At 35.0% G+C, this 121,947-nt stretch overlaps 6 protein-coding genes across 10 annotated transcripts; 4 read left to right on the forward strand and 2 right to left on the reverse strand.

Moving 5' to 3' along the window:
• Positions 1-4,964: 4,964 nt before the first annotated feature.
• On the forward strand, positions 4,965-17,690 carry LOC120339883 (VWFA and cache domain-containing protein 1-like). 2 transcript variants are annotated; one of them, XM_078116493.1, is made up of 15 exons: positions 4,965-5,512; positions 5,885-6,099; positions 7,427-7,666; positions 8,143-8,340; positions 8,976-9,213; positions 9,598-9,750; positions 10,139-10,229; positions 11,000-11,319; positions 11,998-12,155; positions 13,571-13,834; positions 14,090-14,318; positions 14,606-14,876; positions 15,477-15,637; positions 16,445-16,595; positions 17,194-17,690. In XM_078116493.1, exons 1-15 carry the CDS (start codon positions 5,126-5,128, stop codon positions 17,586-17,588), a joined length of 3,471 nt encoding a protein of 1,156 aa, XP_077972619.1. In that variant the 5' UTR covers positions 4,965-5,125; the 3' UTR covers positions 17,589-17,690. The 2 variants fall into 2 exon arrangements, with proteins under 2 accessions (XP_077972619.1, XP_077972620.1); XM_078116494.1 differs by having other exon boundaries at positions 4,967-5,512; positions 8,143-8,331.
• Positions 17,691-17,780: 90 nt separating this feature from the next.
• LOC144427366 (uncharacterized) lies at positions 17,781-22,406 on the reverse strand. 2 transcript variants are annotated; one of them, XM_078116495.1, is made up of 5 exons: positions 22,313-22,406; positions 21,484-21,708; positions 20,043-20,273; positions 18,385-18,469; positions 17,796-17,909 (listed from the first exon to the last, which is right to left on the reverse strand). In XM_078116495.1, exons 1-5 carry the CDS (start codon positions 22,398-22,400, stop codon positions 17,867-17,869), a joined length of 672 nt encoding a protein of 223 aa, XP_077972621.1. In that variant the 5' UTR covers positions 22,401-22,406; the 3' UTR covers positions 17,796-17,866. The 2 variants fall into 2 exon arrangements, with proteins under 2 accessions (XP_077972622.1, XP_077972621.1); XM_078116496.1 differs by lacking the exon at positions 18,385-18,469 and having other exon boundaries at positions 17,781-17,909.
• A 4,118-nt stretch (positions 22,407-26,524) lies between these two features.
• LOC120339218 (forkhead box protein A2-A-like) lies at positions 26,525-28,979 on the reverse strand. Its single transcript, XM_039407303.2, has one exon. The coding sequence runs from the start codon at positions 28,662-28,664 to the stop codon at positions 27,129-27,131; it is 1,536 nt and encodes a 511-aa protein (XP_039263237.2). The 5' UTR covers positions 28,665-28,979; the 3' UTR covers positions 26,525-27,128.
• A 16,293-nt stretch (positions 28,980-45,272) lies between these two features.
• On the forward strand, positions 45,273-57,645 carry LOC120338984 (estrogen-related receptor gamma-like). 2 transcript variants are annotated; one of them, XM_039407012.2, is made up of 8 exons: positions 45,273-45,425; positions 49,266-49,991; positions 50,333-50,449; positions 53,424-53,546; positions 54,560-54,730; positions 55,788-55,872; positions 56,022-56,206; positions 57,364-57,645. In XM_039407012.2, the coding sequence occupies exons 1-8, from the start codon at positions 45,410-45,412 to the stop codon at positions 57,606-57,608; spliced, it is 1,668 nt and encodes a 555-aa protein (XP_039262946.2). In that variant the 5' UTR covers positions 45,273-45,409; the 3' UTR covers positions 57,609-57,645. The 2 variants fall into 2 exon arrangements, with proteins under 2 accessions (XP_039262946.2, XP_039262947.2); XM_039407013.2 differs by lacking the exon at positions 45,273-45,425 and adding an exon at positions 49,037-49,186.
• Positions 57,646-61,175: 3,530 nt separating this feature from the next.
• LOC120339616 (uncharacterized) lies at positions 61,176-70,221 on the forward strand. The gene is made up of 11 exons (XM_039407779.2): positions 61,176-61,216; positions 61,958-62,175; positions 62,697-62,933; positions 64,304-64,453; positions 64,885-65,047; positions 65,540-65,643; positions 66,276-66,477; positions 67,336-67,577; positions 68,674-68,748; positions 69,016-69,164; positions 69,919-70,221. Exons 1-10 carry the CDS (start codon positions 61,188-61,190, stop codon positions 69,162-69,164), a joined length of 1,569 nt encoding a protein of 522 aa, XP_039263713.2. The 5' UTR covers positions 61,176-61,187; the 3' UTR covers positions 69,919-70,221.
• A 7,132-nt stretch (positions 70,222-77,353) lies between these two features.
• LOC120340134 (acetyl-CoA carboxylase-like) lies at positions 77,354-115,951 on the forward strand. 2 transcript variants are annotated; one of them, XM_039408392.2, is made up of 46 exons: positions 77,354-77,716; positions 78,205-78,453; positions 78,827-78,938; positions 79,032-79,279; positions 79,669-79,832; positions 79,915-80,071; positions 80,457-80,567; positions 82,319-82,470; positions 84,347-84,435; positions 85,631-85,775; positions 86,282-86,432; positions 87,021-87,124; positions 87,536-87,688; positions 87,963-88,037; positions 88,346-88,473; positions 88,878-89,001; positions 89,533-89,638; positions 90,298-90,444; positions 90,767-90,987; positions 91,734-91,947; positions 92,588-92,749; positions 93,257-93,409; positions 93,901-94,019; positions 94,452-94,607; positions 95,109-95,394; positions 95,757-95,900; positions 97,140-97,355; positions 97,536-97,669; positions 98,361-98,477; positions 99,558-99,669; positions 100,160-100,384; positions 100,881-100,955; positions 101,456-101,614; positions 102,068-102,178; positions 102,639-102,680; positions 103,295-103,453; positions 103,797-103,925; positions 104,493-104,760; positions 105,260-105,471; positions 106,322-106,436; positions 106,673-106,817; positions 107,246-107,391; positions 107,807-107,961; positions 108,064-108,237; positions 113,547-113,666; positions 114,383-115,951. In XM_039408392.2, exons 1-46 carry the CDS (start codon positions 77,546-77,548, stop codon positions 114,536-114,538), a joined length of 7,011 nt encoding a protein of 2,336 aa, XP_039264326.2. In that variant the 5' UTR covers positions 77,354-77,545; the 3' UTR covers positions 114,539-115,951. The 2 variants fall into 2 exon arrangements, with proteins under 2 accessions (XP_039264326.2, XP_039264327.2); XM_039408393.2 differs by having other exon boundaries at positions 95,757-95,852.
• The last annotated feature ends 5,996 nt before the right edge of the window (positions 115,952-121,947 follow it).

Here is a 121,947-nt window from a genome sequence, read left to right on the forward strand (position 1 = left end):
CCAATTTTTTTTTTTTTGGGGGGGGGGCAAATTTGAAAATTTTAGAAATTATATTGGGTTTAAGAACCCCTTCTTCAAGCGCGAAACAACAACAGTTTATCAATAAGCAAACTGATTCAAAAACTCAGCTGGCTTTTTGTGGATACAAAAACCATTTTAATAAACAACTTTTTAGTTGAAACAACAAATATTAACAACGCAATTTGAATAAGTAAAATACATCGCCCCGATTAAAAGTCCATCCTTCGCTTCCCGCCAACTATGCTCGACACAACTCGGATAATTTTCTCCTCGGTGACAGTGAAGCACAGACAAATCAGAAAGGCGATTGGACGTCATTGATGAGCGCAGCCATGTCTATACCCGCTTCATTCATGAGAAAGACCGCTCAGCCTCACAGGTGGCTGCTAGTAGCGTCATAACGATCTGAATTGCCGTGTGCACGCTTGGATAATTTCGAGCGCTCAGAAGAAGCCCCTCCAAACATTCGTCTTTAACGTCGGAACTTAAAGAAGTTCTCCACAGTCTCACTTCATTCTGGAGGTTATCCAATAAATACAGACGCTCTACCTCATCCACGTGATTTGGTTTGTTCGGTGGAAGAATTGATAGCAATGAAAAAAATGAAGGGTTATCAATAAACGTATACCGAATAGAGCAGCTCAAGCCGTCGACGTATGGGAGATATACGGAACGTTTAAAATACTGGGATGCTGAATCAGCACAGACATTATCGCGATAAACTTGTACTTCGACAACTCTGGGTATTGTCAACTCTTTCAAGCCAGCTATTTCACAAGCTTCTTTGTAAATATTCAATGCAATTTCCGAGTCATTGCGTTCCTCAGCGATAACGCTCTGAAGAGAGGATGTGAGGTTCTTTACTGACGGCACACTGACTCCGACCGCCTGAAGTGCGCGCTAGTGGCTCCATCAGTGCCGAATATCGACCAATCAAACATACGGCGTAGATAACGGAAGATTTTTCCCAGAGCAGATTTCAGAGAGAAAGCTTTCGCCCGCGTCTCACTGTTAGCATCTCTCGCCAAAGAATCAAGAGCCTCAAGTACTCGTTTGAAGTTGCATTTGAAGATTCGGATGCTCTTGTACTTCTCAGACCATCTGGTGGGGCAGAACAAAGGGATGTTAATTCCTGAACACGCGCGCCTTTTAGGGCTCTCCCTGAAAAAACGAATAGTCTCCCGAATGATATCACAGGTGCTTCTGATGATTGCAATTTTACCTTGGTCATTTATGACCAAATTCAAACAATGAGAAGCGTAGTGCACAAATATTGCGCGCGGGTATTTATCACAAATGCGTTTTTGCACACCGCTGACGTGACCTACCATTGTCGTTGCACCATCATAGCCTTGCCCCACAAAATTTTGCAAATTCACTCCTATACCAGAGAGGTGGGTCAAAATATTTGAGGAAATTGACTCGGCAGAAACGGAATCCATTTCCACTAATCATGTGAAGCGCTCGCACACTCTACCACCTTTAACGTACCTCAAAACGATGCTTAGTTGTTCTTTCCCAGAAATATCACATTATTCGTCGGCTATTACGGACACAAACGATTTATTAGCCTCCATAACGATATCTTGCACTATCATGTTGCTTGCTACCTTGAGAATTTCATTCTGTATCATCGGGCTTCCTTTCTGTATACTTGGCGTTTCCGACCATTCGAGCGAAACGCCTTTTCAAATCTTCATCCCCTGCGTCGATATGAAATAGAAGAAGGTTCACAAAATTCCCACTATTCCCGGAATGTCCACGCAAGGGTATGTTAGCCGAAGCACAGAACATGACAGTTTGACAAATTTTTCGCAGCTATAGTTGATTCTCGGTGGGGTACAGTATTTTCCATAAGAGCCAACGGTCAAGTCTTTGTGACGTAACAATGACAATCAGCAAGCGTGACGAGACAAGATTGCCACAAAACTGGTGGATTAATTAAGAATGGATTCTCGAAAAAAAAAATTTTTTTTGGGGGGGGGGGGGGGGGGGGGGGGTGATCGATTTCCTTGTTTATTTCCGTAACAATTACAAATCAGCAATAAGTTAACAATGACGTAACAATTGAAGTTTATGCCGCGGCTCAGACACTTCTTTCGCTCAGGCAGATAATCAAGCGTGGTTGTAAACGTTGTCCCATTTTTGTAGTTCTGCGTGTTATTTTTCAGTTGTGTTTCGAAAAATAAATATGGATAAAAAAAATTAATTGTTATTGTGTCTCCCGAGGATCTTTACTTTAGTTACGATAATCAAAAATGGATACCGCAAACGCTGCGATAGACTAGCCCAGGGGTTCCCAAGCTTTTTTATCTTAATTTCCCACTTACGATTTAGGATGAGTTAATATTTCCCACTACATATTGACTCCCTTAACAAGGATAATTTTTTGGTTAAATTGGTAAGACTTCCTGTAAAAAAGGCTTTGCAACTGGTGCAGAAGTTGAAACCCTGCGAGCATCTAGCATCTCGAGATAGTGACGATCCGTGTAAAGAAACTAGTGTTCTTCATCGAATAGAGCAATTCAACGCACAAGATTGTGCGTATATTTTTAGAGGGGCATTCTATTTCCCACCAGCAACTCCCAAATTTCCCACTAGTGGGAACCACTAGCCTAAAATCAGCTATCTGTAGTATAAGCGGTGTTTAATTGTTTTGAATAATAATATTATCTTTGAACATGTGAGCCAGTTTGTAAGCGCCAACACTCCAAAACACTCTCTAAATCAACGGTGAAAACTTTGCAATGATAACATATAGAGAGAACTTTCAGGGATCAAGCGTCGAGGAAACGTCCAATATTAGAAATATAGTAAGGTATCATCACAGATTTTACATAACTAGTAGTATATAGCAGTATAAATGTTGAGGCATGCACAAAAAAGGGATCAAGCAATACCTCACTCACAAAGACTGAGCATGGAACGCATTCTTTTTTGACATATTGAAGATGAAATATCGACAGCAGTCTCTGTAAACAAAAATTGGAGACAAGTCAATAACTGCTTGCATCAATTTTTCCATTTTCCTCAAAACTTACACTAGTGAAAAACAACATTTTTCGGTTTAGTATTGAAAACTGTATTTTTTCATTAGAATTTGGAATATATTTATAAAACATTTTATCAGTACAATACACATGCATCGACCGTCAATTATTGTACATATATATATCTTAAAATGTTTGACAATGTCATTCTATTTTTCTTACCCCAAGTATTGTTCAATCTCACCAATTTCTAACAGCAAAAAGGATACAAATACAACTTTACACCTGTTCTGAATATATCCGATGTTCAGTTTCCCCATTGTTATTAGAAAAACTGCACATGCAGACTAACTGCACAGCAGCGTGTTGAACAGTTATTCTGGTTCACTAAAACTGAATGATGAATATCTGCAAACCAACTACATTACCTATTTGTAAACCAGCTGCGTTTTAACATTCTAACATACCGTATGGAGTAATTTAATGTCCTGGTGCAACTGGATATGAATACCGAATGAGCAAACTATATGATTTAAAACACCGATAACTAAATTAATTTTGAAGCAAAACTTCGTACGGAGAACGAATTGATCGCAGTTGTCTTGCTAATTTGGTCCAAAGCTGTTTCTGGCATAGGTCCGTTGGTACCGGTACAGTGCCTCACCATTTAATAAGGCTTGATGATATTTTGAACAGATGCTTTTCGTGTGATGATCTTCCAGTATATCCTACCATTAACGCCTTTCTTTACCACTTCCCACAGACTGTTCTCTATTATTACAAAGATTCTTTAAGGTTTCCTAAAACGCCACCCCACCCGCGTTCCGCTGCAAAAAAGTTGTACAAACGACGGTAAGTAGCAAACTACCACTAGATGTCAGATAGTGACCAACAGATTCACGTTAAATTATAAAAAATAAACAAAGGCAACTTGACGTCTTGTTGTTATGCATTGTCTCTGGTATCATCGTTGGTAACATTCCTTTTTGTTCTAACCAGAAGCACAGGAAAATGTAACTGGGAGCACAAATATTACCACAGAAAGTCCAGCCGCAGTAAAATACAACGGGAGTGAACCAAAACATTAGTTAAACCTCTTTAGACTGCCCAAAAATATACTCCAAACATCGTTCCATTTCATGTTTGTTATAATTTTTATTCTGGAATTTTTGTTTGTCACGTAGGATACTACATACAGGGAGTCCTCGGGTTACGACGGTCGCGACTTACGATGTTTCGAGGTTACAAACGCGCACTCCATAACGCTGTTTCGAGGTTACGAACGCACTTTACGAACATATACAGATATAAAAGATAATACTGTACTGTAATATTTAAGCCTATAAACTGGATCATTGTGATCAAGAAAATCAGTAATCTGGGCTCATTGGTTTTCGTTATTTACATCGTAAATGACGTGACCAATTGCGAACTATTACGATTATGAACGTATAATCACTAAGCTTCAGTCACATGGTACAGTACTGTACGTACACAGTTCCAGTGATACAGTACTGTACACAGTTCCAGGTACTGTACGTCATTTTGGTTGTTTAAGCCGGTTTTTTCGTAACTTTTTTGATCGTTTTTTTTTTACTTTTGCCCTTTGTTATGGACTCAACACAAAAAAAGATGTTAAGATACTGTACAGTGTTTGCTTTCATTACGTGTTGTGGAATTTTTTATCTGTTTTTCTGATAAAATTCTTATTTGCATTATTTGTACATTTTATTAGTGTACAGTACCATACTTTACAATACAGTACGATGTGTATAGAGTAATTCATGCACTGTACCACTGTACAGTATAATGTTCCGACTTACACTGAAATTCGGGTTACACAGAGTCTCAGAAACGGAACTGCGTCGTAGTCGAGGACTCCCTGTATTATTGATATAACTGGCAACCGTATTTTTGATATTCAATTTAATGATATTCCATTCAAAATGTGATGTCATAATAAGCAAAGTAAGATCACCGGGTAATTTCCCAAAAAGGCCCAGGATGACTTGCGCTTGCGCAGCCTCGTGCAATTTGTGACAGCAAAAGTTGTTTGAAAATCATAGTAATCTTCGACATATGCTGAATTGTTTAAGAGTACTGCTTCGAAGCCAATGAGGAAAATGCAACTTCAAGCTCTATCAAAAGCGTTTATTTTTTCGATTTTATTTTGCGTTGCCGAAAACGCAGACGCCGATGCCAGTAAATTTGGAAATGAAATTATAACCATTACAAATAAGATTCTGGGAGCAACAGCTTTTAAAAATCACTTAGCTGAGGATGAAAAATTCGGAAATGAACAATTGAAGGGTGATTCCATTGTGAAAGAGCTTGCAAATAACATCGAAAATAAGATTTCGTCGAGAGAGAAAGCTATAAAACATCTCAAAGACGCGGTCATAGATTCTTACAATAAATCGTCTTGGGGACAGTACACTGAATGTTGCCAATATAGCGATTTTGATTTGAATTTGGCGTACGATGGGAGATTTCTTGGAAAGGTGAGTGATATGTGATAACGTTGCCTGTATTTCAGATCACTAGAACAGGATATCTATGAGTATGTAACTTACTGAACTGAAACACTAAAAAAGTTAATTGTAACACTGTAAGACGATGGGAATTATTATACCGGTACTTATATCGGACTTCAAATACCGCTAAAACTCAGCACGGATTTTGTCAAAATTTTCATTGTTTATATTTGCAACTGTAAATTTCAACCAATATATTGTATCCATGGTAATCAAATGAAGTGTGACTAGCCAAAATATACGCTTTGGTGAATCCTAGCTTATGCGATTTTTGAGTTTCAACAACTGAATCGCTGTTTATAATGCTCAAATTTCATATATTCCTATGCGATCTTATAGGTTGATACAAACTCCTTGTGTACGATGAAATCTTCAATTGTAACAAAAATTCACGAAGTTCCTGATGACGATTTCCTAAAATCTTCCTTGGAAAATCTAGAAAATTATCCAGGAATCAAATCGCAATATTTCGGCAGTGACAGTGGAACATTGCTGAATTTCCCAGCGTCTTCAGTACCGAATTGTGGATCGTACGATAACAGGTTTAGACCGTGGTGAGTGAACAAAATGAGGCGATTTATATTTCGTAATCATCACAGCAAATCAGCACCTTAAGCACAGAAAGTCGCTTGCTTTTAACAATTGAGTTCAAGTCTAAGTGAGTCTGGTAGTGCGAAGTGTAATAATAATAGTAACTTGGTGTCTTAGGTTAAGGCAGTGGTTCCCAAACTGTGGGTGAAGGTTTTCCAGGGTCGCCTAATTTCTTTCAAACATGGCGCCAAAATTGCTCGGTAAAACTTTCATGCTGCGAGAAATTATGTTGGGTTGTGATTTTGTACAAGTGTAGCCGCTTGGTTATCGAAAATACAAAGTAAATTGCTTTATTCGGCGATTGGACCTTTATCAGGTGTTTGACAAGTGACAAGCGGGTCTTGACCGAGTAATTATTAATCTTTAGGTTTCGATCATTTGCGAGAGCGCTTTGTTAATTCGCGCACGAGTCTAAAATCTAGGTTGTGTATTTTGTCCACCCCGCCTCCACATAAAAGTAAACATTTTCGTATCGCAATATTACGTATTTAGATGTTTCATACAAAATTTCAAAGCGTTCCGAGCAGTCAAACACAAAACCACAACAAGTTCTAGCATAATAAAGGCACTTTGAAGATGTGATTCCGTACACTCCTTTTTTTTATTTTACATTCATGCTCTGTTTTGCTTTCGAATTAATAAATGAGCAATCTGTAATATGTTAATATAGAACTAAAAATAATAAAGACGTTGTTGGAATATACAAAATAAGATTTTGAGTTAATGTATATTTAAAAACAATCTTACTATTTCCAAATATCGTACGCGTCCTTACAATCTACCACGTTTTATTAAGTACTTCTATGTTTCGCCAAAGAATTGTTATAATTCTGATCTAAGAGATTATTACACCGTGGTTTTCAAACGATTCCATGTGTTATCAAATCTTCTGAGGTTTCCCCGTTTTTCCGGCGCATTGCCGGAATCGTTCATATATTTTTTGGGCCAATGTTCACCGTCAACGTCTACTAGTAGTTGATATACAGATATAATATATTAGATATTAATTTTGGAAGTTGCTGAACATTTCCAGTTGTGGGGTCGCGAGTATCTGTAGGGTTTGATTTTATGAAAATTGGGGTCGCGAATATAAAAGTTTGGGAACCACTGTGTTAAAGTATAAATTAACGTGTTTTACCTGGTTGATAAAGCACAGTGCTATGTCTATTTCACTCGGCATTTTCCTTCCGTTCAGTACTTACAAAGGTTCTATTTTCAATAATTGCTCATTCAATTTGCTGAATAGACCCATTTTTGATGGCTATATATTTCCTTCTGATTATGATATAGGTATGTTCAAGCAAGCGCTCCAATTCCAAAAGACACCGTGATACTGATTGACATGTCTGGTTCAATGGAGAAAGAAAATCGTATGATTGCTGCAATACATGCAGCTAACACTATACTATCGAGTCTCACACCCGATGATAGAGTGGCAGTAATTGGATTCTCCGATTATGCTTACGCCGTTGGGTCAGATATTGCAGGAGAGGCAATTTCACACAAAAATTACAACGGGTATCAAAAGAAGTAAGATTTATTTTCAGAAACATTTAAAGTAAATAAACTGCTTATAACATGATAATTTCGGACCAGGATTTTTCGAGAAAAAATTTACAAATTAAACATATAGAATACAAATTTTTTAAACAACTTACTGTGCTGACTGTTCGTTCCCTTTTTCAACTAGTTGTATTACCAATATCATAACATTCACAAGTTAATACAAATAATAATATAACTATATCTACATAATAATATAACTTGTTTAGATAATTCAGTGTTTGATTTTTTAACTTGTGATTGATCAAATAATTTCATTAGCTTGATTAGATCAGAAAGAATCAAAACTATATTTTTCCCTTGCGTGACCCAATAAAATAAGAAATATGGTTGCTTTAAATGCGGTTATAGGTAAAAGATTGTCTGAGTCCATAGCTTTGAAACATTCGTGGAAAATAATATTTATAAGAATATTACATAATCTCATACGTTTTTATATGAAGACAAGGTACCCCGACATGCTACGATAATACCATGATGGATGCTACACCAAGAAATATACATCATTTAACAAAGGCTGTGTCTGGAATGGTGTCACATGGTGGTACGAATTATACAACAGGCCTTATAATGGCTTTCAAGTTCCTATACAGTGCACTGGAAAGTGACGTCACGTCGTCTTGTGGTGTTGGGTATGTTCGGTTAGTATGTTTCAGTCTTTCGTCGAATAGGAACTGTTCAATGCCACTTTGTGTTTATAGGTAAATTGTAACGATGGGCGCTCATTGGTTAGATTGCTGAGTCTAACAAACTGAGCATCACGGGTTATCGGTTTCAAACTTCACGTAAAAGGAAGGGTACATGGTATTGAGTAGGAAATGCGTAACCGAAAAGTATCCGGAATCTTCCAAAATAGCAACTTGTACATAGCATTGTATGCAATGAAGGCGTGAGGACTACTCATGTTAGAGTTGTAGATAAAAGATTTCGAATGACTCTGTTCATTTTCAGCCTAATTTTTGAACATTCATAGTAGCTGGAATATTATTCAACTTTAACTTTTCTACGAAAATACTGAACCAGTCGATTCCTGGACCTAAAAAGGAAGAAGTGGCTAGAAAGCTTTTACTTTTATGTATTTTTCTCGTTGTCCATCGCAGCAAATTTTGCTCGTTTTTTATATCACACGGGCACACATGACATTCGTTAAAATCCATAAACCTGGAGCATAACATCGAACAAAATTTTACTGACACTGCGGTTGACATTGAGCATTACTCTCTCTCATTATACTGAAGAGCTTCTCAGTCTAATGCGATAATTGACTTTCTTCTAGAAAATCGACACCAAGGGAAATTGCATATTCACGGCATCGAAGTATTATTTTTCTTTCGGACGGTAAGCCAAGCGATCGTCCTATCGGGATATTAGATCTCATTCACAAACGAAATAGAGATATGCATAACAGCGTTGTTCTTCTATGTTATGCACTTGGTAAAGGAACATTCGGTCATTTTATCGAAACAATGTCTCGGCAAGATCACGTGCCACGTGACGTAGAAAAGTGTAAAGAGGTGAGATATTAAATTTGAGAAACATAAAAGGGGCTCCCGAAGTATGCGAACCAAGATGGCGGACATCGGAATGTAATATGTGTACTAGGTTAGGGTTAGGCCATAATTTTAGGTATAAATACTACGGGAGGCTCTTGGCTAGTCTTCGAACTGATAATAGGACTAAAATAAGGAAAATTGGAAAAAAAGTATCGCCTAACCCTAACCTGTTACCCATGTTACGTTCCGATGTCCGCCATCTTGGTTCGCATACTTCGGAAGCACCAGTTTTTTGTTATCATTCCAGTCAAGTACAATATAATATACTTTTGTGAAAAACTGACCATAACTAATAATAGTAAATAAAGAAAAATATTACTTTACAATGCCATGTCTATGTTTCAGTCTGAAGATGTAGCATTGTGTCATCCTAGTGGTGCGAAGTCATGTGACCTGCCGTCACCACGTAAAGGTTTATTTCGACAAGTAACTGACAGTCAATATCTAAGATCTGAGATGGGATCTTACTACAACTATTTTGCTACTGTATCAAACAAGGTGAAATATTTCATTTTTTATTGTGATTGTTTTTCTACATAGTGAAAAATTTGATCTTCATCGTTGTCACGTGGCCTATTTGTCGTTAGAGCGTTAGACTTAAGGATATTGGCACGGTGTAAAGATCTCGGGTAAAGATCTCGGTTTCAAACCTAGGCCCACCAATTCGCCCATAGTGTAATAAATTGGTTAAATGGACAACCGGACAGCAACGTATAAGTACCTGCTTTTACATAGCATTGATCCAAGTGAGGACATGAAACGTAGTATGAAAAATTGCTATGGTTGTGGAGAATTTGGTCGAAACATTTTTGATTATCGAAGTTCCGTCGTTCTAACATCCTGAGTGTATTTTTAGCCTCCAGAATAATTTTTTGCGATATTTCAGAATTCGAACGATGTAATATGGAGCGTTCCATACTATGATGCTGGTGGAATGGGAATGATTGTTACTGCAGCATCTTCAATTGTAATGGGAGGTCAGGAAAGTTATTTTTATTTCGAGAGCCCCGTTTTAAATTAAATTTATGTATTTCTATTCCACGCGTTCTAATCGATTTAATAAAGCTATGGATAAAGTTGAAAACATACTTCTCATTTTATTCTCGGTATATCCGTGGATGATAAATATCTGTCACTCAATTTTCAATCGTGATCATTCAATTTGGGCTGAATAATTATATTTCCTCTTTTCGGTTGCATAATAAAGTAGACATTTACTATAACGTTACATGTGCTCGTTAGAATAAGAATGATCGCAACCGATTGAAGTCCGTGGCATTGACCGATAAATAGCTTATGTGATACCTCAGCCTATAGTCACACGTATTCGAAAATCCCAACAAATTAGTTGATGTGATGTTCAATAACTAAATCCAGCTTTTTCAGTGGTGTTTACATTTACTCACGGACGATATAACTATAGTCATCTGATACAAGGATCCGGAGATAAAAATGCTCATTGCGTCATTACTTATAAATCTGACTCCTTAGTGAAATGTGATACAGCACTACCCCAACAAAATTTAATGCATAGTTACATAGGGGTCACAAAGGGCTCGATGTCAAGCGCTAATCACATAAAGAACGTATCAATAATTTAAATAAAATAAAAATGCCGATGTAGATGCGCTTGGAGTACATATCAATGTTTGAAAACTTTAAAATACATAATAACATTTAAGCGTTCCCTTTCGGAAAACGTTTTCAAAATTCTTCCATGAAAAAAACAAATTTAGTGAATTTACAGATAGACTGGTTGGGGTCGTCGGAACTGATTTATCTATGAGAGAAATGATGGCTGAAGTGACGTATTTTCACGCTGGTGGTCAAGCAAGCTATGCCTTTGTGATGGACAAAACTGGACGTGTACTGCTCCATCCACATTTGCCCTCACCATCGAGTGTAAAAGATGACCCAGTTTTGACTGAAATTGGCGCTTTCGAAAGAACCAAAGAAGTGAAACAGTTTTTGGAATCCGTATTAGATGATGAGAATGAGAAAGATTTGCCAGTTGATGAAGCTAAGATATATAGAAAGTCAGTCAACACGAAAAGGGTGATACCGCAGGTAATTTTTAGATTTGTGTAGAAATGTGCATTTCTAAATAGCGAAGTTTAGAAATAGTTATATAGTCATTTTTAAGATAAAAAAAAACGATATCTGTTAGATTTTGAGCTGCAGAATGCAAAAAAAATCAATTTTAAAGGTCTGTGTTATCAAACTAGATTATTTCCATGATCAAATCGCTTGATTTAATTTTTTGAACAGCCCTTATTTTTACTGTATGACGTTTAATAAATATACTGTTAAAAATATGGTTAATTGAACTCGAAAATCTCTGTAAATAAAGGTAAAAGAAGACTATTGTTCTCAACGTACATTCACCGCTCTGTCGGATTTGAAATTCTTGTTTTCCCCTTATTTAGTATAAAACTCAGTTTTAATTTTCGTTTAATCTTCAATATGCCATAAGATAGTAATATTCACAGCTCGCATGCTGCGTTTTTTAAGATTTGAATGGTTTGTATTGTGCAGATCAATATTCATTGCAATAATACGAAATAAGTAATACTACTCACACATTGAAATCATAGTTTCTCTCACTAACAAAATAAAAGTTCTTGGGGATGAATACCTTCCCGGTTGAAATCGCTGCATTAGTGCTATGTTATCTAGGATTGTGATCTGAAAGTTGGCTTGTAGTTATACATATGATATAACAGTCAAAAACGTATCTTATTTTAGGAGCACAGAAATGTCGAGACTCGAGATGCTTACTTGAGTTATTCTTGTATGAAAATTCGTCATCTTATTGTGTGTGTCGTCATAGAAGATGATGTTGCGTCACAATTAAAATTTACTCCACAAGATTTACCTCCAGATTTCGAGTTTCTATATCACAGGTACACTATGGGATCGGGTATATATTTTTGTCTAGTGAATAAGACGTTCTTATATATCAATAACTGATTATACGAAGCCTTGTTCAGTGACAAACGTGATATAAAAATTCATGTAAAATTAACTATTTCTATTCAAAAATGTGAAGCAAACTAACTTTATATTATAGACTGTTATTAATGTACGCTGAAACTCGAAGTCTGCTATTCAGAACGTGCATCCATTCCAATCTTTTTGTCCGAAACTGTTTTCTCGTATTGTGACGTCATTTGATCACGAGGAACTGAGAAATGTCAGATATCATTGGTATTTATCGGTGCTGCCGTTCCTAATACAATAATGAGATATTTATCTAAAAATATATTTTTTTGATTTCTTACAAAACTTACGCCCAATGAACGTTTTTATCAAATATTATTCCGCTGTAGGTTTGAAAATCCTGAACACAATTTGAATTGACTCGAATTTTGTCATTTGCGGACTTAATTTATATATTATCTTTATCTTTCAGATCAATGATACATTACTATTAGTTGGAGTTACGCGACTATTTGCGCGGGAGATATTTATCTCATGTTCTTTAGATTTGTGCCTGTGTATCCGTATGCGTATAACTCTTGAATGACTTCGAATATACCTCTTAATTTATTCTACATCATTCTTACATTCAAGTCCTTGAAGCCGAATGCATGTTTTCAATGGAGTCGAATCCGGAGTCTTGCTTTTAAACTCGCCGAAGTTGAAAATCATATTTGCAGACTCTCAATAGTGGTAAAACAGAGTTGAAATCTTCCGTAAAAACTCAACAACTTTAAAGTTTAGTCATCGTTATTAACAGTCTGATAAAGAAGACTTGTATATTCCACGTTTTTGTTGTTGTTTGTTATTAAAAATGATTTCCTCGGAGTTCGGAACAAGTCGGAGACAACCTGGACAGGAGTTGGAGTCTAATTTTACTTTTTCAATCCGGATTGACGATTCGGAATCAATTGTAAATTCAACCTGGTTAGGAGTTGGAGTCAAATTTTACCTTTCCTTTTTCAATCCGGATTCACGATTCGGCATCAATTGTAAATTCAACCTGATTAGGAGTTGGAGTCAAATTTTACCTTTCCTTTTTCAATCCGGATTCACGATTCGGAATCATTTGTAAATTCAACCTGATTAGAAGTTGGAGTCAAATTTTACCTTTCCTTTTTCAATCCGGATTGACGATTCGGAATCAATTGTAAATTCAACCTGATTAGGAGTTGGAGTCAAATTTTACCTTTCTTTTTTCAATCCGGATTCACGATTCGGAATTAATTGTAAATTTTTCCCGACTCCCTCCCACCTTATACAGATCCATTACACAGACACTTGAATCACATACCTAATGTTGATGCATTATACTATAAAGTAAAATTGAATATTATAGGTTCGACGTTTCTCCACCTGCTCAGTTGTGCCAGTATCACGGTGGCTTATCAAGTGGTGCAAAGTCAACGGTGTTTCTTGCGCCATCTTCATTCGTAAATATTGGGAAACATCTCGGACAACCTGAAACATCAGAATGGGTTTCTGAATTAAAGGCGTACATGTACGATGCTAAAAAAATTAACTTGGGGCGGACGCCTGAAGAGATTGCCGCTCAAGTTAACCTGAAGCTAGGTATAAGAGATGCTGTCAGAGTCACTGCAAAGTAAGTTTTTCGTGTTTTTAAGGCCACAATTTTAGGTACAAATACTACGGGAATCACTTGGCTATAGTCCCCGAACTCGTAATACAGGTACAATAAGGAGAAATGGAATAAAATTATAGCCGAACCCTAACCTGGTACACATACTACGTTCCGGTGTCCGCCATCTTGGTTCATATACTTCGGGAGTACCCAAAAATTAGCTCACTTTTTTTTCTCAAGTTATTTTCCAACACTCCTTGTGGTATTTACGTTCAGGCTGGACAAGATATGGAAAGATCAATTAGGCAATACAACAAAACAAGCAGGAGACGAGTCATCGGATAATGATTTACGTCGAAGCGTTATTTATCGATATTTTTCTTCTGAAAATGGAATGTTTCGCATCTTTCCAGGAACTCAGATGCCTAAAACATACAATCCTATCCATAGGCCTTGGTATCAACAAGCTAAAGCCTTGCTAACAGGAGAATATATTATGGGAAAGGCATGAAATTTTTGTGACATATTTTCAAAGCCCGCTAATAGAGGTTCTGTGCTAGAATACGTTATCAAAATTTTTTTTTGTTATTTTCTTACTTCTGGCGGCATTGGATGAAATGTATTTCAGGTATCATGAAAACCAATATCTAATTATTAATAGCATTCTCATATTAAGGACTCACCCAATGTTAGCTTACGACTGGTTCTATCAATACTCATTACGTAATTCAGGTCTCGAAACGTTTGAGAAAAGCAACACACATTGCTCAAAGTCATTTTTCATAAATTCAGAAATGTGAATCTTCAAATAGTGGTGACAATTGTGGTGACGCCGCTGCGGTGTCACCTCCATATTTGGACGTCTCAGGTGCCGGTGTAGTGGTAACGATCACGCAACCTATTGTGGTATCGGCAACAAAAGATACGGATAAGGTATCTAAGCAAGTTGTTGGTGTCATGGGAGGTGACATGCGGATCCGGTTTCTTGAAAGTATCCTGAGATCAACAGTTAAAGATTGCAAAAGAGACTCCGGTTTTGAGTGCATTTTGATAGATTTGGCAGGTAAGGTTATGTTTAAAAAATGACTTAACGGTACAGATTTACATTCATGTTAACGTGCGGCAAGACTCTTGAATCCAATAAAAATAGTCATTTAAATCCTGGCTACAGCATCCTTGCATCATACGCATACCTATACAACGACACAAAGGCATAGAAAAATATTAGGTAGTTGGTTTGGTGTAATCCTAACTGAAACCGATAATCAAACGAATTAACAAGGTTGAAATATATGGTTACGAAGATAAAATGTTGAAAAGTGTTCCCATGAATTAAAACAGAACGGTTAAATGATGGTGGGTAAAATATCAAGCGCCATGCTTATCGAAAGAACTAAAAAAACTATTATCTTCCTAGTGGCTTCAACCATCTTTACGTACTAAAAATTTATAATCGACTGGTCAAGTAGTTGCCGAAAATAAAAAAAAATCTCACAACAACCCCTAGCCACACCACAAGACAATTAAGAACAACAATTCATATGTACATTTCGTGTCCAATAAAAGACATATTGGCGTCGACATATTATTTGTATGTATTTTGTTATTTTAATACGATATTTTTTAGTAATCAATAAATAATTTTTCCCGACCTTTTTTGCAGGCTATGTTATATTCGACAACGCTCTTGCTGGAATGGATGATGCAGCCATTGAACAAATTGTAAAAACCAATTATCACGTGACTTCTGCACATAGAGTTATAGCAGACGAACTTGTCCGTTTAGGTATTCTGGTGAGACAACAATGTGTAGATGTATCACAGGTTGGTGGTAATATTTCTTTGTTTGAAGAATGAGCCAAGTTTTCTAAATTATCGTCGCTGCCGTTCCTTACCCTGTGTTTTTCTCAATTTATTTCTTACTCTGGATTGGTTAGACTAAACGTGGACTAAATTCCCGAATTTACCAACTCATAAATGCAGATGAAAGGTAGATGTCAATACCACAAAAAATGATATATATTCAATTCACTAATAAATAACGTATAATATGATCAGTATAAATGTTTTAAATAATATTCTATGTACTTCTTTCCTCATAAAAAGGTTTTATCGAGGTGCGCGATTGACTATCATTATTAGGTAACTGTGAAAAACTTTCTCTTCGGAATTTGTATACTTTCTTTATTATTTTATAATTCATTCTTCATATTTTTAAACTTCAATTTGGACGATCGTTTGGACAAATTGTAGCTGTTCTGGTTGGGTTGCGCTCATGGTTTGTTGCTTTCGCTTCTTTCGCAATTGATTTCGAATTTATCAGTACTAATAGATGGAGAAGTACCTTATTATATATTTTTAATTTTTCCTGAGTCCTATTGGTCCCGGTATTCCACTCCCAAATTTACTTCAAGGGAACCTTGTTATATGACATCTGGCACGCGTTTCCATATGACATTCGGTCAAATTCTTTTACTTCATTTACTCATCGTGCCCATATATTTGAGCATTCCTCTCTCTTGTACAGTTGAAGGAAAATAAAAGTTGAACTTCGTTTTTAAATATTTTACACATTTGAAACTTTTTCTTGATGTGATCAAAATAGTAAAATTACGTTCGCTTACGATTTAGGTCGCGTATCTAGAAGAATATCAGGTTGATTTGAAAAAGTTGGCGAAAAGTATGGATGGATTATTGTTTCGAGCATCTCATGTAAACAAAACTAATACTATTTTGCTTATTATATCAACGGATTTCTGGGTGCCACAGTATTTAAATCAAAGTAAGTAGTTAATGTATTTTTTCATTCATACATATATTCATATACGTACATTTTATACGGTTTTCACTCTGAGCTAGGTTTTGTTCAAGCCACCAATAGGCAAAAATGTTTGCTGATTTTACGTTAAGAATAAAATGAATTCTCCCATCCCCACATCGGTAACTACGATAAGTAGATTTCTAGAAAAGTATTGTTAACAAAATTGACTCAGTGATTGGCGCATCGTGGTAAGCGTTAGGAATACACTTGCCATCACACTTCTGATAAACCTGCGTGGGTTATCAGGTTCGAATGCCGAGGAAGATAATTAGGTGCGAGAGGATTGCGATGGTCGGTTTCGGCTTCTTTCACCCTAAAGTCCATGCATCTAAACCAAATTACTAGATAACTAATCTCCTGGACTGGCAACCAAAAGAGAGGCCACGGTACTCTATTCTATATGATTATGTCGTATTTTCGGCTTTCCTCTCCCCGGGATATGTATATAAAAATCCTATCCTATAATAACTTTAAAACCCTATTCATCTGTAACCTATATTCAAATATCATGTTTAGACTTGTTTTTTTAGCTAAGTTTTAATTTTGTTAATTTTTATAGAGCACTGCATTGAGCACAACATGAACACTGCTATATGTGAACGTCCTATTTTATCTACGCAATGTGAATCCCCGTGCGTCAACGTCAAAGAAGCAATACGTGATTACGGAAAATGTACAAACAGCTTCAACTATACGTGGGAACGTCACCCTTCCTCATGTATTCCAGACAAATTCGTTGATGAACGTTTAGCAATCGTTGTAGAACAAGATGGCGGCTCGGGAGTACAGAACTTCGAAATTGCTTCGTTGAGTCCTTGTTTTGCCTACGACCAATACTCTTCATACAGATTCCATACCGCGTCTGTACACTTGGGTGCAATCTTTGTGACTGCTATTTTAATTTCAATAGCAAATTGGATTCTGCGATTGCTGAACATGAATGGTGTCAGATAACGATTACGTATATCAAAAACGTTTTCTTGTTTTGTTTATTTTGTTGGTTAATGTTTCAGTAAAGAGAGAATAATTCATTTATTAAATCGTTCAGAAGTCGTATTGTCATCGAGTCTTAGAAATGGGAATTATTGCATCGCCAGGTCGTCGATACAATATTGACATTTTCATCGGCGTTTTGTGATTAGTATCGTCCTCGCAATCGTCATATTTCAGTATATTTTTTCATTGCCCATTTTGAGAATTATTAGATAGTTTGAACTTCGCAGAACTTAATTTTAATGAATTGTACGCCTGTATCTTTCACAAAATTTGGAGCATCTAAAAAAAGTAATAAGATTAGCCAACAACAATAATATGATAAAAAAAGAGTAATTGTTAATAGGTTGGCTGCCGTCTTGTTGAAAAATTAGAAAACGTTACGATTCGCGGTAATGAGTTTATATGCAGTTGACCACATATGTGCCATTACAGCATTTACAACTACCGGTATATATATCTCCATAGCCTGAAGGAAGTCAGATTTAAACTCTAAGAATATACAACAGAAAACTATTTTTGATACGTGATGCTGTCCTTATTCTGAAAATTGTTATTGCAAGCGGGAAATATATTTCAAAACTGAAATACACAGTGGTAACTTTAGTATTTTTTTTTGCAATTTACAGGATTAACGCTTGACAATCACTGAATAAAAGAGAAACTTACTACATACTAAATGTTGCTGGTTTTAATCTCTGCCCTCCACACGCATCAAATGTTATATGGCGATTTTAATATTGTTAATAATACTTACAGCAAGATAGCGATGAAAATCAATGAGAATAACAAGGTTGCACCTAAAATAATTGTTGCAATCTGAAAGTGTGTAATCGGCGTACCTAAACTAGAGATGTACCGATACCACTTTTGTCGCCGATACCGATCCGATACCAGCTAAAACGCCGATACCGATACGCCGATACTATAAGAAGGCCGATATTCCGATACCGATACTATGTAATTATTACTTAATTAGGGGTGCTGTGTAGGGCAGACGGGTTAAAACAATGGTCTTTGAGCGTTGTTCATAGTACACATTATTTCAGATCGAAAAAAAAAGATATATATGTCGCATAATATGAAATTAATGTTTGGAGTTTGCTTTAACTGATTAAGATACGTTGTACAGTAACGCTCGTAATCTCGGTGTTCAATTAGAAAACTCATAAGCCGGGGTGTCAAATTTGAATTTAATGTTAATATCGCGACCTTCGAATATCGTTATTCGTGTTTAAAAGAATATCGAATATCACGCACATATTCTAGCGCCGCCGTCCTACGTTCAAATTAAAAGCATTTTACAAATATTGTATTTCGTGGCTATTCGTAATCGTCGACGCAATAAGTCAAAGGCAACATGAATAAAGAATATCAATCAGCACCAACAAAAGGAAGGCCTACCTATAACCGTCGAGGAGTTTTTTTTAGTAAAAATAACATGATCTCTTCCAACGAAATAGATTTTATAATATTTTACAATTGCAATCATATATTTTGAGACAGTCTAGGGCTAGGCGGTCATGTCAATATATCTATAAAATAGTTGTGTAGTTAAACAAAATTAAAATTAATACCTGCGTAGAGAGATAATTGTGTCGGAATTTAGTTTATCGATGTCGACGGATTAAATGGCACTCGTACTTGACGACAAACAGTCAGAATTTATACCCGTGCCAAAAGTCTATGTGCCGTTAATAAGGACCCCAATTCCACTGTATGATTTAAAACCGGGCGCCTGATTGCTTTTTGTTATGTGCTGTGTTGATATATTTCTTCATAATTACTATGTAATATTAAAAATGTCAATATAAAAATTTGACAGCGAAAATATCTAAATTAGTTGAGCTAGTTTGGCTGATAAATAGCTAAAACACGTGAATATTCTCTCACGGGGGTGGGAACATGTATGGCTCATAGCTCACAATCTCTCCAGAAAAAAAATAAATTAAAAAGTAGTATTCCAACTAATCTTTTAAAACATTTTGAACCATATCAAAAAGGTAAATATATCGGAAATATCGGCCTTAATCTAACCGATACCGATACATGGCCGATACGGAAAAAATGGCCGATATTGCCGATACCCGATACCGATACATCGGTACATCTCTAACCTAAACATGACATAAAAAAGTCAATTTTCAACTGAATTAACTGTATTACCTTAACATGATTTTTTTTACGAAGAACAGAACAGCAGTAATAAGGATTTGAACGAAAATATATTGGAGGGCGGTATGTATAAATTGGCATCTTATTTGATCTAATAAGAAGTCTAGATTATTTGAAGTTATATTTTTTCCTGAACATTCTGATAAAGAGAAATAGTTGTAATTTGACAGACTAGTCAAAAGCAAAATCTGCAATAGCTTACCTTACGGTACCAGTAGTTATGCATTGATATATACTTACTTTCTGCAGTGCAGGACATAAATGTATATCCAATTTCGAAGAATATATTTGCTGATGGTAAATATGCTGCTTTAGGCCTTGAGAGATAAAGCGCAGGAAAATACGGCGTTTCTTCAAATGTCCAGTATTGTTTGCTGCATTTTTTAAGTTCTTGCTTCATTGATTCACATAGCTGATTTTCACGCTGGATCACGTAACACGCACCGGGAGGAGATAAACACAGGTTATGGCCTGAAGAACAAAAATTGAGTTTTATTTAATTTGGCAATATATGTTACAATTTGCAATCGTCCCATGCTCAAACATAAACTAACGATTTGAATATTCACCTTTCAAGAGTCGGGATTTTATAACCAAATTTTGGCGGACAAGAACTTTTCGGTTCTCCGATTTTTGAATAGCTCAAAGTTATAGTGAGTTGAAACTTTGTCCGTCCCTAGTGTAAAAAATGTTCCCTCATTATAACTATGGACACTAGGTTGTAGTCTCCAAATTACATGGCTACTCAACTATTTTTACCGAAGATCCGCATACGAAACTTCAAAAATATTTGGGTCTGGTTTTTTCAGAAATTATATTTCGGCATCCTTAAACACGCACTTCCTCGTCGACTAATGATTATTAGACAATCAAGATTGTTTATTATGGCGTTATAGTTCTTTTCATATGTATATAAATCTATAAAAGTGATTTGATAAAAGGATACTTCAAAAGTGGTGCTAATGATTCAAAATAAAGAATAAGGCGCGGTCCGAATCGAATACCCGAAAGGTCCGGATCCGGACCGCGGTCCGCCAGTTGAGTAGCCATTCTTTCGCAATATATATGTATTTTCCATAGTCGTGCCAGTCTAGTGAAATCATTTAATTTTATAAACGCAGTGGATTCGTATTTGAGTAAATGTACTGATGTCTTATCTAGAATTTGATACAAATAATTAATTGCATGTATTATTCCCTTAATTTATAAAACACGCGAGTCCTAAATATATTTAATTGAGCCTACTTGGTTGTCTGTTGTCTACTAATGATCTGGCATCGGTGAGTTCTCCCGCAGGTCGCTTTCTTTTTTTTGTGTTTTTAGTGAGCGCACCTTTGTCATTAGGCTTTGGAATTTTGATATTTGTAAGTTCTGATTTCATGTTTGCTTTTATTTATTTAGGTAATAATATTCATTTAGTTAAGTAATAATATGTGGAGTGATATCATTGGTCATATTAATAAATTAAATTGTGTGTAACTACCGGAATAAACTGACTCACTGATGTCCATTACTGCAATTAAGTCAATGCAACAAACTACAAAGGTCTATTTGGCATCGGGCTTTTCAAGTGTTTCTAGTGTTGCCGCACATTGAATCACTCCATATCATAGTTAGGTGATAGCATCAGTTATATATTACCTAAACCTAGATTCCAGGTTACAGCGGTTCATCAACTCACCATAAAGCCATAAATTTCTTTGACAAGGAATATGTACATTTCGCCGACTTTTCAGGCTAACACGCTTTACATATAACAGAAGTGTATGTTTTTCGGTGCCAAAATCGTGAGGCATTTCAATTCTGCATCCAGATTGCACGCTCATATACATATTCCTAGAGTCTAAATATCCTTTAGGTCCTTTTAGCACAAGCGATGTGGGAGATCTGCCATCTGCGCTTCGACCTTGAAAAACACAAAACTTTCATAAAATTGCTTGTCTCGAGCTGATGTGATGAATTCGAAACTTCACATACTGGACCTGAAGATGTTGGCATCCAAAACGAAATGATATCGAGTTCATTATTTCATTCATTCCTTTTGGTTCTTATGAAAACGCTACTCATGTTAGAGAAAATTACCATAGCCTATACGCTATACCTATATCGTACAGAGAAAACACTTCACCTCATAGAAATACAATCATTTTCTAAATATATAATTTGATGATTATGGTAAGAAATTGGTTAGTACATAACTGACCGGATTTGGCTATCACACAAACTAGAAGAACCCAACTTATGAACGGCAAGATCAAAAGTAAAAAATATAGAGTACGAAATCTATAATATTTCTGTGCAAGTACCCCAAAATAACGTTTTGGCCTGTTCTGAATTTATCATCGATATTACACAGGCTTACCCCAGAAAACAGATCTAGGATTAATTGAGATAACTTCTGTGCGAAGCGCCAAAAGAATGTAATGAATTGTATTATGAATTGAATTTTCAAGAAGCCATACCAGTGAACTAATATTACTAAAAATATGATCAACTAAAAAAATATTTACCTTGACATGGTGGGTATGGTTCCGTAGACTGATTTTGTGAGCCATAAAGAATTGTTGCCAGAAAAATTATTATGTACGTCAACGACATAAGGTCAATTGATTTTGATGAGTCAGTCGATAATTTTGTAATATTGTTTAAACTGATAATGAATCGTTTCTACACATTTGAATATTTTGATAAAATTGGGGTCGTCTCGGCTTTTCTGTCCAGGGTTTGATATTGTATCTACAATCTTGCGACTTTCACTTCTGTATCTAAATTGATTCTTTTTGGCTTAAAATGAAACCAATTTTCGTTAGGTTTTGACAACCACAAATATGTCAGATTGTGCTCGAAATCGTCGCTGTGAAACGAGCTCAATAAAAGGTTTTAAATAAAAAAGCTTTTTTGTACGGTACATTCGATATATATATCATCCCAGCAGTTTCTATTTTTTGCTATATTACGCCAACACGTGGAATCTCGCATGACTGGTCAGCTGTGATCAGATAAGATATGTAAATGCATGTGGCTCATTATATAGCATAGCCCTCACAATAATTCCTAATATTGGGGTTCACAATTAGTAATAAATAGATAGATGGTTGTCTGATGAGTCATATATTAGGTTTGTATTCGTAAAAGAAAATGACTAGTTATTAGTGGTTACAAGTTTGCATGTACATCCGCCGTGAGTTGAAAATATTTAATATTTGAATCTTTCTAAGCGAAATATATATATATTATATTTATTGAGCAAAACAGGCATTATATTCTGGTAAACAGCGGCAGGGTACTCGACGCATACCTAGTGACGGAGAGTGGTCTCTTGAAGCCCCTTTTTAATTAAGTGGAAAACACTTTCAGTAGCATAGTCAAATTTAATGCGGGAGACGAGCATCACAGACGAGCAATATTTGTTTGCAAAAAAATGTATGCATCTACACTGCTGTAGTAGTGAAAAATCCACTTTGGCTAAGCTTCATCATATATTTTAAGATGATTTTTCATGCAAACAAATCTTCAATTACGCTGTCTTTCAAGACCATAGCGTGATTAGAAAGATAATTATGAGATTTTGCATCCAAAGCCAGTTAGTGACGGCGTGTAAGACGTTTGCCAAAAGTCTCCAAGAATAGGATGTTGCTTGGTTAAATCTTGTGAGATATCTTTATCAAAAATTCCAACCGAGGGATGAATGAAACCTTCTGCGCAACTTCCATATCTACCTCACGTTAAAAGCCATCGCGCTCTTATATTCACCTCATTTTTCGAATATTCGAAGATGAATGTTACCACTTAAGTATTTTCAACTATCTTTCTATCCACTTAGCATCTACAATCCCAATTTTGAAAGTTTATTTTCATAAAAAGTAGTCATCAATTAACAATATTATGAGTTTTTTAAAACGATTATTGCATACCTCAAAATAACAAAAATGACAGAAGAATATGCAAAAAGGGAACTGGTGTAAACAGTTGTTATATTCGATCGAATGCATGAATGACACTTTTTTACGAACCCATTTTTATTTCTTTTAAATAAAAATTATTGTTGCTCACTTTTCACAGCATTAGGCTTCGAACCGACAAAAAGTTTTTTATACTTATTAATATTTAGAAATACTAGGTCGAAGACTGCCTTGCGATTGGTGTAATATATTTCCGTTTATGATAGGTTAATGGATATGCCTACAACTCGTCATAGCCAATTATTTATCATCGGACACAAAGTGGATTATTTTGCAAAATTATTTTCGTTGGGGTTGCTTTTGTTGAGAATAAAAACTTTTTCCGCAATTACTGGACCAATCGATTTCAAATTTTCAGTATTTCAGGAAAGATTTTACTTCTTCCAAACATTATGTGATTCTTGATATTCCACACAAAATTTGTTATATTGCGCGATCACGTGGGAAATGCCAGGCTAATCTTTTCTGCAAATTCGGTGCTCAGATAGACCTATTGGTACCGATTTAATTTTTACGACGGTGCTACTAAATTTGCAATTTTCAGTTGAATTATTTTCACGATCAGATTTTTGTGTGGCCGTTAGGCTACTGAAGTTAATCATGGGATCTCTGATTTGTTCGTGAAAATTTCGTTCCGACTTTGTATGTTCCAACTTTCAATGAAGAAAATTCCCGAGTCGAATGTCAGTACAGTATTTTAGTCCCTCAATTAAACTTGAACTTGGATTGTTATAAACACAGAATTATTTCCAGGATGGGATTCTTCTTCTTCAGTATTTTCCATAGTTCTATCACCAATTGTCGAATTGTAATAGCAAACCAGGTTTGAGATTGACCGACTAGAAAAATCTTGTCTCTGGGGTATCCTTGTAGGAGTTGATTGAATGTGTGATGTGAGCGTCACATAATTAACTGGGATGGGAATTTGTAAATTTCCACGGTGGTTTTTATGGCCTTGGTAGCTCTCTTCCATTGTTTTTGTTTTGTTCAGGTTTGCTCTGTCGAGATGAGTCGCTGTTATACTTGACTGTGAGGTAGTTGAAATAGTAGTTGTTTTGTATACAGATGGCGGTGGCACCAAACTATCATAAGTGGGTGGGGGAGGTAACAAAATTCCATCTTCGAGCCGAGAACCTAACCTTTCACGATCTTCTAATGTCAAATGTGATTGCGTGAAATCATCACATGGTTGAAATAGAGTATGGATGTTGTATGGAGGAGGAAGAGCAGGGCTCTGAGATGCACATTCATTGTCGTGCATTGGATAATTATTCCTTGTATTGTTTACGTCATTACTGTCTATTGCAGATTGGTTAACGATATTCCTAGAAGTCCGGCGTAATTTTCGTTTTATTTTCATTTTTCTGCGGATTTCATGAATGAGCCATATAATATAGAACACTAAACCCAAAGATCCGAGTACTAAGAACAAGAGTCCGATCACAACAGAACCAACAACATCAAGGCAAATTACACCAATAGTGATACCTATAATGCTGCATGCTAAGCCAGATAGGGTGCGATGATACTTGCAAGTCATCTGAAGTTTTAGAAAATAGGGTGTAGAAAAGAAGAAAAAGATTTGTTTACCATTTTTTATCCCTACTACGTCTTCATTGGTCACGTCCACTTTTGTGCAATCTACTTTTATACGTATGAAATACTGAACAGTAAAGCTATTTTTATACTTAGCTGGTATTGCTAACAAATATTTTTTTCGACCTTCCACCTATAATTATCTCAAATCATCTATTAAGTTTCTCTGAATGTTGCTACATATTTCACTTTGCGAATTTTGCTTTGATTACTTGATATTGACCGGCCACAACACTGAACTAATTTGGTATTCGAATGAAAATGCAATTTGTAATGTAGAATGGAACTTTTGTGTTTACGCACACTCGCACAGTACTACGCCTGAGGCCCCTTTGTGATATAAAGATTTCAATCGTTTGTTTCGAAACGAGAATTTTTTTGTAGCATAGCTTAAACAATTCTTATGATTGATTTCACTTTTTTTTTTATGTTTTTTTATTATTTATCATTGTGATGTCGTAGTGTTTTGACATAATATTGCAACAACGATCCAAATATTTTTTGTTGTGGTCACTGGTCAGTGCTATAAAGTTGAAGAAACTTCGAAATTAACTCCCCGACTCTTGACTCCAAGTAGTTCAGAATTCTGACTGCAACTTCGAGGAGTTTAAAATTGCAATTCCGTCTTCGAATTCAATAAAAGCGTGCACAACTCCGACTTCACAGCCATGGGTGGGGACAAAGATGTTCAAGTATTCAACTACGGATCCGTTAGGTGGCACTGCGGAGTAAAAATTTTGATTATCAATACTCGCCCTAATCATAATGATATCCAACTTTGATAGAGAGGAGTCAACTAATTAGCCGTGACGGGATGACATGACATGTACAGTGAAATGGGTTGTTTATCTTGGATTACCTTTCCTGTATGTTACATGCGAATATCGACACTATCCAGTCGCGACTCAAGTTACCTAGATCTACTTCCATGAGACTGGATATAGAAAAACCTGATACCATGAATTGTCATCACCAAATAGGCAACAGTTTATTATCCCTCTGAAATGAAACCAGACGCGGTGGTACAGAGTGACAGTAACAATCAGAAAGAATTCTGGCCAAATTTGTTCTAGATTCGATCATGAAACAATTCGGCCGTAGGCCGTAGCTCTAAATACAAACAAATTCAATTTCATTCGGTGAGACTTTCGGCCCCTTTTGTGAACAATAATAAATTGACGTTTCGTACAGTGCTTTAATAGATTAACAAGAAAAATAGAAAAATAATTGATTACAGAATTGAAACTTGGCATAGTAAATTATAGTACGGTTAGAAAAAAAACATTAAATGCATCAGCGATTATTGAGCTAAGAAAAACGTTTGAAATTGTACCATTTATCTAGGCTTGAGGGAATCCTTCGCGTTGTTGATTTTATCTAGAATTGATGCGGAATTAACCAATGTACATATCGGAGGATAAACTGCATCCAAATAATAGCATAAAACAGAACTTTTGTTCGCGGATTAATAATATATTTTACTGATAGTCAACACAGAACGTACTGAATTATTAATTTTTAGAAGGTAACGTTTGACTATCAATCTCAAACAAGTCGCATATTAAATCTGACAAATTCACAGCTGTACCTGACTGAAAGATCAACATAGCATAGAATGTATATTCGTAAACTTAGATACTGTGGATGACAATACATAGTTTTTACTAGTAAAGCACTCGCCACTGGAACAAATGTTTGCATCAAAATACGCACTAATTTAAAGAACGTATTTACGGTATACGTGTTTTGATAGTTTCACATTACTTGATCAAGGCACGTTGCCAGTTGTTTCTGGAATATGCGAGGGCATCGATGTGACGGGAACAGGATAGTATGTTTCACCCGCTGCTGCAATGCCCGCTAAGTTTTGCCTTTCGTTCATAGTTGCCAGATTGACTGTTTCAAGTTGAGTTGTCATCGCCGATTGATTGTGCTGAGCTGTAGACGATGATGGAGAATGTTGTTGAGAAGTTGCATTCGGAGTTTGATATCCGGAATTCGGTACTGACACATGAGGTAAAGCCGCCTGAACAGGATAGTACATAGCTTCGTGATACGCTCTGAAATCTCGTCCTTGCTGGTCCCCTACTAAACTGTTTATAGAAAATGGATGAGCGAATGACTGAGGATCCGGTTTTACAGCAGTTGCTGCTGACATTTGAGCATATTGACCTCCAAATCCTTGTTCTGCTGTCATAAAACCATGTTGTGGAAGAAAATGGTGATGTGCTCCAAGTGGTGCCGGATACGTTTGATACGTAGGCATTATTGGAGGTAGGGGTAAGTTGATTTCAGAAGCTCCTGGGATTTGAATATGTCCGTGACGTGGCGTCAAATCTCGAGGTGGCACACTCCCGTCTGCTTCTTTATGATTTTCAGATGCCACGGATGTTATTGCTGATCCCGAACTGGGAGGATGCAGCGTTTCAAACGATGGCTTCGTGTCAATGTTTTCAACTCCGTTAACCATTTCTAACTGACCTTGTGAATGAACTTCAGATAAAATTTGCTCTTTCGATCCATCCATCATTGGTACTTGTACATCGTCATCATCGATTGAACCTTCACCTTTACGTTGTGTTGCTTTTATTAAAGCTTTCTTTTCGCATTTAAATCTCTTTTGGCGTCGCAAATAACATCCATTCTCAAACATATTTCCTGCTTCTGGATGTAGCGACCAGTAGGAACCTTTACCCGGTTTATCGGGAGAACGAGGAACTTTTACAAAACAATCATTGAATGACAGACTGTGCCTTATAGAATTTTGCCACCTCTGTTGATTTTGTCTGTAGAAAGGAAACAGTTCCATGATCCAACTGTATATTTCGCTTAACGTCATCATTTTGCTTTCGCATGATTGGATAGCCATGGTGATAAGTGAGATGTAGCTGTAAGGTGGCTTCGCGTGCGTGTAATTTCGCCTGTAGTTCTTATCCTGTCTGTTGACATGCATTGAACCAGGCACCATATTCGGACTGATGGCTATGTTTGGAGCCATTTGCGCCATTGACGGGTACTGATGGGGGGATATCCCCGAAGCCATTGCTGTTGAAATTTGAGGCATCACTGTCCCAGAATGTGGGATTCCCGGATGACCAACATAGTTGAGTCCTGCACCTGAGGCAAAACCTTGGTTGATTGGAGAAGACAGTGCGGCTGCTGCTGTATGATTTGTATAAACAGGAAGCTGCATTGCGGCACTCGCTGCTCCGCTAGCGTAAGATCCAGAGATACTTGTCGCTGCGTATCCAGCTGCTTGATATGAAGGATATCTCGCACTTATATCACTTGGTGTACTGAACATTTTCTATATTTTTTGTCACCTCCTACTTCAAAATTTCAGATAAGATCTTCGATTTCTTTTCACCAATTCTTTCTTGCTTACCGCTCAATTTGCAATGAAAGTCTTACTTGATGGCAAACGAAGTAATGTCTTTTTCTTATCAGGTTAGGCATTTATACGCCCGTGTTCGAATTCGCTAGTTATTCTCCTTTCCCCGCTACGCGCCGTAAACCTTATTGGTCGTTTTAATGTTTAACTACGCCGCTGTGAGAAAAAAATGTCCCGATTTCACTTATGTCCACATAGAGCCACTCGTCTCTGTCGAAATGAACATAAAAAAAGCACTTGGCCAGGTATGACACTCATGCAATCGAATGACTTATCCATTCTTGATCTTGTTTGCGCAAAGGCTGTACATGTAAGAATTACAATTTAGACTTCGCAGCGAAGTAGATTTTATGACTAAAAACATTCGAAAAATGAATGTAGCCTAAGTATTTTTCAAATAAAAAGTGTCAGTTAAAAGCTGTATATAATTTTTTTTAAATAAACATAATATTGCAAAATATCAAAAAATTATCTATTCGTGTTCGATTTCATCCTTATGTTCCCATATCTACATACATTTACCAGAGAAGTATAGAGAAAACTGCAATATTTGAACGCCTGTGGTGCAGTGAAAACTAAGGGCCATTTTGGTGATTGAAAACATATTTCTCAAGATTCTTGTTAAGGTATATGACCTTTGAGAGTTACATTTTACTTGAAAACATGACCTTTTTAAAAATATGTAAAATACTAAAAGATATCTTGTCATGTCTAGATGATTTCCACAAAAAATAATATTGAGGACAGTCAAATTTCACAAGGATATGACCAATTTAGTCAAATTAAATGACGGAATGATTTTATCACAACGAGCCCTAATATTGATGTGATGCCAGATTCGTCTTCCTAAAGTACACTGACAATATGTACCCTGGAATTATTACTTCTTGTTCATATATATTCATATGATTACTGGTGTCTGTGTTTACATGGTATCGTGGAGTATTTTTGTGTCAACAATTTTCTAAAAGCGTTTCTGCCATGCCTTGTGTTGCAAGTAAACAGGAATCATTGATACAGGAAATTTCATTGAAAGTCAGTCAATATTTTCCCTCAAATATGTTGTTAAATACGATTCACAATCGAATAAATGTTGACCCAAATTGTTTTCTCTGGTTTTCATGCGCTTTTTTGAACTTAATTTACTTACCTAAGGTAAACTGAGATCCAGACGTATTTACTAAGGGTCTGTAGCTACTGTACAGCGCAATTTACCATGGAGGGCACTTCCATTTCATCTGTAAATACTCCAAAGCGTTTGTGTTTTCCCAATTTACATTTATATTGGAATTTACTCGATGTAAACAAAAGAAAATAGTGAATATGTATATTTGTATATCTAGTATATAAGCATCAAATCAAAGTTAGTGCATATTTACCATTTCGTCGATATGTCATCACATAAAGTGGAATAGTACACTTTACGTTTTGTATTTGACCAACAAGCCAGATATTTATGTACAACTATTTACCCAAAAACATTTACTAGAGTCTATAAGTCAGAATACACACAAAATTTGTTTGCCTCAAATATTAACGTTACTACTTTTCCTGCGTTGTAAGTAATGCCGTTTATCAGTTTCATAGACGAGTGGGATGTTGGGAAGTAATAATACGTAGGAACAATTTAAAAGTATTAATTATTATATTCTGAGGCTAAGAAAGAATGGATATAATTATTGAAATATAGATCAATCTTTTGTTTCACTTCGTTGCAATATAATTTGGTAGTCATTTTGTAGAATCATCTCAAATTGGGGAAACATACCCCAAAAGTAGAGTGCAGTTTTGTCAACACTTCTTGATACTCTAAAAGGGATGCATTGTTTTAATTCTTACTTTTCTCCCCCCTCGTTGACAATAGTTTGAAATTTAAATCGTCGCTGACCATTTTCAATGCATTTTGCCCATGTGAAAGGAAAATGGTAAAATTGGTACAGTTTTAGAAAGCGTTGAGAAGAAATTTTGGTTGTTTTTCAAAAATATTCATAGAATATCTTAGATAATGTATATCATCCAGGGAACATTTTTGAATGAAGATGTCAATTAGATCGATAAAAACTGTTATTCGTTCGTCCGGTAATTTATCTACAGGAACATAAAGCGACTTTCAAACGGACGTATTTAATGATTAATCTTCGGTAAATATTTGCAAGACCTACGTACCAGTACCGGAGCAAACAAGACGCGGGCGATGGTAAAATAGGTGAATCTTCTTCTGCGAGAGGTCGTTAGTCTTTGAAAAACATTAACTGTGTTATTGAAAATATAAAGCAAATTTATACGAATTTTCATGTGATGTATTTGACGTACAAATGGCACACACAGCGGAAAACAATGGAATTAAATAAAAGTACATTTAAAATGAAACTACTCTTTTTATAATATTTAAGCAGGGAACAATTTCTCATCTAAAGCCCTATCTAGGTATATTTATTCACTAGCAAAAAAAACTATTTTTTTGTACATTTTTCACGATGTTTGATAAAATTTGTCGTGTCAGAGCTCGTTTCATGATGAACACATGCCAAATGTTTGCACAAGATATATACAAAGGACAAAATGCGTTATCGAAGCTCGCAATTAAACGCGAAAATGGTTAATAAATTACAGCGAAGGCTAACAAAGAGATGATCCCGCGTTCCTCTTTTTGTGAGAGTGTGTACCACACCCGTACCCAGTACTGAGGAACAAAAACCTCTTTATATTCTTACACAATAGACTCTTGCTGTAAATATCTTAAAAATATTATTAAAGCTGAAACATTGTTCATTTCCAAACCCCTTTGGCCGACTTACGAGCAAAAATCCAGTCTAACGTGTTATTCATTTTTCTTTGCTATCGCGTCATGCTTCAGCGAATTCGTATGGGTCATCGCAAATATACCTCCAAAGAACAGAGGTCAGACTAAGGTCAATTGATGGAGTTAGCAGGTGGAGTGGGACGTATGTTTAGATCTTGTTGTTGATAATCACACCTGGGTTGGGGATATTATTTGATGAATGGGGAAAATGAAAGGCGTTCAAGACAATATTAAACCGAACACCAAAGAATGTTTTTGACTGATTGATGGCGCACTTCGTAGCGCAGAATTGATTTAAAGCAAATATATATATGTATATATATATATATTATATTTATTATGGGAATTTTAAACAAAAGAGCAATGCTCAAAAATATGGACACGGAAATCTAGTGACTAACCGCAGTACCGGTTGCCTATTGAATTACACTAAACTTCGTTATTTATTCATTAACAAGCCTTAAATCAACTTGCACATCCTGGATCCGTAGTTATCTAAATCAGTACCTGTAAGACCGCAGCTAAGCAGTGCGTCGGACAGGACTCACGTTATACCACGTGGCGACGCAACAATCCTAGAAATAGGAAAACTTTGGGTGAAACATTGAGCACATCGGACTCGGAGGCATTTGATATCAATTAGTAAATTAGTTTCGATAAAAAACGATATTTCCCAATATACAATTTAGTAAAAAGATCGTTAGAAAAATAATTTTATTTTTGATATTTTATATTTTATTTAACTTGTGGAGTAAAATGTCTAATAACGTATGAATCCCTGGCGCCGTTGGATAATAAAAATGGTGTCTTGTGAACTTTGACGATATCACTTCTTGGCCAAAGTATACATCACTCGAGTACCCAACACGTTATGTCCGTCAAACAAGTTATAACCGAGTTTCCAGTCATGTCGGCACAATTTAATGATTTTTGGAAATAGCAGTTTGTAACTGGAACGTATTTTATCGCGATGTTTGTCAATATTTGAATAAGTACGTTATTGTGTCACAGAATCTTGCTTACTATCTCATCCATTTGTAGCCGGTGGTTCACGACCGGGCGTCATGCAATTTAAAAGGGTATAAAATGTTGTATGAAAGCTATAAGAGACAAAAACTTTGGCTATTGTTAAAATTGGAGAATATGTACGTGGACTCGAAGTAAAACTATTCTGGAGGCATTGAATCACGAGTCCCAATATAGCTCTATCATATATTTGTCCAGATCGAAAACCTCACAATTTATTTTTTAATTCTAAGTAACATTCACATTCTTTTCGCTCAAATTCTGTACAAAAATCATCATGAAATATAATTTAGAATCTACAAATTATCCCATTGATACATTCCTCGCACTTTCGCTGCAATGGGGAGTTTAGTGCAGTAATTTCACGTACGGAGTGAATGCAATTGAAAAGATAGTTCTACATTTGGCACAGATCAATCAATCATATCTCGAAGGTCGCAGAAAATAATTTAAGTGAAAATGTTATTAAGGTGTATTCATATGTATATGTATTGTCCACCGTTGCCAGTTGGTTACATGTTCGCACTAACTAGTTTTTGACAGGCTGTTTTTGACTTGTCACTCACACAGTTACATTTCTGAGCAAACAGAGGAACTTTTTTAGAATGCCCCCACCCCTAATGCAAAAAATGTGAGATTTTAGAAAAACATTCCCGCCACGTTTTAAGTACTGCATATTGCGCTTGTCACGCTTCAAGTTATTGCGCGTTCGTTAATCCTGACCCTGATATCGCGGAATTCGGCGGATGAATTCCACCACCAAAGAAAAATTGTAACTGAATCTGATTTTTTTTTTGAGCGGGGATGAGGTTTTTTTCGGCGGGTCTTCCTACCAAATGATCCCAAACGAGTATTGCGATAGCAACATGAACATCGCTGACTATTATTCTCGGGTTTGATCACTGACAAGTTCACTTTATAACCATTTTCATCGACAACATTTCTATAGAATATCCAATCGACTATAACGAACAATAAAAATTCTAATCCTAAATCATAATTACAGCTCGTCCTTCGGCCAAGTTTCTGCATATATTACAAAATGGCTCGATTAGGGTGTGAAACAATTAATACAACTGAGTTCATTTCTAAAGATAATTTGAGATTAGAACACGAAGCACAACAGCCCAAACAAATATTTCATTCGCAATGATCTCTATTGAGATCACTATTACAGTATATCTTTCAATCTGTAAACTCCCGGTACAATTTTGATCAGCTGTTCTGAGTTTATTCAACAGTTATTCATTCAGTATCTCTATACATATAGATATTATAGTAGTTTACATTTGACAAATAAACACCTTTCTTCTTGTGTTAGCATTACATATTTGGAAAGACAGTAATATTTTCCATCTTGTAAAGTACATATTTATTGGAAAAACAAAAAATGTTTGCTTCCTTCTCAAAGAAAGAGAGAACGAGTAATTCTTTTATTTGGGTGTATTGTAAATTTACTTTTCTGAAGAATATTTATGCTTTATTGAAATAATATTGTTCAACAGGCTTTCGAAAAGCAGATCAGTGGTATTGTTTTGTTGGACACAATGTATACATATGGTTCGTTTTGTTACTATGTTGTTCATGTTCATTACCTAGTTGGCTAGTTTTTTTCTTCATCTGAAAAATTTTCTCGTTAACTGATGGACCAATTGCTTTCAAATTTCTAGTAATTAAAAATTGTTTTCTTCGCTAAAAGGCTATGGGTTTTATTTATTTGAAAACTTTCAAAGCTGTGCGACGACGGCATGAAAATGAAAAATTGCGCACCTGGTGGCGGTTCCGCGTTTGCGTTAGTGGACAGGCGAAGTAGTGAAAACTGCTGTACCTATAGTCTACAGCAGTGGTCGGCAAACTTTATGTACTCGCGGGCCAAATATGTACATTTCCGCTGGCGTGCGGGCCGCATTAATTTCCGCCTGCGAACAATTGCGACATTTACCTTCAAATCATGGCCCACTCGCACCTTCTAGTCTGTACCACAGTGAGGCGTGTATGTTGCGCTTTTTAATATATATATTATCAAACAATACATTAGCAGTACGTCATCCAAATGGCGATCTGACAAGCGAGTACGAAATGTTCAACATTAAATTCCTTAATAACCGCGATGCTGACTTGCAAACTGGTTTTGAAAAGCGCAAAAAGACTAAAATTTCCGTCAAAGCACGGCTCTCGTCTTAAATTTCCCTCCGTTCCCGGGCGTTTTTATACTTTTAAAATTCAGAATAACTCGACTTATAATTACAACCGACATCAATTAAACGATATAGCCTACAACTGACGCTACTTACTACAAAAAAGCGCTTTACAGCAGCAATGTTACCGCGTATATCCGTGTGGAGACAATAATAAATTTATAATCAAATTTTTGTTTTATACATTATAAGTCGGGACGTCAGAGGGCCGCAAAAAATTAGTTCGCGGCTGCATTTGGCCCGCGGGCCGCAGTTTGCCGACCCCCAGTCTACATAGACTATGACGGTAGAAAGCTGAAAGATATTGAACGCTGAAAAAAGAGTTACACTATAGCAACTACACTTTATAATAGTGTGATGATTTTGAATGGGAAATCGCAAAATTTGTCCATTTGTTTTGCTCAACATTCTAATCCAATAGAATAGTGTTCCATATGTAAGAAAATCGATGAAATCGTTAGTAGAAGCTGTTACAAATATTACATTTGAAGAAAACGAATTCAATGTGTATTCCGAATTATAGTGTCTGGTAAATGCTTTTGGGTAAATAGTTGTACATACACATCTGTCTTGCTGGTCAAATACAAAAAGTAAAGAGTACTATTCCACTTTATGTGATGACATATCGACGAAATGGTAAATATGCACTAACTCTGATTTGATACTAAATATACTACGTATACAAATATACATATTCTCTATTTTCTTTTGTTTACATCGAGTAAATTCCAATATAAATGTAAATTGCGATAACACAAACAAATTGGAGTATTTACAGATGAATTGAAAGAATTATGGTATGGAGTAGTAGCTACAGACTCTCAGTAAATAGTCCGGATTTCAGTTTACCTTAGGTAAGTGAATAAAGTTCAAAAAAGCGCATGAAAACCAGAGAAAACAAATTGGGTCAACATTTATTCGATTGTGAATCGTATTTAACAACATATTTGAGGGGAAAATATTGACTGAATTTTTCTAAACGCATCAGTGAGTTCTGTGTACTTACAATACAAGGCATGGCAGAAACGTTTTTAGAAAAATGTTGAGAAAGAATACCATATTACGATACCGTGTAAACACAGACACCCGTAATCCTATGAATATATATAAACAAAAAAGAATAATTTCAGGTTACATATTGTCAGTGTAGACGGGAAAGAAAAATTAGATTAGACATGAGAATAGGTTTGAAGGTGATAAATCATATTCGTTTTTGTTTTTTCGTTTAACTTCAATTGAACGTTTTGGTGAAAATTCTGGAAAACTAAATATATCCACTGATAGTAAAATTACTGAATGGCGATTTGCCTCTTTTACTCTCAGCTTTAATTTATGAATATTTGATTTTCTGGTAGAATTTATAGATTTAAGATATATACGATGTATGCGCATGTGAAAGGGGAATTATTGGAGTAATGTAATATTCTTTTGCGGAGTTTAATGATAAGTAAGAACAAACTTGGCCAGGCATAACCGATTACGTTGGATGGCGACATGAATTTAATGATTCTTCAAGATAACCTTTTTAAACTGGAGCGAATTTTACGAAGGATGTTAGTCAATATTTGAACAAGATTGTTAATATGTGACAAGATATTTAGAGGCATTAACTCTTTACCCACGAGAAAATGTTTTTTTTTATTGCGGTACTGTTTGTTTCAGTACGGGGTACTAAACCATTTTCACATACAGAGTTAAAATTCTGTTTTCCTATTTTTATTACGTTTCAGTCTTATACGAAATGGCGGGATACATTTGACATTTCGAAATTTGTGAAATTAATTTTAACCCAGAAGGTAAAAAGGTTTCATTACGTAAGCCCGTAAGGTATAATTTCTACTAATATAAATATCAAGCGCTGTCAATTAAACCACGACTACCCAGCTAGCTTAGCTGAAACTCTTTTTTTTGCCCGTTGAATATTTAACCAACCCAGTGCGATTTGCAGGAATAACTACGTTCATTAAATCTATTTCATGGGAATTATGTACGATCCGTTGACGCGGTGAAACTTTGAGTGAGGAAAATGGCTATGCAAGTTTCGTCTGGAATTGTAATATTAACCGAGAAGAGATGGGCGAATCGTATAATGGCTTCCACGACAAGAGTATTGGGCGCCATATAGACAAAATTGTAACCCTTTTTACTAAAATGCGTTCTGAAAACATTCCAATTATTGAAACGCAAATGATTGTAATCAGACTGTTGTAGACTGTTTAAAATACTGTTGACACACTCTTTATGTTGTGTATCGAAGATTCAGAAACGAAAACAAAAAGGATGGTTCACAAGATATATATTGATTTTAGAATGCAACATAAAAACCAATTATTAATATAAACAAAAAATATTGGGATAGTCTGACACTATATCTGGAATCTTTCGAAGTTTATGGTTCTCCGCTACAAACAACTTCTGAACAATTTTTTATGTCATATAATATGTGATGACCGGGCGACACCTAACGACAAAGGAGATACTTTTAATAAAATAGTTAATACAAGATATAAAGGTGGTTGTAATAAAATTTAATATTAAGCTGAAGCCGAAGTAATCTAATTCGTCAAATCACAAATTCCACATGAAGATTCTTCATCAGCTATTCACAGTTTATTTAATTAACAGTCTTTCATTCAGTATCTCTATACATATAGATATTATAGTAGTTTACATTTGACAAATAAACACCTTTCTTCTTGTGTTAGCATTACATGTTTGGAAAGACAGTAATATTTTCCACCTTATAAAGTACATATTTATTGGAAAAACACAAAATGTTTGCTGCTTCCACATAGTAAAGATTAATTAAACATAGTAATCTCAAATCTATATAGTGGCCCGATCTCACGTATTATAAACCTACGATGGAAATTCCAAATCACCATGTTTCTCAGAAGCGATTTATTTATAATATTTTAAGATTGGTGCAAAGCATTATTATTACTGCGATGAACGATTGTTTGGAATCAGTTAATGGAAGCAACCCGGTAATAACACAAGCAGACACAAACCGTTTTAAATATATGTTTTTTGTGGAATGATATGGAATAGTAAAATAAATCCAGCAGCCCAATTCGAAGTCTCACTGTGCGATAGTTAGTTACACATGAAAAGTAATTAGTTCTTCGATACAATGTCAGAATGATATGGTAACAAAATGTTCATAAAACTTGTTAGTTTTCCTAAATTTTTGTTTGTTCTATCCGTTTAACTTCAATGCGCGCATTGAAAAACTAATTGCATCGTATTTTTCACAGAATTGTTAGTATTGATTTTTTCTTAGTTTTTAAATTCAGTTTTAGTATCAAGAAGAATCAGGTATATAATCAGGTGTATTTTTATACGTATCCTCGGTTCCACATCATATTACAAAGATGTAGTAGTAAAATATGGTAGCATGTAAAAAGTTAATATTTGAGACAAACAAATTTCATGTGTATTCTGACTTATAAAGTTTGTCAAATGTTTTTGGGTAAATAGTTGTACATAAATATCTGTCTTGCTGGTCAAATACGAAAAGTAATGTATGCTATTCCACTTTATGTGATGACATAACAACAAAGTAGCAAATATGCGTTAAATTTGATTCAATAAACAAGGTATACAAATATACGGATATACTATTTTTAATTTGTTTACATCGAGTAAATAATTCCAGTATAAACAGCCATTTCAAAACTCCGCAAATTCTGGTAACTGCAAAATATCTTGAAGTACATGATTACATGAGAAAAAAGTGGCGAAACTAATTTTTTTTCACGAATCAAAGTTCGCAATAAATTATAATGTACTTAGAAGAATTCTCAATTTTGTTGATGTTCATTCAAGAATGGTAATCCAACAATATAAAATGTAAGTGTTATCTCTGAAATCCCTTCCTATACTTTACCATAGCGAGTATTTTATTGTCACTTTGGGGGCGTGTCAGAGATTTATAAGGTCAACCCTAGCTGAACTCTTAAAACAATCACATGAACTCAAACTCTTCAGTAGCAACGATCAAAAAGTACTAACAAGTGACATCTAATATTGGTCTAATTTATCTTACTTTTACCGAAATATGTTTAAATTACTGCAACAAAAAAATTATCCAAAAACGAAATAACAGCTGGGCTCTTCGATGAAATAAATCCATATGCTTTAAATTGTGGAACTAAAAACTTACAATTGAAATGCAAAATTACGCAAATAACAAGATTATAGTATATACAGTAGTACAAATTTGGGCGCTCCATAAGTGTGTGTACCAATATAGAGGTAACTAATTTTGTTCGCCTTTTTTACATCAATTTGTACAAAGGGACTGAAACCTATGGGCAGAGGGTATATTCACTCGGCAAGAACAGAAAATCCCCAAACTCGTAATAGAACTTAAATAAGGAAAATCGGAAAAAAATTATGGCTAACTTTAACCTGGTACACACACTACGGGAGTACCCAATTTCAATGATACATTACCCATTGTCTGTATAGCGCCTTCCGGTGGAAGAATTTTAAAATACGATGACCTCGCTACCCGAAATCGCGCACCGTTTTTGTTTCTATTTGAACACTCCATCTTAAACTATAATGCACTATATAAAATTATGTAGTACTCAATTGCCATTGGATCAAAATATACAGTGGGGTAATAACTAAATTATAATAGTGATACCCCTGATTGGATTAAAACAAATGTCATATGATAAAGCTAAAATCGCACAAAACAATCCAAATGTTCAGATTTTAACAATTTGGAATTGCTACCAATCTGTTAATAACACAAAACAAAATATCTGATGTTGAGACATATAGTCAGAACATGTCAGTATCAAAGCTCTTATGTAGCCTGTTTTATTCCGTCTGCAAACCAGGGGTTGAATGATCATCTACACCATAGGTTCTCAAAGTGCTCCGTACGGAGCCCCAGGGCTCCGCAAGAGAAACCCAGGGGCTCCGCGAGCTATTCGATTACTTTTTAAAATACTGACTAATTTCGTAACTGTTCAAAGAAGCAATAACAGCTTTGATAATATATGACAACAGTATAGCCTCGAAATATGGCAAAGAGGCGGAATTAAAAAATGACATTGTTTATAAGCAAGAGCGCAGCAAGGATTCTTAAGAGGGAGGTGGTTCAAAATTGGAATCGGAAATTTCCGCGCAACATTTTTTGCGATTAAAAAAACGGATAACGAGATTTCTGTTGCGTAAAATATTCAATCCATGTCCATGTCCACATATTCAATCGTTACTCACGTTTGATTCGAGATTACTATTAGGATTACTAAAATGAAAGCATACTATTCCAAAATAACATAAAATACGTGATAAACTGCCAACTATAAATAAATTGGAGTCGTATTTTTGCGATCTTGGAATTTGTCAAACTTGATTCGTTCTTTCGCGCTTAAGATTATTTTTAAGCAAGATATCGCCGTTTAAAAAATCGCAATGTCTGGGCAAAATACGAACAATTGAAATTTATTTTATTGCATTCGGCTCCGTTGGTAGTTTCAGAATGAAAAAGGGTACATCGCGGATCGCGCGCACAATTGATTGCGTGCGGCTCCGTCGGTAGTTTCAAAATGGGAAAAAAAGGTACATCGCGCGTACAATTGACTGTGTTTCGATTTCGCAGTTACTACTACGATGAAAACCTAACATAACACCAAATTTTGTGATTTACAATGTCTATAAAAGCGTTTTCAATCTGAGGCGAGTCTGCTGAAACCAAACGTGTGATCTTCCATTTTAAGTTTTAGTTTTAATATTTTAGAATGCCGCTTTTCAATCAAGAAATGTGAGTTGCGGATTTACCTCTTTATTAATTAATATTTTTAGCATTTCATCGTCGATGACTATAATATGGTAACATATTTTTCACATTCAACTGATGATTCCCCACGAGATCAAAAAAGCAATTAACGTCGTCATTGTGTAACAATACATGTATATGCCGATCGACCCCTAATTTATTAGTATGTTTGTCAAGTGTCAAATTTACAGCTTTAGTATATATATATAATTTATGCTTAAAATTTAGTTTTATTTATGACTTGCATCAACCCTATTGAAAAAGGTTCAGCATTTAAATTGGGTAAAGTACTTTTAACTTGCTCAGGAATATTAATCTGAAAGTAACAATTTTAACATTTATTTTGGGGCTCCGTGAATAATAGTCAACCTTTTCAAGGGCTCCGCAACACCAAAAGTTTGAGAACCCCTGATCTACACTACACAAAATGTTGCAAACAGTGTTCTGAACCGGAGTCGTATCCCACTGCCTACTGCATTGGCAATATACAAATAAAAGCAGAAAATTTATTTAATATAATTATTTATTTGTAGTTCAATTTATTATTAAGTATTGTGTGGCGGAGTAGTATAAAACTTTTATTAACAATAGTCTGTGGAGAATTTCATATAAAAATTCTGAAAACAAAATATAAGCCGCCACGATGAAATACAAACACTACCAAGAAAATGAGAGCGAACAAAGTCCATAGGAATGACGCCAGCCATTGCGCTGTTCGGTGGACAGTAGAAGAAACAAACCCTGCCACTGTATTAATTTTCTTCCAGCCCAGCCTCGCAAGGTAAGGCCGGGAACGGACAAGGAAACCATCATTAGTCATTTCAGTACTCAACGTGAATAATTCACGGCCAGCTTATACTTTAAAATGGTCTCTAGGTTTGAGTAACAATAACGTTGACATGCCCTGCATCATGAGGACTCTAACAAAACATCAGTCGATTCTACAGTATTACCTAAGTGGATATTTCTGTATAACCGTAAGCGTAAGGTATAACCGATTGATCGATAATTGTAGATCTGTAACGTAGGATTTTAACACATATTACCTATTTATCCCTATGTCCGTTTTGATTTCATCCTTCGTCATGCAATAGAGTTTTCCATATTGATTAGCACCCCATGCAAATACTTTGCATGGTTGATCATTAATATGACCCGAACCTTATATAACCATAAGGAAGCTCCAAATAACTCATTTTTGGACAGTCCCTTCCACAGAGGTTGAGATTCCTATTGTGACCGTAAATTGCCGACATACATTTATAATTGCTAGCATACACACATGCCTGTTCTTCCGATGCATCTGATGAAGATTGACTATCATCAATTCGATTTCCCATGCAATTTCGTTGACTTGAAAAGAGAGAAATATTTCGAATTTAAATTTTTCCTACAGAGATTCATTACAACATAACAAGTTATCGGAAGGGTAACTCATTGATAATAATTCACTCATAGTCATACCATATTTATTTATGTTGCATCTAAATTGCAAATGACCACAGTTGGGATAAATCTGCAAATATAAGATAACGTATACCCCAGCTTTTTCATTGAAGTTGTCTCTACTCTAGGCATGTCATTACGCATATACTGCTTTCTCTCGGCGTTGTTCAGCTTCTCCTTGTTATTCACGAAATGTCCATGGATCAGTTTGTTATAATGGTGTTGTTGTACCGTTGGTATTTCCGTTCATCCTGTTGTTATGCAAAAATGAATGAATACTGCGGTACCGATAGTTTACTGTGGCAGACTGTAGACCCGTACTATTTCGTTTTGGTCTTCGTGTTCATATATTTGAGGATCGCTTTCTTGTATTTCATATTCTTCTGCGGTGAAAGGAGATCAGGGTAATCAACGTTGCGGTACCTATCTGTTGCCCATGGCAACTGAACACAAAACAGCTATGGACTTTGCAGTATTACGGGAGTCCATATGTCTGTTCAGTAAAGAGAGGGAAAACCTTTTTTACTGAATGGGTCACAAATTATTTTTATCATGAAAAAGAAAGTGCGGGTCATGTATTTTATTAATTTTTGCATCAATGAGAAACATGTTGTTGCATCTTTTGTCGAAACTTGCTGTCGTCTTTTCCTATTGTGTAGTTGCAACGTAAGTCGTAAAGAACGAATGTACGTTGGTAAACTAGAAAAAAAACGAAAGGGCCGATTTTCAAACGATATGAACAGTATCCTGACTGCGGATAAGAATCAATACCAGGAAAATGACGTAATGATGGATGCATTGGTATACCGAGTACCAAGCGAAACCAATGAACAAGAGTGCGACTCTATTACTAGAAACCCAACAAAAACAAAAGTGTGCAAATATAAAAAAGTCACTGCACATTTTAATATTGCTCTACTTGATTCCGAAACCAATCACTGCTCTTGTACGAATATTGATGCCAAGGCATACAGATTCAATCATATTTAGAAATAACTAAAGTAAACACCCATAACAATGCAAACACGATTTTGTTTGGAATAGGGCGGTAGAAGCTGGTTCAATAATTGTTGCTCTCCAAAGAGATCATATTCACTGACCGCTAGATGAGATCAGAGAGTACAAGATTTGATGTTTTCGTCTCGAATTTGTCATTTATCGAAACTCACTGGACTTGGAGCAGCAACAGCTGATTGCATACAGTAGAGTCACGGAAATTGGATATTGCTGATTATTAAAAGAAATAGTGGTAATACACAGGAGAATAAATTTGGTTGCCAATTTCATCGCCTGTTTTATTTTTGTAATCGACATCTTATATATATTTGAAGAAGAATCAGCAAGTCACATAATTGTACCAGTGACAATGCCATTAACTTAGGGAGAATCACATTTACTTTAAATTAAAATATTCTGAGGTATCTGGGTCGCTTTTTTTAACAAGCAATTTGCAATGTTTCAATACTACACAATGTTGGCATTAGAACTACTTAATAAGCGCATTCTTACGGACATTGTATTATATTTAGTTGAACGTTGCAGCCCGAGTCGGCATTGCAGCATGCAGCATTGGTTGTGTCATTTATATGTCGGCATTTGTTGAGAAATACCTTAGCAGTTAAGATATGCATTCCCAAAAATACGATATACATTGTGAGACGGGGACAATTTCGTTCATCTAAAAATAGCGCAATTCGTCTCAATCGGCCAAAAATAGATTAGCCCTTTCTAATACCAAGGCATGTGTTATTGATGGATGAATCCTTTTTACAGTGTTTTCAGTCTCATACAACTGTTTGGCAAGGTACTATCGAGTGTGGGCAATTTAAAACGACCTTTGATATATTAATTAATGATATTTAGCGACCTTGAGAACATATATAATATAATAATAAAACCAAATTCCTCGGAGGAAACAATAAAATATGTTATTAAAGTTTTGAAATAAGCGTATAGGAAATGCTTTCTTATAGTATAATAGTTGATAGCGTCCCCCAGTTCACGTTACTATTGTTTTATTCATGCTCCACATTGCCCATGCAGAGATTCGAATCATGGCCGCCCATATTTGTGACATCACTAGTCACGATATATATATTATTCTTGTGGTACACGCTTGCCGGCAAAACAATGTGACAATAGAAAAACATGAAATGCTAATTGTATATGACAAGTGATACCTGAAAATTTAGAACCGACACCTGTTCAATTTAAAAACACAATAGCATAAGGTATTATTTCTTATACCTGGCATAATGTGCATTCTCTGCGCTGAATATTGGTAGTTAGTTGGTCAATCGGTTGTGGAGATTCCAGGCAAAGATGTTGAACATTAAATTTCGCATATTTTGTAGATAGCGCTGATTCTTCACCCCAAAATGACTTGAAATGCGTTCGTGAATGTAGCACGAAATTCAATACTTCCAGAATATCACTGGCATCGTTAGTTAATTGGGCATCGTGCTATTTACGATTATATACAAATGATGAAACGAAAACGACGAAAGATTATTTGATGAACGCGAGTGGCATAACGCCAGCAATTCTTTTGAGGAAAACATTCGTACTCATTGCAAGTAAATTGCAACTATTGTTTTGCAATTATTACTATATATCTTGTAATTGCTTTCAACGTGTTTGTTTGGTTCGACTTGAAAACGTCCACAGAAATTATGGACAACGTCGAGATTAGGGCTGCGGATGGTTACGGAAAAAAACGTCGTTGCCGAGATTTTGGGGTATTCAATATTTGGAAAATGTATTGTGGCAGGCAAAACTTTTTTTATGAATGTCCAGCCTCCTGCAGCTGGCCGACTGTATTAGCCAAGAACGATTATAGATGGTCGAGCTGGAGGGAGATACAGCGATGTTACGTTATTTTATTGTGAGTTACCTCTCGTGAAATTAACAACGAAAGCAAAACGGAAGTTGGGCATTGTCTCGTAACAGAAGAACTCCCAAAATAACTTGGTTACTTTTCATAGAAATGAATAAAGAAAACTTCGGACAATAGTCATTAAAGAATTGTTAACTGGTAGGAATGCGAATGTATTTGTTGAAAAGAAAAGGCATTCTTCAAACGATCGTTGTTTATATGACAACCATGTGTGGATCATGGAAACGTCAGTGTAATTTATTTCAATCAGTTAGTGATAGCGTTATGTGAAACCGCAAGATTTCGTTTTTCAACAAAAGCGCTCCCCAGACTGTCCCGTCTTGGTTTGGCTGCGATTGAATGATTTATGTCGTTTATTTATTTATTTGTTATAGAAATATAGGCTATTTGTGTAGGAAGTTCAAAGATTTGCTTATAGTATTGTTACGAGCAGCGTGCTTTGTCGCCCGTCGAAAAGAGCACAACATAATAGTTCAAAGAAAGTTTGTACGGATGAACTGGTTAATTTGTAAGTATTTTTTTCTATTCTAACAATCCTCATGCAACATAGTATTATACTTTCAATTAGGAACTAAAATATTTAACTTTTCTATTCACAACTAGAGAAAAAGTGATATTGTTGGTGTTATAATATCCTGACAATCCATATTCGAGCCATAGGCGCAGCAAACTGCTTTCTGTCATTAGCAATGAAAAATTAAGTATAAATTTGCTCGTAACTTTGAATCATTATAAACTAATTGTGAATCTGGGATGTAAAGGGATGAGCGAGCAGGTTCGCGTTTGGTACACGCGAATAGTTCCTAATTGAGATGATCTGCAAGTTTGATGAAATCCAATCCGCTGTTACAATGATTTTAAGAATTGGAGGACGCTATAGGGTAACTCGATATTCGCATCTAACAAAGGACCAACGTACCGAGGCCGTTTGAATATGAGAAAGAAACCAACTACCACGCTTGATTGGTCCTAACAAAAATCAGCTGTTTTGCATTACTCGTACGGTTTTCATTCTCTTCTAAATTGACAGGTACCGCGAATATGTATTACTTGCTTATATGTTGACTCCCCGTAAGAATTTGAATTTACTGTTGTATAGTTAAACATTGACATTGAATCTATTCTATTATATGAATTTCTTTATTTGATTGGTATAAATCTGGCATGCCGATCTTCGTCGAGAGAAAGCATTTCTACCTATTTTGTGACATCACAAGGCTAGATGTATTTCTTTGCTTCTTCTGCCTGTTAGATATGAGCCTTGCATAACTTATTTGGAAGTTAAGCGTCAAGCAGTTTCCGGCAGGGTATTACGTATTATGCGCAACTAATGTTGCATAGAATTTTACGTATTCTTGATGAGAGCAGATATGGCGTAGTGATATGCACACACTTGAGTTAACGAAGCCTAGCGTAATGAAATCTGAGCTTCCGGTTAGTTAAGACCAAACCAACACATCGTATAGTATTGCAAGCTAGTGGAGATGCATGCTAGGTTTTGTATGGTATGACTATATCTCTTCTTCACCAAATCTCTAATAAGTCAGATTGGAGCTGCAAAATACGAATTTTTTAAATATTCGTGATTATCTTAAGACGCCAATTTTGTGTAACTTAGTCGTAGCCGCGATCGAGCATCAATGCTGCTGCAATACTCATGGTTAAACTTTTATTTGTTCCGTCCTAGTGCCAAATGACTATTGTTATGAGGTAATATCGTAAAGCAAATTGTAACATAGCCAATGAAGTCCAAATTTGAAATTTACGTAATATCATTACTATTGCTAAATTGAAAATTTTTCAGCCTCACCTTACACCTCAATTTTCATCGTTACGTAAGTTGCGCAATATTTGCCTGCATCATCGGATGACGTAGCCTCGCCGCCATTATGGCGCAATCTTGAGGGTCTTATCAATTCAAACTTTGGACGGACCGCCATCTTAAAAGCTATTAATGGAAGGTGGGGGCGCGTCCTGGAAACACGCCTACAAAATTTCTAGGTTTCTCTCTTTTCGGCCGATTAGAAATTTTCTTCGACCAACCTAGGTTTATGAATATTCGTTTGCGTCTACGAATTCAAGCATTTATTTTTATGTTTCAACCATATTTTTGGCTTTTTGACGTATTTAGGAGAAATTGTATAAATATAATACATGTTATACAAAGTCTTATTCATTCGGATCTGTTTTATCTGCGTATTCCAATATGTTTACAAGCTAATCGTGCTAATAATTTCAAATAAACACGCGTTGCATGTTGTATGTAAACCATATATATATATGCCATCGCTCCCCAGTAGCTTTAATATGTTTATTTATAAGGGGTGAATAGTTTTCGGAGTAAATTTGCGTTTCATAGTTCAAAAAGTCGTGTTTGTCGCTGTGATTACTTCGATGAGTTTGTATTTATAGCGCAAATTGTGATCAATAATCTGGCCATGATGTTTGTAAACTAGTCAATTACTCGACTATTTTTTACTTCTCTCACAATAGTTTGCCGTCAAGCTCATTGTCCATTCAATGATGGTGTATGCTGAGCTCAACGTATAATAATATCTGTGCCATCATCAACGGTTTATGTATAATTGTTTATTATGTGGCTAATAGTAAAGAACCCTCTTACCGCGGGAGTAAATCTATCGCACAGACATATAGATTTTTATTTAAATAATCTGAAATTAGGGCACAAAAATTCGCGATATTTGTTAGAAAGTAAAGTTTTCTAGGCGCATGATCAACAACTGAAAATCTTGTATTTTATTTGATAATCATAATTTTTAATCTGCAACACGTGTATTATTGATTTTAATTATCGTATTACCAAGTCATATTTATTTTGTACAATTGAACTTCGAAATTGTACCGTATTTTTCCATAGAGATGTGTGGTATTACGTATAACCATAACGTGTGAATGATGAAATATATACATACGGGAGTCATCTTGCAAACTTGTTAATTTCCAACAGTAATAGATTACATATTATCAGTTGATTAAACAGCTTACTCCTTCAAACCCGCAAAACCTATTCTCCTCGCAGAAATGGTGCGCCAACTACTACACATTCACGCAGAGGTTTCACAGGGCGTAAAATTTAATTTTAATAATTGTTTGACTATTATGTCCCACTTTACAGATTACGTATTCACCTAGAATGTCAAAGTGTTTTTTTGAGAAAAATTTACTATTCCATTACAGTGTGTCGAGATGTGATCTGCGTATTCATTCCTTACTAGCGTCGATAAAACACAACTGCGCCTATATAAGCCTAAGCCGTCACAGCATTCACCAAGCTAAGTAATAAATAAAATGGCTCAATCGGGCTTAGCTTCGATTGTGCCGAGTAAACTGAATCATTCAACGATCGAAGCGTTTGCCGCACACGAGAGAATTCTGCAATACCTGCGCAGAAAAAAAGACATTTAACATTAACTAAGTAACATCGCATCGCGTAGGCCAACGTAACGATTCCGGGTATTTTTCCATCAGCCATATAATATGACGTCTTATGATCCACGTCACTCATTTAGTGAAGTATCGCAACCAGCGGCGGATGCCTATGCAGGGCTTCCGTTGGCACAGAAAACCTCAAAAGATTGTCAGTGTCTCAGATGATATATCGATCTTGTCGCAGATAGTATTTTGAGTCTAATCAAGTGCGGACAATAGCTACAGTGCCTTGTCAAGACTAATTTACGTATTGCGTAAACTAAATGACTTTTTTCCTGGCTGTCGTATGTAGTTTTATAGCTTGTATGTAAAGGCGTACATACCGTAGCCTCGAATAATGAACCATTTACTACAGCGCGATGCAAAGTAGCGTTTGTTTTGCTAGTGTGGTTATAGTAGAATTTATTAATAACACTTTATTGCTTAACACGTTCAGACCATTTCGTAGCAGGCATGGATCATACAATGTTGTGTTTAATCGGCGATGTATTTATTCGGTCGGCCTTGCATGTTCCTATAGTACTGCGTTGTCAAAAATACATATCGTTCACACTTTGGGTGATAGTGACGTTTGGACCTTTCAACACAAACTAGTAGTTGGTTATAATAAGTTTTTTTTATCACATTTTTTATTTTGACGCTGATGCCCAGCAGCTACAATATATATGTATTTTATTCTAAGCTTTGTACTTGAATTCGTCTTGAGTATCTTCAGCAGTCTATTATTAAATAGTCTAGTCCTTGAAAGTGGTACTTGAAACAACATTTTTTATTTCAATTAATCACAACTTAATTCGACTCCGAGACATTTAGATAAGAGTGAGTTTGTAAAGTAAATTGTTTGCTTGAACTTTAATTTAACCCCAATTTTTGGTAAATACATGCCTTCTTTTTACAGCAAATATGTGTAGCACACTTATCAGCAGTGACGATCGTTTAAGTCAAGTTTTATCGGCGAGTGGTATAAAACAAGAGCCATACAGCCCCGTGGAAAGTTCTGGGGGCTTCAGTGCTAGTTTCAATTCATCGGGAAGCAGTCCAGATAGTACAAGTTCTGATGGATTACCTTGTAGCCCGAGAAACGTCAGTGGCATACAATTCGGAGCCGGTTTGGACTTCTTTGGAGGCGAAAACTTCGACGCAAGTGGGGACTCTGGCCTGGGGTCTGCGAGCTCATTTTACACTGACGACGGAGTATGCTTCAACTGGACCAATAGACCCACGGACATCAAACTAGAGCCTTTTAGCTCATGCGATTGTACGGAGGACGATATTTATCGATTCCGTTCGGAACTGCTCGATGCCGCCTTGCCAGAGAATGCGGCATTGCACCCGTATTCAGATGGACTTTTGAAAGATGACAGACTTTCTCTTGTAACCGTTTCTCAACCAGCCCCTGTTTTAGTAAAAGTCCCATGCAGCACTTCGAACCCCACGTATGCCCCGGTATTACCCCAAAATGCCTCTCAATCTGTAACGTCACCGACCTCTCAAGCTTGCCACGTTAGTGGCAACGCTGCACCCAAGCGCCTATGTCTAGTATGCGGAGATGTGGCAAGTGGATATCACTATGGTGTTGCATCTTGTGAAGCTTGTAAAGCGTTTTTCAAGCGAACTATTCAAGGTAAATATTGCGTAACTATTCTATCCCACTATATTACTTATCATGTATGACAAACAAACAGTTGCATAACAGTCTAGTTCGGCCGATACTGGTATTAAAAGCGAAGTCATGAAATTTTAAATGCCTTGTTCCTACTTTAAACAATTCTATTTCCGTAGATGTCAGTTTGGAAGCCATCTAAATTACATTTATGAACTTGCGTCAGAGCCCGGGTCCCAGTCACAAGATAATCTATTTTTGGTCGACTTCAAATATCGTTTTTGCTTAATTATCGATTTTACAAACCCTCGTTGTATAATTTTAGCCATTTCATCCCTAAATACTCCATCATTTATGTTCAGGAAGTATTGATTACACATGTCCGGCTGCCAGTGACTGTGAAATCACCAAAAGAAGGCGAAAGTCGTGCCAATCTTGTCGGTTTACCAAGTGCCTTCGAGTGGGAATGCTCAGAGAAGGTAAGGACTCATTTAACTCGATCTTATCGTTTTCGTGATCGACTATTCTGATATAAGTATGGGAGGCTGGCTACCGTTTCCGAGTGTAATCATTACAAGGAGAGTTATCCAATTCAAATTCTACATTCAACTTTATGGGATCTCTATTTGTTAACAAATTTTATTCCAAGGCCTGAGCGGATATGTGAGTCTGCGATTCAAAGAATTTGAAATCCCGGAACTAGAAATGCATGAATGGTTGCACAAAAACAAGGCTCTTAATTGACCACCATCCCCGTGCTCTCTCGATCTGAAATTAGGTCCCATATTATCCATAAATGATCGGCTAATTGGTGATGGATTATATCGTTTCATTGATTCAAAATAATGGGAATTTGTAGAAAATGACACCGGAAGCAAGTGACTTACTATTATACAACAAGCATGTCACGAATTGAATACCGTCATGGTGATTTCAAATATTCTCGACACACATTTCATCGCCCCAATGTATGACTAAAATACTAGATAGATGATAACTTGTACAAATCGCAATAACAATGAAAGTACTGTAAATTTTAGTACTTACGATCCACGATATTTGCGTGAGTGACGATGAATTACCAGTATATTACACTTTCCCCACCACAATGGAATCTACCAATGATGACATAGCATTTTATGGGCTTGTTTTCGTCACGTAGGTCGTAGACTGTACTTCAGAATGAAATGCAGTTTCCGGCTTATGTTCATTTACTATTCCGATGAGAAATTCCTTCGAAGTTGTGGTTTCAGTTTGAAACTTATCAAAATCGATTTGAGCCATTGATGTACTGAAATTACAATTTATATAGATCTTGCATTAGAGACTGTCCAATCTCGACGGAATATATCCGATATAGACTAATTCGTATGTGTTGTCTCAATACAGTCAATGTACGCGGGAGATATTGTTTAATGTCGGTAAAATTGATGCGTTTTTTATTTGTTTAAGGGCATGCGAAATAGTATTGAGGTGGTAATAAATGAAATTAAAACTCACACTCTGTGGAGTGCAAACCAATCACCCGGCATAAGTAAAACTTTCCAGGTATCCATATTCAAGATGCGTGACCCGGTAACCAACCGTCGTGTGCTTTTACCGGCAACCCCAGCCACTAACGTTTTATTTGCCCACTCCGCGATTATGCAGCCGCAATATTTGCACCATAGTAGAGCAGTCAGACTCAACCAGCTACAATACCCGCTTATGTGTGCGTGATTAGCAAACAATGAGCAGGGATTATTGTAATAATTAGATTTTTGAAGCTGATCAAACATGGGGATTTGATAAATGACCAACTAACTTTCTATTGTTCCAGTCTTGATTCATTTTTATGAACAAATGGTGCCAATTCTATATCTGTGTATTATATATAATGATTTTTTTCATTACAATATCAGGGAAGTGCTATCTCACGTTCCATTATCGAGGAAGAAAAATGTTGAATTTCTCGTTCCGCATGTACACCAAAATATGTAGTAACTGTCATGTTGTCGTAAACGATGTAAAGCGTCGACGTGTCTGCTTTCGAGAAACACGAATGCTGTATATCGATTGGCCAGCGCGCAAATGCAAGTATAGAGGGACACAATCTCTGGGTATTCCTGGGCTTGGTCGGTCCCACTTTTAAACGGAAAGAATTATTTGTACTCAAACTCAATTGGTAGACGGACAAGTTTGTCGGAGAAGCATTTTACTCATGTTCCAATTTTTCTCGTAACTTTTCCAAGTTATGTATGGTAAACGTAAGTGGAAGGCGGTTTGTCGGTTCCGAGGTGCCTTTATACCTAAAATAGTTCCATCATCATAGTGCCGTGCAAATGTCTTCCGTATTGCATTCAATGTTTGGCATATCCCGTCAGAATTAAGGCCAAAAGTTCACATTAATCAACATCGTGAACTTGGTTTCACTATCCGTGATTTTGATGCCAACAGCCACTAATCTTTACAGTCAATAATATTATGCTACATAGTCTTGCGAAATAATCTTTGTTTGCCAGCGGCTATTATGACGTCATACGTCATTACATACGACAGGCCATAGGGCATAACACGGGCAGTGAATGGCGAACATATCAATGGCTAATTTTGGTCTCAGCAGCTTGGTTTTACATAGATTCAGCAGTCCAAATTTTTTTTTGATAATTCTATTCTGGCAATACAACTGCAATCTTTTTGCCACATGGCTGTCCGAATGACATGCGAACTGAATCGGTTCAGTCGTAGCCGGTGCTGACCTCATCAGCGGAGTTAACGCTTGTTGTTGTTATGACTGTGTATGATAACAGTCATTGCTGGTAATCGTTAAAAAAACGCAAATAACATGTCGTCACGTCTCGTAAAAGTTCGTAATCTGGAATTTTTGGTCGGAATTAAGTTCAGTATCTTATCCACAGCTGCGTAAAAACATTCCCGTTTGTCAGTTAAATAATATTATTAGGTTATAAATTTTTTGCTTGGGTCATTTTGTGTACGGAATAAGGCTGTTTGTTTTCAACAGAACTTCAAAACACAATAGTCATAGATAAGTCGATATTCAAAACATTTTTATATCTGGAGAAATATCTTAATGAATGTGTGACTAATTCAACTCACCGGTTAGCAGTCTAAACAATGCTATATAATCCTTTTGTTTTGCATGCGAAGTGAGACTTTTCACATGGTTTTTTGATCAATGGTAAACTACAAAATAAAAGGTGTACCTGGGCAAGTCGCACTCGTTTGACCTAGGGATTCTAGACGAAAATTCCGCCGCCCAGCAGTAATACATCCAACTCGCCGTTACTGAAAGCGCATCACTTTTCTATTATCATTGCAAGATGTATACTACGCTTTATTGCGTTAGTCGACTCGTCATGAAAGGACTCTATGTTTGTGAAGATTTCCAATCCCTTAACTTACATGTATGGAGAGCATTGCACTTAATTAAATTATTCTGTTCATTTACAACAGGGGTTCGCCTGGATCGTGTAAGAGGAGGAAGACAAAAATATAAACGAAAAACAGAATCTGATGGTCGAGATGCGTCTTCGTTGTATCCGATTCACTATGACGACAAACCACATTTTCCTCAAGGTAATAAATATATTTGGACACCTTTTTTAAATTTATATTCTGCCTGAAAACACCATCTATTTGTCACATCCCTGGAATATTATGTGTTAAAATGCAATATCATCCCTCGGGGTAAAATCATGATATGTTACAAATAAGTGTACGTGATATTGGACTCATAATTACACGTCAAGTTCTTGTTTTTCGTGCAATAAAATGCATGTCATGGCCACGCAACGCTGAATTGTTTTGGATGGAAAATGTAGATTACGTACCACATTCTATTGGTTAAAAACATGGGCGTTTCACCGGATATTTGGGAATGTCTGTACAACTCGTGAAATTTAGCTTGTAGATTTCGAAAATGGTTGTGCTAACTCACTAGAAAGTATATTGCAGATCTCGTATTTTAATGAAGCTAATTTCAAACTTTCTTTACATCGTTTGGTTAATTACAGTATCTTGACAACTTGTTCAATTTGTATTTCGTAAATGCACGATTACAATTTTAATCTGTCCAAATCCCAGAGCGGATTTCTTAATCGACCAATTTTTATATTGGCAATTTCATTACGCCAATGCAATAAACTTCCATATTGATTGCACAAACAAATTCATAAAGTACACCGGTAAAGTGACATGGCTATAAATGAACTTCGTCGTAAAAATGTCGATAATTATAGACTAATGTTTATAACAAATGAATGTATATGAATTTTCAAATACCGTACTGTGCTTTGTCATGAAAGCTCATTAATCAGGTAATGGATGGCTCAGCGCACTTCGCACCACATAATTGCAGTTTCTGTCTGTCACTTATCTTCCTCATATCCCCGTTGAAGGATGTTCAGTTTAACTCATTTATCTTCCATGAACATAATTTATAAAGACCGTAGTGTTTATGCAAAAAGACTGGTGTAGAGTTTTTGATAGTATAAAATAATGAACGTCTTATGCTGTCGCATTCTGCTAGTTTGTGATTTATTGTGCGTACGGCATTTTCTCGTAACGCTTCTTACTTCCTTACATTCCAGCCAGCAAAGTCATCTCTAACCTCTTGCTTGCCGAACCAGACAAATTATTTGCATCACAAAATAACCAAGATATCTCTGACGCAAAAAGTGAGGACAAAATTTTGAACACTCTCTGCGATTTGGCGGACCGAGAATTGGTGGTCATTATTGGATGGGCGAAACATATTCCTGGTAAGTACGTGTTTTGCACGTGACGTCACTGATGACGTCGAATCCGTTAGAATATAAGAAGTATTTTGATGGATCAAATAATACAGTATATACCAAGTTTAAATTACGACTGGCCAATTTTAACATATGTCGAATGTTTTATATCCTTTCTCATATAGGTGAAGTTTGTTAGGATTTAAAAAAAAATAGAGTAGACCGCAATCGCGTCGTTTGTTTGTTCGTCTTTCTATAAAATATCCCTACAATAGGCACCAAGTCGTGAAGAAAGCAATTTTAAATCAATCGTGTTTTTGTATTGTGACCTCAGGTCCGTAACTAGCTAAAGAATTCCGTTACAACTCCGCGTGGTGCCCTCTCGTAAAACTAATTAAGACTTAGGTGGATGTTTTGACTGGCATGGCGACAAGGAATAATATAGCCCAGCCATTACACTTGGCGTTTTTCTGTTACAATATTGCTATGTTTCACTTATATTTTTGTGTAATTTCGCCTTTGCAGATACATGCTAACTACGTTTGCAACATGATTCAATGTGGCCAGGAAGAAGCTCGCCTGAGACTCAATTCGAAATCTGATTAATTGTACTTTTGAGTACGAAATTATTTTTTGAAAATTTAATCAGTCCAAGGTCCCAAATGAAAACAAGAATTAGGCAAAAAAAAATATCATATCATTGCGACATTCGTGATGTAACTCTAGCTACATCGCTTGTAACAAAGTGGCGAAATCATTAGGGGGGGTTTGGTCCTTTCTTCACCTAACATACGTCATCAGTCTAATGACGACATCGAAACATACGAATCATGGCGCAATCGATCGAAAACCTATTCTTCCGCTTTGAGAACTCATGACAAATGACATCATAAGTTTGTGACGTGAAGTGGCGCAAGAATGACTTTGCATTTATATCTTTCACGGTCCATCATGTTGCAGATTTGTGAAATGCCACCCCAATTCCCATATGTTATGAGTGTTATTCTGTGTGCATTTCCACACAACTTATCAAATCAACTTATATTTTCTCGTACCGGGTTAACGGTGATTTCATGTGTTTTAGGATTCACCGTTCTGTCGTTGGCGGATCAAATGGCACTCCTACAATCGGCGTGGATGGAAATACTTATGCTTGGGATAGTATTTAGGTACAGTTTTAGATTGAAATTTTTTTCTTTATATATAAATAGATAATGCTTACATAGCCACCATACTTTCATTTATCAACTCATACCTACTTGTTATCATTACGAAGCCAGGGTTGGAATAAACTGAATTATGACGTATTGAATTTCAGATCCTTGTCACACAATGAAAAAATCGTTTTTGCCGAGGATTTTATTTTGGATAGCGAAATGTGCCAGGCATCTGGTATGACGGAGTTCGCTCACTCAATACTTCAATTGCAAAGAAGATTGAAGTCTGTGGGCGTCAGCAAAGCCGAATTTGTCATTATGAAAGCCATTGCTCTTGTTAATTCCGGTTAGTAGCTGAATTCACATTCAAAGTTGTGGGCCTTGAAACTAGTTCATTCTAATTATCCCCCCATCGGAATTAGGCACAATTATTACCGTATTTTAATCACATCTTTACTATGCCTTGAATTCATTTGACCGTGGTCTTGTGTGTAAGTATATACGGAAATAACGAATTTCAGCCAACCAAACGCGTTCGGACGATAAGTGTTTGGCTGCCGCCTACTCGTTGAACTCTGCTCCAAGTTTAGTATACCGAAGGTAAATTTCCGTCTTTTTTCCCATGTTTGCGGTATTCTCTCGTTTGGTGACGACCTGTGTTACGCAATAAAGAGAGAGGAGTCCTCGTGACTTCATTCGCGACTTGCGATTGGTTGTTCCGTGACATCCTCTCGCTGATGAAGCAATCTCTTTGTGACGTATTCGAGAGAATGTGACGTACGCTTCGTTGCTAAGCAACTGCAGCGTTCGGAACCATATATGGCGTCTGTCTCTTGACAGAAGATCTCGCAAAGCGTACAATTTTAGAACGGAATTCAAAGCCTGTTTGTGTTATCGCTGCTGGCTTAGATTTCCAGGAACATACACGCTGTGTTAATGGCGGCGTATAAATGGATACGCGCCATCATAATTCGACAGGGGAGCTTTATTTTGTTCTCAAGGGACTCCTAAATCACGTCACTAATACGCTGTTGTGCGTATTTCGCCTCCATTTTCCGCAGTGTATTATGAATCTTGTCTAAATATTGCCGTAGCGCAGCCCAAATTAAACCTAGACGGTCCAAAATTTGTGTAATGTTTATTATCGCAGCCCACAGGTCCAAAAATAGCCGCGCAGGAAAATTCCAGTAACCGGCAGTAACTAGTTATACATTTTCAGGGTGGTTTGTCTGCTTTGCTGTGTTACACGTGCATGATCTCGGTATTTTATTGTATGCCTGTCGTTCGATCATGTCATAATTCCTTGAACAGTCTATATAGCCGAGATAGCAAGCTGTTTCATGGTTTTATCTCTTGCTTTCATGCATTTAAGAGTTTCATATCTATTGTTCCGCTGCACTGACGAATTACATATTGAACTTGCATGGTACTTCAAAATAGGTATTGCTATATTTTACAAATTTTTATTTTTCAAATTTACCTAAACTCTAATTTTACTTTTAGATTCACCACATGTGGAAGATCAAGTTGGACTTTCAAAACTCCAAGACACTTTGCAAGATGCTTTGAACGAGCAATGCTTACTCCACCATCCAACTGATGGAAAACGGTTTTCCAGGCTCATCATGTGTCTGCCATTACTTCGCCAAACATCTATGAAGGCTGTATCGTTTTTTCACGGAGTAAGACAACGCGGTGGCGTAGTAATGAGAAAATTATTTCTTGAAATGCTAGACGCCAAGATGTAACAAAGTCTCTTATAAAGATAATATTTATTTATTAAAACTTCTCTATTTATTTTTGAGTAAGCGGTGATGTGCTTGCCAAACTTTGAAACACGGCGGCATCAGACTCTCGACTATGCACATAATGTGGAGCGGACCATTGAAGGAAACGTAGCATGGCACTTAAATCGAGATTGAATAAAGAGCGCGTTCGGTACATGTTCGTTGATCATATGTATCAGTAGCTCATTTCTGACGTGATCAGATAAGACATTCTGTAATCTATTTTTGAAGTTAGCTCGATTCAAAGTCACGACGCCATGCACTACTGCTCATTAAATCATTTGATACTCAGATTTTGGATGTTGCTGGCCTCCGCTGTCAACGCGCACTATCACCTGTTGTGCAAACGGTTGAAATGAACAGTAATGAGAATTTCGAAACATTTCTCCATTTTGACATTAGAGTATTTCCGAAACCGTGGCTGCTGTTGAGTTCTAGCTGCCTTTATTAAGTAGATGTCTCCAGCCTTCCTGAAAATTGTCATCCAATATTGGTATCGTGCCCAATTTTACAGCCGATACCTTCCTGTTTTATGTCTGCTAAAGCAAAATAATGTTGCTAAATTATCAAATCTGGCTACTATTCCCATGGCTTTTTGCTCGAATGGGGCTGTTTGACAAAATCAAACATGTAATGAGATTTAATCTTCCACCCCGAACCGCTAATTTCACGAGCTGCCAACAAATTATTTTATTATGAATGCTGATTTATATATCTTTAAACCATTAATAGAATAGGATGTTGCTATTTGCTACCTGTATATCTATACATAGAGCCCTTGTCTATATATATTTATATATAGCTCATGAAATTCGAAGCAATAGTAATATTCAGGCAAAACGTTTAGTAGCTTGCTAAAACCGGTCTTTTTCCTAAACATACTGTTTTTTGTTTTCTTAAGCTTTGTGCCATATTTTTTTTATCAAATTGTGTGAATCTGTCGATAATTTAGGCTATTTTATATTTTGTCGTATCTCGAGGCACTGTACTGTATAATTAATCGTAATATTATGATTATATTTCATTTTCATCTAACAAGGCGTCTACTTGTATTACTGCCATGACGTGTCAACTACATATGTGTGGTATTACGTATATAATAATTCCCCACGATTTCGTCACTTTGATCGCCATTATCTTATACCCCTAGCAAAATCCTAGTAACTGTTGACTCCGATTCAAATTTAATATAATTAACCCTACCGCCTTGGCGTTAGAGCACAAATTTCCATCATAATTTTTCCCATCTAAGTTGTAATGTCGCAAGTTTGATATTGCTACTAAGTTTGATGCGTAAATCGGGGTCCACGTGTGGGCCTAACATGTGACAAGCATTTACGCTCTGGTGCGGATTTAATTTGTAGGATTTCTTCCAAGGTGTTGTTTAATTTTCATTTATAATGTTAATTTTCACTTTTTTTTTGCATATTTTGATATTGTATATATCTATATTATGTTCTAATTCTTTACCTTTTTTTCTGCTCTGAATTCATATTTCACAAAAAAATAACTTAAAAAATTCTTCTGACAAACATAGCGTACAAACTTTAGTTCAAATTAAGCATCCCTACTATATTACCACATTGTGTGAGTTATTCATTAACATTTCTCGGTATTCGCCATTTATTTATTTCATTGCCATCGTTGTTCTGGTTCTCGGATTATTGTTACGTCATTATACACCACACTGTGAATACACAATGAACGCATTGTTCAAAAAAAAAAAAAAATCGGCCAAGTCAGTAAAATTCAATGGTAATTCTAAGTAAATCTAGCGATATGATGATCCCGAGTTCCACTTGTAAAAAAATCCTTCTGGCACTTCGTCTCTTGTTTGTTTTTCTTATTTACCTTCGCTTTTGAGAGTTTATTGTAATTAATATTTTTCTGAGAATATTAAGTTTTGATCTTAAATTTTTTTTATTGTTTATTATTTTGAGTGAAAATAAATATGATCCATAATTCAAAATGTTTATTTTTAAATGTGGTTGAAGTCTACTACAGTCGTCGCGATTTTAAATATTTCTGGAGCCGTAGTCGTTTATACGCGGTTTCCCAGCTGTCGGCTCATCTTCTCGTACCAGGCAACGTTATAGTACGATTTCCGGCAATTTTTCCAATGTGTGATGTTTATTAGACACGTGAGTGGACCTATGAATCGTTTTAATATATTGTTGTTGTTCTTGTTAATTTTCGTCTTCATCGTTATAAAATCGCTTTTCCCTTCGAATACTGGACCAATTGCTTTGGAATTTTCAGTGGTTAAAAGATTGATTTTTTGTCAGAAGGCTATTACTTTTATTTATTCCTAAATTTCCTATGAATCTTATGAATTCTAATATTTCATCCAGAATTGCGTTGTATTACTGTTTAATCATGGAAACATGGTTTTTAATTCGTCAAGCGTGACGGCTGACTGTGAAAATCCTTGCAACTGAAAAATCGGAGGTTTTTTTAGGGTACGGTAGCGTCAAAGGTACTGCTTAAGGGATGCTTCGCTCTGGTCCACGTGTCCATATATTTGAGCGTTGCTCTCTTGTTATGTTTATTATCCTTATCCAGTTATAGATGCCTCCCGTGGTTATGTGAGAAGGCGACTGCACAGTATACCTTTGTTAGAGTCGTTTCCCATTCCGTTACCAACTGATCGATATTCTGCGTAAAATATGGTCAGAGGCGATAAAGAGAAATATTTTAAATGCAAAACAATGACGCTAAAATTTGATTTTCGGCATGTGCCTCCTGATAATGTTCTGTAGCCCCGAGATGGAAGCGGGCCTGTTGGCCCGATCGAAGTATCAGCGAGTATCTTGAGACTGGCTTGTGGCGACGTAGACTAGTAAGGAAATTAGAGGCATGCAGAACCGGTCAATACCGCCACCCAGCTAAATTATTTATAAAAATGAGGCTAGTGGTGATGATAGGGCTTACCATGAAACGGGGTACCATGAAAAATATTATATATTCAAAAACATTTAAGTCTGCAAGTGCTGCTGCTTCATGGGGTTTACAATATCAGAAACATACGATTCTTTAAAACCCGCCTTAGGGTTGGGTATATCCAAAGGCAATATCGGCCTCTTTGTTACATTTGTTAGCATACAGTTTTCTTAGCCATCCGTCTCCATCTATCTGTAACGCCCAATTGCTTCCATATTCTAATTAAACTGGTGAGCGGGCCATGGCACATCCTTTAGCAAATTTTCATGCGCCTGTTCATACTTATTTTGATATTGCCCACCCATTCAACAACTCCAGCAGTCGTGTATGCATATTTGTATTGACTTAGTATTTATTTTAGTTATGCTATGTTAAAACACCAATATATATATATCATTTTCATAAACATGGCAAATTTCTCAGAGTGAATGTTTCATAACCAGCATTTTGATTCAACATGTTACCATCTACCATTTAAAAGAACTATTTTCTGTCTTTTGGCATTTTCTGGAATAAATTGTGGACTGGACTAATACGTTTCAGATTATAAAATGATCACGGAGTCATTTGATTTATAGTTATAGGTGAAAGTTAACGTCAATGATGCTTTGTCGAATCAAGCAATTCAGGTTAGAGTATTTTTCAACTTTATTGAAGGCATATAATAAATCATTTCATTTTCTTGTACTATAGTAAAACATGGCCCTTCAAAACGGCGACTGTTTATTTTTTTATTTCTCCTAAATTTAATTTAATTGAAATATAGCTAATTAAACATTTTTGGGATTTATAGTCGTAGCTCACTGACTGCGACATTGTCATTTTTGCCCGTCAGCGGTTTTATGTATAAATACGTATTATAGTTCGTTTAGTTTGATATGAATCTTTAGATTAAGTTGTGCCTACACAGTGATTTTGCCAGAGGCTATTGAGATTAGGCATTCACTTGGTACCGTCGTCGCGAGAAGTCAGGTATCGCGAGGTCTCGCTTGTGCTATATTTGAGAATGTTGCTACACGAAAAAATTTGTGGATAAGATATCTCAATATAATTTCAGGATATTAGAAATCATTTTAGGCTGTGAGGTTGAGGGCTTGGCTAGTAGTATATTTTTGATATCGGTTAGTTCAGTTAGTGAGTTAACATAGCTTAATTTGATAAGTGGATTTTATGTGAAACACTTCAATTAGTAAATTTTAACAAGTCAACAATTAATATCGGTAACGTCATTTGATAATAATAAAAAAAAATATTAAAAAATATTGACAACCTGGATGCCCTATCCATTTAAGAAATCAGGGCAACTTTCGACAATGTATATTTCAATTTAATATACGAGAGAATATTTAAAATTATTCAATTTGATTTAGAATCACCATAACGAAGATCATGTTTCAATTCTTCGCTGTATCGGCTCTACTGATGAGCCTAGTAACGGCGCAACAAATCAGCCCTATGGAAGAATATTTGAATAACTTCAGCCCCTTATTAGGAAGTAAATACACAAATATAATGGACAATCTGAAGCAGCAAGTCCCAAAACCTGCACAATATGGGCAAGGAGAATCTCACGAAGAAGCAACAGCATGTAAGTTTTTTTTCACTTGACACTTATTTGCAACAAAAACTATATATGTATTTATCCTGATGCTATATAGTATTTATCCTGAAAAGATGGCATGCAGTTTTTAAATTCACGTAATAATTATCATTATTTTCTTGTATTCATATAGTAATTGAGAAGCAAGATAACAGTGGTGTGTAGTCGATCCTAAACAATAAAAGTCATCTATTATTGGTCATCAATGACGAGTGGTCTAGTCTAGGGTTTATTCATTCAATCTTGCAATGCTGAAATCACAAGTTAGGGGCACAGTTCAAGTTCGCGTCATCCACCGAAGAACACCCTATGACTGTATTATAATTTTTGTTCATCATAAAACTATTATCAGTGAATAGTTCATAACATTTATAACAATCTCCAAATGGTCCTGAATAGTTTTACCTCCAAAATCGCGTAGGAATCCTTTTCCAGAAAATTGAGCTTATACAACTTAAAAATCACTTTGCGAATCCGAAAATTCAAATCGTATTCGTCTTTATTTTCAGCCAAATCCGCTAACTTCCAATTCACTGGTTGGACAGACTTCGGAACATGCACAAAAATATGTGGTGGAGGGAGTCGAGCCAGAAGCCGATCGTGCTTGAATGAAACTGGGCATCCGGTTACTATCGACAATTGCTTTACTATTGCACCGTCAGGTACTTTTGATCTTTTCAAACTTGTAAAATATGGAAGCGAGATGATGGAAACAGACGAGGAACTTTGTAACAAACACGAATGCAGTAAGTAATATATATATTCATTTTACTCTAAATCAATTCAATATAAGATAAACGAAGTTAGCGGATTCGATTCAATAACTACACTATGTATATTTCCCGTGACTTCTTTGTTCACTTCCGTAGTATTGGCCAATCACCAAGGCGTCAAAAATAAAGCAACAGTTGGCAAGCGTTGAGACATTTTTTTCACTCGAACAGTTTATAAGGTAAGGTTGCAAACATTAGCTCCATTTCGGGATGAGTTTTGCTAATAATTTGTCAATATTTACTCGTGTTTCAAAAATTTAAACACAATTTAAATAACTCTTTTTGTCCTCCGAAAGGTTTTACTTCAGTTAAAATAACCAAAAATTAGTCTCGAAAAAGCGAAATGAAATGGGCTAATATTAACCATCAATACTTCAAATGTCAGGCGGTTTATCATTTTAAATCAAAATGATGATAAGTAAACCTGCTTGTCAGGGCACACTTACATTCACACACCCATTATCCTTTATTTCACCCAATTATATTATACAGTTACTTAGTTTAAAATATTGGTTGTCAGCACGGATATGGTTTTAACATATATCAAAACAATCGCGAGTCTAAGCCTCAGGCCAGATCACATAGGATAAATATTATTGTTAAATTTAAAGCGACCCTTGTGAATGACTAAGGATATTTCATGACGATATAAATATTCAGGAAGCCACTCAGTACGACCTATATTCATGAACAAAATCAACCAGAACTTTCGGTATTTTGTGGTTGCTCATTTACCATATCCCTAGCCATCGGCGTTTCAATAATCGTTCGCGACGTTGATCTGAAGAGATTTCCTTTCTCTTTTAAGTGACTGAATTTGCCCATGTATATGTTACATATGATAATGTATTTATTAGCCATAAACACGTTTGATTAGGATACATTATGCGCTATGTGAAGAAATTACTTTAATATATCGTAAAAAATTGGCATAACATAACTCTTCAATTAGTGAAATGTTGTAAATGTAGAAGACACCATATATCAGGGGTGCGAAATTTCGATCTGGCCCAACGTAGTCCAATAATGTGCAAAACTAGCTACATATACCTCAAACTCACCCATCCCATAAATATATGTCGAGACAAAACAGGAAAATTAGAAATTCTTTTTGAATTATAAACTCAGATTCAAAACATTTAATCAATACAGTAATCAATACACCCATTTACTTAGCTCTGGGTCAACGCCAACGTCATTGAATGAACAAATTTCGTAATAAGTAATATTCTTACTGTCACGAACCAATCAAGTTACCCTTGACGCAAATCAAGGCATATCGACACACAAAGAAAGTATATATTCTCGCTATGTTGTAAATGTTATTTTTGATTCGCCCTCAGGTGTTTCAGAATGGATTCTTCAAAAGTCTTGCTCTCAAAAATGCGGAGGAGGGGTTATGACGTATTCAAGAACTTGTTACGATTCCATGGATCAAAACAATTGTAATTTTGAAAGCACAAAACTAGTTCCATGCAACAAAGATCCATGCTGTAAGTTTTTGGTTATATTCCGTAATATTATGCTTATTCGATTTTATTCTCAATGAATATATTTTTTATTCTCTTTATTTTTAGTTATTGCTTTCATTCGAATGTTTTTGATATAAACTTTTCTGTCTTGAACAACTATTTGTTATATACTTTATTTAGCAAAACCAGATAAATTACAATTAGAAAATTAATTAAAACTCAGAATACAAATTGTCTTTGTGGTTTTCAATGACCTTCATCAGCATGACCTTTAATTTGAAAACTCCGGTATAAATAATCTATAGCAATTGAAATGATAATACTTTCGTGACGATTGCACTAGTTAATTGAACCTGAGCTTATTTAATTTTGCAATATAATTGGTTTTTTACGGAAAGTTTCAGTCGGGAGGCAGTAATTAAACATCCTGATCGTATTTTCCACTGTTTTAGTTCGCGTCGGAAAATGGCAAGAATGGAGTCGCTGTACAGCGCCATGTGGCGGAGGAAGATCATCGAGAAAAAGAAACTGTGAACCAAACGTGCCAATACATTCTCCGTTATACGGCGAACTTGCTTATGCGCTTGAACACGTATCAAAGCCTGCGGTATTGAGGTACACTTTGCTTTTCAGTTATCCAGCATTAAAATTGTATTTCTAAAGTTACGTAAAATAGTGCTGAATTAATCGTTGGAAATTGAAAAAGTAGCGCTCTATGTTTTCTTTTGAAGATTCTTGAGTCAATTAACGGTCATAAAACATTCTTCTATTTCATTACATTAAAACGTTAACTAAAGTTCAAACATATTGGCCTGTTATATGTATATCTAATATCGACATTTGTTTGCGTAAATAAAAATCTTGTGAGTACATGCTGGAACTTGTGAAATTGTTTTCTCAAATATGTTACACCTATGACCGGAATTCTTCAGTCTTTTCAATAATATCATGAATTGGAGTCTTTGTGTTATTAATTCCATAACAGCACAGCATCATTTCATTATATTCTTCATTGATTCATGTGGATGTATTTCACAAATATGCCTGATTTAAAATGAACTTTTATTGCCCAATTTTTTGTGTATTAATTTGATTTTCCAATTTCAGGTCAATCGATCATGAGAATGAAGTTTATTATTTCTCTCAATACCTGACGTCGTGTGGAGCACACATGGTCCAATCCAGATTCTGTAATGCCGGAAATTGTCCATGTATGTCGATTGTAATGATTTAATTAAAAAATTAGCTTTGATGGCTGTTGTGACAGTTTATTTTATTTAACCAAAAGTATGGCTGTAAGGAACTAAAACGCATCTTAACCTAAACACAAGAACATGCAACATAATTACTTTGAGTCACAAAGTATAGCCAAACTCACTCGGACCACGTCTAATACTCGTAACTAAAGCAGTAAGGCGGATGAAGTCCGTTGTCGCTTGACGATAATCAGTGATCACAACACAAAGAACAATATTATAATAATGACAGAATATAAACAAAAGATCACAACGTGTAGCACACTGCAACAGGAATAACTGAACTTATTTTCATAACAGTGGCTTAAATTTATCAAAAGGATTTTATTGCTTATTAAGCAGTTATTTGCTTGCTTTTTAACATTCGCCGTGTTTTCTGAGTTACCGAATTGTATATACTAATTCCAATGTGCAAAGCTTCTTCGATGTAATTGTGAAATGATTAACGGATACGTTATTTTTTTTTGTATATTTTATGTTAATACGCATCTCATTTCAGAGGATTTAAAATTTTATTTAATGAAAAAATTATTTTTAACTCAACATATAATTTGCACTGGTTATTTTTCTTCATTCGAAATACACAGCTTGCCCAATGAATCAAATGTATCAGGCGTGTAAACCATGTACAAGAATATGCAAAACAATGGATATTACAAATTTTCGTAATATCCAAATAAAACTGCCAAAAGTTACTTACAACCCCAACGGTTGTGGAGGGATCTGTATTCCGGGTTGTGGATGTCCCGCGCACACTCCTCTTTTAGGATCTGATGGCGGTTGCTACGCGTGAGTACATTTTTAGTGCTGTATTTTTTGTAGAAAATTAGTAAATGTCACCAGAGCACTAGAGAAGATTCGAAGGTTTGTATGGAATATTAGATAATTTGATACTTCCGAAGTATGTGAACCAAGATGGCGGACACCGGAACGTAGTATGTGTGCCAGGTTAGGTTTAGGTCATAATTTCAGGTACAAATACTACGGGAGTCACTTGGCTAGTCCCCGAACTCGTAATAGAACTAAAATAAGGAAAATTGGAATAAAATTATGGCCTAACCCTAACCTGGTACACATACTACGTTCCGGCGTCCACCATCTTGGTTCACATACTTCGGAAGTACCGATAATTTTTGGTCGCGGAAATTTATTATTGAACACGAAATGTACATATCAATCGTTTTGTTAATATTGTTCTTCTTGTTGGTATTTTTCTTGTTGTAAAAATTCGCTTTTCACTAGTACTAAACTACTAAACCAAGTACTTTGAAATTTCCCGTTAATCCTATGATATATTTCACCCAAATTTTCGATGTTTAATTTTTATTTCTGGGAACACGGTTTTTATTCCGCCAAGCGTGGCGGCTGCCATGCGAAAGTTTTTTCGATATCGGCAACGCACTGTAGGCTGTTATTTCGTGTCCATATACCTTAGCATTGCTCTCTTGTTTCATAGACATTCAATTCAGCCTGTGATATACTACCTAGTGGTCGCATTTCAAATTTTACATTGAGTCGCCATGGTTATTCCTTGAGCATTTGTCTCATTGTCCGTTACTATGTATTGTGAAAGATAATTAGATCTCATTATTTCACTGTAGAATATTGAGCATCCAATCAAGAATGATTCTTTTACCAAATTTTTAGGATGGATTTCTTTTGTCCACAAAATCATCTTACACCTGCCCAAAAAACAGAGATGATGCTGAGAATGATCATGGAACGCAGAAGAACAACTCCTGCTCCAGCCACCACCAACAAACCGAGCTATTACCAACGGGCTCTGTCAACGAAAAAGACCACAACAACACCGGCGATACCCGCAACTGCAAAACCAAAGGCAGCCTGTCCTAAAAATATTCTCATTACCCATGACTTTGACCATTGTGGTATGTAAACATGCGACATTTTTAGATCGAGTTTTGTTCGCCGTATTTCCTATAATAATAGGAAAAATATTAATTTCCATCGATGTTGAATATTTGATAAGATTTAGATGCAAACAAGTAGTCTAGGTAACCATTATGCGGCTGCAATTTATTTTTAGTTGCAATGTTAACAATTAACACACTAAATAAGATTAGTATATATATACAACATTTTTATAAAAAAAAATTTGCATTGTTTTCGTTATGATCACTATACTGCTATAGAAAGATTTGACATCAAGTCATTTCTTCAGAAAATATATATAGTATGGATAAGTAGTAAAATTTAGGTAATGTTTGCATTTTCCTCAACCCACAGAATGACAAGGAGATTAACCCAATGAATGAGGTGCAAAAGTGCTGCTTGGCAAGAAGCATATAAAAACTCAGCGCCTCTTTAACGAAGAATTTGGAATTAATTCGGATTTGGATGTTTTCCTCAAAGCGTCCGCTTCTTGGTGTTCCTGATCTTTGTGCATCAACTACAGATCCAGTTTCCCAAAAATTACGATGAATTTCATAAATTGTTCATCGTGTAGTAACCGAATTAATTCCCAATTTTCTGTTAGGAGGCGCTGAGTTTGCCTTACTGGTTTATATATGCTTCTTGCCAAGTAGCAACTTTTGGGTTAATCTCCTTGTCATTCTGTGGGTTGATTAAAAATGCAAACAATACCTAAATTTTACTACTTATCCTAACTATATATATTTTCTGAAGAAATGACTGGATCATGACTGTCAAATCCTCCTTTAGCACTATAGTGATCATAACGAAAACAATGCAATTTTTTTTTTATAAAAATGTTGTATATATATATATATATATATATAAACTGTTAACATGTTTCCTGAAGAAATGAACGCTCTATGATGAGTACCTGAAATGCAAATCAAAATTAAAAGTGTACACATACTCATGAAACATCCTGTATATAGAGCGAATTGTAACGAAATCGAAGGAGTAGGGTTTATACACTCATGCGAGACAACCAACATAATAATTACTATAGCATAATGGTAATGTCTGAAAAAATAATATAGACTTATTTTCACATAGAATGCAGAGGAGAAAAACAAGTCTACGATTGCCTTACAAATAAGAAATGTCCGTTTATGTGCATGGACGCGCCGAGTAAGTATAATGTGTGCGTTTGATGTCTTCTAAAATTCATATCTTCTGCCGGATAAATTACGAGTTAATTAGACTTTTAAATTATGTCCACATTATTGTTTAAACTTATTGCATTTAAACTTAACTATGAGCCCATATAATCTATGCTTGTATTTTCCATCTATAAGACGAATAACAAACACGTGTCTTATATTTTAAATCCTATTAAATCAATACCCAGATTTGAAACATGTGTCAAAGTTTACGCCTATGTTCTTTTTTTTATAGCTTGCCCCGATGCCAAATCTCCTCGATTGAAGTCAATTTCCAACGAATGTCAGAATTATCAGAAATGTAATATAAACAGTGACTGCGCAGAAGGATCAGTATGTTGTGATATCTGTGGTGGAAGATGTTTGAAGCCAGCAGTTTATTAGGTAAGGTTGCCGGTTGAAGTGATCCAAGTTCGTGATTGAAATCCGTAAAACAATCTCTAACATTGTTTATATTATAATGTGCAATGGAATTATATATCTTACATATTGCTTTTGTCAGGAAGTCTTAGTAATGACTAATCTTTTTTGTTTCTGGCCATTTCATTAATTTCAATGATTTATATACTTGTGTTTCAAGTTTATAGACTATACACTACCAATGTTCAACAACAATGGTTTTTTTATTTTACTTCACTTTGAATACGTTCACCACGAAAAATAAATTGGTGTTCAATTGGCCTCCGGCCCCATGTTTCAAAACTATTGGGTAGATATATATCACTTTCGCCGTTTATGCTAATAAGTTTTCTGCATTAGGGTCTGTATATGTTAGTCTTACGTACACAAAAAAATTGTTAGGACTTGACTACTGTATATTTAACATGATATAACTAATTAACTAATTATCTTCCCTTCGCTTATTTTTGGACTCTTTATTCCTCACTAGGCATGAAAACTACTTTAATAAATCCTCACCAAGTGTTTTGCGCGAGTCTCACCCACGCTTTTGTAGAGTTTAAGTAGTTTATGTATGCATAAACGTGGGTCTGGGATAAAACTGGGATTTCTTTATGTTTAGGCTGTTGATGGGCGCTAGATGCTTTCAGTCACTTCTTTCCATTGTTTTATTGGCCTTTGCTATTGCATTGGTTACTTTCACATTCCCATTCACTAAATGATGAAATATGTTTTACAGGTTTCGACGGTGACGATTTTCGACAATCTCCGCCATTATGAATTGTGTATAATACGCTGATTTGACCACTTTCATTATTCGCTGTTGATAACAATTGATATATATATACATACCGTTTCGTTGTAAATGATCTATTGCTGTCAAGCAAGGTCTTGCTAAAACTGCCTCTTGGTTGTAATTCTAATTCAACAAAACAATAGTCTTGAAAACAAATTTTCAGTTCATTGTTTGTAACTATTATGTAATATCCAGTGCTCAAATCGTCATAATGTGTATATTAAATATGTTAGTCAGCAAAACAAACTTCGTTGTCTTCATATGTATTTATTTATATAATCATTGCAGTGAGGTGCAAACGTTGCTGGCTGCTGGGTGTTTGGCGAAGGTGGCACCTTAGATAAAAAATTGGAAGAGCAAATTGACCTCCTTAAAAAGTAATTCAGAAGGCGCTGACACCAATCGCATTTGAAATGATGCGGATCAAGAATAGGTAGTGCAGGAAATGTATAGCATAAAACACCTTTCGGTTTGGGTCAACAAAGTCGCAAGAAAATAACTAACAGGGTTATTCGAAATACGAATGATCTTCATTACACTGCAAAGCATAGTCTACCTCAGGGCTACTCAACTATTTTCACCAAAGGTCCGTTTACAAAACTTCAAAATTACTGGGGTCCGGACATTTCAGAAAATTTATTAATTAAATACAAGAGCAATGAATAGCTCACCAATATGTTTACACATGTCGCACATCGGGGCACCAGTACGGCAACTGTATAGATGTTTTCCCGAGCATCGTTTTCTTTGTTGATTTCCGTAACAATGACCAATCAGCAAAAAGTCAACGATGACGTATAAGATATTCGAGCATGGCTGTAAACAAGCCTACTTCTTGCGGATTCGCGTGCTATTTGTCAGTTTTTGGTTGTGTTTCTGAAAATAAGTTGTAAATGAAGTATTGTAATTTTTATTATGTCTTCCGATAAGCTTTAGTTTAGTTACAATAATCAAAAATGAGTCCCGGGAAAGCTGCGATAGACTATGCTTAAATGAGCGTGTAAGCGGCACGCGGTTGTATATTTTCATAAAAATAATGGTTTTGAGCATGTAAATCAGTTTGTAATGTCAACTCTCTGAAACATTCGCAAAATACGCATTCAAAATTTTGCAATAGTTAAGTATAGGGGGAACGTGTCTGAGGTCAAAGGTCGGGGAAACATCCTATGGATCTTTCCATCATGTGTATGTAAATAATATCAAAATCATCTGAAATTATAAAACGACGCTTGTGCAGCCAAAATAAACAAGCAGACGCGGTCCAAACTGAATGGTCAGAAGGTCCGGATTCGGACCGCCAGTTGAGTAGCCCTGGGGTACCTCTTCACAGCAAACCACGTATTTTATTGAATTCAAACTCGTGTGGAATCGTTGAGGTTATTTGTGCACGATTTTTCAACTTGCTTTTGTAGTGCTTCAACTCATGTGACCCTCCGCATTTTGCTTCTTCCAGCTTACTTTATTACTATTCAGTGTACATTGCTCACTTAGCTTTTACCGTTTCTGATTAACCGCGTTGAATATCCACAACAATACAGTCAATCGTACATGTTCTATGTGATTAAGGTTCCAGATAAAACTATTATAAAACTTTCAATTTGGTTTCATAGTTGATTTCAAGAGAGTTAATTGTTAGGTTCAACAGTATAACAACGGGAATAGGCGTACCAATCCAACAGTAGGATAACGTCGCTTTGATGTCACGCCACGTCGATACTCCGAATAAGACCAAAGTCCATCTAAGGTGAGGCTCCAAAATAAAATATCGCTGATATATCATCTTAAGTATTGACTAACAAACACTCCAAAATTGTTGTGTAACATTTACACCATTAGTGCCATAAACAGCGCCGTGTGAACTCGTCGTTAAATTTCAACACGGTGTGTATCTTTTTATAAATTTTAAACACTTGGCAAATAATGGTATCTTCAAAACTGTTTTTCTTGAAAAACTCGTTGCCTATCGACTCGGTATTACCACACGCTGTCGCTTAAGAGTCGCCATTATCAGATGCTTTTCGATCACGAAGAGAGCCAATCGAATTATTCAGACCAAATTCAAAATTGCCCTGATGTAACCCTGCTAAACTATTGTTCGATTCAAGATCTCTTGACGACCATCGTCACTCATTATACACAGATAATAGATAGAGCAGCAACAACAATATGGAATGTAATCTAAGCGACATTTCCGCACCGCTCTTTATAATATTGTGATTTTAATTTCGCACATTTAATTTTATTTAGATATTTTAGGTATAGTTATTTTTGAGCGTTCTTGTTTGCATTCAGTTTTGTCACATTGTTGGGTATGCCGATTAGAAAACTAAATCCTGATATAGAATGTATAATTAGAAATACACCTTTGGGTCAATAATTAATAGTTCACTCAGCGCTCCGTGATCTAAGTCATGAATTTAGAGTAGTTCGCGGTATATTTAAACCAAGTTAGGACTTAAAAACTAAATATAAAGGCATGTTCAAATACTGGATAATGTAACTACCTGATATTAGTGGCTGCAACTTTGAAAACGAGTTGTCAATGCTACCATGGAACCTAAAGTAACCGAAACGTCAGACGATGGTATAATTACTTTGTAACACGAGTTATTTTTGTGAAAATTACATTTGGTGACGTAGTGGGGTGGAGAAGTTTGCTAATCACAAATATCGTGATGAGAAAAGATAATACTTGGTTTCGAAACATACGAAGAAGTTACTCGAGTACAAAAGGCGGTGTCAAAATCAGGCGACTTCGACATCTAGGCAGGTGATATTGTCGTATGGTGAATGTTATTACCGGGCAGCAATTCGAATGAAAGCTAAAGAAGGTCGGAAACATTATAATAAAACCCGTACAGTTTCCCTGTCAGAAGTTAAGTAGCGCACATAATATTTGGTAGCTTTTACGCTGTGTAGGACATTGGCGCAGTCTAGGATAAATATAGTATACCAATGCAGCTGACCGTTGATTTCAGAGCTAAGACGGAATAGGATGGCTATTATCGCAGTACGGACAAAATTGTAAAAGGCTTCAAAGTAGGTGACCGTACATTTGAACCCATGTACATTTGAACCCATGCGTATATCCACGGGTTCAATCTATATGCGGGTGCTAAAACCCATGGGTTAGGGTTAGTATGGGTTCAACTATCCGTGAAACAAAAAAAATTCCATAGGTGCAATAGCATACAGGTGCAATTGTCATGGGTTCAAATGTAATGGAACCTTCAAAGTAGGCTACTTCAATAAAAAAAATTTCATTTTTCATTATTAGCTTGCCTCTTCTTTAAGACTACTTCCAAGTTGAAGAATGAGCACATTTTAGTTTCGTATTGTCCCAAAACAAATATATATATAATGATAATACCACGCTAAACATCAAGTACTCTGACACAGGATGGCTTATAATCAGGGTGGTCCAAATCCAGGCCCGTAGCTCTATTATCTGTGGCCCGCGTCGCATTCGGAAAGTAATCAAAAAAATCGCATTTTGTGTTGTTTCGTCATAAAATTAACCTGAAAAATCTCTTGACATATTGTTACTTCACTAATGTCACTGAATGGACTAGTGTTATTGCTAGCTGAGGCAACTAGCGAAGTTGAATGATGCCCTTCGCAGCCTAAATTGTTATCTGCCCTTCTACCTTTTTGGTCAGGAATACATGCTAAACATTTCGGCATCATCGAAAACTAAAAATCGAATGCCGATTCTATTAGCCTACTGGCTATGCCTGATAACTAATTAATGCCATGGCCTAACAATATAATTAATGCCGAATGTTTTTTGCAAACAGCTCAAACAGTATTACAAAAAATGCTGCCTTGATGTCAGAAAATTTAGGAATTACCCTCCTGTACCTCAATTTGGTAATCAATCAATCTGCAGTTATTTTGTAAACATAAGTTTGAAAAGAAAGCTGACGAATTCGAACAGATTTTTAACTGGATGAGAGAGGGAAAATACCACAATGCTTGCTTGATATGTCGGCAAGTTGTGTCAATTCTCAAAACAGAACGCGAAACGCCTTGTATGTCATTCCCGATTTCCGGATGCTAAAATAACAGTGTGGAGTTGTTTAACCCAAAATGTGCGTTCCAGAAGCGTGTTTGGTAAAAAAAACATCATCGCCGCATGTATTTTAAATTGTGAGCAAATTCAAACTTCCAATATAAATATAAGTCTGTTAGCCTGTTTTGTTTGAAGTTACATGACAAGGGGAAACCACAGATTTATTATGCCCACATGGACGAGCAATATTTGAGATCTAGCTACGTCGCGAGCTATTTCAACGCATGGTTTTGTTTCTAAACTTCTCTGGTACGACGTTACTATCTATATTGTCCAATGTGCACCGAGAAGTCTGCATTCTGCACAGTATCATTATGCAATGATAGTAATTAATTTATTTTTCGCATCTGTATCACCCGTACCGATATGAGTTCGTATGACCTGGCTTAATTAAAGCATATTATATCCCACAGCGGCATAAAGGGCTCATGGGAATGTTATATTGCAAAAAGTTGAAGAAAATATCACGCTGCTGTATCGTGTTATGCAACCTATCACGAGCGTTAGAAATGATGCAATTTCCACATGACAGAGTAGACGGCGTCCTGGAATTGCTACACAGTTATCGTACAGATTACCGCACTTATTTGAACAGCATACAAATTATTTACGTTGGGCCTAGCATGCAAAAATGATCTCAACAAATTTCTGCCTTCAGTTTGTCTCAAGTTCTGAATCATTGTCCAGTTTCACTTGGCAGTGGTAGTTAATCGGACTGACAGCATTCACGCGTTTATTGCAGGTTCAAGTGAGTTCAACCATACGCTGTTCAGCCAGCGAAAGTTTGTAGATAAGTTCATCCGAGTTTTATCTATTTAACCGTTGTGGCTTACCAATTATGTTGAAAATAACATTACAGCATTGAGTTTATGTTATGTTATAGTTATTTTAACGTCGGAATGGCAGGCTAGTTTTTAATTTTCGAAGTTGGCACATATGGAAGAAGTTCCGTTACAGCAAAAACGTTATATGTTGTACGAAAACAAACAGCAACGTTGCATTCAACATCGTTATAATTTAGTTATCTCTATTCTAAGGACATATCCATGAGTGTAAGAAATAACTTCGCACCGACAGTAATTTCACGATATACTAGGACTGCAAGTCGCCGGGCGAAAAATGACGCAATATTGCGCGGCAACCGACTTGTTGTGCAATATCAAAGGTCGTTTTGCAATGCTTCATTGAACACAACGAGATTTATTTTATAGTAAATTGTTACTAAAGAAACCTATTATTTTAAATTGTAAATGCACGGCAGAGGTAAACTTTGTGCTCGAGTATCGCTAGTGTACATTGTACAAAAGTGACTTTCAATAACAGAAAATTTCATTTGGCTAGTCAAAATAACAGTAACATAAACTTATCTGTCAGAAATAATATTTTATATGCGCTGGCTCACGTGTTTCGAAGAATAAATTTGTCACAAGATGTAAATGTTAGAGCTTGTTAATGCCCAGTGGCAAGCCGTTAATGAGCATTCGGCGGCGTCTTCCTAATATGTCCGTGACAATATAATCCCCAAGTAAAGTTTTAAACTTTTTTGGTTAGGATGATAAGAGGCTGACACTGAGTCATATCACAGACTGAGAATTTGATGGATGTCGTCAATATGCATGACGCTATTCTCTTTTAGAATTTGGCTTAGAAAATTATGACAATATTGGTCATTATCAAACACTCTGTAACGATATCGCTGATAACATCTATAGGCCTGAAGTATAATATTGGTACATATCTAGTCTACACAAGGTGGATTTCGCGATGCTAGGGAAAGCGCACATTTACAGATCGGCAAATGAAATGAACGATAGGAAAGTCAATGATACGATTTGACCCATTTTGAAAAAACAAAATCGAGTCAAGTAGGCTGTCGCGTCTTTACATTCTAAATTCTAAGAAAACCAAATATCATTGGACACAACAAATGTATCGACCGATCATTTGCGGATTTATGCCGTTGTGTGGAAAAGCCACCATTCTCCTCAGGAACGATTGTGTGGGACCAATCTCTTGCGGATTTTCGGTAGTTCAAAGATAGAAGTATGTACAAAAACTACTACTGTAATATTACTTTTATATTTTCTGAAAATCACAGAATTTTTACATATTTATTCTAAATAGAGGGGTGGCGAAAGGGGCTAATGCTACGTCACACAAAATGTACAGTCTATAATGACTTTACTAGTGTACTATAAAATTTTGTATATAAGTTCAATTTTGTAGAGCTGTCGAATAAAAGTTACGGACGGGATATGAACGATATCGATAAAGGCACCAAAATAACGCAAGTTTAAAATTGGCGGTGATGACAAATAATTGTAACATTGTAGTATCGAACAATATAAACGTATCATATTGGCATTACGAAAACAAAGCTTGGTACGTAGCGCCTCGCCCAAAACGCGTGACTCAGCCAAGCGTGACTGCGGAGTAACTATCGGTCAAAAAGATTTTGTATTTGTAACTCCAGGACAACAGGCACGTGATCTTCGATTTAGGTTACTCTCGGTTGTTTTCGTTATGAGAAAGTGATTCAAACTTTGATAGAATTTATTGGAATACTGGAATATGTATTAGGTTGTAAGTCGCGTTTTTTGTTAAATGGAAATTAAGCATTTTCGGTATATTAGATTAGGGTTCTCGGATTATCGGGTTGGACGTGGTTCTAACTAGCTAATTTCTTCTGGTTTTACAGTTTTAACATGTACCGGTAGTATATGTAACGTTACGGTATATATTTACAGATTTATGCAACTACATGCATATGGGTTACGGTACGTACCGTAACGCAGTAACGTGCCGTCGTAGAGGAAATTTTACGATCTTAAATGAGTCTGTGAGTAGTGTGCTGCTGTAAGAATGTAATAAAAAGGCATAGCCTCAATTCAAGATTTAGAAATTTTATTCGGCAGTTCGGAAACATCCACGGGCTGACGGCAGGACAGGGCGAAAGGTCCGTCGCGCAAAACGTGATAATTGCAGGATTTACTGATTGATGGAAATATTACTATAGTCATGCAGTACTGCAGTAGGAAAACTGATGAACATAGATAAATTCAATGCTTCTGTGCTTAAAATGAACAGCACTTGAATTTTTATGATTCCCATTGTTACCTCATTCACTTTTCTTGTAACTGCATCATTGGATTATAATCGTATAAATTTTTAATATTATCTGAATAAAAATTTTAAGCCATGGGTATAGCTAGTTCAGTTTGGAGGCTTTTTTCATTACCATGGTGATGGGTTGATGGCTGTTTAGTATTTTCTACTTCCTAAATTGCCTTCTTTTTATCAGATTATCAAACAGATGAAGCGGTACAGCAGTATAGAATGAATCACAAGAAATGTATTGTCGCAGAATTAAAATAAAAAATAATTAAAGCTAATGTTCAATAATTACAAAAGTGATTTTTCCCAATCAAGTTAGTTTTTACACCATAATCAATGATCTTAATTTTGGATTATTCTGAATAAATAAAGAAGATCAAGAAAATGGCTGAAGAGCAGCAAGAGGAGAATTCTCCGAGTGGTTCTAGTTCAAGTTCTAGTGTTTCATCACATTTTAAAACATGTTCTCGTCATCATAAGAAGGATTTTCATAGTATGGCTGCTACAGTTCCCGAACTCATCAAAATCTTGGGAGGAGATAGAGTCATAGAAAGGGTGAAGATTTTATCCATATTTCAGTACTTTTCTCCAAGATGGTATTTTTATAAAAGGGCACATGCTCATTCTTTTTACTACATGATATCAGATGTTTTTTATCCATCACCTCGGGTGTATATAGCTCAAGGTAACAAATGAAAAAAGTGTCGTTTTTTTCTGGGTTTTCAAGTCTATCATCTTTTCCTGGTATTAATCAATTAATTAAAAATATATTGTTGGATTAAAGTTAAAATTTGACTTAAAATGAAAGAGGTTTGATGATGCAAGTAGATTCGGTGACAGAATTTTTTTAACTTGCCTCTTATTTGAGGATCAGAGCGGAAGTCAGATATTCGACCGGTATTTAATAGTTTCTATCAAAATTCTGGTGGATTTTCCTCAAGCTCTGCATTTCGTTCACCAATGATTTTAACAGTTTCACAACAAAATTCTCCATCTTTTATCAGATGGCTCATGCTTAGGAAAGTTTGTTATTATTATTTCAGGTTCTTATTGCAAACAATGGAATAGCTGCTGTGAAATGCATGAGGTCAATGAGAAGATGGGCATACGAAACGTTTCGAAATGAAAGGATTGTCAAATTTGTTGCTATGGTTACACCAGAAGATTTGAATGCGAATGCGGAATACATTAGAATGGCTGATAGTTACGTACATGTACCTGGTGGTACAAACAATAACAACTATGCAAATGTGGAATTGATTGTAGATCTTGCAAGAAGAAGCAATGTTCAAGTTAGTGAAATAATCTTATTTGTCTCTTCGGGTAGTCTTGATGTTTTGCTTCTTATTAAATCTGTGGTTTATATTTCAAACCAGGGGAATACTTTCAATTTATTGTATTGTAGTTTAAAATACACTTCTGAAAGATGTACAGTTTTGGATTCAACTCGTATGCCAAAACATACACTTATAATAAATACTAAGTAAGTTGGATTGTAAATTTTAGGATCCGCAACCAACTATGGTGGGCCAGCAGGCAATAATAATTATTACACAATATTCTTCTTCGGTACTGTGATTTTGTATGCCCAAATTTGTTTTAGCACTCTAAAATAAATGTTGTTAGAACTATCTTGACAATTCAAAATTTCTCTTACATTCTCAGGCTGTTTGGGCAGGATGGGGACATGCAAGTGAGAATCCAAAACTACCAAAAATGCTGAGTAAAGTTAACATTGCCTTTCTTGGGCCATCTGCATCAGCCATGTGGGCACTTGGTAAGTACTGTTTTGCAGTTAAATTTTTGTTTTTATTTCTCTGTTCCATGGTTTTTTATCAACGCTCGGAATATTTCTCTTTCCGTTTCTCAGGGGACAAAGTTGCATCTTCAATTGTCGCTCAGTCCGTTGACGTTCCGACTCTGCCTTGGAGTGGTTCAGGTCTATCGCTTCCTAACACAAATTTTGTTCTGCCGAGAAGTAATAGTGTGTCAAGTTCAGGTTCTGATTCTCCACCTGCTAATTCTAGAACTAACCTTTTACAAGGGAGTCAAATGGCAGGTGTTCCAGAGAACATTTACAGACAAGGATGTGTTGAAACTGTAAATGAAGCCATGAAGGTTATTATTGTTCTTATTTTGTTACTATAGATTAGAAATTTAATGATTTGCTGTTGATTGGCAATGTTTGGTCACAATTTTAACTCATTCACTAATACATGAATTTGTATCTGGAAGAATTTTTGAGGTATTAGTATTATCTTCAAAACAAAAAAATGCACCGCGAAACATTCTCTGTGTAAAATTTTGAGTTTTTTTGAACATATGCCTCACTTTTTAGAACTTAGATAACAAATAATTGATTTAATTAATTAATAAATAATTTTTTTTAGTCATAGCAATAAAACCAATTATGGTACAATCACAGTTTATAACTCTATTGATTACTTGGATTGACTTTGAATCTATTGAAATTTGAATTAAATTTACTGTTTTTTTTTACTAAACAGTCTGCAGAAGAGATAGGTTACCCTGTAATGATCAAGGCATCTGAGGGAGGTGGAGGAAAAGGAATTCGCAAAGTGTCAGACGCGGCTGATTTTCCTAATGCATTCCGTCAAGTTCAAACTGAAGTTCCAGGATCTCCTATCTTTATCATGAAACTATGCACAAAGTGAGCTCTCTAACTCTGACTGAATCTCGATTTGTTTAATTTTTTCAACCATTCGATTTGTCAACCATGTTTTCTTTGGTAGAGCGAGACATTTAGAAGTCCAAGTTATTGCTGATCAATACGGAAATGCAATATCATTATTTGGAAGGGATTGTTCTATACAACGACGTCATCAAAAAATTATTGAAGAAGCACCCACCACTGTTACTGAAGAAGATGTATGGAGGAAAATGGAAAAGGTAAATTTAATTTCATATGATTTATTTCTTAATCTATTTATGTTAATTTTGTTTATATTCTTGTAAAGTATATTTTCTTTATGCCTATTTACGATATTTTTCATGAATATGCTCTTTAGCTATGCAAGATTCAATTTTCAAATCTTTAAAAATGACATTTACTTTTTATAGATTTCAAATGAGAATTTAATTAATTTGTTATCTGTGCAATGAAGTAAAGAATTATGTGATACTTTTTAAAATAGTATTGTGCCTTTTTTGCTTTGTGGTCAGATTTAGAATTCATGAATCATAAACTTGAAATGAAAACATTTTAGAATTCTGATTTTTAGGTTTCACATTTAAGGGAAAAAGCATTATTTTTTTTACATTACTTTTGCCATAGGATGCAGTAAAACTGGCAAAGATAGTTGGATATGTGAGCGCTGGAACTGTGGAATATTTATACGATGAAACAGGACAATATTTCTTTTTGGAATTGAACCCAAGATTGCAGGTAAACATTAATATTCTTTGTATCTTGTACCATTGTTTCCTCAGCCATTGTTTCAAGTCAAGAAATGGCTGTAGGTACTATTTGTAGCATAATAAAATTGTTTTTAAATTTGATACCAATTTTTATGACCTGGCTATTTTTTCATCTGTTATTCGTTTTGGTAATATTCGAAATACTTCACAGAATGTTGTTGACTTAAAGTACAATTACCGAAATCATACAATTTTATATAACTTTACGATTTCTTGCATGGAAATTTCAGGCACTATGTACTATGCATAAGTGATAAACACGTTTTGTGGAAATTTACATATTTCATGTATATTTACACACCTTATCATCTGTAAAGCCAATTCTCCTTTATTACCTGTTCTAATCTGCAACAGGTTGCTAAAAGTGCTAAAACACAATAACAAAAATCATAAATCAAAATGAATCTCTTTTAAGCTTATCAAACCTTCATGTGTTTTCATTATTTGGTTTGGTTTCCTATGACTCAAAGATTTATTTTGAACATTTCATGCTTGATCTAGTACTAATTATTGATATATTTTCTATCATGTGTTTTTTTTTAGTCCCAACCTACTTTTCAATGTAGAAAATAGTAAACATGTTTCTATTGCTTTATTGTAATTTGACGCTGTCAATTGGCACCCTGTATGAGTCACAGACTTAAGTTGTAACAACCATGAATGAATCATATTGAAACAAATTGAAATTTGATTAACTGCATAATTTGACACCTGTTTAAGTAGGGACTTTGGTTATACAACTGCAAAATTGTTTTTAATGTATGAAAGGCTATTGATTGTCTCAATGAAGTATTGCTCACGCTTGCATACAGGGCTGTTCCAATTTTTTCTACTTAAATGGTTTTCAAATTATAATTGTATAATTTGTGTAATGGAGTTTGATTTGAATATTTTAAATTAATGAATTTGACAGTTGAACTACAATAACTTTTTTAAAATTTGGTCCAAATACTAAAACAACATTTTATTTCTACGTTGCTTCAAAGCATTACCTTTGGCGATTGTGTAATATCATCATATATAAAATAATTCTACTTTGAATTTTCCATGATAAATTACTTTGTTACAAAAGATGTGGTGAGACCAGATTAATATATTGATGCTATTTGTCAAAGGAAATAGTTGTATTGATAAGAGTTTGTAGATAATTGCAGGAAGCTGGCACCATGTGTTCTTGAAGTATGGTAAAGAGTACCATGAATCTCAAAATACATGATGTTATGTAATTAATAATTTTCAATCATTTTTGCTAAGTTTTTAAAATCCATTTATGAATGTTTATATTACATGGATGATTCTGTTGTGCGGTGGCTTAGTGGTGAAAAGCGGTAGATTAACTATGATGACATTGCACTTAAAATCCCATGTCTGCTACCAATTTATTCAGAGTGTATTGAATGGAGTTGGCAAACGATCCTGGTCCTTCCAAAATAAAAATAGCCTCTTTCATAATCAGTGGCTGCTCAGTCAGTGCCTTGTTCAGAGTGAAAGACATTTTAATATGTCATATAAAATTTCATGAAAATGAAACCTTGTTTTTGTACGACATGTCATGAATTTTAAAATTTCATAATGCTATATACCTTTTACTTGGTTGTAATCATTATCATAGCCTGAATTTCAATAACACACTTACGGTACATGAATTTTTGGAAATCAAAATTTACTTTAGTATTCATTACGCATTTGCTAACAACTTGAAATCATTTACAATTCAAGGTTGAGCATCCTTGTACCGAAATGGTGGCAGATGTGAATCTACCAGCACTACAATTGCAAATTGGAATGGGAATCCCGCTCCATATGATTCGTGATATCAGAATGTTATATAAAGAGGATCCATCAGAATGTACACCAATTGATTTCGAGAAGTAAGAACATATTTTAATTTATAAATACTGCAAAAGGAATTCTTTTATCATCAATTTTTGAGATTGTATACTGTTATCATACCAATCCTAAGTTTTTTATATAGGCTATAATTCTTCCTTTTCATGAATTTTTTTACATGCAAGCTGTTGTATGAAGCTTTTGTTCATAGCCAGCATACTGAATTTGGATATCGTCGAAGTATATATGCTTATGTTAAGGCTTTTGGAAAATCGCATTTTTGGATTACATTGGCTGTAACATACAAACCTCAAAACAGACATAATGCACTAAAACTAAAACATGTACGACTTCGAAACCCAGACCAAAAGATGCCCCGGGTCCATAATGACAGTAGATAAAAATGTCCATTGCTGAAAAATGTGGCAAAAGCTATTTTGATTTCACTGCGGCGATGTGCTGTTCAGTTTAAAGTTTTTTTTTTTATGTTTTCACACCTCTGATAAAAATCTGGCGTTGTCTTGGCCTTCAGGGTGGAAAATTTCAAATACCAAAGATTTAGATGTTTATCATTTTGATATTATAAATATAATATTGTGCCCGAGTTAAGTTGAATGACTTACATTACGCTTGGACAGCTACAGACGTGTATCTCGACTGAAATATGATATATTTTTAAAACATTCTAAAGTAACCTTGTCTGAAGTAAGGCCACATGATTAATAATTGGTTGGTTGTTTTGACCTAAAGTAACCCAGGCATCTGACTCATTGAAGTTTAAATAAATGTTCCCATCCCATATTTATATCAGTGTTCACTTTTGTAATAATTTTATTCCTATGGATACAGTGATTTATGAGAAAGGGTTTATCCCTTGATTGTTCTAAACACAGAAGTGTAATAATAATAAATATAGAAATAAAAAGGAGGTATTATCAGATCAGATACATAGACTCATTAATCTGTTTTGTTAATACTCATAATCAGGTCATTTTTGAAATTGGTTTATTTTTCCTAGTTTGAAATTGAAACTATAATATGGAATGATACCAGTATTTTAGATAATTTATCGATAGCATTTTACTAGACCATATTTTGATATATGTTATCACTACAACTTTATGGACATTGACCACCCTCGAAAAAGATGGAATTTGTCATTAAAATGATGTGTATTGTAAAACTATAATATAACAGTGATCACTGATTAATCAGTTATAAATAGTGATACATATACACAGGCAGCCTTGACCTCCTCGCATTTAATGTTGGAACGTCATGCACAGACTTTTTCTGGCGAACTTCGAGGCTGACATTTTGATAACAGTTGCCAATAATAAATAGTTTTACAGTACTGTCTACTATGTTTTGTTGTGCAGATGTTTCTGTATGATATTTTTTAAGCCATATTGTACTTATGTGAACTTTTTCTTTTATATATCAATACAAATATTTCAAACTCCACGAATATTTGGAAAATTAAAAATACTTAGTGTCAAACATTTCTCATGCTTAATAACACCTTTCACAAAGCTGCTAAAAACACATTTAACAATAATTAGATGAAGTGTTAATTGCTTTGTTTGCTATTGATTGATGTTTGACAACATTAATGTCAATCACACGGCTGACAAAATTCATTTTTTTACAGTTACCGTAATTTTTAGGCTGAGAATTTTAATTAGTTATTACTTACCGGTATTTATACACTCTCATTCATATCTATTTGTGATGCTATGCAGTTATGGATATACCTTATACTAATTCACCTTTCACACTTGAGAATAGGATGTAGTGCTCATTTACTCTTGACATAGGAATAATTGATTAGGCCATGTTCCACTGTCACATTAGTTATTTATTATCTTTTTAGAGAGCCTTGAAAGCGTTCTCATGTTTATTTTGTTTATTTTTTAGTCCACAGTTTATACCAGAACCAAAAGGCCATGTTATTGCTGCAAGAATTACAAGTGAAAACCCTGATGAGGGTTTTAAGCCAAGTTCAGGTAAAGAGTTGTTTGCTTTATTTGGTTTGTGAATATGAATTGCACAATTTAGAATTCAAACTCTGTTAAGGATTGCATATTTATATACTTATTAATTATTACTTTTGAATCAAAATATTTTAAATTGGTCGATTTCAATCTTGGTCATTTATCACTTATAATTCAATAAGCGAGTCACAGTAATTTGAACACAAAGTTTCGGAAACCAATCCAAAAAATCGTTTTTTTTCTCAATCGAAGTTGTTTAGGTGTGTCTGAACACTCGTTTAACTCTAATAGCTTGTTTTAGAAGTAGCTTTTAATTAAAGAGCCTTTAACAAAATCTGACTGTTGCATCGTCATTGTCTTTTATTATCATTGGATAATGGTGTTTTTATCCCCAGGCCGTGTGTTAGGCTATTTATTTTATAGGCATAGCATCGTAATTTCTTATTTCACTCAGCCTAATTGAACTTTGGCCTTTGCACTTTGTATGGTTCAAAGTCCAGCGAATAACTGTGATAACAATACCTATCTAGATTGTCCTGCCTTAAGGGCACCGGCATTTTAAATTTATTTTAATTTGACATTGTTCGTTATATTTAAGTTAGTCTTTAAACATCTCAAAAACCTCTCTCAAACTTATTCTCTTAGTTTTTGTCTTTGTAATTTTCTGTGCTTTTGATAGGTTGAAATTTTGCACACCTTTTTATTGAGAGCTCTGATTGGGTGAAATTTTTTCACAAAATTTGTCAATGATCAAGTTCAACATCATTTAATATTGCTACAGTCTGTAGTTTTGGTTTCCCGTTTTGCCAACCCAAATTGTAAGAACCAATCACAGCCTTTTTTGAGAAGGTGTGTGTATTATTACAGCCAATCCAGCAAAAGATATTTGGTATCAAATGTTGCAACATAATTTTGGGTATTTATGCTAAATAATTTGAAAATGACAAAAAAACTTGCTTTTAAGTGAGAGTGACATCATTCCGGGATTGCGCAATATTTTTAATGATATCTTGAAAAAAGAAATTTTTTTTTTTGATATTTGTTGATTCTCGTTTATGTCAAATTTGAAACTGAATCAATTCATTAATTTATCATATTAAAAGTCTGAATTAAGTATGCATCATAAAATGTACTGAGCCAATTTCAAATTTTGATATCTGTATTTTGAATGCTTACTTTAATGTCGAAATACTGTGTTGTTCTGCAGGCACTGTTCAAGAATTGAATTTCAGGAGCAATAAAAATGCATGGGGATACTTTAGTGTTGCTGCAGCTGGTGGCCTACATGAATATGCAGATTCACAATTTGGTCATTGCTTCGCTTGGGGAGAAACAAGGGAATTTGCCATTTCGTAAGTGTATTAGATTATGTTTATGATATTGCCCATCAGGCCGGACTAAATCGGGCGCTCCAGTAATGTGTGTATCAGTATAGAGGTAACTAATTTGGTTCGCCCACTTTACATCAAGTTGTGTGAAGGGACTGAAGCTTATGGGCAGGGGATATATTCACTTGGCTAACACAGACCGTCCCCTAAATTGAAGTAGAACTAAAATAAGGAAAATCGGAACAAAATTATGGCCTAACCCTAACCTGGTACACACGCTACGGCAGTACCCTAAATTGGCAGTGGCAGAAGTTGAATGTCTAATACTCATAATGATAAGTTTCAAATACAAATATTCCAAATTCATCTTGAAGTTATATAGCCTTATCAGCTTACCTCTTCCTGGGCAGACCAGTGTTGGTTCATATAATCCAAGATTTTGAACATTTATTTATACCCCTCCAGGTTGAAAATTAACTCTACTGAGTACTGACTGCTCTTCGGTACAATTACTTTTTCTTTTTTGATAGTCATATGGTGCTCGCACTCAAGGAACTCTCAATTCGAGGAGATTTTCGAACAACTGTTGAATATCTTGTCAATCTAATTGAGGATAAAAGTTTCCAAAACAACCAGTTTGATACGGCTTGGTTGGATAAGCTTATCACTGATAAAGTTAAAGTATGTTATTGTATTGTCTTTCTAATGTAATTACCGGTAGCTACATAAAAATGATTTGACACCCTATAGTCGATTGCGTCATCCCTGCTTTGAATAAAATTATTTTCATCCGTACTAATGAACATTATTTATCTGTATTAAAGAAGCACACCTTTTACGTTTTTCCAATTGCTTCATTCTAGATTCAATTCAATATGCTTTAAACTAGTCTGAATTTCTTTTTATTGCCACTGCAATAAAACTTTAATATAAAGAACATAAAAATTCAGGATAGGATATGATTTTTATATTCATTCCGGGGTAGAGGGAGACTGCAGTCTCACATCCTGTTACCAGTCCATCTCTGGTATGGGAATCGTTAACCTGTTATGCGATTCAGATGCTCGAATTTTTTTTGAAAAATCTGATATAAATCTTACATTTTACACTGGTAACGTGGTAAGGACTAAGGAGAGAATTTCTATGGTTACTGAGTCACTTCCTATATCAGAATTCTTCGGAATCCATACTTTTCTTTAATCTAATGAAATTATATAATATACTGTCATTGTGAGTAGAAAATACAAGAAATATTTATTGACATTTCAGGCTGAACATCCCAACATCAATGTAGCATTGATATGTGCTTCTCTTCATATTGCTGATTCGAGATTCACAGAAAAATTCCGGAACTACACTCATTCATTAGAAAGGTGAGAGATAGAACAATTTTTTTTAGACACCAAGTGTTTTTATATGTCTTGTTGCTCAATTCTTGTTGTCGTTAGGAATTTCTTTTTTCCGATCGGTTCTAAGTTTCTAGTACTACTTGATTGGATGAAGTTTCTAGAATGCTATTATTTTTGCTTCAAATTTTATTCCACCCCTAATTTTGCTAGATTTCGTAATTCATTCACACCTGTGCATTTTGTACAATTCTTATAACATATGACTTGAATTTCGCTGAGATTACTACCATGGCCATGTTGGTCTTTTAACATTTGTGTCCATTTATTTGACCAGTGGTCATTCAACCATCGTGTCCATATTTTTGACCATTGCCCTTGTTTTAAAATCAATTAACAACAAAATTATATATTCATTTATTTTTTTAAATTTTACAGAGGTCAAGTTCTACCGATCATAGGACTCGAAATGTCGACGACGATCGAACTCATTCACGATTCTGTAAAATATGTTCTGTATGTCACTAGAATATCAAGAAATGGTTTCTATATTGAATGTAACAACTCTTCCATGGAAGTCGACGTCCACAAGTGAGATTATTATAAGTTTTCTTTACTGTTCAATTTTCATAAATCATTCAAGATTCATTATTGGCGTAGTGTTCATACCCCTTGTTACATGGGAGAAATAAAATTTCGGATAGCAAAATTATGAAATTTGATTACATTAGATATTGTATGAAACTTTATTTCCACCCACAAAGTGTATGTATTTGTTATCTCCCTTCTTTCCTTTAAAATCCGGAAATCTGTCTTATCCTATCCTGATTTTAATATTTTGAAATTTTTTCTCTGTTTGTTTTAGTTTGTGTGATGGAGGTTTGTTACTCTCTCTCGCTGGGATAACAAGAACTACATACATGAAAGAAGAAATTGAAAGGTTTGTTTAGTTTTTTATCCATTTTTTGCATCGGTTTCTGGTAGCTCAATGTAAGACATAAGTCAGAAACCATATTGGAAAAGTGTGCACCTGACTGACCTGAGCTTTCGTTGATCTACTGAATGTTACTTATGGTAGGTACAGTTACAGTATTGTTTTTCGATTTCAGAAAAAACACATGGAAAAGGGGATACTAAGTTGTCTCTTGCCCCAGTTTATATATGGGTCAAATCATTGTCCATTTGGACGTAATTGTTTTCATTTTGTTCTGTAGCGAAACCAATGTTTCATTTTTCTTTTTCATTTAGATATCGGGTTACCATTAACAATCAAACATTTGAATTCAACAAGGAAAATGATCCAACTATACTGAGATCTCCTTCTGCTGGAAAACTTATTCGTTTTACTGTGGAGGATGGTGCTCATTTACATCAAGGTAAAATTAGCACATTAATGATATTTTGTATTTTTTGTGTTATTTCTCAAAACTATTAACACATTCCTCACATTGTTTCTTACAAATTTCAATACTGGAGTTTTGAACTATTTTCCGGAATCAAAAATTTTCACATTTTGCAACTTGACTTCCATGAGATTTAACAAGCAATATTATCACAATGCTATCGAAAAATTTGTTTCTGTGGTATTAAATTACCCCTGAAATATATTTAGCATATATGATTTCAATTTTGATGATTGTTAAACAAATACTGATATTTTAGTATATGAAATAATGTTGATAATGAACTACTCTCATGATGACGCATACGAGTGAACTCTTCACAGCCTAACGATTCGAATATCAACTCCTATATCTATTCCATTTTTATTTGTTGTCAGGTGAAACATATGGGGAAATTGAGGTAATGAAGATGGTGATGTCACTCACTGCTCCAGCTAGTGGTTGCATAAAATATGTCAAACGACCTGGATCTGTTCTAGAGTGTGGTATGATTGTGGCTAGGTGAGATTTCCATTGATTTATTAATATTTTTGAAGTAGTCAATTGCAATGATTTCTTGAATGACAAAATGTATTGATTGTCTCTGAAAGTTGATTTAGGAGGTTGTTGTCTAGTAGTTGCTTTTCTAATATGATTGGAATTTTGCGTAGAATCATTGGTTCGAAACTTTTGGGGGATAATTATACAAGGAGATTTGCTGGACTCATAGTATGTCGCATAGTTATGTAGCTAATAGTCAGTTACAGCTTCCTTGAACTAACTGTTAACTATTCCCATACTTGGGACTGGTAACAGAATAAGATTATATGGTTCGCCAAATGGTTAAGCCATCTTGTTATCCTTCTTCTCCCTGTTTAAAACCTTACCTTATCTCCATTTTAATGAATTTAAAACACCTTCAGATGTATCGTAATAGAATTTTACACGATTTGATATGTCAGCTATTTGGCTTCTTTCTTTTTTCTATTATACTGTATTAGCGGTATTTCAAACCTTTTCAGAAATTGAAGCAATGGTTTTTTATTATTTCAGATTGGAACCTGATGACATATCTTGTATACCAAGAGCAAGTTTATTCAAAGGAGATTTGAATGATTTGTTGACTGATAATGAGGTGGAGAATGAAAAACCACACAAGGTATAGTAATTTAAACGACTTTTTGCTGAGAATTACCTGAAATAAAGATCAAGATAGGATTCAATCTCATTTATACTATTTTTTTTTTGATAAATTGGTTTGGTGCGTGAAAATGTTGGGTAGAGTCCTTTAATGTCAAGTCATGTGTCGTCCAAGTCTTCAATCGAGTTTGAGTCTAAAGTCTAGTGGAATCACTAAGCTTGTCTCACTGGCCGATAGTTAGGTAGTTGGCAGTTAGTTGAGTAGTTGGCCGTAGGTGAATAGTTGGCCGTTAGTTGAGTAGTCGGCTGTAGTTGAGTAGTTGGCCGTTAGTTGGTTAGTCTTACTGGCCGTTAGTTGAGTACAAATTATTTGATTCAGACGACTCGAGTCGCTATGAATCTTTGATGAATGGTCACTAAAGTCCATGTCGAGTCTGTACTCAGATTCCGTCGCACTGTGTGAGAGTGCATAATCATGTATAATTATGCTGAGTAAAGTTTGTAATATTAATAATGATTTGATTTCAAGAACCTTGCTTGACCTTCCTACTTAAGCAGATTTATTTCTGTCATGCTTTGTCCTTATTGTATCGGGTAATAATTTGGATATTTGTCAACTTATGCTATTTTAAAGTATAATCCAATATCTTGATCATTCTTTCTTTTTTGTTTTCAAAGGTTTACGAGACTGCTTACAAAAGTTTGATGAACATAATGAAAGGATATTGTCATCCGAATAAAGCATTTCATAAAAACATGGTCAAATCAGTGAATATGTTGTTGATTGCATTGAAAGATCCATGCCTACCACTTATGGAATTACAGGTTAGTTTGATTTTTACAATTGGGAACATGAAATATGATAACGGATAATTTTTTTTTTCAGAGATATATAGCTTATTGATTGAAATGTAAACATGTCCATTTTTAGACATTGTATTATTCTGCGAAATGTTGTTGTAGACAAATCAGTTTAAAATATCAGTACTTTAAAATGTAAGAAGCCGCTAAAAAACTATTTTTTATTTTTTTGAGTCCTACTGGGCCCACTATTTCGCTCCAATCATTTAATCTTCGTTTCCATATTATATTTGAGCATTGCTCTCTTGACTCTATACATATTAATATTTTATGTTTTTCTCCCAAGGATGTTATGACAAGCCTTGCAGGACGCTTGCCAGCTGGTGTAGAACATGCTATACGCCGAGAAATGACCTCTTACGCATCAAATATTACTTCGATGCTGTCACAATTTCCTGGCGGCAGAATTAGGAGAGCTGTGGATCAACATGCAGCGAGGTTACCCAAGAAATCAGACCAAGATGTGTTCTTTGTTAACACTCAACCTATTCTTCAACTTGTGCATAAGTGAGTGTGGTACAAATTAACACGTAGGTGATAAAAGTAATGGAATTTATCATCTCAAATTTTCTAACATATTAACACAGATAAAACACTCAAAACGAAATCCATAGGTGACTGTGGTAAAATGTAATGACTATTGAAAATAAAAATGATTAGCTTCAATTTTAATTTTATGGAGCTTATATAAAAATAGTTTAATAGCAGTACGAATTTGTTTATTGAAAAACGGACATTTGTGTGATAAAACATTGACTTATTTGGTGTTTAGCCTCTTTTTTACGAATAGGGCTTCAGGCATGCAAGTCATTGCTACTACTTTTCGACCACATATCTTTGTTAATTACCATAGTAGGATATGATTTTCATATTTATCCCTGGTAGAGGGAAAGCTATTAAAGCAGTTTAAACATATGGCAAAATATGACCTCTTGTCCAGTTACTAATTCATGTTGGGTGTAGGATTAGACGGTGTACATTCCAGCAATCTTCTTGCACAACATAACCCACACCTGCGAACTCGCACAGGATGATCTTTGGTAAAAGCTTATTCCGAACACTGGCATGATTCACCAACTCCCGAGCTATCCTACTTTTCATACCCTAAGTGAAGTGGTGACTTTTTATTTTTGCAACTCAATACTAATTCTTATTCTAAATCTATTTACTATCAATGTACAATTGATGAGATTTGATTGATGTTCGTTTTCCAAAATTCTTTTACTTATTTTTTAACTCTTTTTTACTTACAGATACCGAGAAGGTATCCATGGTCACAAGCAAGCAGTTTTGCTTTCAATACTTGAAGAATATTATAGAGTGGAAGTCAAATTTCAACAAGGACCTTTCGATAAATCCTGTATTCAAATGAGAGAAGAAAGAAAAAATGACGTCAATTCCGTTGTTTTGGATATTTTCTCATATTCTCACACTTTATTCAAGAATCAACTTGTCATTCAAATTATTGTAAGTTTTAATGTTTTTTTTTTACTGCTAGAATCGGAACCGACTTCTGTTCATGTTTGACTATTTTTCTTTTTTGTTTCAAAATTAAAAATAAAAACATTAATATAAATACAAAGACTAAAATGATTAAGTATAATATACACTATACTTCTATTATGAGAAGATTTTTTTTACAAGTTGTGGTCTGCAGGAATTGAAGGAAAATGCAAAATATGTCTACGAAGGAGTATATTGTTTTGACTGGTTTTCAATTTTATCCACAGTTATATGAACCATGTACTTTGGACTTTTTGCATTATGTGAATTTTGTTGCTCAAAATGATAAGCCTTTGAGTTGAATGTTCAATGCACTTTATAATATACTTATGAATAAAAGTTCCACATTGTTTTTCCAACATAGCTTCGTGGAAACAGTTTAAATAGTGTTAAATCCAAATAATTGAAACAATACTCTCTCAATAATCTGAAAAATCAAAAATTAAAAAATTTGGAATTTTAACAATGGTTGTGAACATGATTTCAGAGCTGTTTTTGATTTATGGCCATATCAGAGATGTCCAAGCATAGATCATTTTGATGATCAATGGTTCCAATTTGGTCTGGTAAAATAATAATTCTCTTTTTCATATGCAATTTGCAGAATCATATGGCAAACAGAGATAGAAAACTTGCAAAAGAAGAAACAGCCATGTTGAAAAAGCTTGCACTGCTGAGCAAACAAGAGAATGCAAAAGTTGCATTACGTGCAAGACAATTACTTATTGCAGCACATCAACCTCCTTATGAATTGCGACATAATCAGGTAAATAAACCCGACGATTACATTGCATAAATTTTAATATTGTATTATTTGCATAAAGAAAATGCTGCATTATATATTGATTGGTCACTCATTGCATAACATTTGGTTACACAATAGGTATAATCCATTGAGACAAATGAATATTTTGTTTGTTCTATTTTTGCGGCAACACATCAATTTACATCAAATTTTAGTTTGCCGCGAAATTCTAGAATACTGAAAACTGTTTGGATATGGTCATTTTAACACAGTTAAGCACGGTTCATATGTACATATTTAACTCCATGCAACTGAAACAAATAACACCTATTCTCATACCTGACATGGACTGGTAACCTAGCATGGAATTGTGTTTTATCGATTAATTTAAGGCGTCTTGTCGACTTTTGTCTTGCCCGAGATAACCATGAAAATACATTTTAGTGTTTTTGCGAAATAATGCCTTACATCCTTTTATAAATTGTTAACTCATAATACATATATAGATACATTTGTTTTCCTTTTTAGGTTGAATCTATCTTTCTGTCGTCCATTGAATCACTCGGTGGTTTTTGTCCAGATAATTTACAGAATTTGATCAACTCTGAAACTACTATATTCGACGTCTTACCTGACTTCTTTTATCACAACAATCCAATTGTCAGGATGGCAGCTCTTGAGGTGGGTACAATTTTACATGGACAATTTTTCCCGCCGCGTAATGCACCACTATAAATCTGTTTAGTTTCAATGAAGGAGTTTTTTGTTTCCAGACTCTTCTCTGAGTCAGTGTGTATGATCTTGCTTGGAGCAAATTTTTTTTAAAAATTGTAGAAATATTTGAATTAATTCCTGAACTGAATTGTGAATTCGATTTATTTTTAAAAATTCAAAATTGAAAGTATATTTTATAAGGATAACTATTTCCATACAAACCTTATTTTGTTCCAAATTTTATTGCCTTTTCGACAACGAATAATGATAATGTTTATGGCATAAGCTTGCCTCTTAATGTGGTAATGCTATATAAATGAATTGAACACTCCTGACTACAGCACATACTTGTGGAGCATATGTAGAGCAGTAACTACTGTTGTTTTTCTCTTGGATGTTTATTGAGATGTTTGTTAAAGTTAAGATTGAAGTTGTTTCAAATAACATTATTGTTTTAGGTATATGTACGACGTTCGTACATCGCATATGAATTGAACAGCGTTCAACATCATGAAATAGGAGATGACAGAGTTGTTTGTGAATTTCAGTTCATGTTGCCGAGTACTCATCCTAACAGGTTTGCATCTTAGTTACGGCTTCCTCCACCATCAAGTCCATGCTTCCAAAAACAAATAACTAACTAATCCCATACGTGACATGTACTGGTAACCGGACGGTAGACCATGGTTCGTCATATGATTAAGTCGTCTTATTGGCTTTCCTACACCACAGGATAAATATGTAAATCCCATCCTAGTTTGTTTTGTGTTACTTTTTCTTGTAGTGATCTCCCCTGTTTACGGAGTCTTGTCTGGACACTCTACAATCCTTTTTTTACTCTGTGCTTTTGTACAATTTCATCGATGTGATAAATATTAAATTCTGATAAGGTTATCTATAATCAATATAGGTACTTATCTTATCGTCTCGCAACCTTGTTGTAACTAATGATATTTTTGTTATATTTGTATTTATATAATTATATTTATTGAAATTGTATTGTTTTCAGAATGTCGCAACGTGAATATCAAATAGCAAGTACTTCTTCTCTACCTAAAGTATCGAGTGTTGGAGAAGGTTTACATTCCATCGATCAAACTTATTTACCTCCTTGTCAAAGAATGGGAATCATCGCAGCTTTCAAAGATTTTGATGAATTTAAAGAGTAAGTTTTATATTGTTGTCAAAGCGACATGGATACCCAAACTGGAATAATTACTATTCTGCATACTGCGCATAGCATACATTTATTACTATTATTTTAAATATGGAATATTGATATTTAACAGATAAATTTAAAGTTGTAAATGTTTAGTTTAGTAATGCAAAATTGTTGTCAGATTGATTACCAATGTTATGTGCAGCGTTATAAAAAGTATGATTTTATTTTTTGTCTGACCATTTTATTCCAAATGCTTAAATATGGAAAATATTCCAAAATACTTTCTAAAATCAAAAATTTATCAAACCAAATATATTAATTTCCAAAAGCATTTGCACATTCGATTTGTTCCTGACATTTCCTGTTAAATATTGTTCAATTATGGTATGGTTTCAAGTTCAATATGTCTTTTTTGCTTTCAATTTTTTTTTTTTTTAAACGAAATCGTACATTGATGCATTTTAAAATGGGTATGGAATTTAGTTTCCTTTTTTATCTTCCCAGGTACTTTGTCAAAGTTCTCAGGTGCTTCAGTAATCTCAGTCCTCCAGGCTCACCATTATTTTTCGAGGCTCCCACCACTATAAACAATAGTGCAAGTGTCGGAAGTATGTCTTCATACACAAGTCAACAAGCTGACGACAACACATCTCAACCTGACGATACAACTTCATTATGCAGTGTTGCTGAAGATCCTATCCATATCTTGAATATCGTCATAGCAACTGATAAAGGTGTTGATGACGTTATTCTGGATTCAATGTTTCAGAATTTCATGGAGAAACATAAGGTTTGTTTTGAACTTTCCGTTTTCTGTGGAAATTTTTGCCGATGTTGGTTTTAACTAAAAATTATGTCATAAAATTAGTTTTAATAAGTTAAAAATTTTAGGTTTTCATGAAATATGATATAGAAATAGATATTTAGGAACCTTTTGACAAAAATGATTCAACAAGTTGTAAGAAATTCAGTATTACTACATCATAATTGGACCTGGTTTTTAAACTGGCAAACAAAATGAATTTCGGGATAAATCTGAATTTCGATAATGTCTTATTGCCCCCTCTGTTTTTTTGCCTATTATTGTACTTTTTTGACCCATGTGGGGCGATATTGCTCTCTTTGTATTGTTATTTTGGTTTCTCTTTTCAGACTGAGCTGAACGACCATGGATTACGTCGTGTCACATTTCTCGTCCACAAACGAAAACAAATTCCAAAATATTTCACGTACAGAGCTCGTGATCAGGTGAGAATGCAATTCCATCAACATCGTCAAAACCCTGCACAGATGCAGGTGAGGTCTTGCTTGAGCAAAAACAATGTTTGCGGTGGAGTGAAGTAGATGTAGATATGGTAGCTTTCAGATACTAAAATCATCCATTGAATTGTTTTCTCCTAGTATGATTTAACAAATGACTTACTCATGATCATTAGTAGTCATGTGGCCCAGGTACTTTCACGTCATAGAAGAATTGTGATTTTTAACACGGGATTCAGCCTTAAAATTCCACTCGCATTATATTTTCTTTATGGAAAATTCCACTCAGACAAAATTGAATCCTAACCAGTAACCTCCATCAAGACATATATTATATAATGTACAATCTGATTGGAACATATTAATAAGAAAATAATTTTATTTGATAAAATTTGATCTATTTTTGAAATTGAGGTTTTCAAATAATTTATGTAAATAAAATTATTTGGTCGAATAAAAATTTGATCTGAAAGCTACATCATATCTAACACATCAACAGTCTGACTAATTCAACGTGTGGAGGTGGGTTTGATCAACTAATAACTAATCACAATCACATGCATTTGAAAAATACTGTATTAGGTAAGGCCTCCTAGTTCAGTGATTCCCAAACTGTGTCCCACGGGTCACTTACGGCCTGCGTAACGATTTAATATGGCGCTCCAAACTTTATTAAAAGTGAAATATTTTAACACTCCATGTTTTTTTTTTCTTTTGTGTTCTTGAAAGCGCCAATTGTTACGTCATTATCACAATTTAAGCATGCGTACATTCTTAACAATTATACGTCGTGGTATCGGCCCTTGCGGGCGCTCCCTTCTCCTGGCCGTGAATATACTTGAGCTTCTAGTTTTGGCTCACGGTCAATAAACTTTGGGAACCACTGTCTTGGTTGATACCATCACTTCATAACCTCGACATCTCAATATTTATTTTTTGATTTTTGTTGACATTCTGTGTGTTGCGTCTGCTCTGTATACCTTCGTACTTTTTACTGTCATATCTTTGAAAAGAATATATTCAAAAATGTCTTTTTTCACTACCTACACTGAAGATAAAATAGGAAAATTGTAGATATTGCAGTACTATATTATTGTTCAATCAAGGCTTTCAGTATACTAGATCATTTTTTGAGTACATGCAGGGAACATATCATATTTTAGTGGCAACATTATTAATATTTTCAGAAATTCGGGTTCAAGTACTAGTTATACAATGCCACAAGTCAACCATGTTAGAGTGTAAATTGAAAATATTTTTGTATATCTATTCCAGTTCTATGAAGACAGAATCTATCGTCATTTGGAACCAGCATTGGCATTTCAACTTGAATTTAACAGGATGAGAAATTTTCATTTGAAAGCTTTACCTACTAACAACCATCGTATGCATCTTTATCTGGGGTCAGCAAAGGTCGAAGAGGGGGCAGAGGTCACCGATCATCGATTCTTTATCCGTGCTATCATCAGGCATTCAGATTTAGTAACAAAGGTTGGTATACTAATTGTTCGCTATCTTATATTAATAGCTGAAAATAATGATAGATATATTTGAATTAGCAATAGAAATGACTTCTGAACATATTTAGATATCCAATAAATTTAGAATTATGTTCAACTCCACAATTTTCTTTTTCAACATTATCTTAACGCATATGTTCTAATTTATCAGGAAGCATCATTTGAATTCCTTCACAACGAAGCTGAACGTCTTTTGTTAGAAGCGATGGATGAACTTGAGGTTGTTTTTTCTGATTATCATCATCAAAGAACTGATTGCAATCATATCTTTCTCAACTTTGTTCCGTAAGTCATTTTTTCAAGCATTGTTCGTACATGTATTTTATACTTTAATTACAATTTCACAATCAACTTTTTTTGACTTTTCCAATTATTAATTTTACTTCCATAGAAAGTTTAGTTTACCCCCTAAATGAAGTTAGATAGTGGATATGCTTAATATTGTTTCAGTTTTCCTCTGACTTTTAAGCTTACGTTCTGTGTAATAAAATGCTGCAATACTTTATTACTATACAATACTACTGAATATGGCCTCGTATAACAATTCTCATAGTTACTAATATTTTAAATGTTTTTATGTTAACTGTTTCAAATCATTTTTATTTAATTATTTCTTTTCTAATTGAATTAAATTTTTTTCTTTTTCATATTTTATTACTTAATTATGTATTTTTACTTTTAGTGTTTTAAGACATTTTCTCTCCGAAGTGTAGAATTCTAAGATTATTTTATTATTCTCCAGTATTTTTTATCAGATATACTGATGCTATAATACACTGTATAAATAGTAATATTGCATGACAATTTTACTCAATATATGTTCGGTTTATTTTTTAAATCAAAAAATTTCAATTATTAAAATTCATCAAAATCGTTTGTGAAAATCATCGTAGATGAATTGTTTTCATTTACTTGAAAATGCGGTGTATCTGAATAACTTTATGCTTTTAATAATATTTTTTTTGTCATCTTCCAGGCGAGTAATTATGGATCCGACAAAGATTGAAGAAAATGTACGATCCATGGTCATGAGATATGGAAGTAGATTATGGAAATTGAGAGTTTTACAGGCTGAAATTAAAATCAACATAAGGTAAATAGCTTTCTACAATTTATTGATATTCACAATATAATATTGACAGTATTGCTTTCTTATCTGATTCTGCTTTACACATTACGTAAAATTTTTTGATAAAATTTTACTATCAATATTGATAATTTTTTACCAAAGAATTTTCAAACTAAACAAAATTTCATTATGATAATAGTACAGGGTGATCAAAAAAATAGAACCCAGGTCTTTTGGAACATATTCTAAAGCAGGGGTTTCCAAATATGGCCGCGTAACGATTTAAAATGGCTCGCCGACCTCAGGTGAAATAGTGTTCAACAGATTCTGTATGCTCTCTAGCAGTGTTCCCTCTAACATGTGCGCGCGCACACAGCTTTCAGAAGCTGCGCACAAGCATTGATTTACTGCGCACATACTTATTTCGATGTAATGTAACAATGTTTTCGGTTGGCAGGTTGAGAAAGTTTGTTGTTGCCCCACTTATTACCTGGTTAGAACGCCAAAATTTCTTCATTGGTTTTTGCACAAATATTAGTCATTTCCAAAAAAGTGCGCACACGCCAAAATTTCTGCGCACACATACTACAAAAAATTAGAGGGAACATTGCTCTCTAGTGTGTGTGGCATGTGTTTATTGTAACAATTCAATTAATTATATGCACCGGTATTAGTATTACATAGGGCAGTAATTCAGTTATCAATCATATAAGTAAGCTTAGAGATATCAAAACACAAACGAAAAGTCTGTAAACAGATATTTTTTGGCAACAATGGTGAATTTACTGAACCCCAGCTAAAGAGTCGCGCACTTTTGGGGCGCTTGACTTATCCGGCCCACGAACATCCCTCCGATTCTAATTTTGGCCTGCGACCAATAAAGTCTGGGAACCCCTGTTCTAGAGAGAACATAACTTTTGGGTTCAATCACTTTTTTTTCATCATTTTCATAATTAAGTTGTATCTAATTAGGATTTTATGGGATCTGTTTTTGGGCTCCCTGTATATTGAATTAATAATCCATGTTTCTTAATTGAACTTCTCATGTTTTGCTATGTGAATGTTTTTTATATTTTTACATTTCTCTCTTTTGTTGTTTTGCAGAATGAATGAAGATTCTGAACCATTCCCAGTACGACTGTTTTTAACAAATGAATCAGGATATTTTCTCGATATAAGTTTGTACAGGGAAGTTACAAACCCAACTACAGGACAGGTACAATAACTGATAATGAGATTGTATTATTGTTAATTTGTTATCTTTTCCTGATAAGGATATGCCAATTAAGATAAACTTAATTGAGATTGTTCGAGATAGGAGTTATTCGCTTGTGTACAAAATGTGAGGTATTTTTGTTGGTAGTATTTAATTTCTAGCTTGAAACAGCATAAACATTAATGAATCCATTTGTTTTTATAAGACTGCATAAATAGAGGAAATCGTATTTTTTTACAGTATATTGAATGGAAACACCAATTATTTTTTTTGGCCATCCATAGGTTCAGCCACTTAGCTGATACATAATCTTAATCGCTCACAATCAAAGATTTCAATTAGATGATGCCTGGAGAATACGATAGCCTCTATTCTTTCTGAAATCACAATTTGCAATATTCATAATTGAAATTATATTGTCATAATATAAACTATTTAGTTTAAATAAAGGTTTCTTCCTATGTTTTCAAATCATAATTTCATATTTCAGACAATCTTCCAAGCTTATGGGCACAAGCCAGGTCCATTGCACGGAATGCTGACTAGTACTCCTTACTTAACGAAAGATCTTCTGCAAGCAAAAAGATTCAAAGCACAAACCATGGGGACAACTTATGTATATGATTTCCCTGAAATGTTCAGACAAGCATTGATGGAAGTATGGAAAGAATATGCAACACAGAGTGATTGGGGAACAGCTATTCCTGATGAATTGGTATGTTGATATATAGGTTCTTGATTTTTTCACGAAAACGAACTGTGGAGAATGGAGATGATCTGTTTTTTTTTGGGGGGGGGGGGGTATTTTCATGTGTTTGAATTAAGACTTAGTTATATGAGATTAGCAAAAATATTCTGCAAGTTATTGCTGATAATATATATATTTTACAGTTTTTGTCTTTTACTATAATTTAACAATTATACTGTCACGAATGCTTGAAGGCTACAAATATCAATAGAACATGAATTCTCTTGTATTCAAGTAATTTGCAGAATAAGAGCTGCGAAAATGACTCAATTCTTTGCATACTTAGAAATTAGAATATTTTAGCTCTGTCTTATTTATATTTTGGGTTTCATCATACTGTCATCCATATTGTGCATAATTAAAGTTTACAATAGAGAACATATTAGGCAGTGTTTAGGTGTGGAATAACTATGGGCAAACCTAAAAAATGATTTTATTTTTATAAAATTATGTTTTTGTTTAGTTCACTGCTGATGAACTAATCTTGGATTCTCATGGAAAACTTGTCAACATCAACAGACAACCTGGTGAAAATGAGGTAAGTTAATTGAATTCTTTGTTTTCAAAAAAAAAACTAATTGAAATGGCTGTGTTACTTTATTACCCAGAATATATATATAGACTGGTAACAAGGAATGTCTACAATCCTTTGAATGAATTGAATATTTTGAATTATTGATTTTAAAATAATTCAGAATAGTTAAAAACAGTCATTTTAAAAAATTTTAAAAGTCGTGAAAGATTAATAAGAACGCCTTCAATTTAATATTTGAATATGTAAAACTGGTGACCAACTAAATTATTGTCCATTTTAACGTTCCTACTTTTAAATGAAAATTCATTTTGTATCCATAAATCTGTAAATTTTACATTGAGCTTGAACTAATTTAGGGTATATTCGAGAATATTATTTTAGGATGTTCTCAGGGTAAAGGCTTGGATCATCCCTGCTTGTGTCTCTAACAATTTACCCATGCATGGAAATAAGCATAACAGTCTTTGTAAAATTGTTTCACCATATTTATTCTTTTGTTTTAGATTGGTATGGTAGCATGGAAGTTCACTTTACGTACTCCTGAATATCCTGATGGACGATGTATCATTTGCATTGCTAATGATATCACTTATAAAATTGGATCATTCGGACCAAAAGAAGATCTGTTATTCCAACAAGCTTCAGAACTGGCAAGATCAGAGGTAAAATTCGAGAATTTTTATTCGTATTGTCTAATTAGATTTAGAATATGGATTGAGTTAATTGAGATCGACATATAGATATATTAATTGGATTTCAAAAATTATGAAAAATCTCAGTTTCCTGACGATGTCAAAGTTTTGTGTTTTTTTTACTCCCCAAACTTTAGGATTTATTTTTCTTAAAATTGGTCTGAAATATTAGTTTAAAAATGAATTTTGGAGAATTGTATTTTGGATTATTTTAGATTTGATTGCCAGTTTTGGGTATTTAACAATTGTTTTTTAGATTTCGCAATATATTTTTATGTTAAATCAATCAAATTCCTGTGATTTTATTGCTCAATGTTTTTGTCTCAGTATATATTCATCAGATCATTGTATACAACTCATTATGAGACTATCACTATAGTTCAAAGATCAAATCAATCATCTTCATACTTTCTTCATTTTTAGAAAATTCCACGAATGTACATCTCAGCAAACAGTGGAGCAAGAATTGGACTTGTTGAAGAAATTCGACATTTGTTCCATGTGGCATGGGTTGATCCTAATAATATGAATAAGGTTGGATTTTCGGTCTTTAATTTATGAGTTTATTTCCATAATTTTAGTTTGTAATTCAATGCTAATGTTATTGTGTATATAGTGTATTGTGGTATTGTGTAAGATCGGTAGTAATATCAAATTCAAGTTTAACATTTGAAATTATTCAGATGTTGGATTATATGGTAAAAATTCTTGTTATATCTTTAATTGAAATTGATAAAATATTCATATACACTCTGTAATAATATGATTGACCATATAATTGATTTATGTGAAAACTGTCTTTCAATTGTTTCCAAGATATTTTTTCTCAATTGTCGTGAATTCTATGTGTTCCCCCTGCAGAACATTTCATTGTTCTGTTATTAAGTAATTATGAATGATCCGCATATTTTCATAAGTCTTATATAAATTGATAAAGAAATTTGATTCTTCCTTGAATTCAAATTCAAACTAATTTTTGTTCATATCATTACAGGGATTCAAATATCTTTATCTGAAACCTCACGACTTCAAAAAGGTTTGTACCTACTTTAATTAATTCATTTTACTTTATATCGATGACCTTTTCTCCTTATATAGAAAATCTATATAATGTACCTTCATATCCCCTTTTGTTATAAGCAAGCTGCAAAATCACATACACTCACTCAGTGGTAAAGATACTCAATTTTGATCAATGTTAAGAGCTACCACTGTAATATCAGGATCTACTTCACTCACTCATATATTATTGAATTGGGTAGGCAATATTTTCTAAATCGAACTAATTTTGCATCTTACAAAAGAATATTATTGCTTTATTGTATTTCTGGCAACTAGCTTTTTTCCCAGATGACTGAGCATGACCTGTGATGTCATCAGTCACAGATGACTGATCATGACCAAACAGCTGCAGAGGTGCATGTGCTGTATGTAGGTTGGTGCACAGTGCAGTTAAAGTCGCTTATGAGTTACTTTGGTTGTTGTTCTGAATATTTATTGAATATACATTTGAACTGAATTGTCCGAAGCTCTGTTTGGAGCAATGGGACATACACTCAATTTGGGGCTGATATGGTGTTTGGTCAATGATAAGCCTTTGTACGGATTTCAATTTCTTTTATAATCAAATAATCTTTTTGATTTACACAGTTGAGTGCAACCAACTCAGTAGTTGCTGAACATGTGGAAGAAGACGGTGAATCAAGATATAAAATTATTGATATCATCGGTAAAGATGATACAAGTGGTCCTAAATGTTTGAGAGGAAGTGGAACAATCGCTGGTGAAACTTCAAGAGCTTATGACGAGGTTTGCATAATATTCCTACATGATATTTTGACATTCAAGGCTCAGGCATGAACTAAACTGGATGTTTTACTATTCTGAATACATTCGAAAAAATATATTCTAGAATATATAATATCGGATGTCTTCTCGGATCATCGGATGCATACATATTCAACAGAGAAATTATAGTGAATTCCTTATAAATTGATTTTATAATGTAGAATAGTTGAGATATATGTTGTATCGATTAGATTGTATTTTGCTGCATCAGAGATTTAATTAGGTACTGTGTATTTTTCGTCTGACCATCGGATGACGAATACTCACGGTCTCTTCCATTATTATGAATACTTAAATATTTCAGGTTGTTACCATTTCACTTGTTACATGCCGTGCAGTCGGTATCGGTGCTTATCTTGTGAGATTGGGACAAAGAGTTATCCAAGTTGAGAATGCTTATATTATATTGACTGGATCACAAGCTCTTAACAAGGTAGGTGGCATTACTAAATCTTCATTACTATTTCGATTATAATAGCCTTACAGAATATCGGCTTTTGTGTTTCTTTCGATTCATGTGCATTTTTATTGCTCTATGGAGAAGTTCAAAAATGGTAAATGTATTCTAAAAAATCTATCACAAATTATCAACAACATTATATTCTCTAAAAAATCCATTGTATACTGTACTTTTGTTTATATTCATCTTATTGATTCAAATCAGAGTTGCATAGCATTGTTTTTGCCGTTTTATTGCAGTTTAATTTGGCGGATTTCCGTCAAGGAAATACCACCCTTTGTCTTTTCAGACGCTAAGTGTGCATACTGAAAGTTTTTCAATATTGCTGTTGTTCACAACAAATGAACCAAGTCTATATCTTTTTTTTTCAGTTCTATGGAGACCAATATCTCTTCTTGAATTTTGCTATTTTATAATCATGTGCACACTGTCATATGACATCCGGAACAATTCTTCTAACATTTAGTTGACATTGCATTGGCAATATAATTCATTTAACCTTAGTGTCCATATATTTGAACATTGCTCCCTTTTTACCAGGTTCTTGGCAGAGATGTTTACACATCAAACAACCAACTCGGCGGGATACAAATCATGCATAAGAACGGAGTATCTCATGCAACTGTCAGTTGGGATTATGTCGGCATCAATACAGCACTCAAATGGTTGTCATACATTCCAAAATCGAAAGGTGCACCTCTGCCTATTCTTCCCAGACCTCGGGACTCAATTGAAAGAGAAGTGGAATTTGTGCCAACTAAAAATGCATATAATCCAAGACATATGTTGGCAGGATACACTAATCCAGGTAAAAAATTGAACGTGAGTTAGTGCAGGAATACTCAAACTTTGAGCAAGCGAAGGGCTAAGGGCCCAGTTAGTTTGAGAAACCACGACCTGCTGTTCAAAGCATTGGACTCAACTATGTTGGCATTGCGGGAAAATATCTCAGGTACAAATCCCATACACTCACCACCACCTCACCCAAGGGGTAATATATTCAACACACAATGATGAACTGGAGGGGTTTCATCCTTTCAGTATATAGTCGCTACTTATGTATGATCATTGTCTGCTTATACACAGCCTTGTTTAGAGTGGAGGTATATAAAAATGTGGGATCTATTGAATACATTTTTGTCTTTCACATAGTTCATACTAGTTTAGGGTAAAAAACTGGGTTAAATAATTCCAAAGAACAGTTGGGCATAAATTTTTATTTGCAAAAATTCATGAAAAAAGTTATGCTATGGAGGGCTACAACTGTAAAGCAAGTGCGTACATCAAAACAAAAATCTCTTTCACAGATACAAATGAATGGATTAGTGGATTCTTTGATAAAGACTCTTTCGATGAAGTGCTGGATGGTTGGGCTCAATCTGTCGTGATTGGTCGAGCTCGACTTGGAGGTGTACCTGTGGGCGTGGTCGCAGTAGAAACTCGATCTGTGGTTGTCGACATCCCTGCTGACCCAGCTGATCTTCTAAGTGAAGAGAAAACCTGTAATCAAGCTGGCCAGGTTAGATTGATTGTATTATTATGAAACAGCAGTTGGCGCACCGTGCTAAGCATTAGGAATGCACTCTCCATTCCACCTCTGATTACACTGTGCAGGTTCACAAGTTCGAATCCTGTGGGCAATAACTATGTGCGAGAAGATTGCTGGCCTTCTTGCCGCTGCAGTTTTTTTTTTACATAACTGCCTGTCACTTATGACTTTCTGCATATGAAGCAAATAACTGGTTTACTATTCCCTATACCCACGAGTCCCATGGACTCGTAACCAGATGAGAGGCTGTGGTTCACCATATGATTATTACATCTAGTCATCTTACCGCTCCCTCTGGATAAATATTAAAATCCTATCATATTCAGTGCATGTCTTTTGTTTTCTACCATCAAACCTACTATCTATTTGGCCACCCAATAGCTTTCTACAGAGAAGGCTATTCAAATGTTGATTGGAACTGCATTTTCATCAGGAGGTCCAAAATTAATATATTATAAATGAGTTATGTTTGATTTTAGAAATATATTGTAATAGTTTCACCTGTAAAGTTATCACATCGAGCAATTAAGTCTCGCAGAGTAACACAAAAAATATTACATATAATTTCAGAAAACAATAGAAATTAGAGAACTTATTGAGTCAACTTCATCTCAACTTCCCTGCATTTCCGGATTCCAACTCGTTGACATACGATGATCTCTAAATATTCTCCATTGTACATAACATAATTAAGAATATATCCAAGATTTGTTATTCAAAATTATTACTTCAAATTGGATTTATAAATGCTATATTATTTGGGTTTGATCATCACTATAACTAAACCGCTTCGTTTAAAATAGTACCCTTCTAATTGCAGGTTTGGTACCCTGACTCAGCTTACAAAACTGCACAAGCAATTTTAGATTTTGATCGTGAAAACCTTCCGCTTATCATGTTTGCAAATTGGAGAGGATTCTCAGGTGGAATGAAAGGTCAGTTATTGGAAACTGCTTATACAGTGCCTTGTTTAGAGTGGAGGCGCGAAAAATATATTCAAAAATTGAAATATAAAGGAAAGAGATAGATATATGTAGATATATGTAGTCGAATATGCCCTGCCCTGCTGAATAAAAAAAATTTACAAGCCTATGTCTGCTTGACTTGACCTTTGTTCAGTATAAAAGTGCACTCCTTACATAAAGATCATCATTTCATTCTTTTTATTTAGACATGTACGATGAAGTATTAAAGTTTGGTTCATATATTGTTGATGCTTTGAGAAAGTACACACAGCCAGTTCTTGTGTATATACCACCACATGCTGAATTAAGAGGAGGTGCTTGGGTGGTTGTGGATCCTACTATAAATGAGAAGTAAATTTTATTTTAATTTTTTCCAGAATTATATTGTAACTGCGTTTTTTTTGGGTAGTTATAACGGAACTGTCTTTACTGTGTACTTCTGCTATGATCATGTCATATCTTGGGCAATTAAATTATTCATATGGACTCTTGGGAAACAATAAGGGTTCTGCAAAACTAGATTTAATTTTCTCGAGCTATTTTTTAGCTAAAACATTTGTACATTTCGTATTTGACCCGCGGGCCATAGTTCACCCATATCATATTTATCCGCTATCCTTGCACCTTACAAATTTCAATATTTGATTTCAGAAAAAAAACGGGTAATTCTGCGCAAAAGTAATTCTCTCTTATACTTAATAATAGCATAAATATGCTATTTTTTGGATTAAAATTGGAATAGAATCGATGTTTTATCAATATATTTTTTATAATTTCAGTCACATGGAACTGTACGCTGATGAATTAGCTCGAGGAGGAGTTCTTGAATCAGAAGGAACAGTTCAGATTAAATTCCGAAAGAAAGAATTGATCAAAACTATGAAAAGACTTGATCCTAAATACAAGGAACTAACACAGAAACTTTGTAAGATCTGTTTTTATAACCATGTTAAGCTAGGACTAATGAGGTTTAATGGTTTGGAGGTTTGAATTGTGTGGGGAATTCTTTTGTGCTGGAGGGGTTGCTGGACTCGTCGCTGTTGTAGCTGGTTCATGTAACCTGTCTCCACTCACCATCATGTCTATGTGAGTGTTGCTGCTCGATAACCAGTTTTGGTTCGCCGCGTCCTCCCTTCCCCAGTAATGTAATATCATTTTTTGCATGGTTTATGTCTTTTTACTGGTTGGAAAAAATAAACTTAACTTCACATGCTTCTAAAACGAATAACTGGCTAACTATTCTCATAACCGACAGACTGGTACCAGTAACTGGACTAGAGGCTTTGGTTCGCAATATGACCGAGTTGTCTTATCGACTTTCCTCTCCTCTTCTTTTTCAGTTGATCCTCTCATGCCACCAGATCTTCGTAAGCAAATCGAATCTCAAGTTCAAGAACGAGAAGAAGAATTACTTCCAATGTACCATCAAGTTGCCGTTCATTTTGCTGATTTACACGACACACCCGGTGTTATGCTACAGGGTGGCTGCATCTCCGTAAGTCAAATTTTATAACCTAATCATTTTTGACAGAGGGCACTAGGATTTTAAATTCAATGTTTGATCAATATCATTAAATTTTTCGTTACTTTTTAACAGGGTATACTGAAATGGCGCAGTTCTCGTAAGTTTTTATACTGGAGGTTGAGACGGTTGTTACTGCAAGATACAATAACTAAAAAAGTAGCAAGCGATACAAACAAAGACATGTCACATGCACATACCAGTGCTATATTAAGAAGATGGTTTGTGGAAGACAAAGGAACTGTAAATGTAAGTAAAGGAAACCTTTGTTGCTAGTCCAGAAGTGTGTGTTGTGTACCAATATGGAGGTAACCAATTTTGTTTGCCTTCCTTACATCGAGTTGTGTAAAGGGACTGAAATCTATAGGGTATATTCACTTGGCTAACACAGACAGTCCCAGAACTCGTAATAGAACTAAGATTGGGAAAATCGGAATAAAATGATGGCCTAACCCTAACCTGGTACACACTCTTTGGGAATACTGTCTACCACTTGCCCATTTATAATGTGATGACAAGTAAGGTCTGTGGAGTCGGAAGAAATTGAAATTCATCGGATCCCAGACAATTTCAAAATGACTTCAGCTTCAATTTGAGAATATCTTATCAAATTTTGACAATACAAGCTTTTGGATATGCAACCTTTTCTTGGTTGTATGTTGGGGAATCTGAGTCAACTTGTTGGAAATTTTCAACTTTAACTTTTGAAAGTATTATAAAGAATTCAAAATTCCAACCTTCGTTTTGCATCCCCATTCGCAGGAGTAACTTCGGCTACAGGCTCTCGCATTCATACCCTAGTCAAATCTTGAATTGTCAATCAGTGTTCACTATTAGCGCACTTTTTTGCGAAAATTGCGAAGCACTTTCGCAACTTTTTTTAGGGACTGCGAAATAGCACTTTTTTCCGATTTTGAAGAGAAATAGCACTTTTTTCCGATTTTGAATGGAATAAAAATTCAAAGTTGACAAATAAGTAACATACTAGTACTTTTGTAACTCAATTCTGCATATCATAACAATATTTACCGGAATTCTAACCTATGAGATGCAGACATAGGAGATAAAGCTTTTGCATTAACGGCAAAATTCTTGTTTATAATATGATTATTATACAAGCACACCGATTCCGCTTCTCCCGCAAAAAACGCTCCCGGGGCGTTTCTTTGAACCAGAGTGGTCATGTGACTATCGATGAATTCAAAATGACTATAAAAGTGTTAGTAACGTGATATAGTCACTTTGGATGAATTGTGACCAAACAGCACGATTTTCAAATCAGACGAAACTTTTAGCAGCATGTCACAGATTTGCAAAATCAACAAATTCACAAAATACCATTTTATTTTATTGTATTTTATTGTAATCACAATGTTGAAAGGACGTGGCATTTTCCGGAATTTTGCGATATTTACACAACTATTTCTCATTGATATGCGAGGATGGGTGGGCAAAATTCAATATTTTTTTGAATGGAATATTTTTAAGGAGTACCGAATAAACGTGGTGGAAACATTAAAAAATCGACAACAAAGCCTTTTTACTGGTTAATTCCGTTGTAATCGCTAATTGTTCTTGTCACCGATCGTTTTGGCGGCGATATCCAGGTTTTGGGTAATCTATATTCCCGCCCTCTCTTTTTTACAAATATGAATTCTTGTGGGTCGGCGGACATCGAAGTTTTATATTTCGGGTTTACCCGTTCGTTCACATTGGCAACAGCTGTTGAAGACATTGAGGACTCAAATTAACATTTGCGTTGGCTTTAATATTACCTATCAGGATTTGTAAATTTACCGTCCCAATTTTATGCGAATGGTAATATTATTGTCCATACCGTGATGCAGATATTTATTAAGACGATAATTAACTTTCTCATGTATTTCTATGATGATAAACTTCGCAAATCTGAAATTGTGCCAATCCTGAATGTTGATTTGAAATAGTGATTGAATAATTCGGCTATAAAGGCATTTCTGCGTGGTCATAAGACGAGATGACGTTAATGAACAGCACTTCTTTTACAGGATATTTTACGTATGCGACTTAATGCTAAAAAGATTGGACTCGAGTGCTCGAGTGCCTAATAGAGGTCAGGCGCTAATTGTAACTAATTCCCTCAAGTTTCAACGTGTTTTCAACAAAACAATACCCGGGCGATAATTATTGCTGAAATGTTACCGAGCAATTCACAATTTTATTTATGGAATTTGCAAATTCACCAGTTTCTTGACGATTTTGATATTGTCACGCCCTAATTATTAGTGCAAAAAAATACTCCCCTTCTTCCGCGGCGGTTTGACGGGTTCTTTGTTCCACTCTTCAGAAAGTTCTGACACGGGGATATAGAATACTGAATCCGGAGGGTTGAATCCCTGTCCACTTACTGGTGATTTTCCGTTTTGAAATGCGTGAAACATTCTCTATTTTAAATTAAATGACGTTTCGCGGGCGGAGTTCTCCCCGAAAATGATGTGTTCCAGACGTTAGTTAGACGATTTGGAATGAAACATTATTTACGGTTAATTCAGAACACATTTTACTCTCCATGACACCCGGTATCCGAAAATACAGTTGTATCTCGAAAAATGTGTTTCGTTACATTTAAAATAAAACATTTTTGCGATTAATTTAGATCATATTTTACTTTTCACGACACCCGTTTCCGAAAATACATGGTTATATCCCGAAAATGTGTTTTGTTACATTTAAAATAAAACATTTTTGCGATTAATTTAGATCATATTTTACTTTTCAGGACACCCGTTTTCGAAAATACCAGGGTATATCGCAAAATGTGTTTTGTTACATTTAAAATAAAACATTTTTGCGATTACTTTAGATCAAAATTTTACCTTTCACGGCAACCCGTTTCCGAAAATACAAAGTTATATCACAAAAAAATGCGTTTTGTTACATTTATTTTGCATTCCCAAATAAAGGTCGTCGATGAATCTGTTCCTGTCGTTCAATCTCGACACACGTTTGGACGAGTGTGGGGTGGTTTTTTGGTCGACGATAAATTAAAAAGTTGCCACACGTTATTTGTATAACGATAATAACTGAAAATTAAGATTTTATAATAGAAGTGAATTTGTCTCAAGATGGTATTTTACGATTTCTGCCCACAGAAAATAAACACGCTGACAGGCTTGGTCATAATTGATATTCGTTTAATTTATTTTACACTATTAATAAACGCGCCACACCAATTGCGACCATATAAATTGCAGTCGCATCGGTATGGACTGTATGTTTTTGGCGCTCTCACATTAATAATAATTTTCAACAAAACAATACCCCGGCGGTCATGAAAGCTGAATTCGTTACCGAATAATTCACAAGAATTCGTTACCGAATAATTCACAATTTTATTTACGGAATTTGCAATTTCAAGATCTCACTCGACGATTTTGATGATGTCATGCCCTAATTATTACTGCTTAAATGCCTCAAAATACAACAAATGTAATCATTTTCGACGATAACAGGCGCAACAATTCGTAAACGAGCCGTTATAACAAAATTCGCGATTGATTTTACCTCTCTCTTGTTTACAATGTTAACATCCCGCCGGCCATGTATGGTCGAATAAAATGTTCACATATTCGAAACATGACTTGGCCAAGGATGGAAGGGATCACTAAATAGCTAATAGAAAGTACATACGCGAGGGTATGATATTAATATCGAGAATATTTGTGAGCATATCACAGGACGGAAATATTTTGCACCCGGCTGTTTGTTGGCAGAACAACGATACGCTAAAGTTAATTGGTCGAATACAGGGAAGTATTTATTTATCATCTCACTTGCGAACATTTAGGTTTTGGCGGAATTGTACGATCATGTTGTCTTTCTTAAGTAATAACTTTTTCAATAAATGTTCATTTTACTTTTGCGTCTTTATTATATGTCGGGATTTCATTTATTTTAAATTCGAAATTGTCCGAAATGCTCCAACAGGTGTATAGGTACAATAATAATAGTACTTACCAAAGTACTTACCAGGGAAGTTTAATACACACCATGTGTAAAGGGCGTCGTAACTCCCGTTTATTAATTATAAATTTTTTTACATTCTGCTTAAAAACGGTAGTCATCTCACGTATCTCTCGCGACCAAATCTTTTTTGTTTTGTATGGCATCGTCTTGGCGACGAATTTATTGCCGACTGAATTTTAATTGTGTTTTAGGATAAGTTATTTTCTGTTTGTTGGTTTCTAAACTTTACAAACTTTATCAAATTGATTGGTATTTCGAGACACTCTCAAAATTATTTGGGATCCATTATCATATCATTCGTTTATTTTTTATATTCATGTTTTTCTCAAGAATCACCCTCGTTATATTTAGTGTACCTTCGCAAAAGAAAACTCTTTGATGTCATCGTTCCTATTAGTGTAATTGAAATATATGGAAACCTCGCAAGTGGCATTGTGATGCGAATATTTGATACTAGGTCAGCAGCATTACAAAGAGTGCTATTTATGAATGCTGAAAGTACATGACATTACTAAACATTTTGCCAATATATGATGTTTTCTGCCCGATTTAAACTAACTCGCACGCAAACCAAGGCATGTCGACATTTAAAAATTACTTGTCTTTCGGTAAGCTCTGAAATAGTATAATATAAATGTAAATGAGAAATTAGGTCACGCTAGCTCACGAAACGGGAGGATTTTCAAAGTGATCTTGTGTAATATTTCGGAGAAAAAATGTTGAAAAGAAAGTAGGTCAACCTATCTCCTAAAACAGGGGAGTATCCTGCTTAATATTTCGGAGGGAACGTAGGTTAACCTATCTTTTAAAACAGCGGGTGGCGACTTTCAAAGTGGTTCAAAATCACAAATTAATAATTATCAGATTAGGTTTAGGGATGAATCGAAAAGTTGAATTTCCAGCGCGCCTAACCCTAATTAGTTGATTGCTATTTATATTTGGGGGGGGGGGGGAGATTATTTTGCACGGGATTTGTACAAACGATCCACCCTGTAACTAATATGGTTTCCAGCCTGCCTCGTGTCTGTTAGTTGGAAGGAGTAACAAATGTGAAAGTCTTTGCTGTTTACACGAGTAAGCAACGTAAGCAACTGACACCGTGATACATTGCATGAAAGTTTTGTGGGCGGCAGGTGTTAGCAGATGTCATTTCGTTGCCGATGAATTCGCTTGTTTTAATTAAACATGAATTCGCCTAAAGGGAACTCGTTAACGGAAAGGCTTCTCTTTAATTCATAATATTAACCGGAGGAGCGCTTTTTCGAGTATCTATGCCGTTTTAAATGGGTTATATGAAAGGCTAGGGCACCTAACTTGTTAAAATCGGCAAAAGCACTTTCGCACTTTTTTTTTGAACTGCGAAGCACTTTCGCACTCATAATTTGCTTAGAGTTAACACTGTTGTCAATGCCTAAGAAAAATCCATTCTCTCCAAACATATGTGTTGTGCTTGTGTTACATGGAATTATGTTGACTTTTCTTTTTTGTTAATATAACTATAGGATTTTATACAAAATAGGAATAAATGAAAATATTGTTACTTTTCCACTCAGGCTCATCTATGGGAAGATGACAAAGAAATTGTAGATTGGTTGAATAAACAATTACAAGAAGAAAAATCAACTGTTAATGAAAATATTAAGATATGGCAGAGAGACAACTCTATTCATAAGGTATGCTTTTCAATATTTCCCTGATTGGAGAATGTTTTATTTTCATCTTAATCATAATTAAGCCATGGCTTGAGGTCTGTCTGACTTCTACAATGAATTAGTAGAAGAACTTTATTGTGCTTCATCCAATTGATAGTGGGCATGTGGAGGTGTATTGAATAAAGTGAAAATACTTGAATAAACACTGATCCTAATAAAACAAACGAGTTTAAGATATACCGGTATTGAGAACTGACTTCATAACAAAATTTTGAAATAGTAGCTGGACTTTGAATACTTTGTATGAATACTTTGTATATAGGCATCCCATTATATTATGTCTTGACTTTGAAGCCATGTTTAACATCTCATCAGGTCTAACAAATTGGGTATGCTATGCAGAATCACAAGGTTGTGATTTATTTAAGCATAGTAGCTTATTAAGTATAAGGTGATGATGATAGTGAAGAGCATTTGTCCATGTACAAGGTATATAAAGTACATGTTATGTACTTATTCTGTTGTTATGTAGTAAGGTAGACAGACTATAGTTTTTGAAATATCTCTGGGGTGTATTTTATTTAATATTGTTTCTTTTTTATCCCAATTCATGTTGTGCTTTTGGAGAGAAAAATAGTTTCAATTTAAATACTATCAAATTATTTTTGTGATTATTACTATATTCTATCCCCAATCATGCGAAAACTTTCAATGTCAATTTACGTTATTTAATACAGATTCGAGCACTGGTACAGTCCAACTCCGACGTTGCTATGCATTCAGTCATTCATCTCATTCAACAATTGACGCCATCACAATGTCGTGACGTCACTAAGATCCTCGAAACCATGGCAACATCAGAGACAGCAACCCCATCAACACCTGATACGTAACTAACTGAAATCATTTTATCCTGTTTTTTTTTTGTATTTGTACTAATTAACGGCACTTTATTGTAAATAATTTTGTTTGTGGGATACATTTTTAAGCTTTTTTTTCATGATTTTTTCTCCAAAGATGCCATTGAAATTTAATTGATTGTTTTCGATATACCACGTTCCGCATTTTTAAATGTGATCTGGCTTTATGACGACCTATAACCCAATTCAATTTCTAGTGTTATCAGAGCGAAGATTCAATGATAATTATAAAATTTTGATTATATTATCTGTGTTATTCTTACTGTATCATTACCATTCTCATGAATTTGAAAATAGAGGGAAATATTATATTAATGTTAGCGTGCATCGAACTCGTAATTGATAATTTTTGAACTTCGAAAATAACCGGTCTAGCATTTTTATTAAAATGATTTAAATAGGTATTTTAATACAAATGATATTCTAATTGCCTTATATTTTATGATTTTCATTCAAAGCTGTATCCGCGATTTCCTGCTGCTTATCTGCCAATAAGCTTTGCCGGATGTTGCGGATATATTGCTGTTTATAAATTGTGCCTGCTTCGTGCGTTTTCATCTTGGCTTACCGTTCCCGAATTCAAGTTCCCATACTGGCTTCGCCCGACTTGCTGGTTTCTTGCATGATACGCATTTGACATGTGAAATTCCGTCCATTTAATTTTTTTTTCAAATAAAGACGCTTGAAGATAAATTATCAAATTCTTTACGAAGAGATTGATGTTGAATATTTTATTTTTCTTCTTCGAAATACCCATCAAACTGATTTTAAAAAATGAACGATGGTTAGAATCCATTTTCGTCTTACTCTTTGGAAAACATATAGCAGTTTTGCTTATCCAGAGAGTTGAATGGAGCATGAAACTCTCTGAAAAATAAAACGCAATTGAAATGAAATTCACTTTATAAACTGTGATAAAGTATTCTTTAAATTCAACTTTCATCGTTATACTCTAGTTACCTACATTTCAGCGAATGACGTCTATTACATTCTAGTCGAAGTATAGCCGATGCTGAGTATTTGAAATTTTGAACCAAAATTTTTCTGCTCTCCGAATTTTTATTTGATGGTATTGCATTCTTTGATGATAAATATATTTGAATTACTTCGAATCCAATGTTATTTTTACTGATTTTTTTATTATACTTCTACGGTGATTCTTTTTATTTTGAAGTTATAAAATCTATCTTTTTAGAAGTGTTGATACATACTCGTGCTGTTCGTATGTTATGTCGTAATTTAGACACGGACCATCTATGTACTGCGCCTTAATCTGCGTTCCACCCCTGTCCCATTGATAGTCTGGAACTGAAAATTTTCTGTTTATTAATGATTTGTACTTGAAAATTGTAATAAAATTTTATTAAAATAAAAAGAAACGGATTATTATATTTAGTTATTTGCGCCATACGACATTCCGCGGATAATATCGAAAAGGGCGCTCCAGAAGTGTGTGTACCAGTATGGAGGTAACTAATTTTGTTCGCCTACTTTACATCAAGTTGTGTAAAGGGACTGAAACCTATGGTCAGGGGGTATATTCATTTCGCTAACACAGACGGTTCCCGAGCTCGTAATAGAACTAAAATAAGGAAAATCGGAATAAAATTATGGCCCAACCCTAAACTGATACACACACTACGGGAGTACCTCGAAAAGAACCTTTTGGAATAATGGTAATGACATTGCTTGCTAGGACTGGTCTCGACTAGCGTTGCACCCTGGCCTATGCGACAAAGATTGCGCAAGACCCAGTTTAGTTAGAGGTGGGGAAAATTAAGGATTTGTAATGGGGAAAAGCACATTTTTATATTTTGTTACCTTTAAACTGAGCCGAAATCACGATTTAAAGTAACTTTACTTCAAGATCCCTTATTGTAGCGAAGTCCAACAGTATGTAATTAACATATTTTCTGCACAATGGCTCTATGGAAATATAGGATTTTCTTGAAAATTGTTTCTCATATAATGGATATTTTCAAATGAGAGATTTTGTTGGAGTCGATATCCCTCTGTCGTGATTTCAAAAAACCCAAAAGAGCGATGCCAAAACGAAGTAGTTATGCAATATTTCACAGTAGACTAGCGGTACCGCAGTCTTCACGACTTCGATTGGTCGCAAACGCAGAACCGCCACAAGATGAGCAAACAAAAAACGAATTTCATAAAGTCCACAGAAATTTTTGAAATAAATAAAAAAGAAAAATAGGCTACACTCTTTGAAAATTTTAAAGAAATTGGTCCGGCAGTAAATGAGAAAGGCGATTATTTCACAATAAGAAGAAAATGATGACTAACTAGAACAACAACATAATAACCAAACGATCCATATGTACATTTAGTGTTCAATAAGGTACAAAGTTTTAGTTTTCCTGGTTTGATGGAAGTAAACGTACTCCTAAAACCATAAATAAATAAAATACACTTCTTTGGGTGAAGAAGTTAAATTGAAAAAACATTGATTTGAATAACGATGAATTGGTATTGGAAGAAATGCTAAATGGGAATAAAACATACTTAAATGAAGTCAACAGTTACGCTGATCGTTATGTAACAATGTCGTAGAGCCTTCGATTATAAGATGGTGTAAGACTGTAAGATGCGACCTGCAATAACACATTTTTCCGCATTTTCCTACCTTTATAGGTGAACTAGTTTCATTGCCTGGATGATTGGTGTATATAACTAAAAAGAAATAAATAACTGAGTCTTTGCTCCCGTGTGGATATTTATTGCCAAATTCATATGTAGATAAATAGCTGTGGCCTTTTCATTGACTTCAACATTTTTGTTTGTTTTCATGGTTTCCTTGGTTCTGGGTATTGTATGCCGTTACTCCGAGACTAACGAACACTTGAAAATTCCAAACAGTAAAAATCGATATTGCCAGACTCAAGTTCTAATTTCACCGATGAAAGCCATAGCCAAGACATATGAGACATGATACAAAGAATTAATTAAAAAGGCCTATCAATAAATAGCAGTTGGGGTAAATTTGGCTTAAGTGAAAAATTTTATGAAAACAAGAGCAGTGGCATAATATATATATACAAGTTTATTGCCGTTCGAATGATGCGGAGAATAGTCCAAAATAAGAGGCACTGAAAAGCACGTTGATACCTTGATATCTCAGCTACAATCGAACTACAGTTTCAAGTCATTCAAAATAAAATTCTTCAAGGCTTTATTCAAATCGAAAGACTTATATAGACTTATATAGTATTTATTCTGGGACACGAACCCGCGGATAACTCTTGCCTATTCCAAACCTGCCATCGGAACTCACATTTCCACGTAATGCTTCCATTGTTCGACAACTATTGGCATAATTTGTTGTGAAACTGCTGACAAATATTTTTATGTTCCCCCCATCTTTCTTTTTTAATTCATACACAACATTTTGTGATGTTTTTAAAATTTGTTACACATACAGCAGAGAAATCTAGAAGATGATATCGCAAGTCGTGAAAGCCCTTATCAGTTCTCCGTCCATCTGATAAGATTACGATGATAACGGAAAAGTGACCAGGAATATCACGCAGCATTAAATAATAATGTTTGTACTAATTGATTTTTTAAACTATTTTTATATTAAAATCGCGTAAATCTTGAAACTGAACTAAGTCTATTTGTTTGGGGAAATATTTTGCCATTACAGATATCGGTAGGATTATTCGTACAAAACAAGAGAGCTATGCTCAAATATATGGACACGTAGCGCCACCCAGTGGGAATAATTTTGATGACATCATAGCAAGAAAAAATAATAGCCTTCTGGAGAGAAATTATTATTTATCTTCAACCACTGAAAATTTCAAAGCAATTGGTCCAGTATTCGAAGAGAAAAGCTATTTCTTCAAAACGTGTCAAAGAACAAGGACACTAAGAACAACAATAAGAACAACAACAACATAATATTGAAACGATCGCTATGTCCACTACGTGTCCAATTATGAAACGTTTCAAACCAATACTGACTGAAATCACACCTATCTGATATGGAAGGGCAACTAAACTGGCGGGCCGCGGTCCGAATCCGCATCTTTCGAGTATTCGATTCGGACCGCACCTAATTCTTTATTTTGAATCATTGACTCAACTTTGGGAGTTTTCCTTTACAAAATGACTTTTATAGTTGTGAAGAGTATTTCATATTTTGCTAATATTTGCACCTGACTATATATATATATGAAAAGAACTGTGACATCATAATAAACATTATAAATAAATCTTAATTAGCGAATTATTAGTCGAGAAAGTGCGCGTTTAAGGATGTCAAAATATGATTTCTGGAAAGACCAGACCGCAATATTTTTGAAGTTTTGTACGAGAATCTTGGGTTAAAATAGTCTAGGGGTACTATGTCATTTTTGCCATGTTCACGAGAGAATGATTGTAGTTTACCATAGTACTGTTGCTTTATAATACAGCATACAGCCAGTGGACAAGGGTTATTCGACAGACCCAAGTAGTCTATATATATAGCTTAGTGAACTAAACTGCACAGTACGAAGAACATACTGGTTTGATATGATATTTCAGAACTGAACAGGTCAAGTTTCATTTCCAAACGGCTGTCAATTCGTAATTTATCTCGTGCAATGAAACATGAACGTGATTGATTTTTGCTATCGAACGTTGAAGGCAGATATTTCATTCGATGGGTACATCTTCAGTCACATCGAAGAAGACTATTCACGCAAATGGCTGTGCGTGAGCTAAACTCGCATGGCGTCAATTTTTCAACGTAAAAGTACATAAAGACCCGGCGTCATGGTACCCAGTAAAAGTTTTTTGGCATAGGCATCAACGTTGTCAAAATAGAAACCTGAATTCTAAGCAATTTGATTGCTGAAAATTATCTCATATTGGTTGCATCCAACTTTTCCACTATAAAATTAGAGCGGTTCACATTCACGATAGAGCTGGTAGAAAATTTGAAATAAACGAACTGGCATGTACTAGACCCGAAGAACCTCAATTTGGTCAAATAATACTGGATGAAGTATGAATGTGGTGCAAAAATGCGATTTCATTATTATACAGAGGCATAGGCGACCAGACAAACATACCTGTGAAAAATAAAGTGGTCAAATATATACTCTTAAAATTTCAAATCAGATATTATCACGGCTGTCGTCGTACGCATAAAACAGAATTTTATTGACTACCTAAATCGTAGCAATACGCTGACAATGTCAAGAAGTAAAGTATACATGACTTACAGTCGAAGAACTTAACTTTCTGTTGAGCCACTGTGTCCTTATGTCGCATTCAATCCCGCTCCTGACTTTTGACCATACTTCTCAATACCGTTATCGAAAGAGAATCATTTCTAACTATTACCAAACTATAGTTAGAAAACGACGCAATCGCACTTGTGATTCCGCTAAGTTAACTTCTGAAGGGCCTGTTAGGCTTGCGAAATGAGGGTGATAAATAACGACCGAACCACGTAAAATCAAACTTTAATCGACGATTTAAAATAACCTCATATATAGTAGACATTTGGCCGTGTTATTCAATTATTTGAAAAGTTTGTGAAAAAATTTCACTTCAATATTTTGCGTAAAGTGGGTCCTCACATACCACTCCATGTAGTGAGCTCCATGTCATAGTGTAGTATAACACCGCACAGCTGTCGCGGGCATAGCACTCATGGGGGGCAGTCTAGTACTTCAGCCTCCTGATAGCGCACTTGGAAGGACGCGGGAATTTTGAACAATTACGATAATTAGCGCAGAAAGCAAAAAACATGGTCGCTTTCCTGTCGTTAAATTATGTAAGAGTACCCAATTCAGTCTGTGGTTGGAGACCACATTGTGAAATGCTATGTATGGGATTTGTATTAAACGTCTTTAATACCTCAAGTTATTCATTGGCCGTGCGTGGCCAAATTTTGCCTCTTGTCTTGGATTATGCTGTTTTCAAGATTTTGAAGAGTTTTCAATGATTCTTATTTTAAATCAAATTAAGAGTGATGAACGATTGAGTAGGAAAAAAAATTAGTTCGACAAACAACAGTTTGTACTTTACTCTAAAATTAATTCAGAAAATGCACTAAAACCCCCACGTTATTCAGATATTCATCGAGTCCTGAGTTCCATCGAGCACTTTGTAACATCATTCAACTAACGCTGAACAATGAGTTGGGATTTTCCTGTAGAAAACATGATTCCCTTGTTGCTGTTAAAGTATAGGAATACTTCGTGAACGCTTTTTTTTAAATTCATATACATATATAAAGTCTGCAATAGGTATGGAAAGGTTACCATAGCAATATCTTTAAACAAATGATCATGTATATTCACATCATTTTTATGTTTTATAACAATCGATTCGTTCATGTAAACCACCTTCCTTCGAGAGATTATGCGAATTAAATTTTACTATATATATATATATATATATATATATATATATATATACTAGTGTATATACTATAGTATATTGATTATTTTCACAGCAAAATCCTATTTTTGTCGAATTACACACTAATAAAAAGTTGTTCAGGAAGAGCAGGCTAGATTAAAATTACGTACAGCTGGAAGAATGTAGTCTCTATAGGTACATTCTCGCGTCACACAAATGCATAGCTTCATATTTGTCATTTCTAAAACTTTAACTCTGATATTTATTAAAAAAAAATTTGCTATTAATTCCTCTTATTATTAATTGAAGATCAAGAGGCATGTATAATTATTGCAAAATTATGATGTGATCACACCAATTGGTCTTACTAATCTTACTAACCACGTGCGTGTTGCTTTTCAAGGGAACCAAACTATGAATAATTACAAAGAAAAGTCAGCAATTATTATTGCTATCTATAACAGCTAGATTTTCGTAGCAGGCAATGATAAATTTTTCGTAATCGAGGCGTCTTTGTTAAAACTTCTAATGAGTTCCAAGCACATTAGCTGTTTATGACCAGACGCTGAAGATACCGTAAATACGTGCTCATTGTTTATGATGTAAATCGCGAGGTGAAACAGATAAGAAGTGATATTTAGCAAATTTATCGCTCGCGACTCACAGTTTAAAAACCACCGGTGACGAACGGTTTGTTATATGATAACCGAATCCAATAGGACATTTCCATGAATTCAAATAACCAGCTTTCATCAAAGCAGAAGCTTGCTTCGAATTGGCTTCATTGATTCGATCTCCGACAGTGGCGTGTCGAAAATTAATTTGAGGCATGGCGTTTCCTGTTGAAAAGGTGTCAACTGAACAATAACATCCGATATCAATGCCGAACCGTAAATCATGTCTAGCAGCTTTCAAAACCTTCTGAAATTATCTCGGAGCATGTCTGCGTTCTGTCTGCAACTCTTCTAGCACTTGGAGTTTAAATCGGATGTTTTTGCTCATGATTTGCG

Source organism: Styela clava, chromosome 9 (assembly GCF_964204865.1).
Source record: "Styela clava chromosome 9, kaStyClav1.hap1.2, whole genome shotgun sequence".
Classification (NCBI taxonomy): Eukaryota; Metazoa; Chordata; class Ascidiacea; order Stolidobranchia; family Styelidae; genus Styela; species Styela clava.

Coding starts and splice junctions, on each gene's coding strand:
- LOC120339883 (XM_078116493.1), top strand. CDS start 5,126: ATGAGGAAAATGCAACTTCAAGCTCTATCAAAAGCGTTTATTTTTTCG. Junction 9,751..10,138: donor TTGCTACTGTATCAAACAAG/GTGAAATATTTC, acceptor GCGATATTTCAG/AATTCGAACGATGTAATATG. Junction 14,319..14,605: donor GAGAATATATTATGGGAAAG/GCATGAAATTTT, acceptor TCATAAATTCAG/AAATGTGAATCTTCAAATAG.
- LOC144427366 (XM_078116495.1), bottom strand. CDS start 22,400: ATGTCGTTGACGTACATAATAATTTTTCTGGCAACAATTCTTTATGGC. Junction 20,274..21,483: donor AAGAAATTTATGGCTTTATG/GTGAGTTGATGA, acceptor TTTGTTCTTCAG/GCCATAACCTGTGTTTATCT. Junction 17,910..18,384: donor ATTTTCATCGCTATCTTGCT/GTAAGTATTATT, acceptor TACTTTTTTTAG/ATGCTCCAAATTTTGTGAAA.
- LOC120339218 (XM_039407303.2), bottom strand. CDS start 28,664: ATGTTCAGTACACCAAGTGATATAAGTGCGAGATATCCTTCATATCAA.
- LOC120338984 (XM_039407012.2), top strand. Junction 49,992..50,332: donor TTTCAAGCGAACTATTCAAG/GTAAATATTGCG, acceptor ATTTATGTTCAG/GAAGTATTGATTACACATGT. Junction 53,547..54,559: donor CAAACCACATTTTCCTCAAG/GTAATAAATATA, acceptor CTTACATTCCAG/CCAGCAAAGTCATCTCTAAC.
- LOC120339616 (XM_039407779.2), top strand. CDS start 61,188: ATGATGCTTTGTCGAATCAAGCAATTCAG. Junction 62,934..64,303: donor TTGTAACAAACACGAATGCA/GTAAGTAATATA, acceptor ATTCGCCCTCAG/GTGTTTCAGAATGGATTCTT. Junction 64,454..64,884: donor ATGCAACAAAGATCCATGCT/GTAAGTTTTTGG, acceptor CCACTGTTTTAG/TTCGCGTCGGAAAATGGCAA.
- LOC120340134 (XM_039408392.2), top strand. CDS start 77,546: ATGGCTGAAGAGCAGCAAGAGGAGAATTCTCCGAGTGGTTCTAGTTCA. Junction 95,901..97,139: donor AAAACCCTGCACAGATGCAG/GTGAGGTCTTGC, acceptor TATCTATTCCAG/TTCTATGAAGACAGAATCTA. Junction 102,681..103,294: donor AACCTCACGACTTCAAAAAG/GTTTGTACCTAC, acceptor TGATTTACACAG/TTGAGTGCAACCAACTCAGT.